The following is a 144,179-nucleotide window of genomic DNA, read 5'->3' on the forward strand; positions in this document are numbered from 1 at the left end:
TCTGCACCCACCCTCCCCCAGTGTCTATTTCCACCCCTCCCCCAGTGTCTGCACCCACCATTCACCCAGTGTCTGCACCCAACCCTCCCCCAGTGTCTGCACCCACACTCCCCGAGTGTCTGCACCCAATCCTCCCTCAGTGTCAACACCGTCCACTCCCCCAGTGTCTGCACCCTCCCCTCCCCCAGTGTCTGCATCCACCCCTCCATCAGTGTCTGGACCCACCCTCCCCCAGTGTCTGCATCCAACACCTGCCCCAGTGTCTGCACCCACCCTCCCCCAGTGTCTGCACTCACCATTCCCCCAGTGCCTGCACCCAACCTCCCCCAGTGTCTGCACCAACCCCCTGCCCCAGTGTCTGCACCCATCATTCACCCAGTGTCTGCACCCATTCTTCTCCCAGTATGTGCACCAACCCCCTGCCCCAGTGTCTGCACCCACCCTTCCCCCAGTATCTGCACCCACCCTCTCCCCCAATATCTGCCCCCCCTCCCCCAGTATCTGCACCCACGCACCCCTCAGTGTCTGCACCCAACCCACTATTCTCCAGTGTCTGCACCCACCCCTCCTCCAGTGTCTACACCCAACTCTCCTCCATTTTCTGCACCCACCCCTCCCCCAGTGTCTGCACCCACCACTCCCCCGGTGTCTGCATCCACCCCTCCCCCAGTGTCTGGGCCCACCCTCCCCCAGTATCTGCACCCACCCCCTGCCCAGTGTCTGCACCCAACCCACTATTCTCCAGTGTCTGCACCCACCCCTCCTCCAGTGTCTACACCCAACTCTCCTCCATTTTCTGCACCCACCCCTCCCCCAGTGTCTGCACCCACCACTCCCCCGGTGTCTGCATCCACCCCTCCCCCAGTGTCTGGGCCCACCCTCCCACAGTATCTGCACCCACCCCCTGCCCTAGTGTCTGCACCCACACCTCCCCAGTATCTGGACCTAGACCCCCTCAGCGTCTGCAACCACACCTCCCCCAGTGTCTGCACACACCCCTCCCCCAGTGTCTGCACCCAACCCTCCCTAAGTGTCTGCACCCACCATTCACCCAGTGTCTGCACCCAACCCTCCCCCAGTGTCTGCTCCCACCCTGCCCCAGTGTCTGCACCCACCCGTCCCCCAGTGTCTGCACCCACCATCCCACCAGCGTCAGCCCCCAACCCCTGCCCCAGTGTCAACACCATCCACTCCCCCAGTGTCTGCACCCTCCCCTCTCCCAGTGTCTGCACCCACCCCTACCCCATTGTCTGCACCCAACATTCCCCCAGTGCATGCACCCACCCCTCCCCCAGTGTCTGCACTCATCCCTCCACCAGTGTCTGCACCCAAACTCCCCCAGTGTCTGCATCCACCATTCACCCAGTGTCTGCAACCACCCCTCACCCAGTGTCAACATCGTCCCATCCCCCAGAGTCTGCAACCAACCTTCCCCCAGTGTCTGCATCCACCCCTCCCCCAGTGTCTGGACCCACCCGCCCCCAGTGTCTGCATCCACCCCATGCCCCAGTGTCTGCACCCACCCTCCCCCAGTGTCTGCACTCACCACTCCCCCAGTGTCTGCACCCATCCCCTGCCCTAGTGTCTGCACCCACACCTCCCCAGTATCTGGACCCAGACTCCCCCAGCGTCTGCACCCACACCTCCCCCAGTGTCTGCACCCAACCCTCCCCCAGTGTCTGCACCCAACCCTCCCCAAGTGTCTGCACCCACCATTCACCCAGTGTCTGCACCCAACCCTCCCCCAGTGTCTGCACCCACCCTCCCCCAGTGTCTGCACCCACCCACCCCAGTGTCCGCACCCACCCGTCCCCCAATGTCTTCACCCACCATCTCCCCAGCGTCAGCCCCCAACCCCTGCCCCAGTGTCAACACCATCCACTCCCCCAGTGTCTGCACCCTCCCTTCTCCCAGTGTCTGCACCCACCCCTCCCCCATTGTCTGCACACAACATTCCCCCAGTGCATGCACCCACCCTCCCCCAGTGTCTGCACACTCCACTCCCCCAGTGTCTGCACCCAACCCTCCCTCAGTGTCAACACCGTCCACTCCCCCAGTGTCTGCGCCCTCCCCTCCCCCAGTGTCTGCATTCACCCCTCCCCCAGTGTCTGGACCCACCCTTCCCCAGTGTCTGCATCCACACCCTGCCCCAGTGTCTGCACCCAAACACTGTCCCAGTCTCTGCACTCACCACTCCCCCAGTGTCTGCACCCACACCTCCCCAGTATCTGGACCTAGACTCCCTCAGCGTCTGCACCCACACCTCCCCCAGTGTCTGCACCCACCCCTCCCCCAGTGTCTGCACCCAACCCTCCCCAAGTGTCTGCACCCACCATTCACCCAGTGTCTGCTCCCAAACCTCCCCCAGTGTCTGCACCCACCCTCCCCCAGTGTCTGCACCCACCCGTCCCCCAGTGTCTGCACCCACCATCCCCCCAGCGTCAGCCCCCAACCCCTGCCCCAGTGTCAACACCATCCACTCCCCCAGTGTCTGCACCCTCCCCTCTCCCAGTGTCTGCACCAACCCCTCCCCCATTGTCTGCACCCAACATTCCCCCAGTGCATGCACCCACCCTCCCCCAGTGTCTGCACCCTCCACTCCCCCAGTGTCTGCACTCACCTCTCCCCAGTGTCTGCACCCACCCCTCCACCAGTGTCTGCACCCAAACTCCCCCAGTGTCTGCACCTACCATTCGCCCAGTGTCTGCAACCACCCCTCCCCCAGTGTCAACACCGTCCCATTCCCCAGAGTCTGCAACCAACCTTACCCCAGTGTCTGGGCCCGCCCTCCCCCAGTGTCTGCACCCACCCCCTGCCCTAGTGTCTGCACCCACACCTCCCCAGTACCTGGACCCAGACTCCCCCAGCGTCTGCACCCACACCTCCCCCAGTGTCTGCACCCGCCCCTTCCCAGTGTCTGCTCCCACCATTCTTCCAGTGTCTACACCCACCCTCTCCCTGTGTCTGCACCCAGCTTTCCCTTGTGTCTGCACCCACCCTCCCCCAGTGTCTATTTCCACCCCTCCCCCTGTGTCTGCACCCACCATTCACCCAGTGTCTGCACCCAACCCTCCCCCAGTGTCTGCACCCACACTCCCCCAGTGTCTGCACCCAACCCTCCCTCAGTGTCAACACCGTCCACTCCCCCAGTGTCTGCACCCTCCCCTCCCCCAGTGTCTGCATCCACCCCTCCATCAGTGTCTGGATCCACCCTCCCCCAGTGTCTGCATCCAACACCTGCCCCAGTGTCTGCACCCACCCCCCCCAGTGTCTGCACTCACCATTCCCCCAGTGCCTGCACCCAACCTCCCCCAGTGTCTGCACCAACCCCCTGCACCAGTGTCTGCACCCATCATTCACCCAGTGTCTGCACCCATCCTTCCCCCAGTATGTGCACCAACCCCCTGCCCCAGTGTCTGCACCCACCCTTCCCCCAGTATCTGCACCCACCCTCTCCCCCAGTATCTGCCCCCCCGTCCCCCAGTATCTGCACCCACCCTCCCGCAGTGTCCGCATCCACCTTCCCAGAACGTCAGCACTCACCCTTCCCCCAGTATCTGCACCCACCCGCTCCCCCACTATCTGCACTCACCCCTCCCCCAGTATCTGCACCCACCCTCCCGCAGTGTCCGCATCCACCTTCCCAGAGCGTCAGCACCCACCCTCCCCCAGTATCAACACCCACCCCTCCACCAGTATCTGCACCCACGCAACCCCAGACTCCGCACCCACCCCTCCCCCAGTGTCGGCACCTACTCTTCCCCCAGTATCTGCATCCACTCCTTGCCAGTGTCTGCAACCACCCATCCCCCAGTGCCTGCACCCACCGCCTCCCCCAGTATCTGCACCCACCCTCCCCCAGTGTGTGCACTCACCCCTTCCCCAGTGTCTGCACCCACCCTCCCCCAGTGTGTGCACTCACCCCTCCCCCAGTGTCTGCACACACCATTCCCCCAGTGTCTGCATCCACACCCAGTCCCATTGTCTGCACCCACGCCTCCCCCAGTGTCAACACCCACCCCTCCCGCAGTGTCTGCATCCACCCCTCACCCAGTGTCTGCACCCACCCCTACACCAGTGTCCGCATCCACCCTTCCCACAGTGTCTGCTGCCACACCTCAGCCAGTGTCTGCACCCAACCACTGCCCCAGTGACTGCACCCACACGCTGCCCCAGTGTCTGCACCTACCCTTCCCCCAGTGTCTGCAACCACCCCTCCCCCAGTGTCTGCACCCACCCCCTGCACCAGTGTCTGCGCCCACCCTTCCACCAGTGCCTGCACCCTCCCCTCCCCCAGTGTCTGCACCTACCCTTCGCCCACTGTCTGCACCCACCATTCCCCCAGTGTCTGCACCCACCATTCCCCCAGTGTCTGCTCCTACCCTCCCCCAGTGTGTGCACTCACCCCTTCCCCAGTGTCTGCACCCACCCTCCCCCAGTGTGTGCACTCACCCCTCCCCCAGTGTCTGCCCACACCATTCCCCCAGTGTCTGCATCCACACCCAGTCCCATTGTCTGCACCCACGCCTCCCCCAGTGTCAACACCCACCCCTCCCTCATTGTCTGCATCCACCCCTCACCCAGTGTCTGCACCCACCCCTCCCCCAGTGTCTGCATCCACCCTTCCCACAGTGTCTGCTGCCACACCTCAGCCAGTGTCTGCACCCACCCACTGCCCCAGTGATTGCACCCACACGCTGCCCCAGTGTCTGCACCCACCCTTCCCCCAGTGTCTGCAACCACCCCTCCCCCAGTGTCTGCATCCACCCCCTGCACCAGTGTCTGCGCCCACCCTTCCACCAGTGCCTGCACCCACCCCTCCCCCAGTGTCTGCACCCACCCCTCGCCCACTGTCTGCACCCACCATTCCCCCAGTGTCTGCACCCACCCACCCCCAGTGTCTGCACCCACCCCCTGCCCCAGTGTCTGCACCCACGCCTCCCCCAGTGTCTGCACCCACGCCTCCCCCAGTGTCTGCACCCACCATACCCCCAGTGTCTGCACCAACCTCTCCCCCAGTGTCTGCACCCACCCTCCCCAAGTGTCTGCACCGAAACCCTGCCCCAGTGTCTGCACCCACCTCTCCCCCAGTTTCAGCAACCACACTCCCCAGTATCTGCACCCACCCTCCCCCAGTGTCAACACACACCCCTCCCTCAGTGGCTGCACCTACCATTCAACAAGTGCCTGCACCCACCCCTCCACCAGTGTCAGCAACCACACTCCTCTAGTGTCTGTACCCACCCCTCCCCCAGTGTTTGCACCCACCATTCCCCAGTGTCTGCACCCAGCCTCCCCCAGCGTGTGCACCCACACCTCCACCAGTGTCTGCTCCCACCCTTCCCCCAGTGCCTGCATCCAAACCTCCCCCAGTGTCTGCACCCACCCTCCCCCAGTGTCTACACCCACCCCTCCCCCAGTGTTTGCACCCACCATTCCCCCAGTGTCTGCACCCACCATTCCCCAAGTTTCTGCACCCACCCCTCTCCCAGTGTATACACCCACCACTCCCCCAGTGTCTGCACCCATCATTCCCCAAGTGTCTGCACCCACTCTCCCCAAGTGTCTACACCCACCCCCTCAACCAGTGTCTGCACTCACCTCTCCCCACTGTCTGTACTCTCCCCTCCCCCAATGTCTGCACCCACCATTCCCCCAGTGTCTGCACCCACACCCTGTCCCATTGTCTGCACCCACCCCTCCCCCAGTCTCTGCATCCACCTCCTGCCCCAGTGTCTGCACCCACTCTCCCAGCAGCGTCTGCACCCAACCCTGCCCCAGTGTCTGCACCCACCCCTCCCCCAGTGTCAGCAACCACACTCCCCAGTGTCTGCACTCTTGCTCCCCAGTGTCTACACACACCCCTCCCTCAGTGGCTGCACCCACCATTCCTCAAGTGCCTGCGCCCACCCCTCCCCCAATGTCTGCCACCCACCCTCCCCCAGTGTCTGAACCCACCATTCCCCCAGTGACTGCACCCAAACCTCGCACAGTGTCTGCACCCAACCCACACCCAGTGTCTGCACCAAACCTCCCCAAGTGTCTGCACCAACCCTCCCCTAGTGGCTGCACCCATCCTTGCCCCAGTGTCTGCACCACCCCTACCCCAGTGTCTGCACCAAATCTCCCCCAGTGTCTGCATCCACCCTCCCGCAGTGTCTGCACCCACACCCTCCCCCAGTGACTGCACCCACCCTCCCCGAGTGTCTGCAGCCAGCCTTCCCCAGTGTCTGTCCCCACCCTCCCCCTGTGTCTGCACCCAGCTTTCCCCAGTGTCCGCACCCACCCTCCCCCAGTGTCTGCACCCAGCTTTCCCCAGTGTCTGCACCAACACTCCCCCAGTGTGCACCCACCATTCCCCCATTGTCAGCACCAACCCATCCCCCAGTGACTGCCACCCACCCTCCCCCAGTTTCTGCACTCACACCTCCCGCAGTGTCTGCACCCACCTTTCCCACAGTGACAGCAACCTCCCAACCCCAGTGTCTGCACCCATCTTCCCCAAGTGCCTGCACCCACCCCTCCCCCAGTGTCTGCACCCACCCCTGCCCCTGTTTCTGCACCCACCCCTCCCGCAGTGTCAGCAACCACCCTCCCCCAGTGTCTACACACACCCTCCCCCAGTGTCTGCACCCACCATTCCCCCAGTGTCTGCATCCACCCCTCCCCAAGTGTCTGGACCCACCCTCCCCCAGTGTCTGCATCCACCCCTCCCCCAGTGTCTGCACCCACACCTCCATCAGTGTCTGCACCCACCATTCCCCAAGTGCCTGCACCCACCCCACCCCCAGTGCCTGCACCAGGTCTTCCCCCAGTGTCTGCACCCACCCCTCCCCCAGTGTCTGCACCCACACCCTGCCCCAGTATCTGCACCCACCCCGTGACCCAGTGTCTGCACCCACCCCCTGCCTCAGTGTCTTCACCCACACCTTCCACCAGTGTCTGCACACACCCTTCCCCCAGTGTCTGCACCCACCCCTCCCCCATTGTCTGCACCCACACCTTCCCCCAGTGTCTGCACACACCCGTCCCCCAGTGCCTGCACCCACCTCTCCCCCATTGTCTGCACACACCCTTCCCCGAGTGTCTGCACCCACACCCTGCCCCAGTGTCTGCACCCAACCTGTGCCCCAGTGTCTGCACCCACAACCTGTCCCAGTGTCTGCACTCAGCCTTCCCCCAGTGTCTGCACCCACCACTCCTACAGTGTCCGCACTCAAACCTTCCCCCAGTGTCTGCACCCACCCCTCCCCCAGCGTCTGCACCCAGCCCCTGTCCAAGTATATGCACCCACCCCTTCCCAGATTGTCTGCACCCACGCCTCCCCCAGTGTCTGCATCCACACCTCCCCCAGTGTCTACACCCACCCCCACAGTGTCTGCACCCACCCATCCCCCAGTGCCTGCACCCACCATTCCCAAGTGTCTGCACCCACCCCTCCCCCAGTGTCTGCCACCCACCCTCCCCCATTTCCCACACACTCCCCCAGTGTCTGCACCCACCATTCCCGCAGTGTCTGCACCCACCCCTCCCCCAGTGTCAACACCGTCCCCTCCCCCAGATTCTGCACCCACCCTTCCCCCAGTGTCTGCAGACACCTCTCCCCCAGTGTCAACACCGTCCCCTCCACCAGTGGGTGCAGACCCTTCCCCAAGTGTCTGCACCCACTCTCCCCAAGTGTCTACACCCACCCCCTCAACCAGTGCCTGCACTCACCTCTCCCCAGTGTCTGTACTCACCCCTCCCCCAGTGTCTGCACCAACTCAACGTCCCCCAGTGTGTGCACCCACTCCTCCCCCAGTGTCTGCACCCACCATTCCCCCAGTGTCTGCACCCACACCCTGTCCTATTGTCTGCATCCACCCCTCCCCCAGTGTCTGCATCCACCTCCTGCCCCAGTGTCTGCACCCACCCTCCCAGCAGCGTCTGCACCCAACCCTGCCCCAGTGTCTGCACCCACCCCTCCCCCAGTGTCAGCAACCACACTCCCCAGTGTCTGCACTCGCGCTCCCCCAGTGTCTACACACACCCCTCCCTCAGTGGCTGCACACACCATTCCTCAAGTGCCTGCACCCAAACCTCGCACAGTGTCTGCACCCACCCCTCTCCCAGTGCCTGCACCAAACCTCCCCCAGTGTCTGCACCAACCCTCCCCTAGTGTCTGCACCTACCCTTGCCCCAGTGTCTGCACCCACCCCTACCCCAGTGAGTGCACCAAACCTCCCCAGTGTCTGCACCCACCCTCCCGCAGTGTCTGCACCCACCCCCTTCCCCAGTGACTACACCCACCCTCCCCGAGTGTCTGCAGCCAGCCTTCCCCAGTGTCTGTCCCCACCCTCCCCCAGTGTCTGCACCCAGCTTTCCCCAGTGTCCGCACCCACCCACCCCCAGTGTCTGCACCCAACTTTCCCCAGTGTCTGCACCCACACTCCACCAGTGTCTACACCCACCCCTCCCCCATTGTGCACCCACCATTCCCCCATTGTCAGCACCCACCCATCCCCCAGTGACTGCCACCCACCCTCCCCCAGTTTTTGCACTCACACCTCCCGCAGTGTCTGCACCCACCTTTCCCCCAGTGTCAGCAACCACCCAACCCCAGTGTCTGCACCCAGCCTCCCCCAGTGTCTACACACACACACTCCCCCAGTGTCTGCACCCATCTTCCCCAAGTGCCGCACCCACCCATCCCCCAGTGTCTGCACCCACCCCTGCCCCTGTTTCTGCACCCACCCCTCCCGCAGTGTCAGCAACCACCCTCCCCCAGTGTCTACACACACCCTCCCCTAGTGTCTGCACCCACCATTCCCCCAGTGTCTGCATCCACCCCTCCCCAAGTGTCTGGACCCACCCTCCCCCAGTGTCTGCATCCACCCCTCCCCCAGTGTCTGCACCCACCCCTCCATCAGTGTCTGCACCCACCATTCCCCAAGTGCCTGCACCCACCCCTCCCCCAATGCCTGCACCAAGTCTCCCCCCAGTGTCTGCACCCACCCCTCCCCCAGTGTCTGCACCCACACCCTGCCCCAGTATCTGCACCCACCCCGTGACCCAGTGTCTGCACCCACCCCCTGCCTCAGTGTCTTCACCCACACCTTCCACCAGTGTCTGCACACACCCTTCCCCCAGTGTCTGCATCCACCCCTCCCCCATTGTCTGCACCCAAACCTTCCCCCAGTGTCTGCACACACCCGTCCCCCAGTATCTGCACCCACCTCTTCCCCCATTGTCTGCACACACCCTTAGCCGAGTGTCTGCACCCACACCCTGCCCCAGTGTCTGCACCCAACCTGTGCCCCAGTGTCTGCACCCACAACCTGTCCCAGTTTCTGCACTCAGCCTTCCCGCAGTGTCTGCACCCATCACTCCCACAGTGTCCGCACCCATACCTTCCCCCAGTGTCTGCACCCACCCCTCCCCCAGCGTCTGCACCCAGCCCCTGTCCAAGGAAACGCACCCACCCCTTCCCGGATTGTCTGCACCCACGCCTGCCCCAGTGTCTGCATCCACACCTCCCCCAGTGTCTGCACCCTCCCCTCCCCTGTGTCTGCACTCACCTCTCTCCAGTGTCTGCACCCACCCTCCCGCAGTGTCTGCACCGACCCCTGCCCCAGTGTCTGCACCCACCCCTCCCCCAGTGTCTGCACCCACCATTCACTCAGTGTCTGCACCCACCCTCCCCCATTGTCCGCACTCAACCCTGCCCTTGTCTCAACACCGTCCCCTCCCCCAGTGTCTGCACCGTCCCCTCCCCAGTGTCTGCACTCACCTCAACCCAGTGCCTACACCCACCCTCCCCCCGTATCTACACTCACCCCTCCACCAGTGTCTGCACCCACCATTCCCCAAGTTTCTACACCCACCCCTCCCCCAATGTCTGCACCCACCCTCCCCCAGTGTATACACCCACCACTCCCCCAGTGCCTGCACCCATCATTCCCCAAGTGTCTGCACCCACTCTCCCCAAGTGTCTACACCCACCCCCTCAACCAGTGTCTGCACTCACCTCTCCCCAGTGTCTGGACTCACCCCTCCAACAGTGTCTGCCACCCAACGTCCCCCAGTGTCTGCACCCACCCCTCCCCCAGTGTCTGCACCCACCATTCCCCCAGTGTCTGCACCCACACCCTGTCCCAGTGTCAGCAACCTCCCACCCCGAGTGTCTGCACCCAGCCGCCCCCAGTGTCTACACACACCCTCCCCCAGTGTCTGCACCCACCATTCCCCAAGTGCCTGCACCCACCCCTCCCCCAGTGTCTGCATCCACTCCCTGCCCCTGTTTCAGCACCCACCCCTCCCGCAGTGTCAGCAACCACCCTCCCCCAGTGTCTGCACACACCCCTCCCCCAGTGTCTGCACACACCCTTCCCCCAGTGTCTGCACCCATCCCTGCCCCAGTGTCTGCACCATACCTCCCCCAGTGTCTGCACCCACCCTCCCGCAGTGTCTGCACCCACCCCCTGCCCCAGTGTCTGCACCCACCCTTCCCCCAGTGTCTGCTCCAGCCTTCCCCACTCTCTGTCCCCACCCTCCCCCAGTGTCTGCACCCAGCTTTCCCCAGTGTCCGCACCCATCCTCCCCCAGTGTCTGCACCCAGCTTTCCCCAGTGTCTGCACCCACACTCCCCCAGTGTCTACACCCTCCCCTCCCCCAGTGTGCACCCACCATTCCCCCATTGTCAGCACCCACCCATTCCCCAGTGACTGCCACCCACCCTCCTTCAGTGTCTGCACTCACGCCTCCCGCAGTGTACGCACCCACCTTTCCCCAAGTGTCTGCACCCACCCCTCCCCCAGTGTCTGCACCCACCCTTCCACCAGCGTCTGCACCCATCCCCTGCACCAGTGTCTGCACCCTCCTCTGCCCCAGTGTCAGCAACCTCCCACCCCGAGTGTCTGCACCCAGCCTCCCCCAGTGTCTACACCCACCATTCCCCCAGTGTCTGCATCCACCCCTCCCCCAGTGTCTGGACCCACCCTTTCCCAATGTCTGCATCCACCCCTCCCCCAGTGTCTGCACACACCCGTCCCCCAGTGTCTGCACACACCCCTCCATCAGTGTCTGCACCCACCATTCCCCAAGTGCCTGCACCCACACCTCCCCCAGTGCCTGCACCAGGTCTTCCCTCAGTGTCTGCACCCACCCCTCCCCGAGTGTCTGCACCCACCCCCTGCCTCAGTGTCTGCACCCACACTTCCCCCAGTGTCTGCACCCACCTCTCCCCCAGTGTCTGCACCCACACCTTCCACCAGTGTCTGCACAGACCCTTCCCCCAGTGTCTGCACCCACCCCTCCACCAGTGTCTACACCCACCCTCCCCCAGTGTCTGCCACCCAACGTCCACCAGTGTCTGCACCCACCCTTCCCCCAGTGCATGCACCCACCCCTCCCCCAGTGTCTGCCGCCACCCCTCCCCCAGTGTCTGCATCCACCATTCCCCCAGTGTCAACACCCACCCACCCCCAGTGTCTGCACCACCTCCTGCCCCAGTGTCTGCACCCACGCCTCCCCCAGTGTCTGCACCCACCATTCCCCCAGTGTCTGTACCAACCTCTCATCCAGTGTCTGCACCCACCCTCCCCCAGTGTCTGCACCCACACCTGCTCCAGTGTCAACACCGTCCCCTCCCCCAGTGTCTGCAGCCACCGCCTGCCCCAGTGTCTGCACCCACCCTTCCACCAGTGCTTGCGCCCACCCCTCCCCCAGTGTCTGCACCCACCCCTCCCCCAGTGTCTGCACCCACCTTTCCCCCAGTATCTGCACCCACCCTTCCACCAGTGCTTGCACCCTCCCCTTCCCAGTGTCCGCACTCAACCCTGCCCCTGTCTCAACACCGTCCCCTCCCCCAGTATCTGCACCGGCCCCTCCCCAGTGTCTGCACTCAGCTCAACCCAGTACCTGCACCCACCCTCCCCCCGTGTCTACACCCATCCCTCCACCGTTGTCTGCACCCACCATTCCCCAGGTTTCTGCACCCACCCCTCCCCCAATGTCTGCACCCACCCTCCCCCAGTGTATACACCCACCACTCCCCCAGTGTCTGCATCCATCATTCCCCCTGTGTCTGCACCACCCTCCCCCAGTGTCTACACACACCCCTCCCTCAGTGGCTGCACCCACCATTCCACAAGTGCCTGCGCCCAACCCTCCCCCACTGTCTGCCACCCACCCTCCACCAGTGTCTGAACCCACCATTCCCTCAGTGTCTGCACCCACCAATCCCCCAGTGACTGCACCCAAACCTCGCCCAGTGTCTGTATGCACCCCTCCCCCAGTGCCTGCACCAAACCTCCCCCAGTGTCTGCACCAACCCTCCCCTAGTGTCTGCACCCACCTTTCCCCAGTGTCTGCACCCACCCCTCCCCCAGTGTCTGCACTAAACCTCCCCCAGTGTCTGCACCCACCCTCCCGCAGTGTCTGCACCCACCCCCTGCCCCAGTGTCTGCACCCACACCCTGCCCCAGTGTCTGCACCCAGCCTTCCCCAGTCTCTTTCCCCACCCTCCCCCAGTGTCTGCACCCAGCTTTCCCCAGTGTCCGCACCCACCCTCCCCCAGTGTCTGCACCCAGCTTTCCCCAGTGTCTGCACCCACACTCCCCCAGTGTCTACACCCACCCCTCCCCCAGTGTGCACCCACCATTCCCCCATTGTCAGCACCCACCGATCCCCCAGTGATTGCCACCCACACACCCCGAGTGTCTGCACCCAGCCTCCCCCAGTGTCTGCACCCACCATTCCCCAAGTGCCTGCACCCACCCCTCCCCCAGTGTCTGCAACCACCCCCTGCCCCTGTTTCTGCACCCAGCCCTCCCGCAGTGTCAGCAACCACCCACCCCCAGTGTCTACACACACGCTCCCCCAGTGTCTGCACCCACCATTCCCCCAGTGTCTGCATCCACCCCTCCCCTAGTGTCTGCACACACCCCTCCCCCAGTGTCTGCACACACCCCTCCATCAGTGTCTGCACCCACCATTCCCCAAGTGCCTGCACCCACCCCTCCCTCAGTGTCTGCACCCAACCTTCCCCAGTGTCTGCACCCACCCCTACCCCAGTGTCTGCACCCACACCTTCCACCAGTGTCATCACACCCTTCCCCCAGTGTCTGCACCCACCCCTCCCCCAGTGTCTGCACCCACACCTTCCCCCAGTGTCTGCAGACAACCCTTCCCCCAGTGTCTGCACCCACCCCTCCCCTATTGTCTGCACCCACCCATTCCCCCAGTGTCTGCACCCAGCCCTCCCCCAGTGTCTGCACACACCCCTCCCCCATTGTCTGCACACACCCTTCTCCCAGTGTCTGCACCCACACCCTGCCCCAGTGTCTGCACCCAACCTGTGCCCCAGTGTCTGCACCCACACCCTGCCCCAGTGTCTGCACTCAGCCTTCCCCCAGTGTCTGCACCCACCCCTTCCACAGTGTCTGCACCCACACCTTCCCCCAGTGTCTGCACCCACCCCTCCCCCAGCGTCTGCACCCACCCCCTGTCCAAATATCTGCACCCACCCCTTCCCGGATTGTCTGCACCCACGCCTCCCCCAGTGTCAACACCCACCCCACCCTCAGTGTCTGCATCCACCCCTCACCCATTGTCTGCACCCACACCCTCCCCCAGTGTCTGCACACACCCGTCCCCCAGTGCCTGCACCCACCTCTCCCCCATTGTCTGCACACACCCTTCCCCGAGTGTCTGCACCCACACCCTGCCCCAGTGTCTGCACCCAACCTGTGCCCCAGTGTCTGCACCCACAACCTGTCCCAGTGTCTGCACTCAGCCTTCCCCCAGTGTCTGCACCCACCTCTCCTACAGTGTCCGCACCCACACATTCCCCCAGTGTCTGCACCCACCCCTCCCCCAGCGTCTGCACCCAGCCCCTGTCCAAGTATATGCACCCACCCCTTCCCAGATTGTCTGCACCCACGCCTCCCCCAGTGTCTGCATCCACACCTCCCCCAGTGTCTACACCCACCCCCACAGTGTCTGCACCCACCCATCCCCCAGTGCCTGCACCCACCATTCCCAAGTGTCTGCACCCACCCCTCCCCCAGTGTCTGCCACCCACCCTCCCCCATTTCCCACACACTCCCCCAGTGTCTGCACCCACCATTCCCGCAGTGTCTGCACCAACCCCTCCCCCAGTGTCAACACCGTCCCCTCCCCCAGATTCTGCACCCACGCCTCCCCCAGTGTCTGCATCCACACCTCCCCCAGTGTCTACACCCACCCCCACAGTGTCTGCACCCACCCATCCCCCAGTGCCTGCACCCACCATTCCCAAGTGTCTGCACCCACCCCTCCCCCAGTGTCTGCCACCCACCCTCCCCCATTTCCCACACACTCCCCCAGTGTCTGCACCCACCATTCCCTCAGTGTCTGCACCCACCAATCCCCCAGTGACTGCACCCAAACCTCGCCCAGTGTCTGTATGCACCCCTCCCCCAGTGCCTGCACCAAACCTCCCCCAGTGTCTGCACCAACCCTCCCCTAGTGTCTGCACCCACCTTTCCCCAGTGTCTGCACCCACCCCTCCCCCAGTGTCTGCACTAAACCTCCCCCAGTGTCTGCACCCACCCTCCCGCAGTGTCTGCACCCACCTCCTGCCCCAGTGTCTGCACCCACACCCTGCCCCAGTGTCTGCACCCAGCCTTCCCCAGTCTCTTTCCCCACCCTCCCCCAGTGTCTGCACCCAGCTTTCCCCAGTGTCTGCTCCAGCCTTCCCCACTCTCTGTCCCCACCCTCCCCCAGTGTCTGCACCCAGCTTTCCCCAGTGTCCGCACCCATCCTCCCCCAGTGTCTGCACCCAGCTTTCCCCAGTGTCTGCACCCACACTCCCCCAGTGTCTACACCCTCCCCTCCCCCAGTGTGCACCCACCATTCCCCCATTGTCAGCACCCACCCATTCCCCAGTGACTGCCACCCACCCTCCTTCAGTGTCTGCACTCACGCCTCCCGCAGTGTACGCACCCACCTTTCCCCAAGTGTCTGCACCCACCCCTCCCCCAGTGTCTGCACCCACCCTTCCACCAGCGTCTGCACCCATCCCCTGCACCAGTGTCTGCACCCTCCTCTGCCCCAGTGTCAGCAACCTCCCACCCCGAGTGTCTGCACCCAGCCTCCCCCAGTGTCTACACCCACCATTCCCCCAGTGTCTGCATCCACCCCTCCCCCAGTGTCTGGACCCACCCTTTCCCAATGTCTGCATCCACCCCTCCCCCAGTGTCTGCACACACCCGTCCCCCAGTGTCTGCACACACCCCTCCATCAGTGTCTGCACCCACCATTCCCCAAGTGCCTGCACCCACACCTCCCCCAGTGCCTGCACCAGGTCTTCCCTCAGTGTCTGCACCCACCCCTCCCCGAGTGTCTGCACCCACCCCCTGCCTCAGTGTCTGCACCCACACTTCCCCCAGTGTCTGCACCCACCTCTCCCCCAGTGTCTGCACCCACACCTTCCACCAGTGTCTGCACAGACCCTTCCCCCAGTGTCTGCACCCACCCCTCCACCAGTGTCTACACCCACCCTCCCCCAGTGTCTGCCACCCAACGTCCACCAGTGTCTGCACCCACCCTTCCCCCAGTGCATGCACCCACCCCTCCCCCAGTGTCTGCCGCCACCCCTCCCCCAGTGTCTGCATCCACCATTCCCCCAGTGTCAACACCCACCCACCCCAGTGTCTGCACCACCTCCTGCCCCAGTGTCTGCACCCACGCCTCCCCCAGTGTCTGCACCCACCATTCCCCCAGTGTCTGTACCAACCTCTCATCCAGTGTCTGCACCCACCCTCCCCCAGTGTCTGCACCCACACCTGCTCCAGTGTCAACACCGTCCCCTCCCCCAGTGTCTGCAGCCACCGCCTGCCCCAGTGTCTGCACCCACCCTTCCACCAGTGCTTGCGCCCACCCCTCCCCCAGTGTCTGCACCCACCCCTCCCCCAGTGTCTGCACCCACCTTTCCCCCAGTATCTGCACCCACCCTTCCACCAGTGCTTGCACCCTCCCCTTCCCAGTGTCCGCACTCAACCCTGCCCCTGTCTCAACACCGTCCCCTCCCCCAGTATCTGCACCGGCCCCTCCCCAGTGTCTGCACTCAGCTCAACCCAGTACCTGCACCCACCCTCCCCCCGTGTCTACACCCATCCCTCCACCGTTGTCTGCACCCACCATTCCCCAGGTTTCTGCACCCACCCCTCCCCCAATGTCTGCACCCACCCTCCCCCAGTGTATACACCCACCACTCCCCCAGTGTCTGCATCCATCATTCCCCCTGTGTCTGCACCACCCTCCCCCAGTGTCTACACACACCCCTCCCTCAGTGGCTGCACCCACCATTCCACAAGTGCCTGCGCCCACCCCTCCCCCAGTGTCTGCCACCCACCCTCCACCAGTGTCTGAACCCAACATTCCCTCAGTGTCTGCACCCACCAATCCCCCAGTGACTGCACCCAAACCTCGCCCAGTGTCTGTATGCACCCCTCCCCCAGTGCCTGCACCAAACCTCCCCCAGTGTCTGCACCAACCCTCCCCTAGTGTCTGCACCCACCTTTCCCCAGTGTCTGCACCCACCCCTCCCCCAGTGTCTGCACTAAACCTCCCCCAGTGTCTGCACCCACCCTCCCGCAGTGTCTGCACCCACCCCCTGCCCCAGTGTCTGCACCCACACCCTGCCCCAGTGTCTGCACCCAGCCTTCCCCAGTCTCTTTCCCCACCCTCCCCCAGTGTCTGCACCCAGCTTTCCCCAGTGTCCGCACCCACCCTCCCCCAGTGTCTGCACCCAGCTTTCCCCAGTGTCTGCACCCACACTCCCCCAGTGTCTACACCCACCCCTCCCCCAGTGTGCACCCACCATTCCCCCATTGTCAGCACCCACCGATCCCCCAGTGATTGCCACCCACACACCCCGAGTGTCTGCACCCAGCCTCCCCCAGTGTCTGCACCCACCATTCCCCAAGTGCCTGCACCCACCCCTCCCCCAGTGTCTGCAACCACCCCCTGCCCCTGTTTCTGCACCCAGCCCTCCCGCAGTGTCAGCAACCACCCACCCCCAGTGTCTACACACACGCTCCCCCAGTGTCTGCACCCACCATTCCCCCAGTGTCTGCATCCACCCCTCCCCTAGTGTCTGCACACACCCCTCCCCCAGTGTCTGCACACACCCCTCCATCAGTGTCTGCACCCACCATTCCCCAAGTGCCTGCACCCACCCCTCCCTCAGTGTCTGCACCCAACCTTCCCCAGTGTCTGCACCCACCCCTACCCCAGTGTCTGCACCCACACCTTCCACCAGTGTCATCACACCCTTCCCCCAGTGTCTGCACCCACCCCTCCCCCAGTGTCTGCACCCACACCTTCCCCCAGTGTCTGCAGACAACCCTTCCCCCAGTGTCTGCACCCACCCCTCCCCTATTGTCTGCACCCACCCATTCCCCCAGTGTCTGCACCCAGCCCTCCCCCAGTGTCTGCACACACCCCTCCCCCATTGTCTGCACACACCCTTCTCCCAGTGTCTGCACCCACACCCTGCCCCAGTGTCTGCACCCAACCTGTGCCCCAGTGTCTGCACCCACACCCTGCCCCAGTGTCTGCACTCAGCCTTCCCCCAGTGTCTGCACCCACCCCTTCCACAGTGTCTGCACCCACACCTTCCCCCAGTGTCTGCACCCACCCCTCCCCCAGCGTCTGCACCCACCCCCTGTCCAAATATCTGCACCCACCCCTTCCCGGATTGTCTGCACCCACGCCTCCCCCAGTGTCAACACCCACCCCACCCTCAGTGTCTGCATCCACCCCTCACCCATTGTCTGCACCCACACCCTCCCCCAGTGTCTGCACACACCCGTCCCCCAGTGCCTGCACCCACCTCTCCCCCATTGTCTGCACACACCCTTCCCCGAGTGTCTGCACCCACACCCTGCCCCAGTGTCTGCACCCAACCTGTGCCCCAGTGTCTGCACCCACAACCTGTCCCAGTGTCTGCACTCAGCCTTCCCCCAGTGTCTGCACCCACCTCTCCTACAGTGTCCGCACCCACACATTCCCCCAGTGTCTGCACCCACCCCTCCCCCAGCGTCTGCACCCAGCCCCTGTCCAAGTATATGCACCCACCCCTTCCCAGATTGTCTGCACCCACGCCTCCCCCAGTGTCTGCATCCACACCTCCCCCAGTGTCTACACCCACCCCCACAGTGTCTGCACCCACCCATCCCCCAGTGCCTGCACCCACCATTCCCAAGTGTCTGCACCCACCCCTCCCCCAGTGTCTGCCACCCACCCTCCCCCATTTCCCACACACTCCCCCAGTGTCTGCACCCACCATTCCCGCAGTGTCTGCACCAACCCCTCCCCCAGTGTCAACACCGTCCCCTCCCCCAGATTCTGCACCCACGCCTCCCCCAGTGTCTGCATCCACACCTCCCCCAGTGTCTACACCCACCCCCACAGTGTCTGCACCCACCCATCCCCCAGTGCCTGCACCCACCATTCCCAAGTGTCTGCACCCACCCCTCCCCCAGTGTCTGCCACCCACCCTCCCCCATTTCCCACACACTCCCCCAGTGTCTGCACCCACCATTCCCTCAGTGTCTGCACCCACCAATCCCCCAGTGACTGCACCCAAACCTCGCCCAGTGTCTGTATGCACCCCTCCCCCAGTGCCTGCACCAAACCTCCCCCAGTGTCTGCACCAACCCTCCCCTAGTGTCTGCACCCACCTTTCCCCAGTGTCTGCACCCACCCCTCCCCCAGTGTCTGCACTAAACCTCCCCCAGTGTCTGCACCCACCCTCCCGCAGTGTCTGCACCCACCTCCTGCCCCAGTGTCTGCACCCACACCCTGCCCCAGTGTCTGCACCCAGCCTTCCCCAGTCTCTTTCCCCACCCTCCCCCAGTGTCTGCACCCAGCTTTCCCCAGTGTCCGCACCCACCCTCCCCCAGTGTCTGCACCCAGCTTTCCCCAGTGTCTGCACCCACACTCCCCCAGTGTCTACACCCACCCCTCCCCCAGTGTGCACCCACCATTCCCCCATTGTCAGCACCCACCGATCCCCCAGTGATTGCCACCCACACACCCCGAGTGTCTGCACCCAGCCTCCCCCAGTGTCTGCACCCACCATTCCCCAAGTGCCTGCACCCACCCCTCCCCCAGTGTCTGCAACCACCCCCTGCCCCTGTTTCTGCACCCAGCCCTCCCGCAGTGTCAGCAACCACCCACCCCCAGTGTCTACACACACGCTCCCCCAGTGTCTGCACCCACCATTCCCCCAGTGTCTGCATCCACCCCTCCCCTAGTGTCTGCACACACCCCTCCCCCAGTGTCTGCACACACCCCTCCATCAGTGTCTGCACCCACCATTCCCCAAGTGCCTGCACCCACCCCTCCCTCAGTGTCTGCACCCAACCTTCCCCAGTGTCTGCACCAACCCCTACCCCAGTGTCTGCACCCACACCTTCCACCAGTGTCATCACACCCTTCCCCCAGTGTCTGCACCCACCCCTCCCCCAGTGTCTGCACCCACACCTTCCCCCAGTGTCTGCAGACAACCCTTCCCCCAGTGTCTGCACCCACCCCTCCCCTATTGTCTGCACCCACCCATTCCCCCAGTGTCTGCACCCAGCCCTCCCCCAGTGTCTGCACACACCCCTCCCCCATTGTCTGCACACACCCTTCTCCCAGTGTCTGCACCCACACCCTGCCCCAGTGTCTGCACCCAACCTGTGCCCCAGTGTCTGCACCCACACCCTGCCCCAGTGTCTGCACTCAGCCTTCCCCCAGTGTCTGCACCCACCCCTTCCACAGTGTCTGCACCCACACCTTCCCCCAGTGTCTGCACCCACCCCTCCCCCAGCGTCTGCACCCACCCCCTGTCCAAATATCTGCACCCACCCCTTCCCGGATTGTCTGCACCCACGCCTCCCCCAGTGTCAACACCCACCCCACCCTCAGTGTCTGCATCCACCCCTCACCCATTGTCTGCACCCACACCCTCCCCCAGTGTCTGCACACACCCGTCCCCCAGTGCCTGCACCCACCTCTCCCCCATTGTCTGCACACACCCTTCCCCGAGTGTCTGCACCCACACCCTGCCCCAGTGTCTGCACCCAACCTGTGCCCCAGTGTCTGCACCCACAACCTGTCCCAGTGTCTGCACTCAGCCTTCCCCCAGTGTCTGCACCCACCTCTCCTACAGTGTCCGCACCCACACCTTCCCCCAGTGTCTGCATCCACACCTCCCCCAGTGTCTACACCCACCCCCACAGTGTCTGCACCCACCCATCCCCCAGTGCCTGCACCCACCATTCCCAAGTGTCTGCACCCACCCCTCCCCCAGTGTCTGCCACCCACCCTCCCCCATTTCCCACACACTCCCCCAGTGTCTGCACCCACCATTCCCGCAGTGTCTGCACCAACCCCTCCCCCAGTGTCAACACCGTCCCCTCCCCCAGATTCTGCACCCACCCTTCCCCCAGTGTCTGCAGACACCTCTCCCCCAGTGTCAACACCGTCCCCTCCACCAGTGGGTGCAGACCCTTCCCCCAGCGTCTGCACCCACACCTCCACCAGTGTCTACACCCACCCCTCCCCCAGTATATGCCACCCAACGTCCACCAGTGTCTGCACCCACCCTTCCCCCAGTGCATGCACCCACACCTCCCCCAGTGTCTGCACCCACCCCTCCCCCAGTGTCTGCACCCACCATTCACTCATTGTCTGCACCCTCCCTCCCCCAGTGTCCGCACTCAACCCTGCCTCAACACCGTCCCCTCCCCCAGTGTCTGCACCGACCCCTCCCCAGTGTCTGCACTCACCTCAACCCAGTGTCTCCACCCACACTCCCCCAGTTCCTGCACCCACCCTCCCCCCGTGTCAACACCCACCCCTCCACCAGTGTCTGAACCCACCATTCCCCAAGTTTCTGCACCCACCCCTCCCCCAGTGTATACACCCACCACTCCCCCAGTGTCTGCAACCATCATTCCCCAAGTGTCTGCACCCACTCTCCCCAAGTGTCTACACCCACCCCCTCAACCAGTGTCTGCACTCACCTCTCCCCAGTGTCTGTACTCACCCCTCCCCCAGTGTCTGCACCAACTCAACGTCCCCCAGTGTGTGCACCCACTCCTCCCCCAGTGTCTGCACCCACCATTCCCCCAGTGTCTGCACCCACACCCTGTCCTATTGTCTGCATCCACCCCTCCCCCAGTGTCTGCATCCACCTCCTGCCCCAGTGTCTGCACCCACCCTCCCAGCAGCGTCTGCACCCAACCCTGCCCCAGTGTCTGCACCCACCCCTCCCCCAGTGTCAGCAACCACACTCCCCAGTGTCTGCACTCGCGCTCCCCCAGTGTCTACACACACCCCTCCCTCAGTGGCTGCACCCACCATTCCTCAAGTGCCTGCGCCCACCCCTCCCCCAGTGTCTGCCACCCACCCTCCCCCAGTGTCTGAACCCACCATTCCCTTAGTGTCTGCACCCACCATTCCCCCAGTGACTGCACCCAAACCTCGCACAGTGTCTGCACCCACCCCTCTCCCAGTGTCTGCACCAAACCTCCCCCAGTGTCTGCACCAACCCTCCCCTAGTGTCTGCACCTACCCTTGCCCCAGTGTCTGCACCCACCCCTACCCCAGTGTCTGCACCAAACCTCCCCAGTGTCTGCACCCACCCTCCCGCAGTGTCTGCACCCACCCCCTTCCCCAGTGACTACACCCACCCTCCCCGAGTGTCTGCAGCCAGCCTTCCCCAGTGTCTGTCCCCACCCTCCCCCAGTGTCTGCACCCAGCTTTCCCCAGTGTCCGCACCCACCCACCACGAGTGTCTGCACCCAGCTTTCCCCAGTGTCTGCACCCACACTCCACCAGTGTCTACACCCACCCTCCCCCAGTTTCTGCACTCACACCTCCCGCAGTGTCTGCACGCACCTTTCCCCCAGTGTCAGCAACCTCCCAACCCCAGTGTCTGCACCCAGCCTCCCCCAGTGTCTACACACACACACTCCCCCAGTGACTGCACCCATCTTCCCCAAGTGCCTGCACCCACCCATCCCCCAGTGTCTGCACCCACCCCTGCCCCTGTTTCTGCACCCACCCCTCCCGCAGTGTCAGCAACCACCCTCCCCCAGTGTCTACACACACCCTCCCCCAGTGTCTGCACCCACCATTCCCCCAGTGTCTGCATCCACCCCTCCCCAAGTGTCTGGACCCACCCTCCCCCAGTGTCTGCATCCACCCCTCCCCCAGTGTCTGCACCCACCCCTCCATCAGTGTCTGCACCCACCATTCCCCAAGTGCCTGCACCCACCCCTCCTCCAATGCCTGCACCAAGTCTTCCCCCAGTGTCTGCACCCACCCCTCCCCCAGTGTCTGCACCCACCCCCTGCCTCAGTGTCTTCACCCACACCTTCCACCAGTGTCTGCACAGACCCTTCCCCCAGTGTCTGCACCCACCCCTCCACCAGTGTCTACACCCACCCTCCCCCAGTGTCTGCCACCCAACGTCCACCAGTGTCTGCACCCACCCTTCCCTCAGTGCATGCACCCACCCCTCCCCCAGTGTCTGCCGCCACCCCTCCCCCAGTGTCTGCATCCACCATTCCCCCAGTGTCAACACCCACCCACCCCCAGTGTCTGCACCACCTCCTGCCCCAGTGTCTGCATTCATGCCTCCCCCAGTGTCTGCACCCACCATTCCCCCAGTGTCTGTACCAACCTCTCATCCAGTGTCTGCACCCACCCTCCCCCAGTGTCTGCACCCACACCTGCTCCAGTGTCAACACCGTCCCCTCCCCCAGTGTCTGCAGCCACCGCCTGCCCCAGTGTCTGCACCCACCCTTCCACCAGTGCTTGCGCCCACCCCTCCCCCAGTGTCTGCACCCACCCCTCCCCCAGTGTCTGCACCCACCTTTCCCCCAGTATCTGCACCCACCCTTCCACCAGTGCTTGCACCCTCCCCTTCCCAGTGTCCGCACTCAACCCTGCCCCTGTCTCAACACCGTCCCCTCCCCAGTATCTGCACCGGCCCCTCCCCAGTGTCTGCACTCAGCTCAACCCAGTACCTGCACCCACCCTCCCCCCGTGTCTACACCCACCCCTCCACCGTTGTCTGCACCCACCATTCCCCAAGTTTCTGCACCCACCCCTCCCCCAATGTCTGCACCCACCCTCCCCCAGTGTATACACCCACCACTCCCCCAGTGTCTGCATCCATCATTCCCCCTGTGTCTGCACCACCCTCCCCCAGTGTCTACACACACCCCTCCCTCAGTGGCTGCACCCACCATTCCACAAGTGCCTGCGCCCAACCCTCCCCCACTGTCTGCCACCCACCCTCCACCAGTGTCTGAACCCAACATTCCCTCAGTGTCTGCACCCACCAATCCCCCAGTGACTGCACCCAAACCTCGCCCAGTGTCTGTATGCACCCCTCCCCCAGTGCCTGCACCAAACCTCCCCCAGTGTCTGCACCAACCCTCCCCTAGTGTCTGCACCCACCTTTCCCCAGTGTCTGCACCCACCCCTCCCCCAGTGTCTGCACTAAACCTCCCCCAGTGTCTGCACCCACCCTCCCGCAGTGTCTGCACCCACCTCCTGCCCCAGTGTCTGCACCCACACCCTGCCCCAGTGTCTGCACCCAGCCTTCCCCAGTCTCTTTCCCCACCCTCCCCCAGTGTCTGCACCCAGCTTTCCCCAGTGTCCGCACCCACCCTCCCCAGTGTCTGCACCCAGCTTTCCCCAGTGTCTGCACCCACACTCCCCCAGTGTCTACACCCACCCCTCCCCCAGTGTGCACCCACCATTCCCCCATTGTCAGCACCCACCGATCCCCCAGTGATTGCCACCCACACACCCCGAGTGTCTGCACCCAGCCTCCCCCAGTGTCTGCACCCACCATTCCCCAAGTGCCTGCACCCACCCCTCCCCCAGTGTCTGCAACCACCCCCTGCCCCTGTTTCTGCACCCACCCCTCCCGCAGTGTCAGCAACCACCCACCCCCAGTGTCTACACACACGCTCCCCCAGTGTCTGCACGCACCATTCCCCCAGTGTCTGCATCCACCCCTCCCCTAGTGTCTGCACACACCCCTCCCCCAGTGTCTGCACACACCCCTCCATCAGTGTCTGCACCCACCATTCCCCAAGTGCCTGCACCCACCCCTCCCTCAGTGTCTGCACCCAACCTTCCCCAGTGTCTGCACCCACCCCTACCCCAGTGTCTGCACCCACACCTTCCACCAGTGTCATCACACCCTTCCCCCAGTGTCTGCACCCACCCCTCCCCCAGTGTCTGCACCCACACCTTCCCCCAGTGTCTGCAGACAACCCTTCCCCCAGTGTCTGCACCCACCCCTCCCCTATTGTCTGCACCCACCCATTCCCCCAGTGTCTGCACCCAGCCCTCCCCCAGTGTCTGCACCCACCCCTCCCCCATTGTCTGCACACACCCTTCTCCCAGTGTCTGCACCCACACCCTGCCCCAGTGTCTGCACCCAACCTGTGCCCCAGTGTCTGCACCCACACCCTGCCCCAGTGTCTGCACTCAGCCTTCCCCCAGTGTCTGCACCTACCCCTTCCACAGTGTCTGCACCCACACCTTCCCCCGGTGTCTGCACCCACCCCTCCCCCAGCGTCTGCATCACCCCCTGTCCAAATATCTGCACCCACCCCTTCCCGGATTGTCGGCACCCACGCCTCCCCCAGTGTCAACACCCACCCCACCCTCAGTGTCTGCATCCACCCCTCCCCCATTGTCTGCACCCACACCTTCCCCCAGTGTCTGCACACACCCGTCCCCCAGTGCCTGCACCCACCTCTCCCCCATTGTCTGCACACACCCTTCCCCGAGTGTCTGCACCCACACCCTGCCCCAGTGTCTGCACCCAACCTGTGCCCCAGTGTCTGCACCCACAACCTGTCCCAGTGTCTGCACTCAGCCTTCCCCCAGTGTCTGCACCCACCACTCCTACAGTGTCCGCACCCACACCTTCCCCCAGTGTCTGCACCCACCCCTCCCCCAGCGTCCGCACCCAGCCCCTGTCCAAGTATATGCACCCACCCCTTCCCAGATTGTCTGCACCCACGCCTCCCCCAGTGTCTGCATCCACACCTCCCCCAGTGTCTACACCCACCCCCACAGTGTCTGCACCCACCCATCCCCCAGTGCCTGCACCCACCATTCCCAAGTGTCTGCACCCACCCCTCCCCCAGTGTCTGCCACCCACCCTCCCCCATTTCCCACACACTCCCCCAGTGTCTGCACCCACCATTCCCGCAGTGTCTGCACCAACCCCTCCCCCAGTGTCAACACCGTCCCCTCCCCCAGATTCTGCACCCACCCTTCCCCCAGTGTCTGCAGACACCTCTCCCCCAGTGTCAACACCGTCCCCTCCACCAGTGGGTGCAGACCCTTCCCCCAGCGTCTGCACCCACACCTCCACCAGTGTCTACACCCACCCCTCCCCCAGTATATGCCACCCAACGTCCACCAGTGTCTGCACCCACCCTTCCCCCAGTGCATGCACCCACACCTCCCCCAGTGTCTGCACCCACCCCTCCCCCAGTGTCTGCACCCACCATTCACTCATTGTCTGCACCCTCCCTCCCCCAGTGTCCGCACTCAACCCTGCCTCAACACCGTCCCCTCCCCCAGTGTCTGCACCGACCCCTCCCCAGTGTCTGCACTCACCTCAACCCAGTGTCTCCACCCACACTCCCCCAGTTCCTGCACCCACCCTCCCCCCGTGTCAACACCCACCCCTCCACCAGTGTCTGAACCCACCATTCCCCAAGTTTCTGCACCCACCCCTCCCCCAGTGTATACACCCACCACTCCCCCAGTGTCTGCAACCATCATTCCCCAAGTGTCTGCACCCACTCTCCCCAAGTGTCTACACCCACCCCCTCAACCAGTGTCTGCACTCACCTCTCCCCCGGTCTGTACTCACCCCTCCCCCAGTGTCTGCACCAACTCAACGTCCCCCAGTGTGTGCACCCACTCCTCCCCCAGTGTCTGCACCCACCATTCCCCCAGTGTCTGCACCCACACCCTGTCCTATTGTCTGCATCCACCCCTCCCCCAGTGTCTGCATCCACCTCCTGCCCCAGTGTCTGCACCCACCCTCCCAGCAGCGTCTGCACCCAACCCTGCCCCAGTGTCTGCACCCACCCCTCCCCCAGTGTCAGCAACCACACTCCCCAGTGTCTGCACTCGCGCTCCCCCAGTGTCTATACACACCCCTCCCTCAGTGGCTGCACCCACCATTCCTCAAGTGCCTGCGCCCACCCCTCCCCCAGTGTCTGCCACCCACCCTCCCCCAGTGTCTGAACCCACCATTCCATTAGTGTCTGCACCCACCATTCCCCCAGTGACTGCACCCAAACCTCGCACAGTGTCTGCACCCACCCCTCTCCCAGTGTCTGCACCAAACCTCCCCCAGTGTCTGCACCAACCCTCCCCTAGTGTCTGCACCTACCCTTGCCCCAGTGTCTGCACCCACCCCTACCCCAGTGTCTGCACCAAACCTCCCCAGTGTCTGCACCCACCCTCCCGCAGTGTCTGCACCCACCCTTGCCCCAGTGTCTGCACCCACCCCTACCCCAGTGTCTGCACCAAACCTCCCCAGTGTCTGCACCCACCCTCCCGCAGTGTCTGCACCCACCCCCTTCCCCAGTGACTACACCCACCCTCCCCGAGTGTCTGCAGCCAGCTTTCCCCAGTGTCTGCACCCACACTCCACCAGTGTCTACACCCACCCTCCCCCAGTTTCTGCACTCACACCTCCCGCAGTGTCTGCACCCACCTTTCCCCCAGTGTCAGCAACCTCCCAACCCCAGTGTCTGCACCCATCTTCCCCAAGTGCCTGCACCCACCCATCCCCCAGTGTCTGCACCCACCCCTGCCCCTGTTTCTGCACCCACCCCTCCCGCAGTGTCAGCAACCACCCTCCCCCAGTGTCTACACACACCCTCCCCCAGTGTCTGCACCCACCATTCCCCCAGTGTCTGCATCCACCCCTCCCCAAGTGTCTGGACCCACCCTCCCCCAGTGTCTGCATCCACCCCTCCCCCAGTGTCTGCACCCACCCCTCCATCAGTGTCTGCACCCACCATTCCCCAAGTGCCTGCACCCACCCCTCCTCCAATGCCTGCACCAAGTCTTCCCCCAGTGTCTGCACCCACCCCTCCCCCAGTGTCTGCACCCACCCCCTGCCTCAGTGTCTTCACCCACACCTTCCACCAGTGTCTGCACACACCCTTCCCCCAGTGTCTGCATCCACCCCTCCCCCATTGTCTGCACCCAAACCTTCCCCCAGTGTCTGCACACACCCGTCCCCCAGTATCTGCACCCACCTCTTCCCCCATTGTCTGCACACACCCTTAGCCGAGTGTCTGCACCCACACCCTGCCCCAGTGTCTGCACCCAACCTGTGCCCCAGTGTCTGCACCCACAACCTGTCCCAGATTCTGCACTCAGCCTTCCCCCAGTGTCTGCACCCATCACTCCCACAGTGTCCGCACCCATACCTTCCCCCAGTGTCTGCACCCACCCCTCCCCCAGCGTCTGCACCCAGCCCCTGTCCAAGGAAATGCACCCACCCCTTCCCGGATTGTCTGCACCCACGCCTGCCCCATTGTCTGCATCCACACCTCCCCCAGTGTCTGCACCCTCCCCTCCCCTGTGTCTGCACTCACCTCTCTCCAGTGTCTGCACCCACCCTCCTGCAGTGTCTGCACCGACCCCTGCCCCAGTGTCTGCACCCACCCCTCCCCCAGTGTCTGCACCCACCATTCACTCAGTGTCTGCACCCACCCTCCCCCAGTGTCCGCACTCAACCCTGCCCTTGTCTCAACACCGTCCCCTCCCTCAGTGTCTGCACCGTCCCCTCCCCAGTGTCTGCACTCACCTCAACCCAGTGCCTACACCCACCCTCCCCCCGTACCTACACCCACCCCTCCACCAGTGTCTGCACCCACCATTCCCCAAGTTTCTGCACCCACCCCTCCCCCAATGTCTGCACCCACCCTCCCCCAGTGTATACACCCACCACTCCCCCAGTGCCTGCACCCATCATTCCCCAAGTGTCTGCACCCACTCTCCCCAAGTGTCTACACCCACCCCCTCAACCAGTGTCTGCACTCACCTCTCCCCAGTGTCTGGACTCACCCCTCCAACAGTGTCTGCCACCCAACGTCCCCCAGTGTCTGCACCCACCCCTCCCCCAGTGTCTGCACCCACCATTCCCCCAGTGTCTGCACCCACACCCTGTCCCATTGTCTGCACCCACCCCTCCCCCAGTGTCTGGACCCACCCTCCCCCAGTGTCTGCTTCCACCTCCTGCCCCAGTGTCTGCACCCACCCTTCCAGCAGCGTCTGCACCAAACCCTGCCCCAGTGGCTGCACCCACCCCTCCCCCAGTGTCAGCAACCACACTCCCCAGTGTCTGCACCCACCCTCCCCCAGTGTCTGCACCCAACCCTCCCCCAGTGTCTGCACCATACCTCCCCCAGTGTCTGCACCATACCTCCCCAGTGTCTGCACCAACCCTCCCTTAGTGTCTGCACCCACCCTTCCCCCAGTGTCTGCACCCACCCCTCCCCCAGTGTCTGCACCATACCTCCCCCAGTGTCTGCACCCACCCTCCCGCAGTGTCTGCACCCACCCCCTGCCCCAGTGTCTGCACCCACCCTTCCACCAGTGTCTGCACCCAGCCTTCCCCAGTCTCTGTCCCCACCCTCCCCCAGTGTCTGCACCCAGCTTTCCCCAGTGTCCGCACCCATCCTCCCCCAGTGTCTGCATTCCAGCTTTCCCCAGTGTCTGCACCCACACTCCCCCAGTGTCTACACCCTCCCCTTCCCCAGTGTGCAGCCACCATTCCCCCATTGTCAGCACCCACCCATCCCCCAGTGACTGCCACCCACCCTCCCCCAGTGTCTGCACTGACGCCTCCCGCAGTGTACGCACCCACCTTTCCCCAAGTGTCTGCACCCAACCCTCCCCCAGTGTCTGCACCCACCCTTCCACCAGCGTCTGCACCCATCCCCTGCACCAGTGTCTGCACCCTCCTATCCCCCAGTGTCAGCAACCTCCCACCCCGAGTGTCTGCACCCAGCCGCCCCCAGTGTCTACACACACCCTCCCCCAGTGTCTGCACCCACCATTCCCCAAGTGCCTGCACCCACCCCTCCCCCAGTGTCTGCATCCACTCCCTGCCCCTGTTTCAGCACCCACCCCTCCCGCAGTGTCAACAACCACCCTCCCCCAGTGTCTGCACACACCCCTCCCCCAGTGTCTGCACACACCCTTCCCCCAGTGTCTGCACCCATCCCTGCCCCAGTGTCTGCACCATACCTCCCCCAGTGTCTGCACCCACCCTCCTGCAGTGTCTGCACCCACCCCCTGCCCCAGTGCCTGCACCCACCCTTCCCCCAGTGTCTGCACCCAGCCTTCCCCACTCTCTGTCCCCACCCTCCCCCAGTGTCTGCACCCAGCTTTCCCCAGTGTCCGCACCCATCCTCCCCCAGTGTCTGCACCCAGCTTTCCCCAGTGTCTGCGCCCACACTCCCCCAGTGTCTACACCCTCCCCTCCCCCAGTGTGCACCCACCATTCTCCCATTGTCAGCACCCACCCATTCCCCAGTGACTGCCACCCACCCTCCTTCAGTGTCTGCACTCACGCCTCCCGCAGTGTACGCACCCACCTTTCCCCAAGTGTCTGCACCCACCCCTCCCCCAGTGTCTGCACCCACCCTTCCACCAGCGTCTGCACCCATCCCCTGCACCAGTGTCTGCACCCTCCTCTCCCCCAGTGTCAGCAACCTCCCACCCCGAGTGTCTGCACCCAGCCTCCCCCAGTGTCTACACCCACCATTCCCCCAGTGTCTGCATCCACCCCTCCCCCAGTGTCTGGACCCACCCTTTCCCAATGTCTGCATCCACCCCTCCCCCAGTGTCTGCACACACCCGTCCCCCAGTGTCTGCACACACCCCTCCATCAGTGTCTGCACCCACCATTCCCCAAGTGCCTGCACCCACACCTCCCCCAGTGCCTGCACTAAGTCTTCCCTCAGTGTCTGCACCCACACTTCCCCCAGTGTCTGCACCCACCTCTCCCCCAGTGTCTGCACCCAAACCTTCCACCAGTGTCTGCACACACCCTTCCCCCAGTGTCTGCACCCACCCCTCCACCAGTGTCTACACCCACCCTCCCCCAGTGTCTGCCACCCAACGTCCACCAGTGTCTGCACCCACCCTTCCCCCAGTGCATGCACACACCCCTCCCCCAGTGTCTGCCGCCACCCCTCCCCCAGTGTCTGCATCCACCATTCCCCCAGTGTCAACACCCACCCACCCCCAGTGTCTGCACCACCTCCTGCCCCAGTGTCTGCACCCACGCCTCCCCCAGTGTCTGCACCCACCATTCCCCCAGTGTCTGTACCAACCTCTCACCCAGTGTCTGCACCCACCCTCCCCCAGTGTCTGCACCCACACCTGCTCCAGTGTCAACACCGTCCCCTCCCCCAGTGTCTGCAGCCACCGCCTGCCCCAGTGTCTGCACCCACCCTTCCACCAGTGCTTGCGCCCACCCCTCCCCCAGTGTCTGCACCCACCCCTCCCCCAGTGTCTGCACGCACCTTTCCCCCAGTATCTGCACCCACCCTTCCACCAGTGCTTGCACCCTCCCCTTCCCAGTGTCCGCACTCAACCCTGCCCCTGTCTCAACACCGTCCCCTCCCCCAGTATCTGCACCGGCCCCTCCCCAGTGTCTGCACTCAGCTCAACCCAGTACCTGCACCCACCCTCCCCCCGTGTCTACACCCACCCCTCCACCGTTGTCTGCACCCACCATTCCCCAAGTTTCTGCACCCACCCCTCCCCCAATGTCTGCACCCACCCACCCCCAGTGTATACACCCACCACTCCCCCAGTGTCTGCATCCATCATTCCCCCTGTGTCTGCACCACCCTCCCCCAGTGTCTACACACACCCCTCCCTCAGTGGCTGCACCCACCATTCCACAAGTGCCTGCGCCCACCCCTCCCCCAGTGTCTGCCACCCACCCTCCACCAGTGTCTGAACCCACCATTCCCTCAGTGTCTGCACCCACCAATCCCCCAGTGACTGCACCCAAACCTCGCCCAGTGTCTGTATGCACCCCTCCCCCAGTGCCTGCACCAAACCTCCCCCAGTGTCTGCACCAACCCTCCCCTAGTGTCTGCACCCACCTTTCCCCAGTGTCTGCACCCACCCCTCCCCCAGTGTCTGCACTAAACCTCCCCCAGTGTCTGCACCCACCCTCCCGCAGTGTCTGCACCCACCTCCTGCCCCAGTGTCTGCACCCACACCCTGCCCCAGTGTCTGCACCCAGCCTTCCACAGTCTCTTTCCCCACCCTCCCCCAGTGTCTGCACCCAGCTTTCCCCAGTGTCCGCACCCACCCTCCCCCAGTGTCTGCACCCAGCTTTCCCCAGTGTCTGCACCCACACTCCCCCAGTGTCTACACCCACCCCTCCCCCAGTGTGCACCCACCATTCCCCCATTGTCAGCATCCACCGATCCCCCAGTGATTGCCACCCACACACCCCGAGTGTCTGCACCCAGCCTCCCCCAGTGTCTGCACCCACCATTCCCCAAGTGCCTGCACCCACCCCTCCCCCAGTGTCTGCATCCACCCCCTGCCCCTGTTTCTGCACCCACCCCTCCCGCAGTGTCAGCAACCACCCACCCCCAGTGTCTACACACACGCTCCCCCAATGTCTGCACCCACCATTCCCCCAGTGTCTGCATCCACCCCTCCCCTAGTGTCTGCACACACCCCTCCCCCAGTGTCTGCACACACCCCTCCATCAGTGTCTGCACCCACCATTCCCCAAGTGCCTGCACCCACCCCTCCCTCAGTGTCTGCACCCAACCTTCCCCAGTGTCTGCACCCACCCCTACCCCAGTGTCTGCACCCACACCTTCCACCAGTGTCATCACACCCTTCCCCCAGTGTCTGCACCCACCCCTCCCCCAGTGTCTGCACCCACACCTTCCCCCAGTGTCTGCAGACAACCCTTCCCCCAGTGTCTGCACCCACCCCTCCCCTATTGTCTGCACCCACCCATTCCCCCAGTGTCTGCACCCAGCCCTCCCCCAGTGTCTGCACCCACCCCTCCCCCATTGTCTGCACACATCCTTCTCCCAGTGTCTGCACCCACACCCTGCCCCAGTGTCTGCACCCAACCTGTGCCCCAGTGTCTGCACCCACACCCTGCCCCAGTGTCTGCACTCAGCCTTCCCCCAGTGTCTGCACCCACCCCTTCCACAGTGTCTGCACCCACACCTTCCCCCAGTGTCTGCACCCACCCCTCCCCCAGCGTCTGCACCCACCCCCTGTCCAAATATCTGCACCCACCCCTTCCCGGATTGTCTGCACCCACGCCTCCCCCAGTGTCAACACCCACCCCACCCTCAGTGTCTGCATCCACCCCTCCCCCAGTGTCTACACCCACCCCCCAGTGTCTGCACCCACCCACCCCCAGTGCCTGCACCCACCATTCCCCAAGTGCCTGCACCCACCCCTCCCGCAGTGTCAGCAACCACCCTCCCCCAGTGTCTACACACACCCTCCACCTGTGTCTGCACCCACCAATCCCCCAGTGTCTGCATCCACCCCTCCCCAAGTGTCTGGACCCACCCTCCCCCAATGTCTGCATCCACCCCTCCCCCAGTGTCTGCACCCACCCCTCCATCAGTGTCTGCATCCACCATTCCCCAAGTGCCTGCACCCACCCCTCCCCCAGTGCCTGCACCAAGTCTTACCGGAGTGTCTGCACACACCCCTCCCCCAGTGTCTGCACCTACACCCTGCCCAAGTATCTGCACCCACCCCGTGACCCAGTGTCTGCACCCACCCCCTGCCTCAGTGTCGTCACCCACACCTTCCACCAGTGTCTGCACACACCCTTCCCCCAGTGTCTGCACCCACCCCTCCCCCATTGTCTGCACCCATACCTTCCCCCAGTGTATGCACACACCCGTCCCCCAGTGTCTGCACCCACCTCTCCCCCATTGTCTGCACCCACCCCTTCCCCAGTGTCTGCACCCACCCCTCCCCCAGTGTCTGCACCCACCCCTCCCCCATTGTCTGCACACAGCCTTCCCCCAGTGTCTGCACCCACACCCTGCCCCAGTGTCTGCACCCAACCTGTGCCCCAGTGTCTGCACTCAGCCTTCCCCCAGCGTCTGCACCCACCACTCCCACAGTGTCCGCACCCACACCTTCCCCCAGTGTCTGCACCCACCCCTCCCCCAGCGTCTGCACCCATCCCCTGTCCAAGTATCTGCACCCACCCCTTCCCGGATTGTCTGCAGCCACGCCTCCCCCAGCGTCTGCATCCACACCACCCCCAGTGTCTACACCCAACCCCCATGTGTCTGCACCCACCCATTCCCCAGTGCCTGCACCCTCCATTCCCCAACTGCCTGCATCCACCCCTCCCCCAGTGTCTGCCACCCACCCTCCCCCATTTCCCCGCCACTCCCCCAGTGTCTGCACCCACCATTCCCGCAGTGTCTGCACCCACCCCTCCCCCAGTGTCAACACCGTCCCCTCCCCCAGATTGTGCACCCACCCTTCCCCCAGTGTCTGCATACACCTCTCCCCCAGTGTCAACACCGACCCCTCCACCAGTGGGTGCAGACCCTTCCCCCAGCGTCTGCACCCACCCCTCCACCAGTGTCTACACCCACCCTCCCCCAGTGTCTGCCACCCAACGTCCACCAGTGTCTGCACCCACCCGTCCCCCAGTGCATGCACCCACCCCTCCCCCAGTGTCTGCAGCCACCCCTCCCCCAGTGTGTGCACCCACCATTCCCCCAGTGTCTGCACCCACCCACCTCCAGTGTCTGCAGCCACCCCCTGCCCCAGTGTCTGAACTCACGCATCCCCCAGTGTCTGCACTCACCATTCCCCCAGTGTCTGTACCAACCTCTCCCCCAGTGTCTGCACCCAGCCTCCCCCAGTGTCTACACTCACACCTGCTCCAGTGTCAACACCGTCCCCTCCCCCAGTGTCTGCACCCACCCCCTGCCCCAGTGTCTGCACCCACCCTTCCACCAGTGTCTGCACCCACCTTTCCCCCAGTGTCTGCACCCACCCGCCCCCAGTGTCTGCATCCACCCCATGCCCCAGTGTCTGCACCCACCCTCCCCCAGTGTCTGCACTCACCACTCCCCCAGTGTCTGCACCCATCCCCTGCCCTAGTGTCTGCACCCACACCTCCCCAGTATCTGGACCCAGACTCCCCCAGCGTCTGCACCCACACCTCCCCCAGTGTCTGCACCCAACCCTCCCCCAGTGTCTGCACCCAACCCTTCCCAAGTGTCTGCACCCACCATTCACCCAGTGTCTGCACCCAACCCTCCCCCAGTGTCTGCACCCACCCTCCCCCAGTGTCTGCACCCACCCTCCCCCAGTGTCTGCACCCACCCGTCCCCCAATGTCTTCACCCATCATCCCCCCAGCGTCAGCCTCCAACCCCTGCCCCAGTGTCAACACCATCCACTCCCCCAGTGTCTGCACCCTCCCTTCTCCCAGTGTCTACACCCACCCATCCCCCATTGTCTGCACACAACATTCCCCCAGTGCATGCACCCACCCGTCCCCCAGTGTCTGCACCCACCATCCCCCCAGCGTCAGCCCCCAACCCCTGCCCCAGTGTCAACACCATCCACTCCCCCAGTGTCTGCACCCTCCCCTCTCCCAGTGTCTGCACCAACTCCTCCCCCATTGTCTGCACCCAACATTCCCCCAGTGCATGCACCCACCCTCCCCCAGTGTCTGCACCCTTCACTCCCCCAGTGTCTGCACTCACCTCTCCCCAGTGTCTGCACCCACCCCTCCACCAGTGTCTGCACCCAAACTCCCCCAGTGTCTGCACCCACCATTCACCCAGTGTCTGCAACCACCCCTCCCCCAGTGTCAACACCGTCCCATCCCCCAGAGTCTGCAACCAACCTTACCCCAGTGTCTGGGCCCACCCTCCCCCAGTGTCTGCACCCACCCCCTGCCCTAGTGTCTGCACCCACACCTCCCCAGTACCTGGACCCAGACTCCCCCAGCGTCTGCACCCACACCTCCCCCAGTGTCTGCACCCAACCCTCCCCCAGTGTCTGCACCCAACCCTCCCCAATTGTCTGCACCCACCCTCCCCCAGTGTCTGCACCCACCCTCCCCCAGTGTCTGCACCCACCCGTCGCCCAATGTCTTCACCCACCATCCCCCCAGCGTCAGCCCCCAACCCCTGCCCCAGTTTCTGCACACTCCACTCCCCCAGTGTCTGCACCCAACCCTCCCTCAGTGTCAACACCGTCCACTCCCCCAGTGTCTGCACCCTCCCCTCCCCCAGTGTCTGCATTCACCCCTGCCCCAGTGTCTGGACCCACCCTTCCCCAGTGTCTGCATCCACACCCTGCCCCAGTGTCTGCACCCAAACCCTGTCCCAGTCTCTGCACTCACCACTCCCCCAGTGTCTGCACCCAACCTCCCCCAGTGTCTGCACCCACCATTCCCCCAGTGTCTGCACCTACCCCTCCCCCAGTGTCTGCACCCGCCCCTTCCCAGTGTCTGCTCCCACCATTCTTCCAGTGTCTACACCCACCCTCTCCCTGTGTCTGCACCCAGCTTTCCCTTGTGTCTGCACCCACCCTCCCCCAGTGTCTATTTCCACCCCTCCCCCAGTGTCTGCACCCACCATTCACCCAGTGTCTGCACCCAACCCTCCCCCAGTGCCTGCACCCACACTCCCCCAGTGTCTGCACCCAACCCTCCCTCAGTGTCAACACCGTCCACTCCCCCAGTGTCTGCACCCTCCCCTCCCCCAGTGTCTGCATCCACCCCTCCATCAGTGTCTGGATCCACCCTCCCCCAGTGTCTGCATCCAACACCTGCCCCAGTGTCTGCACCCACACTCCCCCAGTGTCTGCACTCACCATTCCCCCAGTGCCTGCACCCAACCTCCCCCAGTGTCTGCACCAACCCCCTGCCCCAGTGTCTGCACCCATCATTCACCCAGTGTCTGCACCCATCCTTCCCCCAGTATGTGCACCAACCCCCTGCCCCAGTGTCTGCACCCACCCTTCCCCCAGTATCTGCACCCACCCTCTCCCCCAGTATCTGCCCCCCCCTCCCCCAGTATCTGCACCCACCCTCCCGCAGTGTCCGCATCCACCTTCCCAGAGCGTCAGCACCCACCCATCCCCCAGTATCTGCACCCACCCCCTCCCCCACTATCTGCACTCACCCCTCCCCCAGTATCTGCACCCCCCCTCCCGCAGTGTCCGCAACCACCTTCCCAGAGCGTCAGCACCCACCCTCCCCCAGTATCAACACCCACCCCTCCACCAGTATCTGCACCCACGCAACCCCAGACTCCGCACCCACCCCTCCCCCAGTGTCGGCACCTACTCTTCCCCCAGTATCTGCACCCACTCCTTGCCAGTGTCTGCAACCACCGCCTCCCCCAGTATCTGCACCCACCATTCCCCCAGTGTCTGCTCCCACCCTCTCCCAGTGTGTGCACTCACCCCTTCCCCAGTGTCTGCACCCACCCTCCCCCAGTGTGTGCACTCACCCCTCCCCCAGTGTCTGCACACACCATTCCCCCAGTGTCTGCATCCACACCCAGTCCCATTGTCTGCACCCACGCCTCCCCCAGTGTCAACACCCACCCCTCCCGCAGTGTCTGCATCCACCCCTCACCCAATGTCTGCACCCACCCCTCCCCCAGTGTCTGCATCCACCCTTCCCACAGTGTCTGCTGCCACACCTCAGCCAGTGTCTGCACCCACCCACTGCCCCAGTGACTGCACCCACACGCTGCCCCAGTGTCTGCACCCACCCTTCCCCCAGTGTCTGCAACCACCCCTCCCCCAGTGTCTGCACCCACCCCCTGCACCAGTGTCTGCGCCCACCCTTCCACCAGTGCCTGCACCCTCCCCTCCCCCAGTGTCTGCACCCACCCCTCGCCCACTGTCTGCACCCACCATTCCCCCAGTGTCTGCACCCACCATTCCCCCAGTGTCTGCACCTACCCTCCCCCAGTGTGTGCACTCACCCCTTCCCCAGTGTCTGCACCCACCCTCCCCCAGTGTGTGCACTCACCCCTCCACCAGTGTCTGCACACACCATTCCCCCAGTGTCTGCATCCACACCCAGTCCCATTGTCTGCACCCACGCCTCCCCCAGTGTCAACACCCACCCCTCCCTCATTGTCTGCATCCATCCCTCACCCAGTGTCTGCACCCACCCCTCCCCCAGTGTCCGCATCCACCCTTCCCACAGTGTCTGCTGCCACACCTCAGCCAGTGTCTGCACCCACCCACTGCCCCAGTGACTGCACCCACACGCTGCCCCAGTGTCTGCACCCACCCTTCCCCCAGTGTCTGCAACCACCCCTCCCCCAGTGTCTGCATCCACCCCCTGCACCAGTGTCTGCGCCCACCCTTCCACCAGTGCCTGCACCCACCCCTCCCCCAGTGTCTGCACCCACCCCTCGCCCACTGTCTGCACCCACCATTCCCCCAGTGTCTGCACCCACCCACCCCCAGTGTCTGCACCCACCCCCTGCCCCAGTGTCTGCACCCACGCCTCCCCCAGTGTCTGCACCCACGCCTCCCCCAGTGTCTGCACCCACCATTCCCCCAGTGTCTGCACCAACCTCTCCCCCAGTGTCTGCACCCACCCTCCCCAAGTGTCTGCACCGACACCCTGCTCCAGTGTCTGCACCCACCTCTCCCCCAGTTTCAGCAACCACACTCCCCAGTATCTGCACCCACACTCCCCCAGTGTCTACACACATCCCTCCCTCAGTGGCTGCACCTACCATTCCACAAGTGCCTGCACCCACCCCTCCACCAGTGTCAGCAACCACACTCCTCTAGTGTCTGTACCCACCCCTCCCCCAGTGTTTGCACCCACCATTCCCCAGTGTCTGCACCCACCCTCCCCCAGCGTGTGCACCCACACCTCCCCCAGTGTCTGCTCCCACCCTTCCCCCAGTGCCTGCATCCAAACCTCCCCCAGTGTCTGCACCCACCATTCCCCCAGTGTCTGCACCCACCCTCCCCCAGTGTGTGCACTCACCCCTTCCCCAGTGTCTGCACCCACCCTCCCCCAGTGTGTGCACTCACCCCTCCCCCAGTGTCTGCACACACCATTCCCCCAGTGTCTGCATCCACACCCAGTCCCAGTGTCTGCACCCTCCCCTCCCCCAGTGTCTGCATTCACCCTTCCCACAGTGTCTGCTGCCACACCTCAGCCAGTGTCGGCACCCACCCACTGCCCCAGTGACTGCACCCACACGCTGCCCCAGTGTCTGCACCCACCCTTCCCCCAGTGTCTGCAACCACCCCTCCCCCAGTGTCTGCACCCACACCCTGCACCAGTGTCTGCGCCCACCCTTCCACCAGTGCCTGCACCCACCCCTCCCCCAGTGTCTGCACCCACCCCTCGCCCACTGTCTGCACCCACCATTCCCCCAGTATCTGCACCCACCCACACCCAGTGTCTGCACCCACCCCCTGCCCCAGTGTCTGCACCCACGCCTCCCCCAGTGTCTGCACCCACCATTCCCCCAGTGTCTGCACCAACCTCTCCCGCAGTGTCTGCACACACCCTCCCCCAGTGTCTGCACCCACACCTGCTCCAGTGTCAACACTGTCCCCTCCCCGAGTGTCTGCACCCTCCCCTCCCCAGCGTCTGCACTCACCTCCCCCAGTGTCTGCACACACCCCTCCCCCAGTGTCTGCACCCAACCCTCCCTAAGTGTCTGCACCCACCATTCACCCAGTGTCTGCACCCAACCCTCCCCCAGTGTCTGCACCCACCCTCCCCCAGTGTCTGCACCCACCCTCCCCCAGTGTCTGCACCCTCCCCTCTCCCAGTGTCTGCACCCACCCCTCCCCCATTGTCTGCACCCAACATTCCCCCAGTGCATGCACCCACCCTCCCCCAGTGTCTGCACCCTCCACTCCCCCAGTGTCTCCACTCACCTCTCCCCAGTGTCTGCACCCACCCCTCCACCAGTGTCTGCACCCAAACTCCCCCAGTGTCTGCACCCACCATTCACCCAGTGTCTGCAACCACCCCTCCCCCAGTGTCAACACCGTCCCATCCCCCAGAGTCTGCAACCAACCTTACCCCAGTGTCTGGGCCCACCCTCCCCCAGTGTCTGCACCCACCCCCTGCCCTTGTGTCTGCACCCACACCTCCCCAGTACCTGGACCCAGACTCCCCCAGCGTCTGCACCCACACCTCCCCCAGTGTCTGCACCCAACCCTCCCCCAGTGTCTGCACCCAACCCTCCCCAAGTGTCTGCACCCACCCTCCCCCAGTGTCTGCACCACCCTCCCCCAGTGTCGCACCACCTCCACCCGTTCACCTCCCGCTCCCCCAGCGTCAGCCCCCAATGCTTCACCACCCTGCCCCCAGGGTCAGTGCCCAGGGTCTGCACACTCCACTCCCCCAGTGTCTGCACCCAACCCTCCCTCAGTGTCAACACCGTCCACTCCCCCAGTGCCTGCACCCTCCCCTCCCCCAGTGTCTGCATTCACCCCTGCCCCAGTGTCTGGACCCACCCTTCCCCAGTGTCTGCATCCACACCCTGCCCCAGTGTCTGCACCCAAACCCTGTCCCAGTCTCTGCACTCACCACTCCCCCAGTGTCTGCACCCAACCTCCCCCAGTGTCTGCACCCACCATTCCCCCCCTCCCCCAGTGTCTGCACCCGCCCCTTCCCAGTGTCTGCTCCCACCATTCTTCCAGTGTCTACACCCACCCTCTCCCTGTGTCTGCACCCAGATTTCCCTTGTGTCTGCACCCACCCTCCCCCAGTGTCTATTTCCACCCCTCCCCCAGTGTCTGCACCCACCATTCACCCAGTGTCTGCACCCAACCCTCCCCCAGTGTCTGCACCCACACTCCCCCAGTGTCTGCACCCAACCCTCCCTCAGTGTCAACACCGTCCACTCCCCCAGTGTGTGCACCCTCCCCTCCCCCAGTGTCTGCATCCACCCCTCCATCAGTGTCTGGATCCACCCTCCACCAGTGTCTGCATCCAACACCTGCCCCAGTGTCTGCACCCACCCTCCCCCAGTGTCTGCACTCACCATTCCCCCAGTGCCTGCACCCACCCTCCCCCAGTGTCTGCACCAACCCCCTGCCCCAGTGTCTGCACCCATCATTCACCCAGTGTCTGCACCCATCCTTCCCCCAGTATGTGCACCAACCCCCTGCCCCAGTGTCTGCACCCACCCTTCCCCCAGTATCTGCACCCACCCTCTCCCCCAGTATCTGCCCCCGCCCTCCCCCAGTATCTGCACCCACCCTCCCGCAGTGGCCGCATCCACCTTCCCAGAGCGTCAGCACCCACCCTTCCCCCAGTATCTGCACCCACCCCCTCCCCCACTATCTGCACTCACCCCTCCCCCAGTATCTGCACCCACCCTCCCGCAGTGTCCGCATCCACCTTCCCAGAGCGTCAGCACCCACCCTCCCCCAGTATCAACACCCACCCCTCCACCAGTATCTGCACCCACGCAAACCCAGACTCCGCACCCACCCCTCCCCCAGTGTCGGCACCTACTCTTCCCCCAGTATCTGCACCCACTCCTTGCCAGAGTCTGCAACCACCCATCCCCCAGTGCCTGCACCCACCGCCTCCCCCAGTATCTGCACCCACCATTCCCCCAGTGTCTGCTCCCACCCTCTCCCAGTGTGTGCACTCACCCCTTCCCCAGTGTCTGCACCCACCCTCCCCCAGTGTGTGCACTCACCCCTCCCCCAGTGTCTGCACACACCATTCCCCCAGTGTCTGCATCCACACCCAGTCCCATTGTCTGCACCCACGCCTCCCCCAGTGTCAACACCCACCCCTCCCGCAGTGTCTGCATCCACCCCTCACCCAGTGTCTGCACCCACCCCTCCCCCAGTGTCTGCATCCACCCTTCCCACAGTGTCTGCTGCCACACCTCAGCCAGTGTCTGCACCCATCCACTGCCCCAGTGACTGCACCCACACGTTGCCCCAGTGTCTGCACCCACCCTTCCCCCAGTGTCTGCAACCACCCCTCCCCCAGTGTCTGCACCCACCCCCTGCACCAGTGTCTGCGCCCACCCTTCCACCAGTGCCTGCACCCTCCCCTCCCCCAGTGTCTGCACCCACCCCTCGCCCACTGTCTGCACCCACCATTCCCCCAGTGTCTGCACCCACCATTCCCCCAGTGTCTGCACCTACCCTCCCCCAGTGTGTGCACTCACCCCTTCCCCAGTGTCTGCACTCATCCTCCCCCAGTGTGTGCACTCACCCCTCCCCCAGTGTCTGCACACACCATTCCCCCAGTGTCTGCATCCAGACCCAGTCCCATTGTCTGCACCCACGCCTCCCCCAGTGTCAACACCCACCCCTCCCTCATTGTCTGCATCCACCCCTCACCCAGTGTCTGCACCCACCCCTCCCCCAGTGTCTGCATCCACCCTTCCCACAGTGTCTGCTGCCACACCTCAGCCAGTGTCTGCACCCACCCACTGCCCCAGTGACTGCACCCACACGCTGCCCCAGTGTCTGCACCCACCCTTCCCCCAGTGTCTGCAACCACCCCTCCCCCAGTGTCTGCATCCACCCCCTGCACCAGTGTCTGCGCCCACCCTTCCACCAGTGCCTGCACCCACCCCTCCCCCAGTGTCTGCACCCACCCCTCGCCCACTGTCTGCACCCACCATTCCCCCAGTGTCTGCACCCACCCACCCCCAGTGTCTGCACCCACCCCCTGCCCCAGTGTCTGCACCCACGCCTCCCCCAGTGTCTGCACCCACGCCTCCCCCAGTGTCTGCACCCACCATTCCCCCAGTGTCTGCACCAACCTCTCCCCCAGGGTCTGCACCCACCCTCCCCAAGTGTCTGCACCGACACCCTGCCCCAGTGTCTGCACCCACCTCTCCCCCAGTTTCAGCAACCACACTCCCCAGTATCTGCACCCACCCTCCCCCAGTGTCTACACACACCCCTCCCTCAGTGGCTGCACCTACCATTCCACAAGTGCCTGCACCCACCCCACCACCAGTGTCAGCAACCACACTCCTCTAGTGTCTGTACCCACCCCTCCCCCAGTGTTTGCACCCACCATTCCCCCAGTGCCTGCACCCACCCTCCCCCAGTGTCTGCACCAACCCCCTGCCCCAGTGTCTGCACCCATCATTCACCCAGTGTCTGCACCCATCCTTCCCCCAGTATGTGCACCAACCCCCTGCCCCAGTGTCTGCACCCACCCTTCCCCCAGTATCTGCACCCACCCTCTCCCCCAGTATCTGCCCCCGCCCTCCCCCAGTATCTGCACCCACCCTCCCGCAGTGGCCGCATCCACCTTCCCAGAGCGTCAGCACCCACCCTTCCCCCAGTATCTGCACCCACCCCCTCCCCCACTATCTGCACTCACCCCTCCCCCAGTATCTGCACCCACCCTCCCGCAGTGTCCGCATCCACCTTCCCAGAGCGTCAGCACCCACCCTCCCCCAGTATCAACACCCACCCCTCCACCAGTATCTGCACCCACGCAAACCCAGACTCCGCACCCACCCCTCCCCCAGTGTCGGCACCTACTCTTCCCCCAGTATCTGCACCCACTCCTTGCCAGAGTCTGCAACCACCCATCCCCCAGTGCCTGCACCCACCGCCTCCCCCAGTATCTGCACCCACCATTCCCCCAGTGTCTGCTCCCACCCTCTCCCAGTGTGTGCACTCACCCCTTCCCCAGTGTCTGCACCCACCCTCCCCCAGTGTGTGCACTCACCCCTCCCCCAGTGTCTGCACACACCATTCCCCCAGTGTCTGCATCCACACCCAGTCCCATTGTCTGCACCCACGCCTCCCCCAGTGTCAACACCCACCCCTCCCGCAGTGTCTGCATCCACCCCTCACCCAGTGTCTGCACCCACCCCTCCCCCAGTGTCTGCATCCACCCTTCCCACAGTGTCTGCTGCCACACCTCAGCCAGTGTCTGCACCCATCCACTGCCCCAGTGACTGCACCCACACGTTGCCCCAGTGTCTGCACCCACCCTTCCCCCAGTGTCTGCAACCACCCCTCCCCCAGTGTCTGCACCCACCCCCTGCACCAGTGTCTGCGCCCACCCTTCCACCAGTGCCTGCACCCTCCCCTCCCCCAGTGTCTGCACCCACCCCTCGCCCACTGTCTGCACCCACCATTCCCCCAGTGTCTGCACCCACCATTCCCCCAGTGTCTGCACCTACCCTCCCCCAGTGTGTGCACTCACCCCTTCCCCAGTGTCTGCACTCATCCTCCCCCAGTGTGTGCACTCACCCCTCCCCCAGTGTCTGCACACACCATTCCCCCAGTGTCTGCATCCAGACCCAGTCCCATTGTCTGCACCCACGCCTCCCCCAGTGTCAACACCCACCCCTCCCTCATTGTCTGCATCCACCCCTCACCCAGTGTCTGCACCCACCCCTCCCCCAGTGTCTGCATCCACCCTTCCCACAGTGTCTGCTGCCACACCTCAGCCAGTGTCTGCACCCACCCACTGCCCCAGTGACTGCACCCACACGCTGCCCCAGTGTCTGCACCCACCCTTCCCCCAGTGTCTGCAACCACCCCTCCCCCAGTGTCTGCATCCACCCCCTGCACCAGTGTCTGCGCCCACCCTTCCACCAGTGCCTGCACCCACCCCTCCCCCAGTGTCTGCACCCACCCCTCGCCCACTGTCTGCACCCACCATTCCCCCAGTGTCTGCACCCACCCACCCCCAGTGTCTGCACCCACCCCCTGCCCCAGTGTCTGCACCCACGCCTCCCCCAGTGTCTGCACCCACGCCTCCCCCAGTGTCTGCACCCACCATTCCCCCAGTGTCTGCACCAACCTCTCCCCCAGGGTCTGCACCCACCCTCCCCAAGTGTCTGCACCGACACCCTGCCCCAGTGTCTGCACCCACCTCTCCCCCAGTTTCAGCAACCACACTCCCCAGTATCTGCACCCACCCTCCCCCAGTGTCTACACACACCCCTCCCTCAGTGGCTGCACCTACCATTCCACAAGTGCCTGCACCCACCCCACCACCAGTGTCAGCAACCACACTCCTCTAGTGTCTGTACCCACCCCTCCCCCAGTGTTTGCACCCACCATTCCCCAGTGTCTGCACCCACCCTCCCCCAGCGTGTGCACCCACACCTCCCCCAGTGTCTGCTCCCACCCTTCCCCCAGTGCCTGCATCCAAACCTCCCCCAGTGTCTGCACCCACCCTCCCCCAGTGTCTACACCCACCCCTCCCCCAGTGTCTGCACCCACCATTCCCCCAGTGTCTGCACCCACCCTCCCCCAGTGTGTGCACTCACCCCTTCCCCAGTGTCTGCACCCACCCTCCCCCAGTGTGTGCACTCACCCCTCCCCCAGTGTCTGCACACACCATTCCCCCAGTGTCTGCATCCACACCCAGTCCCATTGTCTGCACTCACGCCTCCCCCAGTGTCTGCATCCACCCTTCCCACAGTGTCTGCTGCCACACCTCAGCCAGTGTCTGCACCCACCCACTGCCCCAGTGACTGCACCCACACGCTGCCCCAGTGTCTGCACCCATCCTTTCCCCAGTGTCTGCAACCACCCCTCCCCCAGTGTCTGCACCCACACCCTGCACCAGTGTCTGCGCCCACCCTTCCACCAGTGCCTGCACCCACCCCTCCCCCAGTGTCTGCACCCACCCCTCGCCCACTGTCTGCACCCACCATTCCCCCAGTGTCTACACCCACCCACCCCCAGTGTCTGCACCCACCCCCTGCCCCAGTGTCTGCACCCACGCCTCCCCCAGTGTCTGCACCCACCATTCCCCCAGTGTCTGCACCAACCTCTCCCGCAGTGTCTGCACACACCCTCCCCCAGTGTCTGCACCCACACCTGCTCCAGTGTCAACACCGTCCCCTCCCCGAGTGTCTGCACCCTCCCCTCCCCAGCGTCTGCACTCACCTCTCACCAGTGCCTGCACCCATCCTCCCGCAGTGTCTGCACCGACCCCCTGCCCCAGTGTCTGCACCCACCCCTCCCCCAGTGTCTGCACCCACCCCTCCCCCAGTGTCTGCACCCAGAATTCACTCAGTGTCTACACACACCCTCCCCCAGTCTCCGCACTCAACCCTGCCTCAACACCGTCCCCTCCCCCAGTGTCTGCACCGACCCCTCCCCAGTGTCTGCACTCACCTCAACCCAGTGTCTCCACCCACACTCCCCCAGTGCCTGCACCCACCCTCCCCCCGTGTCAACACCCATCCCTCCACCAGTGTCTGATCCCACCATTCCCCAAGTTTCTGCACCCACCCCTCTCCCAGTGTATACACCCACCACTCCCCCAGTGTCTGCACCCACCATTCCCCAAGTGTCTGCACCCACTCTCCCCAAGTGTCTACACCCACCCCCTCAACCAGTGTCTGCACTCACCTCTCCCCACTGTCTGTACTCACCCCTCCCCCAATGTCTGCAGCCCACCATTCCCCCAGTGTCTGCACCCACACCCTGTCCCATTGTCTGCACCCACCCCTCCCCCAGTCTCTGCATCCACCTCCTGCCCCAGTGTCTGCACCCACCCTCCCAGCAGCGTCTGCACCCAACCCTGCCCCAGTGTCTGCACCCACCCCTCCCCCAGTGTCAGCAACCACACTCCCCAGTGTCTGCACTCTCGCTCCCCCAGTGTCTACACACACCCCTCCCTCAGTGGCTGCACCCACCATTCCTCAAGTGCCTGCGCCCACCCCTCCCCCAATGTCTGCCACCCACCCTCCCCCAGTGTCTGAACCCACCATTCCCCCAGTGACTGCACCCAAACCTCGCACAGTGTCTGCACCCAACCCACCCCCAGTGTCTGCACCAAACCTCCCCCAGTGTCTGCATCCACCCTCCCGCAGTGTCTGCACCCACCCCCTCCCCCAGTGTCTGTCCCCACCCTCCCCCTGTGTCTGCACCCAGCTTTCCCCAGTGTCCGCACCCACCCTCCCCCAGTGTCTGCACCCAGCTTTCCTCAGTGTCTGCACCCACACTCCCCCAGTGTGCACCCACCATTCCCCCATTGTCAGCACCCAACCATCCCCCAGTGACTGCCACCCACCCTCCCCCAGTTTCTGCACTCACACCTCCCGCAGTGTCTGCACCCACATTTCCCCCAGTGACAGCAACCTCCCAACCCCAGTGTCTGCACCCATCTTCCCCAAGTGCCTGCACCCACCCCTGCCCCAGTGTCTGCACCCACCCCTGCCCCTGTTTCTGCACCCACCCCTCCCGCAGTGTCAGCAACCACCCTCCCCCAGTGTCTACACACACCCTCCCCCAGTGTCTGCACCCACCATTCCCCCAGTGTCTGCATCCACCCCTCCCCAAGTGTCTGGACCCACCCTCCCCCAGTGTCTGCATCCACCCCTCCCCCAGTGTCTGCACCCACCCCTCCATCAGTGTCTGCACCCACCATTCCCCAAGTGCCTGCACCCACCCCTCCCCCAGTGCCTGCACCAGGTCTTCCCCCAGTGTCTGCACCCACCCCTCCCCCAGTGTCTGCACCCACACCCTGCCCCAGTATCTGCACCCACCCCGTGACCCAGTGTCTGCACCCACCCCCTGCCTCAGTGTCTTCACCCACACCTTCCACCAGTGTCTGCACACACCCTTCCCCCAGTGTCTGCACCCACCCCTCCCCCATTGTCTGCACCCACACCTTCCCCCAGTGTCTGCACCCACCCCTCCCCCAGTCTCTGCATCCACCTCCTGCCCCAGTGTCTGCACCCACCCTCCCAGCAGCGTCTGCACCCAACCCTGCCCCAGTGTCTGCACCCACCCCTCCCCCAGTGTCAGCAACCACACTCCCCAGTGTCTGCACTCTCGCTCCCCCAGTGTCTACACACACCCCTCCCTCAGTGGCTGCACCCACCATTCCTCAAGTGCCTGCGCCCACCCCTCCCCCAATGTCTGCCACCCACCCTCCCCCAGTGTCTGAACCCACCATTCCCCCAGTGACTGCACCCAAACCTCGCACAGTGTCTGCAACCAACCCACCCCCAGTGTCTGCACCAAACCTCCCCCAGTGTCTGCATCCACCCTCCCGCAGTGTCTGCACCCACCCCCTCCCCCAGTGTCTGTCCCCACCCTCCCCCTGTGTCTGCACCCAGCTTTCCCCAGTGTCCGCACCCACCCTCCCCCAGTGTCTGCACCCAGCTTTCCCCAGTGTCTGCACCCACACTCCCCCAGTGTGCACCCACCATTCCCCCATTGTCAGCACCCAACCATCCCCCAGTGACTGCCACCCACCCTCCCCCAGTTTCTGCACTCACACCTCCCGCAGTGTCTGCACCCACATTTCCCCCAGTGACAGCAACCTCCCAACCCCAGTGTCTGCACCCATCTTCCCCAAGTGCCTGCACCCACCCCTGCCCCAGTGTCTGCACCCACCCCTGCCCCTGTTTCTGCACCCACCCCTCCCGCAGTGTCAGCAACCACCCTCCCCCAGTGTCTACACACACCCTCCCCCAGTGTCTGCACCCACCATTCCCCCAGTGTCTGCATCCACCCCTCCCCAAGTGTCTGGACCCACCCTCCCCCGGTGTCTGCATCCACCCCTCCCCCAGTGTCTGCACCCACCCCTCCATCAGTGTCTGCACCCACCATTCCCCAAGTGCCTGCACCCACCCCTCCCCCAGTGCCTGCACCAGGTCTTCCCCCAGTGTCTGCACCCACCCCTCCCCCAGTGTCTGCACCCACACCCTGCCCCAGTATCTGCACCCACCCCGTGACCCAGTGTCTGCACCCACCCCCTGCCTCAGTGTCTTCACCCACACCTTCCACCAGTGTCTGCACACACCCTTCCCCCAGTGTCTGCACCCACCCCTCCCCCATTGTCTGCACCCACACCTTCCCCCAGTGTCTGCACACACCCGTCCCCCAGCGCCTGCACCCACCTCTCCCCCATTGTCTGCACACACCCTTCCCCGAGTGTCTGCACCCACACCCTGCCCCAGTGTCTGCACCCAACCTGTGCCCCAGTGTCTGCACCCACAACCTGTCCCAGTGTCTGCACTCAGCCTTCCCCCAGTGTCTGCACCCACCACTCCTACAGTGTCTGCACCCACACCTTCCCCCAGTGTCTGCACCCACCCCTCCCCCAGCGTCTGCACCCAGCCCCTGTCCAAGTATATGCACCCACCCCTTCCCAGATTGTCTGCACCCACGCCTCACCCAGTGTCTGCATCCACACCTCCCCCAGTGTCTACACCCACCCCCACAGTGTCTGCACCCACCCATCCCCCAGTGCCTGCACCCACCATTCCCAAGTGTCTGCACCCACCCCTCCCCCAGTGTCTGCCACCCACCCTCCCCCATTTCCCACACACTCCCCCAGTGTCTGCACCCACCATTCCCGCAGTGTCTGCACCCACCCCTCCCCCAGTGTCAACACCGTCCCCTCCCCCAGATTCTGCACCCACCCTTCCCCCAGTGTCTGCAGACACCTCTCCTCCAGTGTCAACACCGTCCGCTCCACCAGTGGGTGCAGACCCTTCCCCCAGCGTCTGCACCCACACCTCCACCAGTGTCTACACCCAACCTCCCCCAGTGTCTGCCACCCAACGTCCACCAGTGTCTGCACCCACCCTTCCCCCAGTGCATGCACCCACACCTCCCCCAGTGTCTGCACCCACCCCTCCCCCAGTGTCTGCACCCACCATTCACTCATTGTCTGCACCCTCCCTCCCCCAGTGTCCGCACTCAACCCTGCCTCAGCACCGTCCCCTCCCCCAGTGTCTGCACCGACCCCTCCCCAGTGACTGCACTCACCTCAACCCAGTGTCTCCACCCACACTCCCCCAGTTCATGCACCCACCCTCCCCCCGTGTCAACACCCACCCCTCCACCAGTGTCTGAACCCACCATTCCCCAAGTTTCTGCACCCACCCCTCCCCCAGTGTATACACCCACCACTCCCCCAGTGTCTGCACCCATCATTCCCCAAGTGTCTGCACCCACTCTCCCCAAGTGTCTACACCCACCCCCTCAAGCAGTGTCTGCACTCACCCCTCCCCCAGTGTCTGCACCAACTCACCGTCCCCCAGTGTGTGCACCCACCCCTCCCCCAGTGTCTGCACCCACCATTCCCCCAGTGTCTGCACCCACACCCTGTCCTATTGTCTGCATCCACCCCTCCCCCAGTATCTGCATCCACCTCCTGCCCCAGTGTCTGCACCCACCCTCCCAGCAGCGTCTGCACCCAACCCTGCCCCAGTGTCTGCACCCACCCCTCCCCCAGTGTCAGCAACCACACTCCCCAGTGTCTGCACTCGCGCTCCCCCAGTGTCTACACACACCACTCCCTCAGTGGCTGCACCCACCATTCCTCAAGTGCCTGCGCCCACCCCTCCCCCAGTGTCTGCCACCCACCCTCCCCCAGTGTCTGAACCCACCATTTCCTTAGTGTCTGCACCCACCATTCCCCCAGTGACTGCACCCAAACCTCGCACCGTGTCTGCACCCACCCCTCCCCCAGTGTCTGCACCAAACCTCCCCCAGTGTCTGCACCAACCCTCCCCTAGTGTCTGCACCTACCCTTGCCCCAGTGTCTGCACCCACCCCTACCCCAGTGTCTGCACCAAACCTCCCCAGTGTCTGCACCCACCCTCCCGCAGTGTCTGCACCCACCCCCTCCCCCAGTGACTGCACCCACCCTCCCCGAGTGTCTGCAGCCAGCCTTCCCCAGTGTCTGTCCCCACCCTCCCCCAGTGTCTGCACCCAGCTTTCCCCAGTGTCCGCACCCACCCACCCCCAGTGTCTGCACCCAGCTTTCCCCAGTGTCTGCACCCACACTCCACCAGTGTCTACACCCACCCCTCCCCCATTGTGCACCCACCATTCCCCCATTGTCAGCACCCACGCATCCCCCAGTGACTGCCACCCACCCTCCCCCAGTTTCTGCACTCACACCTCCCGCAGTGTCTGCACCCACCTTTCCCCCAGTGTCAGCCACCTCCCAACCCCAGTGTCTGCACCCAGCCTCCCCCAGTGTCTACACACACACTCCCCCAGTGTCTGCACCCATCTTCCCCAAGTGCCTGCACCCACCCATCCCCCAGTGTCTGCACCCACCCCTGCCCCTGTTTCTGCACCCACCCGTCCCGCAGTGTCAGCAACCACCCTCCCCCAGTGTCTACACACACCCTCCCCCAGTGTCTGCACCCACCATTCCCCCAGTGTCTGCATCCACCCCTCCCCAAGTGTCTGGACCCACCCTCCCCCAGTGTCTGCATCCACCCCTCCCCCAGTGTCTGCACCCACCCCTCCATCAGTGTCTGCACCCACCATTCCCCAAGTGCCTGCACCCACCCCTCCCCCAATGCCTGCACCAAGTCTTCCCCCAGTGTCTGCACCCACCCCTCCCCCAGTGTCTGCACCCACACCCTGCCCCAGTATCTGCACCCACCCCGTGACCCAGTGTCTGCACCCACCCCCTGCCTCAGTGTCTTCACCCACACCTTCCACCAGTGTCTGCACACACCCTTCCCCCAGTGTCTGCACCCACCCCTCCCCCATTGTCTGCACCCAAACCTTCCCCCAGTGTCGGCACACACCCGTCCCCCAGTGTCTGCACCCACCTCTCCCCCATTGTCTGCACACACCCTTAGCCGAGTGTCTGCACCCACACCCTGCCCCAGTGTCTGCACCCAACCTGTGCCCCAGTGTCTGCACCCACAACCTGTCCCAGTTTCTGCACTCAGCCTTCCCCCAGTGTCTGCACCCACCACTCCCACAGTGTCCGCACCCATACCTTCCCCCAGCGTCTGCACCCACCCCTCCCCCAGCGTCTGCACCCAGCCCCTGTCCAAGGAAATGCACCCACCCCTTCCCGGATTGTCTGCACCCACGCCTGCCCCAGTGTCTGCATCCACACCTCCCCCAGTGTCTGCACCCACCATTCCCCCAGTGTCTGTACCAACATCTCCCCCAGTGTCTGCACCCAACCTCCCCCAGTGTCTGCACCCACACCTGCTCCAGTGTCAACACCGTCCCCTCCCCCAGTGTCTGCACCCACCCACTGCCCCAGTGTCTGTACCCACCCTTCCACCAGTGTCTGCACCACCATTCCCCCAGTGTCTGCACCCACCCATCCCCAGTGTCTGCACCCACCCCCTGCCCCAGTGTCTGCACCCACCCTTTCACCAGTGCTTGCACCCACTCCTCCCCCAGTGTCTGCACCCACCATTCCCCCAGTGGCTGCACCAACCTCTCCCGCTGTGCCTGCACCCACCCTCCCCCAGTGTCTGCACCCACACCTTCTCCAGTGTCAACACCGTACCCTCCCCCAGTGTCTGCACCCTCCCCTCCCCTGTGTCTGCACTCACCTCTCTCCAGTGTCTGCACGCACCCTCCCGCAGTGTCTGCACCGACCCCTGCCCCAGTGTCTGCACCCACCCCTCCCCCAGTGTCTGCACCCACCATTCACTCAGTGTCTGCACCCACCCTCCCCCAGTGTCCGCACTCAACCCTGCCCTTGTCTCAACACCGTCCCCTCCCCCAGTGTCTGCACCGTCCCCTCCCCAGTGTCTGCACTCACCTCAACCCAGTGCCTACACCCACCCTCCCCCCGTATCTACACCCACCCCTCCACCAGTGTCTGCACCCACCATTCCCCAAGTTTCTGCACCCACCCCTCCTCCAATGTCTGCACCCACCCTCCCCCAGTGTATACACCCACCACTCCCCCAGTGCCTGCACCCATCATTCCCCAAGTGTCTGCACCCACTCTCCCCAAGTGTCTACACCCACCCCCTCAACCAGTGTCTGCACTCACCTCTCCCCAGTGTCTGGACTCACCCCTCCAACAGTGTCTGCCACCCAACGTCCCCCAGTGTCTGCACCCACCCCTCCCCCAGTGTCTGCACCCACCATTCCCCCAGTGTCTGCACCCACACCCTGTCCCATTGTCTGCACCCACCCCTCCCCCAGTGTCTGGACCCACCCTCCCCCAGTGTCTGCTTCCACCTCCTGCCCCAGTGTCTGCACCCACCCTTCCAGCAGCGTCTGCACCCAACCCTACCCCAGTGGCTGCACCCACCCCTCCCCCAGTGTCAGCAACCACACTCCCCAGTGTCTGCACCCACCCTTCCCCAGTGTCTACACACACCCCTCCCTCAGTGGCTGCACCCACCATTCCACAAGTGCCTGCGCCCACCCCTCCCCCAGTGTCTGCCACCCACCCTCCACCAGTGTCTGAACTCACCATTCCCTCAGTGTCTGCACCCACCATTCCTGCAGTGACTGCACCCAAACCTCTCCCAGTGTCTGCACCCAACCCTCCCCCAGTGTCTGCACCATACCTCCCCCAGTGTCTGCACCATACCTCCCCCAGTGTCTGCACCAACCCTCCCCTAGTGTCTGCACCCACTCTTCCCCCAGTGTCTGCACCCACCCCTCCCCCAGTGTCTGCACCATACCTCCCCCAGTGTCTGCACCCACCCTCCCGCAGTGTCTGCACCCACCCCCTGCCCCAGTGTCTGCACACACCCTTCCACCAGTGTCTGCACCCAGCCTTCCCCAGTCTCTGTCCCCACCCTCCCCCAGTGTCTGCACCCAGCTTTCCCCAGTGTCCGCACCCATCCTCCCCCAGTGTCTGCATCCAGCTTTCCCCAGTGTCTGCACCCACACTCCCCCAGTGTCTACACCCACCCCTCCCCCAGTGTCAGCAACCACACTCCCCAGTGTCTGCACCCACCCTCCCCCAGTGTCTACACACACCCCTCCCTCAGTGGCTGCACCCACCATTCCACAAGTGCCTGCGCCCACCCCTCCCCCAGTGTCTGCCACCCACCCTCCACCAGTGTCTGAACCCACCATTCCCTCAGTGTCTGCACCCACCATTCCCGCAGTGACTGCACCCAAACCTCTCCCAGTGTCTGCACCCAACCCTCCCCCAGTGTCTGCACCATACCTCCCCCAGTGTCTGCACCATACCTCCCCCAGTGTCTGCACCAACCCTCCCCTAGTGTCTGCACCCACTCTTCCCCCAGTGTCTGCACCCACCCCTCCCCCAGTGTCTGCACCATACCTCCCCCAGTGTCTGCACCCACCCTCCCGCAGTGTCTGCACCCACCCCTGCCCCAGTGTCTGCACACACCCTTCCACCAGTGTCTGCACCCAGCCTTCCCCAGTCTCTGTCCCCACCCTCCCCCAGTGTCTGCACCCAGCTTTCCCCAGTGTCCGCACCCATCCTCCCCCAGTGTCTGCATCCAGCTTTCCCCAGTGTCTGCACCCACACTCCCCCAGTGTCTACACCCTCCCCTCCCCCAGTGTGCAGCCACCATTCCCCCATTGTCAGCACCCACCCATCCCCCAGTGACTGCCACCCACCCTCCCCAGTGTCTGCACTGACGCCTCCCGCAATGTACGCACCCACCTTTCCCCAAGTGTCTGCACCCAACCCTCCCCCAGTGTCTGCACCCACCCTTCCACCAGCGTCTGCACCCATCCCCTGCAGCAGTGTCTGCACCCTCCTCTCCCCCAGTGTCAGCAACCTCCCACCCCGAGTGTCTGCACCCAGCCTCCCCCAGTGTCGACACACACCCTCCCCCAGTGTCTGCACCCACCATTCCCCAAGTGCCTGCACCCACCCCTCCCCCAGTGTCTGCATCCACTCCCTGCCCCTGTTTCAGCACCCACCCCTCCCGCAGTGTCAGCAACCACCCTCCCCCAGTGTCTGCACACACCCCTCCCCCAGTGTCTGCACACACCCTTCCCCCAGTGTCTGCACCCATCCCTCCCCCAGTGTCTGCACCATACCTCCCCCAGTGTCTGCACCCACCCTCCCGCAGTGTCTGCAGCCACCCCCTGCCCCAGTGTCTGCACCCACCCTTCCCCCAGTGTCTGCACCCAGCCTTCACCAGTGTCTACACCCACCGTCCCCCAGTGTCTGCATCCACCCCTCCCCCAGTGCCTGCGCCAAGTCTTCCCCGAGTGTCTGCACCCACCCCTCCCCGAGTGTCTGCACCCACCCCCTTCCTCAGTGTCTGCACCCACACTTCCCCAGTGTCTGCACCCAGCCCTCCCCCAGTGTCTGCACCCACACCTTCCACCAGTGTCTGCACACACCCTTCCCCCAGTGTCTGCACCCACCCCTCCACCAGTGTCTACACCCACCGTCCCCCAGTGTCTGCCACCCAACGTCCACCAGTGTCTGCACCCACCCTTCCCCCAGTACATGCACCCACCCCTCCCCAGTGTCTGCAGCCACCCCTCCCCCAGTGTCTGCACCCACCCCTCCCCCAGTGTCTGCACCCACGTTTCCCCCAGTATCTGCACCCACCCACCCTCAGTGTCTGCGCCCACCCCCTGCCCCAGTGTCTGCACCCACCCTTCCACCAGTGCTTACACCCTCCCCTTCCCAGTTTCTGCACTCATCTCTCTCCAGTGTCTGAACCCACCCTCCCGCAGTGTCTGCACCGACCCCCTGCCCCAGTGTCTGCAGCCACCCCTCCCCCAGTGTCTGCACCCAACATTAACTCAGTGTCTGCACCCACCCTCCCCCAGTGTCTGCACTCAACCCTGCCCCTGTCTCAACACCGTCCCCTCCCCCAGTATCTGCTACGGCCCCTCCCCAGTGTCTGCACTCACCTCAACCCAGTGGCTGCACCCACCCTCCCCCCGTGTCTACACCCAACCCTCCACCAGTGTCTGCCACCCAACGTCCCCCAGTGTCTGCACCCACCCCTCGCCCAGTGTCTGCACCCACCATTCCCCCAGTGTCTGCACCCACACCCTGTCCCATTGTCTGCACCCACCCCTCCCCCAGTGTCTGGAACCACCCTCCCCCAGTGTCTGCTTCCACCTCCTGCCCAAGTGTCTGCACCCACCCTTCCAGCAGCGTCTGCACCCAACCCTGCCCCAGTGTCTACACCCACCCCTCCCCCAGTGTCAGCAACAAAACTCCCATGTGCCTGCACCCACCCTCCCCCAGTGTCTACACACACCCCTCCCTCAGTGGCTGCACCCAACATTCCACAAGTGCCTGCGCCCACCCCTCCCCCAGTGTCTGCCACCCACCCTCCACCAGTGTCTGAACCCATCATTCCCTCAGTGTCTGCACCCACCATTCCCGCAGTGACTGCACCCAAACCTCGCCCAGTGTCTGTACTCACCCCTCCCCCAGTGTCTGCCACCCAACGTCCCCCAGTGTCTGCACCCACCCCTCCCTCAGTGTCTGCACCCACCATTCCCCTAGTGTCTGCACCCACACCCTGTACCATTGTCTGCACCCACCCCTCCCCCAGTGTCTGGACCCACCCTCCCCCAGTGTCTGCTTCCACCTCCTGCCCCAGTGTCTGCACCCACCCTTCCAGCAGCGTCTGCACCCAACCCTGCCCCAGTGTCTGCACCCACCCCTCACCCAGTGTCAGCAACCACACTCCCCAGTGTCTGCACCCACCCTCCCCCAGTGTCTACACACACCCCTCCCTCAGTGGCTGCACCCACCATTCCACAAGTGCCTGCACCCACCCCTCCCCCAGTGTCTGCCACCACCCTCCACCAGTGTCTGAACCCACCATTCCCTCAGTGTGTGCACCCACCATTCCCGCAGTGACTGCACTCAAACCTCTCCCAGTGTCTGCACCCAACCCTCCCCCAGTGTCTGCACCAAACCTCCCCCAGTGTCTGCACCAACCCTCCCCTAGTGTCTGCACGCACCCTTCCCCCAGTGTCTGCACCCACCCCTCCCCCAGTGTCTGCACCATACCTCCCCCAGAGTCTGCACCCACCCTCCCGCAGTGTCTGCACACACCCCCTGCCCCAGTGTCTGCACCCAACCTTCCCCCAGTGTCTGCACCCAGCCTTCCCCAGTGTCTGTCCCCACCCTCCCCCAGTGCCTGCACCCAGCTTTCCCCAGTATCCGCACCCATCCTCCCCCACTGTCTGCACCCAGCTTTCCCCAGTGTCTGCACCCACACTCCCCCAGTGTCTACACCCACCCTTCCCCAGTGTGCACCCACCATTCCCCCATTGTCAGCACCCACCCATCCCCCAGTGACTGCCACCCACCCTCCCCCAGTGTCTGCACTCACGCCTCCCGCAGTGTACGCACCCACCTTTCCCCAAGTGCCTGCACCCACCCCTCCCCCAGTGTCTGCACCCACCCTTCCACCAGCGTCTGCACCCATCCCCTGCACCAGTGTCTGCACCCTACTCTCCCCCAGTGTCAGCAACCTCCCACCCCGAGTGTCTGCACCCACCCCTCCCGCAGTGTCAGCAACCACCCTGCCCCAGTGTCTACACACACGCTCCCCCAGTGTCTGCACCCACCATTCCCCCAGTGTCTGCATCCACCCCTCCCCCAGTGTCTGGACCCACCCTCCCCCAGTGTCTGCATCCACCCTTCCCCCAGTGTCTGCACACACCCCTCCTCCAGTGTCTGCACACACCCCTCCTCCAGTGTCTGCACACACCCCTCCATCAGTGTCTGCACCCACCATTCCCCAATTGCCTGCACCCACCCCTCCCCCAGTGCCTGCGCCAAGTCTTCCCCGAGTGTCTGCACCCACCCCTCCCCGAGTGTCTGCACCCACTCCCTTCCTCAGTGTCTGCACCCACACTTCCCCCAGTGTCTGCACCCACCCCTCCCCCAGTGTCTGCATCCACACCTTCCACCAGTGTCTGCACACACCCTTCCCCCAGTGTCTGCACCCACCCCTCCACCAGTGTCTACACCCACCGTCCCTCAGTGTCTCCCACCCAACGTCCACCAGTGTCTGCACCCACCCTTCCCCCAGTGCATGCACCCACCCCTCCCCAGTGTCTGCAGCCACCCCTCCCCCAGTGTCTGCACCCACCATTCCCCCAGTGTCTGCACTCACCCAACCCAATTTCTGCACCCATCCCCTGCCCCAGTGTCTGCACCCACGCCTCCCCAGTGTCTGCACCCACCATTCCCCCAGTGTATGTACCAACCTCTCACCCAGTGTCTGCACCCACCCTCTCCAGTGTCTGCACCCACACCTGCTCCAGTGTCAACACCGTCCCGTCCCCCAGTGTCTGCAGCCACACCCTGCCCCAGTGTCTGAACCCACACTTCCACCAGTGCTTGCGCCCACCCCTCCCCCAGTGTCTGCACCCACCCCTCCCCCAGTGTTTGCACCCACGTTTCCCCCAGTATCTGCACCCACCCACCATCAGTGTCTGCGCCCACCTCCTGCCCCAGTGTCTGCACCCACCCTTCCACCAGTGCTTACAACCTCCCCTTCCCAGTTTCTGCACTCATCTCTCTCCAGTTTCTGCACCCACCCTCCCGCAGTGTCTGCACCGACCCCCTGCCCCAGTGTCTGCACCCACCCCTCCCCCAGTGTCTGCACCCAACATTCACTCAGTGTCTGCACCCACCCTCCCCCAGTGTCCGCACTCAACCCTGCCCCTGTCTCAACACCGTCCCCTCCCCCAGTATCTGCACCGGCCCCTCCACAGTGTCTGCACTCACCTCAACCCAGTGGCTGCACCCACCCTCCCCCCGTGTCTACACCCACCCCTCCACCAGTGTCTGCCATCCAACGTCCCCCAGTGTCTGCACCCACCCCTCGCCCAGTGTCTGCACCCATCATTCCCCCAGTGTCTGCACCCACACCCTGTCCCATTGTCTGCACCAACCCCTCCCCCAGTGTCTGGAACCACCCTGCCCCAGTGTCTGCTTCCACCTCCTGCCCAAGTGTCTGCACCCACCCTTCCAGCAGCGTCTGCACCCAACCCTGCCCCAGTGTCTGCACCCAACCCTGCCCCAGTGTCTACACCCACCCCTCCCCCAGTGTCAGCAACCAAACTCCCATGTGCCTGTACCCACCCTCCCCCAGTGTCTACACACACCCCTCCCTCAGTGGCTGCACCCAACATTCCACAAGTGCCTGCGCCCACCCCTCCCCCAGTGTCTGCCACCCACCCTCCACCAGTGTCTGAACCCACCATTCCCTCAGTGTCTGCACCCACTATTCCCGCAGTGAGTGCACCCAAACCTCGCCCAGTGTCTGCACGCACCCCTCCCCCAGTGTCTGCACCAAACCTCCCCCAGTGTCTGCACCAACCCTCCCCTAGTGTCTGCACCCACCCTTCCCCCAGTGTCTTCACCCACCCCTCCCCCAGTGTCTGCACCAAACCTCCCCCAGTGTCTGCACCCACCGTCCCGCAGTGTCTGCACCCACCCGCTGCCCCAGTGTCTGCATCTACCCTTCCCCCAGTGTCTGCAACCAGCCTTCCCCAGTTTCTGTCCCCACCCTCCCCCAGTGTCTGCACCCAGCTTTCCCCAGTGTCCGCACCCACCGTCCCCCAGTGTCTGCACCCAGCTTTCCCCAGTGTCTGCACCCACACTCCCCCAGTGTCTACACCCACCCCTCCCCCAGTGTGCACCCACCATTCCCCCATTGTCAGCACCCACCCATCCCCCAGTGACTGCCACCCACCCACCCCGAGTATCTGCACCCAGCCTCCCCCAGTGTCTACACACACCCTCCCCCATTGTCTGCACCCACCATTCCCTAAGTGCCTGCACCCACCCCTCCCCCAGTGTTTGCATCCACCCCCTGCCTCTGTTTCTGCACCCACCCCTCCCGCAGTGTCAGCAACCACCCACCCCCAGTGTCTACACACACGCTCCCCCAGTGTCTGCACCCACCATTACCCCAGTGTCTGCACCAACCCTCCCCTAGTGTCTGCACCCACCCTTCCCCCAGTGTCTGCACCCACCCCTCCCCCAGTGTCTGCACCAAACCTCCCCCAGTGTCTGCACCCACCGTCCCGCAGTGTCTGCACCCACCCGCTGCCCCAGTGTCTGCATCTACCCTTCCCCCAGTGTCTGCAACCAGCCTTCCCCAGTTTCTGTCCCCACCCTCCCCCAGTGTCTGCACCCAGCTTTCCCCAGTGTCCGCACCCACCGTCCCCCAGTGTCTGCACCCAGCTTTCCCCAGTGTCTGCACCCACACTCCCCCAGTGTCTACACCCACCCCTCCCCCAGTGTGCACCCACCATTCCCCCATTGTCAGCACCCACCCATCCCCCAGTGACTGCCACCCACCCACCCCGAGTATCTGCACCCAGCCTCCCCCAGTGTCTATACACACCCTCCCCCATTGTCTGCACCCACCATTCCCTAAGTGCCTGCACCCACCCCTCCCCCAGTGTTTGCATCCACCCCCTGCCTCTGTTTCTGCACCCACCCCTCCCGCAGTGTCAGCAACCACCCACCCCCAGTGTCTACACACACGCTCCCCCAGTGTCTGCACCCACCATTACCCCAGTGTCTGCATCCAGCCCTCCCCCAGTGTCTGGACCCACCCTCCCCCAGTGTCTGCATCCACCCCTCCCCTAGTGTCTGCACACACCCCTCCCCCAGTGTCTGCACACACCCTCCATCAGTGTCTGCACCCACCATTCCCCAAATGCCTGCACCCACCCCTCATTCAGTGCCTGCACCAAGTCTTCCCCCAGTGTCTGCACCCACCCATCCCCCAGTGTCTGCAGCCACCACCTGCCTCAGTGTCTGCACCCACCCTTCACCCAGTGTCTGCACCCACCCCTACTCCCAGTGTCTGCATCCACACCTTCCACCAGTGTCTGCACACACCCTTCCCCCAGTGTCTGCACCCACCCCTCCCCCACTGTCTGCACTCACCTCAACCCAGTGCCTGCACCCACCCTCCCCCCGTGTCTACACCCACCCCTCCACCAGTGTCTGCACCCACCATTCCCCAAGTTTCTGCACCCACCCCTCCCCCAATGTCTGCACCCACCCTCCCCCAGTGTATACACCCACCACTCCCCCAGTGTCTGCACCCATCATTCCCCAAGTGTCTGCACCCACTCTCCCCAAGTGTCTACATCCACCCCCTCAACCAGTGTCTGCACTCACCTCTCCCCAGTGTCTGTACTCACCCCTCCCCCAGTGTCTGCCACCCAACGTCCCCCATTGTCTGCACCCACCCCTCCCCCAGTGTCTGTACCCACCATTCCCCCAGTGTCTGCACCCACACCCTGTCCCATTATCTGCACCCACCGCTCCCCCAGTGTCTGGACCCAACCTCCCCCAGTGTCTGCTTCCACCTGCTGCTCCAGTGTCTGCACCCACCCTTCCAGCAGCGTCTGCACCCAACCCTGCCCCAGTGTCTAAACCCACCCCTCCCCCAGTGTCAGCAACCAAACTCCCCTGTGTCTGCACCCACCCTCCCCCAGTGTCTACACACACCCCTCCCCCAGTGTCTGCCACCCACCCTCCACCAGTGTCTGAACCCACCATTCCCTCAGTGTCTGCACCCACCATTCCCGCAGTGACTGCATCCAAACCTCGCCCAGTGTCTGCACGCACCCCTCCCCCAGTGTCTGCACCAAACCTCCCCCAGTGTCTGCACCAACCCTCCCCTAGTGTCTGCACCCACCCTTCCCCCAGTGTCTGCACCCACCCCTCCCCCAGTGTCTGCAGCAAACCTCCCCCAGTGTCTGCACCCACCCTCCCGCAGTGTCTGCACCCACCCCCTGCCCCAGTGTGCACCCACCATTCCCCAATTGTCAGCAGACACCCTTCCCCCAGTGTCTGCACCCACAACTCCCCCATTGTCTGCACCCACCCCTTCCCCCAGTGTCTGCATCCAGCCCTCCCCCAGTGTCTGCACCTACCCCTCCCCCATTGTCTGCACACACCCTTCCCCCAGTGTCTGCACCCACACCATGCCCCAGTGTCTGCACCCAACCTGTGCCCCAGTGTCTGCACCCACACCTTGCCCCAGTGTCTGCACTCAGCCTTCCCCCAGTTTCTGCTCCCACCCCTCCCCCAGCGTCTGCATCCATCCCCTGTCCAAATATCTGCACCCACCCCTTCCCGGATTGTGTGCACCCACGCCTCCCCCAGTGTCAACACCCACCCCACCCTCAGTGTCTGCATCCACCCCTCCCCCAGTGTCTACACCCACCCCCCGTGTCTGCACCCACCATCCCCCAGTGCCTGCACCCACCATTCCCCAAGTGCCTGCACCCACCCCTCCCCCAGTGTCTGCCACCCACCCTCCCCCATTTCCCCCCCAAGTGTCTGCACCGACCATTCCCGCAGTGTCTGCACACACCCCTCCCCCAGTGTCAACACGTCCCCTCCCCCAGATTCTGCACTCACCCTTCCCCCAGTGTCTGCACACACCTCTCCCCCAGTGTCAACACCGTCCCCTCCACAATTGGGTGCAGACCCTTCCCCCAGTGTCTGCCACACAACGTCCACCGTTGTCTGCACCCAACCTTCCCCCAGTGAATGCACCCACCCCTCCCCCAGTGTCTGCAGCCACCCCTTCCCCAGTGTCTGCACCCACCATTCCCCCAGTGTCTGCACCCACCCACCCCCAGTGTCTGCACCCACCGCCTGCCCCAGTGTCTGCACCTACGCCTCCCCCAGTGCCTGCACCCTCCATTCCCCCAGTGTCTGCACCAACCTCTCCCCCAGTGTCTACACCCACCGCTCCACGAGTGTCTGCACCCACCATTACACAAGTTTCTGCACCCAACCCTCCCCCAATGTCTGCACCCACCCTCCACCAATGTATACACCCACCACTCCCCCAGTGTCTGCACCCATCATTCCCCAAGTGTCTGCACCCACTCTCCCCAAGTGTCTACACCCACCCCCTCAACCAGTGTCTGCACTCACCTCTCCCCAGTGTGTGTACTCACCCCTCCCCCAGTGTCTGCCACCCAACGTCCCCCAGTGTCTGCACCCACCCCTCCCCCAGTGTCTGCACCCACCATTCCCCCAGTGTCTGCACCCACACCCTGTCCCATTGTCTGCACCCACCCCTCCCCCAGTGTCTGGACCCACCCTCCCCCAGTGTCTGTTTCCACCTCCTGCCCCAGTGTCTGCACCCACCCTTCCAGCAGCGTCTGCACCCAACCCTGCCCCAGTGTCTACACCCACCACTCCCCCAGTGTCAGCAACCAAACTCCCATGTGCCTGCACCCACCCTCCCCCAGTGTCTACACACACCCCTCCCTCAGTGGCTGCACCCAACATTCCACAAGTGCCTGCGCCCACCCCTCCCCCAGTGTCTGCCACCCACCCTCCACCAGTGTCTGAACCCACCATTCCCTCAGTGTCTGCACTCACCATTCCCGCAGTGACTGCACCCAAACCTCGCCCAGTGTCTGCACGCACCCCTCCCCCAGTGTCTGTACCAAACCTCCCCCAGTGTCTGCACCAACCCTCCCCTAGTGTCTGCACCCACCCTTCCCCCAGTGTCTGCACCCACCCCTCCCCCAGTGTCTGCACCAAACCTCCCCCAGTGTCTGCACGCACCCTCCCGCAGTGTCTGCACCCACCCTTCCCCCAGTGTCTGCACCCAGCCTTCCCCAGTCTCTGTCCCCACCCTCCCCCAGTGTCTGCACCCAGCTTTCCCCAGTGTCCGCACCCACCCTCCCCCAGTGTCTGCACCCAGCTTTCCCCAGTGTCTGCACCCACACTCCCCCAGTGTCTACACCCACCCCTCCCCCAGTGTGCACCCACCATTACCCCATTGTCAGCACCCACCCATCCCCCAGTGACTGCCACCCACCCACCCCGAGTATCTGCACCCAGCCTCCCCCAGTGTCTACACACACCCTCCCCCAGTGTTTGCACCTACCATTCCCCAAGTGCCTGCACCCACCCCTCCCCCAGTGTTTGCATCCACTCCCTGCCCCTGTTTCTGCACCCACCCCTCCCGCAGTGTCAGCAACCACACCCCCCCCCAGTGTCTACACACACGCTCCCCCAGTGTCTGCACCCACCATTCCCCCAGTGTCTGCATCCACCCCTCCCCCAGTATCTGGACCCACCCTCCCCCAGTGTCTGCATCCACCCCTCCCCTAGTGTCTGCACACACCCCTCCCCCAGTGTCTGCACACACCATTCCCCAAGTGCCTGCGCCCACCCCTCCCTCAGTGCCTGCACCAAGTCTTCCCCCAGTGTCTGCACCCACCCATCCCCCAGTGTCTGCACCCACCCCCTGCCTCAGTGTCTGCACCCACTCTTCCCCCAGTGTCTGCACCCACCCCTACCCCAGTGTCTGCATCCACACCTTTCACCAGTGTCTGCACACACCCTTCCCCCAGTGTCTGCACCCACCCCTCCCACAGTGTCTGCACTCACCTCAACCCAGTGCCTGCACCCACCCTCCCCCCGTGTCTACACCCACCCCTCCACCAGTGTCTGCACCCACCATTCCCCAAGTTTCTGCACCCACCCCTCCCCCAATGTCTGCACCCACCCTCCCCCAGTGTATACACCCACCACTCCCCCAGTGTCTGCACCCATCATTCCCCAAGTGTCTGCACCCACTCTCCCCAAGTGTCTACACCCATCCCCTCAACCAGTGTCTGCACTCACCTCTCCCCAGTGTCTGTACTCACCCCTCCCCCAGTGTTTGCCACCCAACGTCCCCCATTGTCTGCACCCACCCCTCCCCCAGTGTCTGTACCCACCATTCCCCCAGTGTCTGCACCCACACCCTGTCCCATTGTCTGCACCCACCCTCCCCCAGTGTCTGCTTCCACCTCCTGCCCCAGTGTCTGCACCCACCCTTCCAGCAGCGTCTGCACCCAACCCTGCCCCAGTGTCTAAACCCACCCCTCCCCAGTGTCAGCAACCAAACTCCCCTGTGTCTGCACCCACCCTCCCCCAGTGTCTACACACACCCCTCCGTCAGTGGCTGCACCCACCATTCCACAAGTGCCTGCGCCCACCCATTCCCCAGTGTCTGCCACCCACCCTCCACCAGTGTCTGAACCCACCATTCCCTCAGTGTCTGCACCCACCATTCCCGCAGTGACTGCACCCAAACCTCGCCCAGTGTCTGCACGCACCCTTCCCTCAGTGTCTGCAACAAACCTCCCCCAGTGTCTGCACCAACCCTCCCCTAGTGTCTGCACCCACCCTTCTCCCAGTGTCTGCACCCACCCCTCCCCCAGTGTCTGCACCAAACCTCCCCCAGTGTCTGCACCCACCCTCCCGCAGTGTCTGCACCCACCCCCTGCCCCAGTGTGCACCCACCATTCCCCCATTGTCAGCAGACACCCTTCCCCCAGTGTCTGCACCCACAACTCCCCCATTGTCTGCATCCACCCCTTCCCCCAGTGTCTGCACCCAGCCCTCCCCCAGTGTCTGCACCTACCCCTCCCCCATTGTCTGCACACACCCTTCCCCCAGTGTCTGCACCCACACCCTGCCCCAGTGTCTGCACCCAACCTGTGCCCCAGTGTCTGCACCCACACCTTGCCCCAGTGTCTGCACTCAGCCTTCCCCCAGTGTCTGCACCCACCCTTCCCCCAGCGTCTGCACCCACCCCCTGTCCAAATATCTACACCCACCCCTTCCCGGATTGTCTGCACCCACGCCATCCCCAGTGTCAACACCCACCCCACCCTCAGTGTCTGCATCCACCCCTCCCCCAGATGTCTACACCCACCCCCCAGTGTCTGCACCCACCCATCCCCCAGTGCCTGCACCCACCATTCCCCAAGTGCCTGCACACACCCCTCCCCCAGTGTCTGCCACCCACCCTCCCCCATTTCCCCCGCAAGTGTCTGCACCCACCATTCCCGCAGTGTCTGCACCCACCCCTCCCCCAGTGTCAACACCGTCCCCTCCACAAGTGGGTGCAGACCCTTCCCCCAGTGTCTGCCACACAAGGTCCACCGTTGTCTGCACCCAACCTTCCCCCAGTGAATGCACCCACACCATTCCCCCAGTGTCTGCAGCCACCCCTTCCCCAGTGTCTGCACCCACCATTCCCTCAGTGTCTGCACCCACCCACCCCCAGTGTCTGCACCCACCGCCTGCCCCAGTGTCTGCACCTACGCCTCCCCCAGTGTCTGCACCCACCCTCCCCCAGTGTCCGCACTCAACTCTGCCCCTGTCTCAACACCGTCCCCTCCACCAGTGTCTGCAACATCCCCTCCCCAGTGTCTGCACTCACCTCAACCCAGTGTCTGCACCCACACTCCCGCAGTGTCTGCACCCACCCTCACCTCGTGTCTACACCCACCCCTCCACCAGTGTCTGCACCCACCATTCCCCAAGTTTCTGCACCCACCACTCCCCCACAGTCTGCACCCACCCTCCCCCAGTGTATACACACACCACTCCCCCAGTGTCTGCACCCATCATTCCCCAAGTGTCTGCACACACGCTGCCCAAGTGTCAACACCCACCCCCTCAACCAGTGTCTGCACTCACCTCTCCCCAGTGTCTGTACTCACCCCTCCCCCAGTGTCAGCACCCAACGCCCCCCAGTGTCTGCACCGACCCCTCCCCCAGTGTCTGCACCCACCATTCCCCCAGTGTCTGCACCAACCTCTCCCGCAGTGTCTGAAAACCCACCCTCCTCCAGTGTCTGCACCCACCCTCCCGCAGTGTCTGCACCGAACCCCTGCCCCAGTGTCCGCACCCACCCTCCCCCAGTGTCCGCACTCAATCCTGCCCCTGCCTCAACACCGTCCCCTCCCCCAGTGTCTGCACCGTCCCCTCCCCAGTGTCTGCACTCACCTCAACCCAGTGTCTGCACCCACACTCCCGCAGTGTCTGCACCCACCTCTCGCCCAGTGTCTACACCCTCCCCTCCCCCAGTGTCTGCACCCAACTCTCGCCCAGTGTCTACACCCACCCCTCCACCAGTGTCTGCACCCACCATTCCCCAAGTTTCTGCACCCACCCCTCCCTCACAGTCTGCACCCACCCTCGCCCAGTGTATACACCCACCACTCCCCCAGTGTCTGCACCCATCATTCCCCAAGTGTCTGCACCCATTCTCCCCAAGTGTCTACACCCACCCCCTCAACCAGTGTCTGCACTCACCTCTCCCCAGTGTCTGTACTCACCACTCCCCCAGTGTCTGCACCCAACGCCCCCGCAATGTCTGCACCCACCCCTCCCCGAGTGTCTGCACCCACCATTCCCCCAGTGTTTGCACCCACTCCCTTTCCCATTGTCTGCACCCACCCCTCCCCCAGTGTCTGGACTCACCCTCCCCCAGTGTCTGCATCCACCTCCTGCCCCAGTGTCTGCACCCACATTTCCAGCAGCGTCTGCACCCAACCCTGCCCCAGTGTCTGCACCCACCCCTCCCCCCGTGTCAGCAACTACACTCCCCACTGTCTGCACCCACCATCCCCCAGTGTATACACCCACCACTCCCCCAGTGTCTGCACCCATCATTCCCCAAGTGTCTGCACCCACTCTCCCCAAGTTTCTACACCCACCCCCTCAACCAGTGTCTGCACTCACCTCTCCCCAGTGTCTGTACTCACCCCTCCCCCAGTGTCTGCAGCCACCCCTTCCCCAGTGTCTGCACCCACCATTCCCTCAGGGTCTGCACCCACCCACCCCCAGTGTCTGCACACACCGCCTGCCCCAGTGTCTGCACCCACACTTGCTCCAGTGTCAACACCGTCCCCTCCCCCAGTGTCTGCACCCTCCCCTCCCCAGTGTCTGCACTCACCTCTCCCCAGTGTCTGCACCCACCCTCCCCCAGTGTCCGCACTCAACTCTGCCCCTGTCTCAACACCGTCCCCTCCACCAGTGTCTGCAACGTCCCCTCCCCAGTGTCTGCACTCACCTCAACCCAGTGTCTGCACCCACACTCCCGCAGTGTCTGCACCCACCCTCACCTCGTGTCTACACCCACCCCTCCACCAGTGTCTGCACCCACCATTCCCCAAGTTTCTGCACCCACCACTCCCCCACAGTCTGCACCCACCCTCCCCCAGTGTATACACACACCACTCCCCCAGTGTCTGCACCCATCATTCCCCAAGTGTCTGCACACACGCTCCCCAAGTGTCAACACCCACCCCCTCAAGCAGTGTCTGCACTCACCTCTCCCCAGTGTCTGTACTCACCCCTCCCCCAGTGCCAGCACGCAACGCCCCCCAGTGTCTGCAACGACCCCTCCCCCAGTGTCTGCACCCACCATTCCCCCAGTGTCTGCACCAACCTCTCCCCCAGTGTCTGCACCCACCCTCCTCCAGTGTCTGCACCCAAACCTGATCCAGTGTCAACACCGTCCCCTCCCCCAGTGTCTGCACCCTCCCCTCCCCAGTGTCTGCACTCACCTCTCTCCAGTGTCTGCACCCACCCTCCCGCAGTGTCTGCACCGAACCCCTGCCCCAGTGTCTGCACCCACCTTCCCCCAGTGTCCGCACTCAACCCTGCCCCTGCCTCAACACCGTCCCCTCCCCCAGTGTCTGCACCGTCCCCTCCCCAGTGTCTGCACTCACCTCAACCCAGTGTCTGCACCCACACTCCAAAGTGTCTGCACCCACCTCTCGCCCAGTGTCTACACCCTCCCCTCCCCCAGTGTCTGCACCCACCTCTCGCCCAGTGTATACACCCACCACTCCCCCAGTGTCTGCACCCATCATTCCCCAAGTGTCTGCACCCACTCTCCCCAAGTGTCTACACCCACCCCCTCAACCAGTGTCTGCACTCACCTCTCCCCAGTGTCTGTACTCACCCCTCCCCCAGTGTCTGCACCGAACGCCCCCCAGTGTCTGCACCGACCCCTCCCCCAGTGTCTGCACCCAACATTCCCCCAGTGTCTGCAACCACACCTTGTCCCATTGTCTGCACCCACCCCTCCCCCAGTGTCTGCATCCACCTCCTGCCCCAGTGTCTGCATCCTCCCTTCCAGCAGCGTCTGCACCCAAACCTGCCCCAGTGTCTGCACCCACCCCTCCGCCAGTGTCTGCACCCACCCCTCCGCCAGTGTCTGCACTCACCCCTCCCCCAGTGTCAGCAACCACACTCCCCAGTGTCTGCATCCACCCTCCACGTGTCTACACACACCCCTCCCTCAGTGTCAGCAACCACACTCCCCAGTGTCTGCATCCACCCTCCACGTGTCGACACACACCCCTCCCTCAGTGGCTGCACCCACCATTCCACAAGTGCCTGCACCCACCCTCCCCCAGTGTCTGCACTCACCTCTCCCCAGTGTCTGTACTCACCCCTCCCCCAGTGTCAGCACCCAACGCCCCCCAGTGTCTGCACCGACCCCTCCCCCAGTGTCTGCACCCACCATTCCCCCAGTGTCTGCACCAACCTCTCCCGCAGTGTCTGCACCCACCCTCCTCCAGTGTCTGCACCCACCCTCCCGCAGTGTCTGCACCGAACCCCTGCCCCAGTGTCTGCACCCACCCTCCCCCAGTGTCCGCACTCAATCCTGCCCCTGCCTCAACACCGTCCCCTTCCCCAGTGTCTGCACCGTCCCCTCCCCAGTGTCTGCACTCACCTCAACCCAGTGTCTGCACCCACACTCCCGCAGTGCCTGCACCCACCTCTCGCCCAGTGTCTACACCCACCCCTCCACCAGTGTGTGCACCCACCATTCCCCAAGTTTCTGCACCCACCCCTCCCTCACAGTCTGCACGCACCCTCGCCCAGTGTATACACCCACCACTCCCCCAGTGTCTGCACCCATCATTCCCCAAGTGTCTGCACCCATTCTCCCCAAGTGTCTACACCCACCCCCTCAACCAGTGTCTGCACTCACCTCTCCCCAGTGTCTGTACTCACCACTCCCCCAGTGTCTGCACCCACCCCTCCCCGAGTGTCTGCACCCACCATTCCCCCAGTGTTTGCACCCACTCCCTTTCCCATTGTCTGCACCCACCCCTCCCCCAGTGTCTGGACCCACCCTCCCCCAGTGTCTGCATCCACATCCTGCCCCAGTGTCTGCACCCACCCTTCCAGCAGCGTCTGCACCCAACCCTGCCCCAGAGTCTGCACCCACCCCTCCCCCAGTGTCAGCAACTACACTCCCCACTGTCTGCACCCACCCCCTCAACCAGTGTCTGCACTCACCTCTCCCCAGTGTCTGTACTCACCCCTCCCCCAGTGTCTGCACCGGACGCCCCGCAGAGTCTGCAACGACCCCTCCCCCAGTATCTAACCCACCATTTCCCAAGTTTCTGCACCCACCACTCCCACACAGTCTGCACCCACCCTCCCCCAGTGTATACACCCACCACTCCCCCGGTGTCTGCACCCATCATTCCCCAAGTGTCTGCACCCACTCTCCCCAAGTGTCAACACCCACCCCCTCAACCAGTGTCTGCACTCACCTCTCCCCAGTGTCTGTACTCACCCCTCCCCCAGTGTCTGCAGCCACCCCTTCCCCAGTGTCTGCACCCACCATTCCCTCAGTGTCTGCACCCACCCACCCCCAGTGTCTGCACCCACCGCCTGCCCCAGTGTCTGCACCTACGCCTCCCCCAGTTTCTGCACCAACCTCTCCCCCAGTGTCCGCACCCACCCTCCCCCAGTGACTGCACCCACACTTGCTCCAGTGTCAACACCGTCCCCTCCCCCAGTGTCTGCACCCTCCCCTCCCCAGTGTCTGCACTCACCTCTCCCCAGTGTCTGCACCCACCCTCCCGCAGTGTCTGCACCGACCCCCTGCCCCATTGCCTGCACCCACCCCTCCGCTAGAGTGTGCACCCACCCTCCCCCAGTGTCCGCACTCAACTCTGCCCCTGTCTCAACACTGTCCCCTCCACCAGTGTCTGAAACGTCCCCTCCCCAGTGTCTGCACTCACCTCAACCCAGTGTCTGCACCCACACTCCCGCAGTGTCTGCACCCACCCTCACCTCGTGTCTACACCCACCCCTCCACCAGTGTCTGCACCCACCATTCCCCAAGTTTCTGCACCCACCACTCCCCCACAGTCTGCACCCACCCTCCCCCAGTGTATACACACACCACTCCCCCAGTGTCTGCACCCATCATTCCCCAAGTGTCTGCACACACGCTCCCCAAGTTTCAACACCCACCCCCTCAACCAGTGTCTGCACTCACCTCTCCCCAGTGTCTGTACTCACCCCTCCCCCAGTGTCAGCACCCAACGCCCCCCAGTGTCTGCACCGACCCCTCCCCCAGTGTCTGCACCCACCATTCCCCCAGTGTCTGCACCAACCTCTCCCGCAGTGTCTGCACCCACCCTCCTCCAGTGTCTGCACCCACACCTGATCCAGTGTCAACACCGTCCCCTCCCCCAGTGTCTGCAACCTCCCCTCCCCAGTGTCTGCACTCACCTCTCTCCAGTGTCTGCACCCACCCTCCCGCAGTGTCTGCACCGAACCCCTGCCCCAGTGTCTGCACCCACCTCTCGCCCAGTGTCTACACCCACCCCTCCACCAGTGTCTGCACCCACCATTCCCCAAGTTTCTGCACCCACCCCTCCCTCACAGTCTGCACCCACCCTCGCCCAGTGTATACACCCACCACTCCCCCAGTGTCTGCACCCATCATTCCCCAAGTGTCTGCACCCATTCTCCCCAAGTGTCTACACCCACCCCCTCAACCAGTGTCTGCACTCACCTCTCCCCAGTGTCTGTACTCACCACTCCCCCAGTGTCTGCACCCAACGCCCCCCCAGTGTCTGCACCCACCCCTGCCCGAGTGTCTGCACCCACCATTCCCCCAGTGTTTGCACCCACTCCCTTTCCCATTGTCTGCAACCACCCCTCCCCCAGTGTCTGGACCCACCCTCCCCCAGTGTCTGCATCCACCTCCTGCCCCAGTGTCTGCACCCACCCTTCCAGCAGCGTCTGCACCCAACCCTGCCCCAGTGTCTGCACCCACCCGTCCCCCAGTGTCAGCAACCACACTCCCCACTGTCTGCACCCACCATCCCCCAGTGTATACAACCACCACTCCCCCAGTGTCTGCACCCATCATTCCCCAAGTGTCTGCACCCACTCTCCCCAAGTTTCTACACCCACCCCCTCAACCAGTGTCTGCACTCACCTCTCCCCAGTGTCTGTACTCACCCCTCCCCCAGTGTCTGCACCGAACGCCCCCCAGTATCTGCACCGACCCCTCCCCCAGTGTCTGCACCCAACATTCCCCCAGTGTCTGCAACCACACCATGTCCCATTGTCTGCATCCTCCCTTCCAGCAGCGTCTGCACCCAAACCTGCCCCAGTGTCTGCACCCACCCCTCCGCCAGTGTCTGCACCCACCCCTCCGCCAGTGTCTGCACTCACCCCTCCCCCAGTGTCAGCAACCACACTCCCCAGTGTCTGCATCCACCCTCCACGTGTCTACACACACCCCTCCCTCAGTGTCAGCAACCACACTCCCCAGTGTCTGCATCCACCCTCCACGTGTCTACACACACCCCTCCCTCAGTGGCTGCACCCACCATTCCACAAGTGCCTGCACCCACCCCTCCCCCAGTGTCTGCACCCACCCTCCCCAAGTGTCTGCACCCACCCCTCCCCCAGTGTTTGAACCCACCATTCCCCCAGTGACTGCACCCAAACCTCGCCCAGTGTCTGCCAGTGTCCGCACACAACCCTGCCCCTGTCTCAACACCGTCCCCTCCCCCAGTGTCTGCACCAAACCACCCCCAGTGTCTGCACCAACCCTCCCCTAGTGTCTGCACCCACCCTTCCCCCAGTGTCTGCAACCACCCCTCCCCCAGTGTCTGCACCAAACCTCCCCCAGTGTCTGCACCCACCCTCCCGCAGTGCCTGTACCCATCCTCCCCCAGTGACTGCACCCACGCTCCCCCAGTGTCTGCAGCCAGCCTTCCCCAGTGTCTGTCCCCACCCTTCCCCAGTGTCCGCACCCACCCTCCCCCAGTGTCTGCACCCAGCTTTCCCCAGTGTCTGTACCCACACTCGCCCAGTGTCTACACCCACCCCTCCCCCAGTGTGCACCCACCATTCCCCCATTGTCAGCACCCACCCGTCCCCCAGTGTCTGCCACCCACCCTCGCCCAGTGTCTGCACTCACCCCTCCCGCAGTGTCTGCACCCATCTTTCCCCAAGTGTCTGCACCCACCCCTCCCCCAGTGTCTACACCCACCTCTCCCCAGTGTCTGCACCTACCATTCCCCAAGTGTCTGCACCCACTCTCCCCCAGTGTCGACACCCAAACCTCCCGCAGTGTCGGCACTCACCTCTCTCCAGTGTCTGTACTCACCCCTCCCCCAGTGTCTGCCACCCAATGTCCCCCAGTGTCTGCACCTCGCCTCCCCCAGTGCCTGCACCCACCCCTTCCCCAGTGTCTGCATCCACCCCTGCCCCTGTTTCTGCACCCACCCCTCCCGCAGTGTCGGCAACCAGCCTCCCCCAGTGTCTACACACAACCCTCCCCCAGTGTCTGCCACCCACCTTCCCCCAGTGTCTGCACCCAGCCTTCCCAAGTGTCCGCACCCACCCTCCCCCAGTGTCTGCACCCAGCTTTCCCCAGTGTCTGCACCCACCCTCCCCCAGTGTCTACACCCACCCCTCCCCCAAGTGCCTGCACCCACCCCTCACCCAGTGTCTGCATGCACCATTCCCCCAGTGTCCACACCCACACCCTGTCCCATTGTCTGCACCCACGCCTCCCCCAGTGTCAACACCCAACCCTCCCCAGTGTCTGCATCCACCCCTCCCCCACTGTCAGCACCCACTCCTCCCCCACTGTCTGCATCCACCGCTCCACCAGTGTCTGGCCCACCCTCCCCCAGTATCTGCATCCACCCCCTGACCCAGTGTCTGCACACACCCCTCCCCCAGTGACTGCACCCACCCCTCCCCCAGTGTCTGCACCCACACCCTGCCCCAGTTTCTGCACCCACCCCCTCCCCCAGTGTCTGCACCCAGCTTTCCACAGTGGCTGTACCCACACTCGCCCAGTGTCTACACCCACCCCTCCCCCAGTGTGCACCCACCATTCCCCCATTGTCAGCACCCACCCATCCCCCAGTGTCTGCACCCACCATTTTTCAAGTGCCTGCACCCACCCCTCCCCCAGTGTCTGTATCCACCCCTGCCCCTATTTCTGCACCCACCCCTCCCGCAGTGTCAGCAACCACCCTCCCCCAGTGTTTACACACAACCCTCCCCCAGAGTCTGCCACCCACCTTCCCCCAGTGTCTGCACCCAGCCTTCCCAAGTGTCCGCACCCACCCTCCCCCAGTGTCTGCACCCAGCTTTCCCCAGTGTCTGCACCCACCCTCCCCCAGTGTCTACACCCACCCCTCCCCCAAGTGCCTGCACCCACCCCTCACCCAGTGTCTGCATGCACCATTCCCCCAGTGTCCACACCCACACCCTGTCCCATTGTCTGCACCCACGCCTCCCCAATGTCAACACCCAACCCTCCCCAGTGTCTGCATCCACCCCTCCCCCACTGTCAGCACCCACTCCTCCCCCACTGTCTGCATCCACTCCTCCCCCAGTGTCTGGACCCACCCTCCCCCAGTATCTGCATCCACCCCCTGACCCAGTGTCTGCACACACCCCTCCCCCAGTGTCTGCACCCACCATTCCACAAGTGCCTGCACCCACCCTCCCCCAGTGCCTGCACCAAGTCTTCCCCCAGTGTCTGCACCCACCCCTCCCCCAGTGTCTGCACCCACACCCTTCCCCAGTGTCTGCACCCACACCCTGCCCCAGTGTCTGCACCAACCCCCTGCCTCAGGGTCTGCACCCACCCTTCCCCCAGTGTCTGCACCCACCCCTCCCCCAGTGTCTGCACCCACACCTTCCCCCAGTGTCTGGATCCATCCTCCCCCAGTGTCTGCACTCGCCCCAACCCAGTGTCTGCACGTACCACTCCCGCAGTGTCTGCACCCATCCCTTCCCCAGTGTCTGCACACAACCTATCCCAGTGTCTGCACCCACCCTTCCCCCAGAATGAGCAACCGAAATGGTTCGGGACAGAAGAGCGGGAAGTTTGGGATTAAGCACATCCGCTCTGTCAAAGAGCCAGCACATTAACAATGGGCCTTCGGCTGAAACTTGGTTGCTTTTGGGGAGATCTACTTTATGTGACTTCTGAAATCAAAATGGATCGAATTACGCTTTGGAAAGTCCTTGGGCAGTTCTAAATGCATCAGTCAGAAACAGGCTCCCGTCAAAAGGCAAAGGCCCCAAAAGATCAAAGCTGTGCCGGTAAAGGCCAAAGCCCAAGAAAGTAGCCAAAAGCCCCAGAAAGAAGTAAAATAAAACAGTGCAACGTGTAAACACCTGAACCCAAAGGATCTTTTCAGAGCCACCAAAGCCGGAAAGAGTAGAGACTGCAATAAAATGACGCCTGGCCCACTGCTTCGACATAGAAATCGGTCACAAATAAAGCGACGAGAATGTCTGGCAGAGTCAGTGTGAGATGGTGCAGCGGATCTCGGGCCTGGGCCTGATCTACCAGGAGACCCGCGGGGTGCTGAAGGTTTCCCTGGGGAATGTGATCAGGAATGCAGTCACCTACTCTGAGCACGCCAAGCGCAAGACGGTAACTGCCATGGATGTGGTGTACGCTCTGAAACAGCAGGGCTGCACTCTCTGTGGCTGAACAACTCGACCCTTTTCACCCAGCACAGCACAAAGGCTCTTTTAAGAGCCACCCACCACCTCACAGAGAGAGCAGTGACCTGGGAACGGGGGATAGATTGTGGATTCACATTGTGTTCGGTGATGGTTGTTTAGTACAAAGTTGCATTCGGTGCAGAACAGAGAGCGCCCACTTTAAACTCTAAATAACGATATGGCCTTGCTTAGAGAGGATGATAGGCGCTACAGATTTCGATTAGGATGACAGGATGCATAGGGAGTATACAAGCAGGAGGGTGGACTATTTGGTGGGGTTACGATTATTGCAAGTGTTAATGTGGTAGATACAGAAACAATTTCCTCGGATTGTGGAGTACAGAACAAGCAGGCATAACCTTAAGAGCCAGTTGATGCTGTGAGGTGGCCCGAGGATTATGTGGGAGGAAGGGTTAGACAGGCAGAGTGGCCTCGCTTCTCATTCCATTGTGAAAAGTATTCATTTTACATGTTCATTTTTTTGTTAGATCGGTCAGTCCTGCAGTGAAATTGGCTGATTTTTGAAAATGATGCGCCATCCCAGCTCACCCAATCGGAGGCCAGCTCTTTTCGCCGCTTCGTTCCCTCGTCTTTGATTGGATTGAAGCTGGATGGGCGTCTGGCGCCAGCCAATCACTGCTTGGGGCGGTCCCTTACAGCTTAAAATGGAAGGATTCAATCGAGGTTTAAACGTGAGTGCCCAGTATACCGACAGCAGCCGACCAATGTGGCTCGGAAACTACCAGTGGGAGATCTGATAGTGAATTGATCCCACTGCACATATCTAAATTCTGTATCTCACCTTTAACCCACCTCTTAATGCGGGGACAGGTGGGATACAGTTTGTAATATTTTGAATTAACCAGAGCTCTAATTCGGATTCCCTTCTGTATGCAAATTCAATTCAAAAATCTGCATGGATCAATGTGTTCAGGATGTATAAACCTCTCCCTATGGAATTACTTCCCCAATAAGATGCGGTGAGCCCATTAACTGCTCATTCCCTTTATAATCGGCTCTTAACATCCGTTCATAATCGGCTCTCCCAACAACGTGCTCAATGACGGGCGGTCTCACGTTCAGGTTCCGTTGGTTGCGTTTCCCTGAACCCCGCCCCTCTCTATATTGATTCACTGATCTGAAGATCCGCTGCAGTGTTTGGCGATCTAGATTTTTATATGTTCATCACGTTTATAACTGAAAATATCTGAGGTTGATTTCTGATCAGGAAACTCTCATATTAATTACAGATTTAATATGTTAATTAAATCTAGTACAACTGAGATCCATAGAACAGAAAGTAGCCCTTTCACTGATACTGTGCGTGGCTCTGAAAAGAGCCTTTGGTTTATTAGATTAAATCCTGTCCGCTTTACTTGCTCTTGGACACACTGGTGGTTTTCTTGGGCAGCAGCACAGCCTGGATATTAGGCAGCACCCGCCCTGAGCGATGGTCACCTTTCCCAGCAGCTTGTTGAGCTCCTGGTCGTTGCGGATGGCCAGCAGCGGGTGTCTGGGAATGATGCGGGTCTACTTGTTGTCGCGGGCCCCGTTGCCGGCCAGCTCCAGGATTTCAGCGGTCAGATACTCGAGCACAGCAGCCATGTAGACCGGGGGCTCCGGCACCCACACGCTCAGCGTAGTTCCCCTTCCGCAGGAGCCTGTGAACACGGCCCACAGGGAACTGCAGTCCGGCCCAGGAGGAGCGAGACTTGGCCTTGGCCAGATCTTTACCGCCGCTTTTTCCTCTTCCAGATATTTCCACAATCCACACGTTGAGAGAAAGAATGGGAAACTCCTCCCACATCTGCCTTTCTTATACCTTCTGGAGAAATGCAGGGAGCGAACTTGAGATTGGTCGCGCTGTGGTGCTTTTCATTGCTCGTTTCTGATAACCAATCACAGTCTGTTTAGCCCGCCAATGAAAGTAAGGCGGAAATTACTGTCTGCAACAGTCAAAACTATGATTTTTTATTCGAAAACCCTGCCAAGAATTTTTAAAATGGCAGATTATGTTAATAAATTCACAATTAGACAAAGATTTCCCCAGGTTTTAATTCCTTTTGTCTTATTCCATATTCCCCTTGCAAGTTCCAGGCTGTTACAATCAGGATTAAATTCGGGTACTGTTTCAAACTGTCTGTAATGGGCGGGCATCAATCCCCAATGATTCTGTGGCGTCCTTACATCTTACTATAGAATCAAACGAGGCATGTACTGCAGACAAGCTCACTACGTGACCTGCACTTTTATTTCCAGGACCAAGAAGTGCAGACCCGGCGTGGGTACTCCCTTTAAATACCTGGATGACCAGGTGAGGAGTGTCTCCCACAAGTTCAGCCGCTGTGGTCAAGGTGTGCATTTCACAGTTGTGTACAGTGTACAGTGTTGTTACATAAGGTTACAGTTATGTGAAGGTTAAAACCATGACATCACCTCCCGCCAACGTCTTTGGGTCAAAGATTGAGTCTTTGAGGTGGTCAACGCTCTCTTGTGGAGTGCTGCAATTGGGGATGTGTTGTTTGAGCCTTGGCATGCGTCTCTGTCGCCTGAGGTGATTCCGGCCTGTCCGGGCTGGCCGCAGGGACGGTGCATGCTGTTGAATGTCCTTGTTTTTCGTCCACTGGCAGTGGTGTGGATAACATCTCGTGGTCTCCCTCAGGTTCCAAAGTGTCCATGCTGAACCTTTTCTTTACTTGGTCCAGATGTTTGCGGCATATCTGCCCATTGTTAAGTCTGACCACTATGACCCTATTCCCCTCTTTACTTATTACAGTGCCCTCAAGCCACTTGGGTCCCAAAGCGCGATTGAGAACGAATACTGGGTCATCAATTTCTACGCATCTCTCCACTGAGTTGCGATCATGGCACTCGACTTGGGATTGGCGCTTGCCCTCAACAATGTCTGACAAGGCTGGATGAATGAGGGATAGCCGCATTTTAAGCATGCATTTCATTAATTCCGCGGGCGGGACTCCCATGAGCGAATGCGGGCTGGACTATAGGCCAGCAGGAGGCGCGATAGGCAGTACTGAAGTGAGTGTACTTGAATCCGGAGCATGCCCTGTTTTATGATTTGAACCGCACATTCCACCTGGCAATTAGAAGCCGGCTTGAACGGTGGTGTCCTGACGTGTTTAATACCATTACCTGACATAAACTCCTGGAATTCATAGCTAATGAAACACGGGCCATTGTCGCTAACCACAATGTCCGGCAAGCACGCAAAGACCGTGCGCAGACTCTCCACAGTAGTGGATGTCGTGCACCGATTCAATATGATGCACTCGATCCATTTCGAGTATGCATCGACAACGATCAGGAACACTTTTCCCATGAACGGGCCCACGTAGTCTACGTGAATGCGTGACCATGGCTTGGTGGGCCAGGGCCACGGGCTGAGTGGGGCCATCCTGGGGGCATTACCCAGCTGGGCACACATCGTGCACCTGCGAACCCAGTGTTCCAGGTCTGAGTCAATTCCCTGCCACAATTCATGTGACCGGGCAATGGCCTTCATCAGCATGATGCCTGGTGCTCGCTGTGGAGTTCCCTGATGAATGCTTCCCTTCCTTTCTGGGGCATGACTACCCGGCTGCCCCATAGCAGGCAGTTGGCTTGGATGGAGAGTTCATCCATTCTTCTGTGAAACGGTCTGACCTCCGCGGGGCACGCTCCGTGTGCGTGCGCCCAATCCCCAGTCATAAGGCATTTTTTTTTATCAGTGATAGGAGGGGATCTCTGTTTGTCCAGATTTTGATCTGGCGGGCTGTGATGGGAAAGCCTGCAGTGTCGAAAGCTTCAATGGCCATGACCATCTCAGCGCTTTGATCCGACGCTCAATCAGTGGTTTCCAGTATGAGCCTGCTAAGCGCGTTAGCGCAATTTTCGGTGCCTGGCCATATGGTGTAGTCATACGGAGCCAGCGTGAAGCCCATCGCTGTGTGTGAGCTGACGCATTGGCATTGCCAGCCTTGCTGTTGGAAAATAGGGATGTTAACGGCTTGTGGTCCGTTTCCAATTCTAATCTTCTGCCGAAGAGGTGCTGGTGCATCTTTTTCACTCCGTATACACATGCGAGTGCTTCCTTTTCAACCATCCCATATCCCCGTTCTGCCTCGGAGAGCGGCCTGGAGGCATAAGCCACAGTTTGAAGTCGGGCCTCATCATTACTCTGCTGCAACACACACCCAACCCCATAGGTTAATGCATCACATGCTAAAACCAGTTTTTTTTACAGGCATTGTACAAGCTCAACAACTTATTCGAACAAAGCAGGTTCCGCGCCCAATTGAAAGCCCGTTCTTGACAGTCCCCCCAAAACCATTCGCAACCCTTACGTAGGAGCACGTGTAGCAGCTCCAACAATGTGCTTAAGTTCGGCAGAAAGTTCCCGAAGTAGTTCAAAAGTCCCAGGAATGACGGCAACTCCGATGTGTTGCCGGGGCTGGGCGCATGACGGATCACCTCCGTTTTGGATTCGGTAGGCCGGATCCCGTCTGCGGCAACCCGCCTGCCCAAAAACTCCACCTCTGGCGCCAAAAACACGCACTTGGACTTGTTCAGACGCAGGCCTACACGGTCCATTCACGTAGCACCTCCTCCAGGTGTTCCTCCGTGTCATGACCTGTCATTAGGACATCATCTTGGAATAAGATTGTGCCATGAACGGGTTTAAGCAAACCATCCATGTTCCTCTGAAAGATAGCGGCTGCTGAATGAATGTCAAATGGACATCTGTTGCAAACAAGTAGCCCATTGTGCATAGCGATGGTGGTTAGAGGCTTGGATTCTTCAGCCAGTTCCTGAGTCATGTAGGCTGAAATGAGGTCCAACTTGATGAACAGCTTGCCACCTGCCAGCATGGCGTAAAGGTCCTACGCCCTCGGAAGCGGGTATTGGTCCAGAAGTGACACTCGGTTGATGGTGGCCTTCTAATCGCCACAAATTCGGACCGAGCCAACTGCTTTAAAGACAGGAACGATGGGGCTTGCCCAGTCACTGAATTCAACAGGCGAAATTATGCCCTCTCTTAGCAGCCTGTCCAATTCACTCTCAATTTTCTCACGCATCACATACTGCACGGCCCTGGCTTTGTGGTGCACTGGTCTGGCCTCCGGGGTGATGTGTATCACTACTTTGGTGCCCTTGAAAGTCCCGACACCTGGTTGAAAGAGAGACTCGAATTTCTGTAGGACCTGTAAGCATGAACTTCGCTCCACAGATGAAATGGCGTGAACGTCCCCCCATTTCCAGTTCCTCTCGGCTAGCCAGCGCCTCCCCAAGAGCGCGGGACCATTCCCAGGGACAATCTAGACTGGTAGCCGGTTCTCCGATCCATTGTGTGTGACCACCAAGCTTGCCCTGCCTAGTACTGGGATGATCTCTCTGGTGTACGTCCGTAGCTGTGTGTCAATGCATTCCAGTTTGGGCCTGTTAGCTTTGAGTGGCCATAGTTTTTCAAATTATTGGGCACTCATAAGAGACTGGCTAGCTCCTGTGTCCAGCTCCATGCATACCGGAATGCCATTTAATAAAACTTTCTTCATCATAGGTGGCGTTTTGGTATATGAGCTATGGATGTCTGCCACGTGAACCCTCTGGACTTTGGCGTCCATGGCTTTGCCGCAAGCATCAATTTGCCTTGCAGACCCCTCGTCTGCTTCCTCTGCCTTGTAAACTAGCCTCGCTATGGGCTTTCTGCAAACCCTGGCCAAATGTCCACTGAAATTGCAGTTCCTACAGATAAATTGCTGAAACCTGCAGATTTTCACGGTATGTCTGCCATGAGCTGAGGTTGTTGTGGACAAAGGGGCTGTCACCAGGCAATCCTCTCTGATTGTCTCTTAGATGGTTCCTGAGCACTCTGTTAATGGGTGTCAATGGTCCCATCCCGGGACTCATTGTCCCTTGTGATGGCGTGAATTGCCGATCCCCCAGCCATTGTCTTTGTTGCTGGTCCACTCTAGAGTCTGTTGCTACCTGGGCGGTGTCGAATTGCCCTTGCCTGGTCTCGAATTGCCCTTGCCTGCCTGCGGGGATCTGTGTCGCATTTACAATGTTAACTCCCTGGTCCATCGCCACATTTGAACCAGGGCTGCGCACGTAAATTAACTTGGTCTCCTCTTCCCCTGCCATGAAGGTCTGAGTTATCAAAGCTGCCCTTTTCAAAGTCAAGTCCTTGGTCTCAATGAGCTTCTTGAAAATCCCGGCATGACTAATGCCCTCGATGAAGAAATCCCGTAATATCTCCCCCCTGCAGGTATCTGTGAACTCACACAAGTTGGCCAAACGCCGAAGGTCCACAATAAAGTCCGATACGCTTTGTCCCTCCCGACGTCGGTCTGTATAGAACCGGTGCCGAGCCATGTGTATACTGCTCGCCGGTTTGAGGTGCTCACCGATCAGCGTACTGAGCTCCTCAAAGGACTTGTCCGCCAGCTTCTCAGGTGTGAGCAGGCCTTTCATCAGCGCATAAGTCTTGGAACCACAGCTGGTCAGTAGATGCACCATCCGCTTAGCCGTCGTGTCCACACCCAGCCAGTCCTTCATGACAAAACTCTGCTGGAGCCTCTCAACGAAATCGATCCAGTCCTCACCTACATAGTACCGTTCCTCTGTGCTACCAGTGACCATCCTTGTGGGTCGTTGATTCCCGTTTCTCGTCGCCAAATGTGGTGTCCTTACACATTACTATGGAATCACACGAGGCATGTACTACAATCCAGATCACTACGTGACCTGCATCTTTATTCCCAGGACCAAGAAGTGTGGACCCTGCGTGGGATCTCCCTTTAAATACCTGGATGACTAGGTGAGGAGTGACTCACACAAGTTCAAGGTGTGCATTTCACTGTTGTGTACAGTGTACAGTGTTGTTACATAAGGTTACAATTATGTGAAGGTTACAAATATGACAGATTCTATAACGGGACAACTTCCAACTCAATCTTTGTAAAGTTGGGTTTCATAGATAATCAATCGATCCCTCACAAAGGCGGAATGAGACCAGAACTGGGAGTCCTTCTGTGAAAAGAGAAGAGGGACAGAGTGTTCAAACTGACCCGCTTCTGGTCTCTGTAAGAACTCCCATTCTGGGTTGTTACACTGCGGGGCGTGTCGGATTAATAACCGGACTGACCCGCAACAGGAATTGAAAACTAAACTTGAAAAGGGCTTGCGAGAGAGAATATGACTGAAATCTCGGCCCCTAAACAAGCTCTTAATTTGGCAGGCGGTGTAAATGAATGGCTCTGAGAGCAAAGGAAAGAGCCTTCAGGGCGGGAAATTCCAGCGACACTGAGGTCGAAGCGGACAGTGAAGCTGTTTATCAGAGAATTCAAAACTAAGTCCTGACTATAAGTTCTCACTATACAGTATAAATGCACACGAGGCCCATGCTTGAGAGAAGGTCACTCGGTAACCAGTAACCTTTATCACTAGCACTCAAGTGATGAAGGTGGGTGGAGCTTCCCCTTTTATACCTGAAAGACCAGGTTAGGAGTGTCTCCCACAAGTTCACCACCTAGTGGTCAATGTTCTCACAGTGTACAACTAGTCAATTTATACATGGGTTACAATGACAGTTAAATACATGACATCACCTCCCCCCAAAGTCTTATTGGGATCGCAGGTTGAGTCTCTCTGGTAGTTTACGCTCCCTTGTAGAGCGCCTGAGTTGGGGCTCTGGTTGTTGGGCGCTGGCCTGAGTGTCTGTTGTTTGCGATGACTCAGGCCTGTCCGGACTGCCCACAGTGACTGGGTTCTCCTCCACTTAGTTCCGGTGTTTGGTCACCTGCGGTGAAGTGAACTCTACATCGTGTTCATCCTCTGCTTCTTCTTGGGGTTGCTGAACCTCCTTTTTGCTTGATCCACGTGTTTGCAGCAGATTTTTCCATTGGTAAGTTTAACTACCAGAATCCTATTCCCCTCTTTGGCAATGGTCGAAATCTCGACTCTCAATTTAACTAAAAAAAAGTAACTCTGACATAAACAGTTTGGTAGATGTTCCTTTAATAGATTTACTTGCTGCAAGGAAAAGTCTCACTGAGTCAAAGGCTCAGCGAAGACTTCTACAGTTGTACGAAATTACATTATCTTTATACAGAAGGACAAATAAAATAAATTATGGTGCCATCACGTGTATCAGTTCTGCCCTTGCGGTCAATAAATATAGAAAAGGAGTTCTTCAATCACTTAATTAATATTACATCCTCGTTTTAATTCTCTACATATCTATACAGTGTTTATCTAATATTTCGACGGTTTTGCACAGCGACAGTTATTAGCGGGGAGTATAATTCTAACAGGACATTCTTTCTGTTAGGGAGGGTAAATTCATGGTTCCTTCGCTCACACAGACGACTCCTGCCTTTCTTTAATTAGCTATCAGTCAAGGTTAGCATGTTGATGCAGAAGCAAACTGTCTGCTGCAGGGGCTTCTGGGAGAACTGAGACTTCATTTTGTTTTATTACAAAAGGGTGCATTTAACAGAAAATGTAACTTTAAAAATAAATTTCCACATTCCCCCCTTTTGTCCTTTACAAGGATAACTTAATCCATTCTAGTCTTGCATAGTCATTCTATTTCCACACAAGAGCCTTCAGTAGTTGTTGCTACCATCACGCCAGCAGTGGTCTCAGTTGGTAATGTTGTTTCTCCCGACCTGGCGCAGCAGCACTTAACTAATACAAACAAAAGAGCAAAGAATATCAGCAAGAATACGATCAGTCCCCATAGTCTATCCAGTTCTTTTTTCATTCCTCCTTGTCGGCTGCCCTTTTGCAATGGGACGCATGGATCCATGTTGGTCTTTCTTTTACCTTGATTGCAGTATTAGTTGTCAGCAAGACCTGGTATGGTCCTTCAAATCTTGGTTGTAGGCTGCTTTTTCTTTTAAAAATGTTGATGTAAACAAAATGTCCAGGCTCCAGTTTATGACACTTCCCTTCTGCTGATTCAACTTAGGCTTCTTTTACCTGTGAATGAAAGCTGGAAATACATTTGGTTAATGCAATATAATAATTCAACATATTTTCTTCTATTTTATGGATGTCCATTTGTTTTGCAGTAAACGGTGCAGTAAAAGGTAGTCGTTGGGAACGTCCCATAACTATCTCATGTGGTGACAGGCCTGTTGTTCTATTAGTTGCAGATCGCATTATCATCAAGGCTAAGGACAGCAGTTCTACCCATTTTAGTCCAGTGTCATTGCATAATTTTGCCAGCTTATTTTTAAGCATTCCATTATATCTTTCAACAAGTCCGGCTGATTGTGGATGATAACTGCAATGAAAACGTTGGTTGATCTGTAATGCTTTACACATTTCTTTTATAACAGTTCCCGTAAAATTTGACCCATTAGCACTAGAAAGCTTAGCTGGAATTCCGAAGCACGGTGCGATTTCTTTTAACAAAAATTTAACAACAGTAGTGGCATCGGCTTTTTACATGGAAAGGCTTCAATCCATCTAGAGAACACATCTATAATAACGAATACATACTTAAATCCCATACACACAGGTAATTCAATAAAATCCATTTGCAAATGTACAAAACACCCCATTGGATTTGGTTGGGAGGCAGACTCTACTTTTTCCGTTTTACCTAGACTGACAGGTAACACAATTTTCACAGATTTGTTTTGCAATTGCCGAAATACCTGGTGCATACCAAGTGGCCAAAATATAATCTGCCCGCATGTATGAATGTATGAACATAACGGGCAATCCATGGAATTAATGATTTGGGCGACAAGGTAAACCCATATTCCTTCTGAATTTTTATAACATTGATCCTTCGTCCACGTCAACACCTCCTCCGTACTGGCCTGCGACAGAAAGGCCAGCACGTCATTAATAGTGGGTGGTGGATCTGAGCATTTATTTTTCCTTTGCGGAAACAATGACAATTGCATCCCTTCTATCGACAGAGCCACTGACTTAGCTGCATTATCAGCTCTGGCGTTTCCAAGTGCTATTTCATTCAACTGGCCCGTATGTGCCTGTCATTTGATAATGGCAAGTTTTAAGAGGCATTGAATGGCTCGCAATAGATTTTCTACTTGTTCTGCATTTTAATAGTGATTCCTGAAGAAGTCAGGTACCCGCGAATTTTACAAATGTGTCCATAATCATGCATTATCCCAAAGGCATATCTGGAGTCGGTGTAGATATTAACTGTTTGTCCTTCAGCCAGAATACAGGCTCGAGTTATTGCAAGTAATTCGCCTTGTTGGGCTGAAAAGGAATCTGGAAGAGAGGCTGTTTTGACAACACTAAACTGGGTTACAATTGCATAAGCCGCTTTAGGTTGGCCCTTATCATTTCGTAACGCTGATCCGTCAACATAGTACACTAGATCAGGGTTACATATTGGTATATCTATTAAATCGATACGTTGTTTAGTTACTAATTCAGTTACCATTTCACATGAATGGGGTTCACCGTCTCTTCCGTGGGGAGTAAAGTGGCTGGGTTTAAGGTAGTACATCTTTTAATGATAAGGTTGGGATTTGATAATATTTCAACTTCATATTTAGTGGTTCTTGCACAAGTTAGGTGTTGAGTGGCATATTTAGTAAGTAAAATCTCGACAGAGTGTGGGATATACAAAATAGTCTGATGATTTAGAATTATTGTCTGAGCCAGTTGCACAGCATAATAAGCTGCTGCCAAAGAGGGAAGACATCCTGGTAGTCTGCGTGCTACTGGATCTAGTTGCATACTGAAATACGCTATCGGTAGCTGCCTGTCCCCATATAACTGAGTCAAAACAGATTGATCAAAACCCGACTCGTGATGAACAAATAAGTTGAATGTCTTAGTGTAATCTGGTAATCCCAAGGCTGGTGCTGAAGTGAGGGACTGTTTAAGATTCTGGAAAGCATTCTGGGATACTTCATTTCAAATCCTTATTTAAGCATTGTGAGAATATAGTAGATTCATTCACAGCTCGTAGCTCTTGGACAAACCTCTATTTGTCACTATTGGGCTTCTGAACCGAACAAATTGGTGTGTTACACGGACTTCTCATTTATAAACTTCAATTTTATGAGACAGTGTCTCAGAAATTACAACCTTATAAGCTTCAGTTTCTGGCGCAGCCGTTGTGTAATTTTATTAAAAGGCTTCCAAACCCAAGATTTTTTTTCCCAATACACCCAAAATGTTTATCAAGGAGAATCATCTGAAATATCTCAAAATCCCAATTGAAATATTGTACTGCCAATCTTTTATTTAAAAATCTTCTTACTGAGCTAGAAGCTTTTGCGTGAAGATTTTACACAAAGGGCAATGGGAGCGCACTTCCCCCAGCCTGCAGCAACTTCCCTTCTCCGTTCTTTATCTCATTCCTAGGCTACATTTATGTCTTTCTACCCAATGTAATCAATGATTGCATGTCTTCTTTCGAGAAGTTAGTGAGCGTGTCAAATAAATTCTCCTTTTTTTTAATATCCGGGACCATGTATTTTTTATCTTTTGCTCCACAAACCTATCCTTTGTGCATTTCCTAGCTCTGTAACTTATCATCCAAATAAATCTACACCTGCATTTCTAACTTAAAATGTAATTCAATAAGGTTCACACTCTCTTATACTTCCCACATACAGGACAACACTACGAAGGGTTAAATAAAACCTTCACTCTGTGGCAATCACAGTGCCTACGAGCAATTTGGGCCCTGCAGTGCAGTTGAGGACAAAGACAGAGTTATTGACATCGATACCTCGCGCCCTCGCATTCCTGTCATGGTAGTCACATTGTGACTGACGTCTGCTCTCGACAATTCCTTTCATGGTGGGGTGTATAAGGGATAACCTAGTTTTGAGCGTCCTTTTCATTAGCAGCTCTGCGGGTGGAACACCTGTGAGCGAATGTGGTCGGGATCTGTCGGCCAACAGGAGGCGTGATAAGTGGCTTTGTAGGGAACCCCCTTGGATTCTGAGCATCCCCTGTTTGATTATCTGCACTGCTCGTTCCACCTGGCCGTTTGAGGCCGGCTTGAATGGCGCCGTTCTGACATGGTTAATGCCATTGCATGCCATGGAGTCGTGGAATTCAGTGCTTGTGAAGCACGGGCCATTGTCACTGACCAAGACATCTTGTAGACCATGGGTGACGAACATTGCCCGTAGACTTTCTACCATGGCAGAGGATGTGCTTGATTTTAAAATGCCACACTCGATCCATTTGGAGTAGGCGTCTACTACAACCAAAAATATTTTTCCCATGAAAGGACCTGCGTAGTCCATATTGATGCGTGACCATGGCTTGGCGGGCCAGGACCAGGGGCTGAGGGGGGCTTCCCTGGGCGCATTGCCCAGCTGGGCACACGTGTTGTACCTGCAAACACAAATTTCCAGGCCTGCATCTATCCCTGGCCACCAAACGTGTGACCTAGCAATTGCCTTCATCATGACAATGCCCGGGTGCTCATTGTGGAGTTCTCTGATGAACACCTCTCTGCCCACCTGGGACATGACTACACGGTTTCCCCACAGTAGGCAATCGGCCTGAATCGGGAGTTCATCCCTGCACCTGTGAATTGTTTTAAATTCCTCAGGGCATGCCCAGTACGTGGCTGCCCAGTCCCCATTCAGGAAACATTTCTTGACTAAAGACAGTAGCGGGTCTCTATTTGTCCAGACTTTAATCTGACGGGCTATCACGGGTGAGCCTTCACTTTTAAAAGCTTCAAAAGCCATGACCATCTCAGCAGCATGCTCGGTAGCCCCCTCAGTGGTGGCAAGTGGGAGCCTGCTGAGTGCAACGGTGCAGTTTTGGGTGCCCGGTCTGTACCGAATTGTACAGGCATAGGCGGCTAATGTGAGTGCCCACCTCTGTATGCAGGCCGATGCATTTGCATTTATTGCCTTGTTGTCGGCCAGAAGGGACGTTAGGGGTTTGTGATCTGTCTCCAGCTCAAAATTCCTGCCAAACAGGTACTGGTGCATTTTCTTGACTGCATATACATATGCAAGCACCTCCTTTTCTACCATCCCATAGCCCCTTTCTGCCTGGGACAGATTTCTGGAGGCATAAGCTACCGGCTGTAACTGACCCTTGGCATTGACATGCTGCAACACACACCCAACACCATAGGACAATGCATCGCACGTTAAAACAAGTTTCTTACATGGGTCATATAGCGTTAACAGATTTTTGCAGCATAACAAATTGCGTGCTCGATCAAAAGCCCTTTCCTGGCTGACCTCCCAGACACATTCGCGACATTTGCATATAAGCACGTGTAGCGGCTCTAACAGCGTGCTCAATTTGGGTAGAAAGTTATCAAAATAGTTCAGGAGCCCCAGGAACGAACGCAGCTCCGTCGTGTTATGGCGTCTTTGTGCTCTCTGGATTGCTTCCATCTTGGACGCAGTTCGTGGTTGGTGAGGCATGAGTCCGGGGAACGGCAGAGGCCTATAAAGGCCGCGAGAGGCAGTGGCAGTCCGTGGTCGCTGAGGCGTGAGTCCGGGGATTGGCAGAGGCCTATAAAGGCCAGCTTGTGCAGCTACAGTTAGAAGGCAAAAAATAAGTAGAAAGAAATCGAAAGGTGATGTCACAGCCAAGGGGGTAAGTGATTGCCTGGTGATTGGTAAGTAGTTTTTCTTTTTCTTTTCTTTCTCAGTGAATAACATTTACCATTGTTGTTGCCAATTTAAGTGTAGCTAAGGGTTAAGTCATGGCAGGAGATCTTGGACACGTGTTATGCTCGTCCTGTACTATGATGAAAATCAGGGACGCTTCCGGTGTCCCTGATGACTATGGGTGCAGGAAGTGTAGCCGCCTCCATCTCCTGACGAACTGTATTGTGACACTGGAGTTGCGGGTGGATTCACTCTGGAGCATGCACGATGCTGAGAATGACGTGAATAGAACGTTTAGTGAGTTGGTCTTACCGCAGGTAAAGGGTCCACAGACAGATAGGGAATGGGTGACCAACAGGAAGAGCAGTGCAAGGAAGGTAGTGCAGGAGTTCCATGTGGTCATCCCCCTGCAAAACAGATACACTGCTTTGGGTACTGTTGAGGGGGATGACTCATCAGGGGAGGGCAGCAGCAGCCAAGTTCATGGCACCATGGCTGGCTGTGCTGCACAGGAGGGCAGGAAAAAGAGTGGGAGAGCAATAGTGATTGGGCATTCAATTGTAAGGGGAATAGATAGACGTTTCTGCGGCCGCAACCAAGACTCCAGGATGGCATGCTGCCTCCCTGGTGCAAGGGTCAAAGATGTCTCGGAGCGGGTGCAGGACATTCTGAAAAGGGAGGGTGAACAGCCAGTTGTCATGGTGCGTATAGGTACCAATGACATAGGTAAAAAACGGGATGAGGTCCTACGTGGCGAATTTAGGGAGCTAGGAGCTAAATTAAAAAAGTAGGACCTCAAAAGTAGTAATCTCAGGATTGCTATTAGTGCCACATGCTAGTCAGAGTAGGAATCGCAGGATAGCTCAGATGACTACATGGCTTGAGGAGTGGTGCAGACGGGAGGGATTCAAATTCCTGGGATACTGGAACTGGTTCAGACGGAGGTGGGACCATTACAAACCGGACGGTCTGCACCTGGGCAGGACCGGAACCAATGTCCTAGGGGGAGTGTTTGCTAGTGCTGTTGGGGAGGAGTTAAACTAATATGGCAGGGGGGTGGGAACCTATGCAGGGAGACAGAGGGAAATAACATGGAGTCAGAAGCAAAATATAGAAAGGAGAATAGTAAAAGTGGAAGGCAGAGAAACCCAAGGCAAAAAACAAAAAGGGTCACATTACAGCAAAATTCTTTAAGGGCAAAGAGTGTTAAAAAAACAAGCTTGAAGGCTCTATGCCTCAATGCGAGGAGTATTCGGAATAAGGTGGATAAATTAACTGCGCAGTTAGCAGTTAACGGATACGATGTGATTGGCATCACAGAGGCATGGCTTCAGGGGGAACAAGGCTGGGAACTTAACATCCAAGGGTATTCAGCATTTAGGAAGGATAGACAGAAAGGAAAAGGAGGCGGGGTGGCGTTGCTGGTTAAAGATGAAATCAATGCAATTGTAAGGAAGGACATTAGCCTGGATGATGTGGAATCAGTATGGGTGGAGCTGCGGAATTCCAAAGGGCAGAAAACGCTAGTGGGAGTTATGTATAGACCACCAAATAGTAGTAGTGAGGTTGGCGACAGCATCAAACATGAAATAAGGGATATGTGTAATAAAGGTACCGCAGTAATCATGGGCGACTTTAATCTACACATTGATTGGGCTAACCTAACTGGTAGCAATGCGGTGGAGGAGGATTTCCTGGAGTGTATTAGAGATGGTTTTCTAGACCAATATGTAGAGGAACCAACCACGGAGCTGGCCATCCTAGACTGGGTGATATGTAATGATAAGGGACTAATTAACAATCTTGTTGTGTGAGGCACCTTGGGGAAAAGTGACCATAATATGGTAGAATTCCTTATTAAGATGGAGAGTGACAAAGTTAATACGGAAACTAGGGCCCTGAAAAGGAAAGGTAACTTCGACGGTATGAGGCTTGAATTGTCTAGAATAGACCGGCAAATGAAGGGTTCATGGCGGGTAAGCAATGGCAAACATTTAAAGATCACATGGATGAACTTCAGCAAATGTACATTCCTGTCTGGAGTAAAAATGAAACTGGGAAGGTGGCTCAACCATGGCTAACAAAGGAAATTAAGGATAGTGTTAAAGCCAAGGAAGAGGCATATAAGTAGGCAAGAAAAAGCAAAAAAACTGAGGACTGGGAGAAATTTAGAATTCAACAGAGGAGGACTAAGGGTTTAATTCAGAGGGGGAAAATAGAGTACAAGAGGAAGCTTGCAGGGAATATAAAAACTGACTGCAAAAGCTTCTATAAATATGTGAAGAAAAAAAGATTGGTAAAGACGAGCGTGGGTCCCTTGCAGTCGAATTCGGGTGAAATTATAATGGTGAACAAAGAAATGGCAGACAATTGAACCAATACTTCGGTTCTGTCTTCACGAAGGAAGATACAAATAACCTTCCGAAGGTATTGGGGGACAGTGGGTCCAGTGAGAAGGAGGAAATGAAGGAAATCCTTATTAGGCGGGAAATTGTGTTAGGGAAATTGATAGGATTGATGACTGATAAATCCCCGGGGTCTGATTGTCTGCATCCCAGAGTACTTAAGGAAGTGGCCCTAGAAACAGTGGATGCATTGGTGATTATTTTCCAACAGTCTATCGAATCTGGATCGGTTCCCATGGACTGGAGGATAGCTAATGTAACACCACTTTTTAAAAAAGAAGGGAGAGAGAAAACGTTTAATTATAGAGCAGTGAGCTTGACATCAGTAGTGGGAAAAATGTTGGAATCAATCATTAAAGATGAAATAGCAACGCATTTGGAAAGTGGTGACAGGATCGGACCAAGTCAGTATGGATTTATGAAAGGGAAATCATGCTTGATGAATCTTCTGGAATTTTATTGAGGATGTAACTAGTAGAGTGGACAAGGGAGAACCAGTGGATGTGGTATATTTCAAAAGGTCTTTGACAAGGTCCCACATAAGAGATTGTTGTGCAAAATCAAAGTACATGGTATTGGGGGTAATATAGTAACGTGGATAGGGAACTGGTTGGCAGACAGGAAGCAGGGAGTCGGGATAAACGGGTCATTTTCAGAATGGCAGGCAGTGACTAGTGGAGTGCCGCAGGGCTCAGTGCTGGGACCCCAGCTCTTTACAATATACAATAACGATTTGGATGAAGGGATAGAGTGTAATATCTCCAAGTTTACAGATGACACTGAACGGGGTGGCGGTGTGAGCTGTGAGGAGGACGCTAAGAGGCTGCAGGGTGACTTGTACAGGTTAGGTGAGTGGGCAAATGCATGGCAGATGCAGTATAATGTGGATAAATGTGAGGTTATCCATTTTAGGGGCAAAAACACAAAGGCAGAACATTATCTGAATGGCGGCAGACTAGGAAAAGGGGAGGTGAAACGAGTCCTGGGTGTCATAGTTCATCAATCACTGAAAGTGTGCATGCAGGTACAGTAGGCGGTAAAGAAAGCAAATGGTATGTTGGCCTTCATGGTTAGGGGATTTGAATATAGAAGCAGGGAGGTCTTACTGCAGTTGTACAGGGCCTTAGTGAGGCCTCACCTGGAATATTGTGTTCAATTTTGGTCTCCTAGTCTGAGTAAGGACGTTCTTGCAATTGAGGGAGTGCAGCGAAGGTTCTCCAGACTGATTCCAGGGATGGCTGGGCTGTCATATGAGGAGAGACTGCATCAACTGAGCCTTTATTCACTGGAGTTTAGAAGGATGAGAGGGGATCTCATAGAAACATATAAGATTCTGACGGGACTGGACAGGTTAGATGCGGGAAGAATGTTCCCGATGTTGAAGTCCAGAACCAGGGGACATAGTCTTAGGATAAGGGGTAGACCATTTAGGACTAAGATGAGGAGAAACTTCTTCACTCAGAGAGTTGTTAACCTGTGTAATTCCCTGCCGCAGAGAGTTGTTGATGCCAGTTCACTGCATATATTCAAGAGGGAGTTAGATATAGCCCTTACGATTAAGGGCATTAAGGTGTATGGAGAGAAAGCAGGAAAGGGTTACTGAAGGAATGATCAGCCATGATCTTATTGAATGGCGCTGCAGGCTCGAAGGGTCGAATGGCCTACTCCTGCACCTATTTTCTATGTTTCTATGTTTTTATGTTTCTATGTCTCATCCCGTCGGCTGCTACCTTCATCCTCAGAAATTCTACCTCTGGAGCTAGGAAGACGTACTTCGTCTTTTTCAGTCGCAGCCCTCACCGGTCCTGTCTGCGTAGCACCTCCTCTAGGTTGCCGAGGTGTTCTTCAGTATCACAACCATCTTGAAAAACTACCATCTCTGGAATTGACTTGAGGAGGCTTTCCATATTTCGTTGAAAGATCGCGGCGGCCGAACGAATCCCGAACGGGCATCTGTTGACCTCAAATAACCCCTTGTGTGTCGTGATGGTGGTCAGCTTCTTCGACTCATTCGCCAGCTCCTGGGTCATGTAAGCTGAGGCCAGGTCCAATTTTGAAATAGGTTTGCCACCGGATTGAATTGTAAAGAGGTCCTCCGCTCTCGGTAGCGGGTACTGGTCTTGGAGTGACACCCGATTGATGATGGCCTTGTAATCACCACATATCCTGACCAACCCATCCGCCTTGAGCACCGGCACAATCGGGCTCACCCAGTCACTGAATTCGACTGGTGAGATGATGCCTTTCCTCAGCAGGCGATCCAATTCACCTTTTATCTTTTCCCGCATCACATACGGCACTGCTCTGGCCTTGTGGTGTACTGGCCTGGCGTCCGGGTTTATGTGAATCACTACCTTAGCCCCCATGAAAGTGCCAATGCCGGGTTGAAATAGTGAGACAAATTTGTCCAGGACCTGTGAGCATGATACTCGCTCCACAAAAGAAATTGCATTGCCATCGCCCCATTTCCAGTTCCTGACAGCAAGCCAACTCCTTCCCAGCAGTGTAGGACTGTCCCCCGGGACAATGCAGAGTGGCAACCTGTTCTCCGAATCTTTGTGGGTCACGACTACCGTGGCGCTGCCTAGCACCGGAATGATCTCCTTTGTGTATTTCTGTAGATGTGCATCAATCGGCGATAATTTTGGCCTCCTGGCCTTGGACGCCCACAACTTTTCGAACTATTTGATACTCATCAGGGACTGGCTGGACCCCATGTCTAGCTCTATTGACACTGGGGTGCCACTGAGGAGCACTTTCATCATTATCGGTGGCGTCCTGGTATATGAACTGTGTATGTGCTCCACATGAATTCGCTGAACTTCAGCTTCCAGCGATATCCCCCACTGTTCATTTGGCCTCGTAGGGTTTACATCGGGCCCGTCCTCCTCGTACATCAGCCTGGCTGCAGGCTTCCTGCACATACACACCAAGGAACCACTGACGTTACAATTTCTGCAGGTATATTGCTGATACCTGCAAACTCTGGCTGTGTGTGTGCCTCCACACCTCCAACATGAGCCGTTGTTGGAAACAAAAGGTTCATTACCTGTCGTTCTCCTCTGACTGTCTCTGTGACTAACCTTAAGTGCAACATTAACAGGTGTTGAGGCCCCATTACTGGCCGCATTGTCCCTTGCGATGGCATGAATCGCCGTTCAGCTAGCCATTTTCTCTGTTGAATTCCCCCGCTGGGTTCGACTACATGCTGGGGCATATCCGAGTGCCCCTGTCTGCCTGGAGAACTGTGTGCCGCTTTAACAATGTTGACTCCCTGTCCATTTGCTGCATTTGAGCCCAGATTTTTGTCAAACATCATTCTGGTGTCTTCCTCCCCTGAGATAAAAGTCTGGGCCATCAAGGTCGCCGTTTCCAGGGTCAAGTCTTTGGTCTCAATCAGTTTCCTGAAAACCCCAGCGTGCCCGATGCCCTCAATAAAAAAATGCTGACAGCATCTCCGCTCTGTGTGCATCTGGGAACTTACATAGGCTCGCCAGTCGCCAGAGGCCTGCCACGAAGTCTAGAATTCTTTGCCCTTCCCGCCGCCGGTGCATATAAAACCGGTGTCTCGCCATGTGCATGCTGCTCGCCGGTTTATGGTGTTCCCGATTAACTTACTGAGCTCTTCAAAAGTCTTGTCCGCCGGCTTCTCTGGCACTAGAAGGTCCTTCATCAGGGAGTACGTCCTGGATCCACAAGCCGTCAGGAGATGAGCCCTGCATTTGTCGGCCGACTCCTGTCCCAACCATTCCTTAGTAACGAAACTTTGCTGTAGCCTCTCAATAAAATAGTCCCAATCATCCCCAACACAGTACCTCTCGTCTGTGCTGCTAGTGGCCATGCTCACGTGGTTTAAATCCCAGTTTCTCGTCGCCAATGATAAGTCCTTACTATACAGTATAAATGCACACGAGCCCCATGCTTGAGAGAAGGTTACTCGGTGACCAGTAACCTTTATTCGCTAGCACTCAAGTGATGAAGGTAGGTGGAGCTTCCCCCTTTATACCTGAAAGACCAGGTTAGGAGTGTCTCCCACATGTTCACCACCTAGTGGTCAATGTTCTCACAGTGTACAACTAGTCAGTTTATACATGGGTTACAATGACAGTTAAATACATGACAGAAATAATTTCAGTGATTTGACTCCAAAGGATGATGGGTTTGTGCAACTCTTTCAGAAAGGTTGTGGGTGGCTCTTACAAGAGCCGCTGTGTTTGGGATTTGATCTCTCAGGACAGCGAGCAGTTTTACTTGGAGCTGGTATACTTGGTCACTGCCTTTGTCCCTTCCGACACGGCATGCTCGCCAGGCTTAAGCAGGCGCACGGCGGTTTGGATCTCCCGGGAGCTGATGGTGCGGAGCTTGTTGTAATGGGCCAGCTGGGAAGCCTCACCCGCGATGCACTGGACAATATCATTCCCAAACGGGTTCATGATACCCATGCCTTGGAGAAAATGCCGGTGTCGGGGTGAACCTGCTTCATCACTTTGTAGATGAAGATGGAGTAACTCTCCTTCCTCAACTTTCTGCGCTTCTTGCCGCCCTTCGGTGATGTTTTCTTGATTACTTTCTTGGCGGTAACTCTTTCGTTTTCGTCAGCCATCGTCTCGCTCAGACCGGCGCAGATTTGTGGAAACTCTGCTCTGAGCCCACATTATATGGGCAGCCCCACACTCCACCCACACCCTTCTGCGAACGAGGGGTGGGTGATGGCAATGGTTGTGATTGGTTCATTGGCTGCTTTGTCAATATCCATTGTTTTGTATCTCTCTGATTGGCCTGGTTAACATCCAATCAGATGTGTTGCTCGCCACAATCACAAATTCTTGAATGAGGTCATCAGTTACAACACCTCCTGATTTGTACTCTGTTCCTGATCTTATTGAATGGTGGTGCAGGCTCGAAGGGCCGAATGGCCTGCTCCTGCACCTATTTTCTATGTTTCTATGTTCTTTGTGTTTCTGTTCCGCTATAGGCAAAATTGTTCATGACGACCGGTGTTATGCGGAAGGTACATTCATTTTTATCCTACAAATATACACATTAATCAGAACAGCAAACCCGCTGCTGTGTTTGTTGACCTCGATTTCAACGTGTTCAACCCGCCGTTAAACAGCAACAGGAGTAGATTGCTCCATCATTGACGGTCGTGCCTTCAGCTGTCGGTCCTAAACCCTGGAGTTCCCTCCCTAAATCGCTCCTCCTCTCCACTTCAGTTTCCTCCTTTAAAACATACCTAACATGCAGATACAGCAAGGAATTAGAAAAGCAAATGGTATGTTGGCCTTTATTATAAGAGGATTTGAGTATAAGTAAGGATATTTTACTACAATTATATCATCATCATAGACTTGCTTCATCATCATAGTGGACTTGCTTCCACTCTTAGCATGAGTTCTTAGGTGGCTGTACAGTCCAGTACGGGAACCACAGTCCCTGTAGGGCCCTGGTGAGACCACACCTTGAGTATTCTGAACAGTTTTGATCTCCTTACCCAAGGAAAGATAATCTTCCGATAGAGGGACTCCAACGAAGGTTAACCAGACTGATTCCTGGGATGGTGGGATTGTCCTATGAGGAGAGATTGAGTAAACCAGGTCTATATTCTCAAGAGTTTAGAAGAATGAGAGATGATCTCATTGAAAGATGCAAAATTTTCATAGGGCTTGAGAGAGAGGATGTTTCCCCTGCCTGGAAAGTCTAGAACTAGGGTTTACGGTCTCAGAATAAGGGTCGGCAATTTAGGACTGAGATGAGGAGAAATTTCTTCACTCGGGATGGTGAATCTTTGGAATTCTCAACCCCAGGGAGGTGTCAAGACAGTGATGGATAGATTTTTGGATATGGGATATGGGAATTGTGGAGTTGAGGTTGAAGATCAGCTATAATCTTACTAAAAGGCAGAGCAGGCTCGAGCGGCCGAATGGCATAATCCTGCTCCTATATCTTATATTCTTATGTTCTCCTGAACCAATCTTTTGTTAATCTGACCCACCATCTCATGAGCTTCAGGGTCTCAGTGACCAGCAGAGAAACACCATATAATCATAGAATGGTTACAGCACAAACGGCCATTCAACCCATCAAGACCATGCCAGCTCTCAATTAGTTCCTGTTCCCCGCATCCATTTTTTCCCCCCTTCAGATATTTATCCAACTCGCTTTTGAAAGATAAGATTGAGTCTGCCTCCACAACCACTTCAGGCAGTGGATTCCAGATCTTAACCACTCGCTGCATAAGAAAGTTTCTCCTTACGTCCTTTGGTTCTTTTGCCATCACCTTAACTCTTTGTCCTCTGGTTCTCGACCTATCTGCCAATGGGAGCAGTTTCTCTATGTCCAGAACCCTTATGATTTTGAACATTTCTTTCACATCCTTCCTCCACTCCGAAAAACAACCATTCACCATCACTCTCTGTTTCCTGCCACTCAGCCAATTTTGTATCCATGCTGCCACTGTCCCCTTTATTCCATAGGCTTCAACTTTGCTCGCATATTATGTGGCACTTTGCTGAATCCATGTACACCACCTCAACTGCATTACCCTCATCCACCCTCTCTGTTACGTCATAAAATAACTCAATAAATTTGGTTAAACACGATTTGCGTTTCACAAGTCCATGTTGGCTTTCCTTAGTTAATCCACACCTATCCTGTTAATTTTATCCCCGATCACCGTTTCTAAAAGTTTCCCCACTACCGAGGCTAAATCGACTTAACTATAGTTGCTGGGTTTAACATTACACCCTTTTTTGAACAATGGTGTAATATTTGTAATTCTCTCCTCTAGCACCACCATCACCGTATCCAGGGAGGATTGGAATATTATGGACAGTATCTCTGCGATTTCTGCCCACAATTCCCTCACCATCCTAGGATGCATCCCATCTGCTCCTGGTGATTGATCTACTTAAAGTAGAGCCAGCCTTTCTAATACCTCTTCTTTATCAATTTATACCCTATCAAGTGTCCCACTACCTCCTCTTTTACTATGTCTATGGGAGCATCCTCTTCCTTGGTGCAGACCGATGCAAAGTACCTCGGCCATACCCTCTGCCTCCATGCATAGTTCTCCTTTTTGGTCCTTAATCGGCCCCATTCATTTACTATTTATATGAGTGTGGAAGACTGTTGGATTACCTTTTATGTTTGTTGCCATTCTATTCTCATACCCTCTCTTTGCCCCTCTCAATTTCTTTTTCACTTCTCCTGTGAACTTTCTATATATAGCCTGGTTCTCAGATGTATTAGCAACCTCTCATTTGTCATACACGCTCTTTTTCTGCTTCATCATATTCTCCATCTGTTTCGTCATTGCCTGTGGATCTTTGCTTCCAGTTTACCTGGGCCAGATCCTTTCTCATCCCACGGAAACTGGCCTTCCCTCAGTTAAACATTTTACTCTAGATTGCTCCCTGTCTCTTTCCTTAGTTAATCTAAACCTTATGATACTATAAAGAAAAGACTTGCAATTATATAGCGCCTTTCACAACCTCAGGACGTCCCAAAGCACTTTACAGCCAATTAAGTACTTTTGAAGTGTAGTCACTGTTGTAATGTGGGAAATGCGGCAGCCAATTTGCGCACAAGCGAGCTTCCACAAACAGCAATGTAATAATGACCAGATAATCTGTTTTTGTCATGTTGATTGAGGGATACATATTGGCCAGGACACCGGGGATAACTCCCCTGCTCTTCTTCCAAATAGTGCCATGGGATCTTTTACGCCCACCTGAGAGAGCAGGCGGGGCCTTGGTTTAACGTCTCATTTGAAAGACGGCACCTCCGACAGTGCAGCACTCCCTTAGCACGGCAATGGACTGTCAACCTAGATTTATGATCAATGTTCCCTAAATGTTCACCTACTGACACTTGTTCCACTTGACAGTCAGTGCACTGGAGTGAGACTGTTGCAGTGCACTGACTGTGGAAAGAGCTTTAACCAGTCACACAGCCTGAAAAACATTGCACCATTCACAATGGGGAGAAACCGTACATGAGTTGTGTGTGTGGACGAGGCTTCAACTGATCGTCCAATCTGGAGAGACACAAGGACACTCACACCACGGAGAAACCATGGGAATGTGGGTAATGTGGGGACTGTGGGAAGGGATTGAATTACTCATCCTTGCTGGAAACTCATCGACATAGTCACACTGGGAAGAGACCGTCCACCTGCTCTCTGTGTGGGAAGGGTTTCACTCGGTTATTCCACCTGCTGACATCTTGTTCACTCTGATGAGAAACCTTTCAAATGCTCTAACTGTGGTAAAAACCTAAAACCTCTTGGGTACTAATTCAACACCAGTGAGTTCACACAGGGGAGAGCCCGTTCACCTGCTCTGTGTGTGGTACAGGATTCACTCGGTCATCCCAACTCACTGCTCACTAACTTTTCACACCGGGGAGAGACTGTTTAAATGTTCTGACTGAAAAGAGCTTTAAAAGCAGAAATGATCTGATAAAACACCAATGCACTCACACTGCGGAGAGACCATTCACCTGCTCAGAATGTGGGAAGCGATTTCCTCAGTTATCCAGCCTGCTGAAACACCAGCGAGTTCAAAGGTGACTGCAGGGATTGGATTCTGCTGTTATTGTTGTGTTAATCACATCCTGGACAGAACCATGTTCACCCTTGACTTTTGGGGTTTGTTGCTGCTGATAATAATCCCTATAACTGGGCTGGAGTTTAATTTTCTGTCATCTGGATATCTGTCAAATAAATGAGATTTGTTTCCTACATACAACGCCTTCATTTCTCCGAGAAGACTAATTGATGTCCTTTTACTAACTGTCCCATTTTTGAGCCTTTTCTCCTTTGTTAAAGGAAGACGTGTGTTTATCAATTGCCTTTCACCACCTCAGGACATCTCAAAACCCTTTCTAACCAACAAAGTACCTTTTAATTCAGTCGCTGCTGTAATGTAGGAAATGCAGCAACCAATTTGCGCACATCAGGCTCCCACACACAGCAATGTGATAATGAACAGATAATCTGTTTGTGATGTCAGTTGAGGGACAAATATTAGCCAGGACACCAGGGAGATCTCTTTTCTTCGAAATAACGTACTGGGATCTTTTATGCCCACTTGAGAAGTCAGATGGGGCCTCGGTTCAAAGTCTCATTTGAAAGACGGCACCAATGACAGTGCAAGGCTCCATCTGTACTGCATTGGAATGGTGGCCTGGATTTTATGCTCCACGTTCTGGAGGTGGACTTGTATCCACAAGCAACTGACTCAGAGACCAGAGTGCTACCACTGTGCCACGACTAACACCGCATTACTCTGGATTATTTCAGCTTTCTTACTGTCTGTTACACTCAAGGACACGTCTAAGCTCCCCATACCTTCCACAGTGCCTCTCTTAGCCTTTGATTCTATGATCAAAGAATCATAGAAATTTACAGCACAGATAGAGGCCATTCTGCCCATCGTGTCTGTGGCAGCCTAATCCCACTCTCTAGCTCTTGGTCCGTAGCTTTGTCGGTTACAGCACTTCAAATGCATATACAAGTACTTTTTGAATGCTATGAGGGGTTCTGCCTCTACCGTTGGGCCTATAAAAAGGCCTAACGAATCGGAGAGGCTCGGGAGTTCCGGGTGCTTGGAGAGGGTTGGGAGGTGCGTCGCTGAGGCCTATAGAAAGGTCCAAGGCATCGGAGAGGCTCGGGAGTTCCAGGTGCTTGGAGAGGGTCGGGAGGTGCGTCGCTGAGGCCTATAAAAAGGCCCAACACAACGGAGAGGCTCGGGAGTTCCAGGTGCTTTGAGAGGGTCGAGAGGTGCGTCGCTGAGGCCTATAGAAAGGCCCAAGGCATCGGAGAGGCTCGGGAGTTCCAAGTGCGTGGAGAGGCTCTGGAGGTGCGTCGCTGAGGTCTATAAAAAGACCCAACGCGTCGGAGAGGCTCGGGAGTTCCAGGTGCGTGGAGAAGCTCGGGAGGTGCGTCAAAGAGGCCTATAAAAAGACCCAACGCGTCGGAGAGGCTCGGGAGCTCGAGGTGGGTGGAAAGGCTCGGGAGGTGAGTCAGAGAGGCTTGTGCAGTTACAGGGAGAAGGCAAAAAATAAGTTGAAAGAAATGGAAAGGTGACGTCACAGCCAAGGGGGTAAGTGATTGGCTGGTGATTGGTAAGTAGTTTTTATTTTTTTATCAGTAATTAACCTTTTAACATTGTTGTTGCCCAATTAAGTTAATCCAAGGGTTAAGTCATGCAGGAGAGCTCGGACACGTGTTATGCTCCTCCTGTACTATGTGGGAACTCAGGGCTGCTTTCGGTGTCCCTGACGACTACGTGTGCGGGAAGTGTATCCGCCTGCAGCTCCTGACGGACCGCATTGTGGCACTGGAGCTGAGGGTGGATTCACTCTGGAGCATCCACGATACTGAGAATGACGTGAATAGCACTTTTAGTGAGTTGGTCACACCACGGGTAAAGGGTACACAGCCAGATTGGGAACGCGTGACCAACAGGAAGAGCAGTGCTGGGAAGGTAGTACCAGGGTGCCCTGCGGTCATCCTCCTGTAAAGCAGATACACTGCTTTGGGTACTATTGAGGGGGATGACTCATCAGGAGAAGGCAGCAGCAGCCAAGTTCATGGCACCATGAGTGGCTCTGCTGCACAGGAGGGCAGGAAAAAGAGTGGGAGAGCGATATTGATAGGGGATTCAATTATAAGGTGAATAGATAGGCGTTTCTGCGGCCGCAGCCGAGACTCCAAGATGGTATGTTGCCTCCCTGGTGCAAGGGTCAAGGATGTCTCGGAGCGGGTGCAGGACATTCTGAAAAGGGAGGGTGAACAGCTAGTTGTCGTGGCGCATATAGGCACTAAATATATAGGTAATAAAAACGGGATGAGGTCCTATGAGACGAATTTAGGGAGCTAGCAGCCAAATTAAAAAGTAGGACCTCAAAAGCAGTAATCTCAGGATTGCTACAATTGCCACATGCTAGTCAGTGTAGGAATCGCAGGATAGCTCAGATGAATACGTGGCTTGAGGATTCGTGCAGAAGGGAGGGATTCAAATTCCTGGGACATTGGACCCGGTTCTGGGGGAGGTGGGACCATTACAAACCGGATGTTCTACACCTGGGCAGGACCAGAACCAATCTCCTAGGGGAAGTGCTTTCCAGTGCTGTTGGGGAGGAGTTAAACTAATATGGCAGGGGGATGGGAACCTATGCAGGGAGGCAGAGGGAAATAAAAGGGAGTTAGAGGTAAAAGATAGAAAGGAGACTAGTAAAAGTGGAGGGCAGAGAAACCTAAGGCAAAAAACAAAAAGGGCCAGGTTACAGCAAAATTCTAAAGGGGCAAAGTGTGTTAAAAAGACAAGCCTGAATGCTCTGTGCCTCAATGCGAGGAGTATTCGGAATAAGGTGGACGAATTAACTGTGCAGATAGCAGTTAATGGATATGATGTAATTTTATCACGGAGACATGGCTCCAGTGTGATTAAGGCTGGGAACTCAACATCCAGGTGTATTCAACATTTGGGAAGGATAGACAGAAAGGAAAAGAAGACGGGTGGCGTTGCTGGTTCAAGAGGAAATTAATGTAATAATAAGGAAGGACATTGGTTTGGATGATGTGGAATCGGTATGGGTGGAGCTACGGAATACCAAAGGGCAGAAAACGCTGGTGAGAGTTGTGTACAGGCCACCAAACAGTGGTAGTGAGGTTGGGGACAGCATCAAACAAGAAATAAGGGATGTGTGCAATAAAGGTACAGCAGTTATCATGGGCGACTTTAATTTACATATAGATTGGGCTAACCAAACTGGTAGCAATGCGGTAGAGGAGGATTTCCTGGTGTGTATTAGGGATGGTTTTCTTGACCATTATGTCGAGGAACCAACTAGAGACATGGCCATCCTAGACTTGGTGATGTGTAATCAGAAGGGACTAATGACCAATCGTATTGTGCGAGGCCCCTTGGGGAAGAGAGATCATAATATTGTAGAATTATTTATTAAGATGGAGAGTGACACAATTAAATCAGAAACTAGGGTCCTGAACTTAAGGAAAGCTAACTTCGACGGCATGAGACGTGAATTGGCTTGAATAAACTGGCGAGTGATACTTAAAGGGTTGACGGTGGATAGGCAATGGCAAACCTTCATAGATCACATGGATGAACTTCAAAAACTGTACATCCCTGTCTGGAGTAAAAATAAAACAGGGAAGGTGGCTCAACCATGGCTAACAAGGGAAATTAATGATAGTGTTAGATCCATCGAAGAGGCATATAAATTGGCCAGAAAAAGCAGCAAACCAGAGGACTGGGAGAAATTTAGAATTCAGAAGAAGAAGACAACGGGTTTAATTAGGAGGGGGAAAATAGAGTATGAGACGAAGCTTGCCGGGAACATAAAAACTGACTGCAAAAGCTTCTATAGACATGTGAAGAGAAAAAGATTAGTGAAGACAAACGTAAGTCCCTTGCAGTCGGACTCGGGTGAATTTATAATGAGGAACAAAGAAATGGCAGACCAATTGAACAAATACTTTGGTTCTGTCTTCACGAAGGAAGACACAAATAAACTTTCGGATGTACTAGGGGACCGAGGGTCCAGTGAGAAGGAGGAATTGAAGGATATCCCAATTAGGTGGGAAATTATGTTGGGGAAATTGATGGGATTGAAGGCCGATAAATCCCTGGGGCCTGATTGTCTGCATGCCAGAGTACTTAAGGAAGTGGCCCTTGAAATAGTGGGTGCATTGGTGATCATTTTCCAACAGTCTATCGACTCTGAATCAGTTCCTATGGACTGGAGGGTAGCTCATGTAACCATACTTTTTAAAAAAGGAGAGAGAGAGAAAACGGGTAATTATAGATCGGTTAGCCTGACATCAGTAGTGGGTAAAATGTTGGAATCAATTATTAAGGATGAAATAGCAGCGCATTTGGAAAGCAGTGTCAGGATCGGTCCAAGTCAGCATGGATTTATGAAAGGGAAATCATGCTTGACAAATCTTCTGGAATTTTTTGAAGATATAACTAGTAGAGTGGACAAGGGAGAACCAGTGGATGTGGTGTATTTGGACTTTCAAAAGGTCTTTGACAAGGTCCCACATAAGAGATTGGTGTGCAAAATCAAAGCACATGGTATTGCGGGTAATGTACTGGCGTGGATAGAGAATTGGTTGGCAGACTGGAAGCAGAGAGTGGGAGGCAGTGACTAGTGGAGTGCTACAAGGCTCAGTGCTGGGACCCCAGCTCTTTACAATATACATCAATGGTTTGGATGAAGAAATTGAGTGCAATATCTCCAGGTTTGCTGATGACACTAAACTGGGTGGCGGTGTGAGCTGTGAAGAGGATACTAAGAGGCTGCAGGGTGACTTGTACAGGTTAGGTGAGTGGGCAAATGCAAGGCAGATGCAGTATAATGTGGATAAATGTGAGGTTATCCACAAACACGAAGGCAGAATATTATCTGAATGGCGGCAGGTTAGGAAAAGGGGAGGTGCAACAAAACCTGGGTGTAATGGTTCATGAGTCATTGAAAGTTGGCATGCAGGTACAGCAGATTGTGAAAAAGGCAAATGGCATGTTGGCCTTCATAGCGAGGGGATTTGAATATAGGAGCAGGGATGTCTGACTGCAATTGTATAGGGCCTTGGTGAGGCCTCACCTGGAATATTGTGCTCAGTTTTGGTCTCCTAATCTGAGGAGTGCAGCGAAGGTGCACCAGAATGATTCCAGGGATGGCTGGACTGACATATGAGGAGAGACTGGATCAACTGGGCCTTTATAACCTGGAGTTTAGAAGCATGAGAGGGGATCTCATAGAAACGTATAAGATTCTGTCGGGATGGGACAGGTTAGATGCAAGAAGAATCTTCCCGATGTTGGGGAAGTCCAGAACCAGAGGGCACAGTCTTAGGATAAGGGGTAGGCCATTTGGGACTGAGATGAGGAGAAACTTCTTCACTCAGAGAATTGTTAACCTATGGCATTCCCTGCCACAGAGCATTGTTGATGCCAGTTCATTGGATGTATTCAAGAGGGAGTTAGATATGGCCCTTACGGCTAAAGGGATGAAGAGGTATGGAGAGAAAGCGGGAAAGGGGTACAGAGGTGAAGGTTCAGCCATGGGCTTATTGAATGGTGGTGTAGGCTCGAAGAGCCGAATGGCCTACTCCTGCACCTATTTTCTATGTTTCTATGTTTCTACCATCCTTTCAGGCAGTGAGTTGCAGCCCTCCACCACCCTCCAGGTAAAATAACTTCTCTTCAAATACCCTCTAAACTTCCTACCATTTATTTTCAATCTAGGCGACCTGGTTATTCACCCCTTTGATAAGGGAAATAGGGGTCTAGCGAGAAGGAGGAACTGAGGGTACTGAGGGAAATCCTTATTGGTCAGGAAATGGTGTTAGAGAAATTGCTCGGATTGAAGGCCGATAAATCTCAAGGGCCTGATAGTCTGAATCCCATAGTACTGAAGGAAGTGGCCCTCGAAATAGTAGATGCATTGTTAGTCATTTTCCAACATTCCAAGTATTCTGGATCAGTTCCTATGGATTGGAGGTTAGCTTATGTAACCGCACTTTTTAAAAAATGAGGGAGAGAGAAAACAGTGAATTATAGACCAGTTAGCCTGACATCGGTAATGGGGAAAATGCTGGAATCAATTATTAAAGATGTAATAGCATCGAATTTGGAAAGTAGTGACAGGATCAGTCCAAGTCAGTGTGGATTTATGAAAGGGAAACCATGCTTGACAAATCTTCCAGAATTTTTTGAGGATTTAACTAATAGAGTGGATAAGGGAGAACCAGTGGATGTGCTGTATTTGGACTTTCAAAAGGCTTTTGACAAGGTCCCACACAAGAGATTAGTGTGCAAAATTAAGGCACATAGTATTGGGGGCAATGTATTGACGTGGATAGAGAACTGGTTGGCTGATAGGAAGCAAAGTGTGGGAACAAACGGGTCCATTTCAGAGTGGCAGGCAGTGACTAGTGGGTTACCGTAAGGATCAGTGCTGGGACCCAAGCTATTTACAATATATATTAATGACTTTGACTAAGAAATTGAACGTAATATCTCCAAGTTTGCAGACGACACTAAGCTGGGTGGCAGTGTGAGCTGTGAGGAGGATGCTAAGAGGCTGCAGGGTGAATTCGACAGGTTAGGTGAGAGGCCAAATGCATGGCAGATGCAGTATAATGTAGGTAAATGTGAGGTTATCCACTTTGGTGGCAAAAACAGGAAGACGGATTATTATCTGAATGGTGACAGATTAGTAAAAGGGAAGGTGCAACGAGACCTGGGTGTCATGGTACATCAGTCATTGAAAGTTGGCATACAGGTACAGCAGGTGGTGAAGAAGGCAAATGGCATGTTGGTCTTCATAGCAAGAGGATTTGAGTATAGGAGCAGGGAGGTTTTACTACAGTTGTACAGTGCCTTGGTGAGGCCACACCTTGAATATTGTGTACAGTTTTGGTCTCCTGATCTGAGGAAGGACATTCTTGCTATTGAAGGAGTGCAGCGAAGGTTCTCCAGACTGATGCCCATGATGACAGGACTGACATATGAAGAAAGACTGGACCGACTAGGCTTATATTCAATGGAATTTAGAATGAGAGGGGATCTAATAGAAACATATAAAAGTCTGATGGGATTGGACAGGTTAGATGCAGGAAGAATGTTCCCGAGTTTGGGTAAGTCCAGAACCAGGGGTCACAGTCTAAGGATAAGGGGTAAACTATTTAGGACTGAGATGAGGAGAAACTTCTTTACTCAGAGAGTTATGAGCATGTGGAATTCTCTAGCACAGAAAGTTGTTGAGATATATTCAAAGGGAAGTTAGTTGTGGCCCTTATGTCTAAAGGGATCGAGGGGTATGGCGAGAAAGCACCGTCAACCCTTTAAGCATCATTCGCCAGTCTATCCTCACCAATTCACGCCACATACCATCGAAGTTACCTTTCTTTTAAGTTCAGGACCCTAATCTCTGACTTAACTGTGTCACTCTCCATCTTATTGAAGAATTCTACCATATTATGGGCACTCTTCCCCAACGGGCCTCACACAACAAGATTGCTAATTAATCCTCTCATTACATAACACCCAGTCTGGCATGGCCAGCTCTCTAATTGATTCTTCAAAATATTGGTCTAGAAAACCATCCTTTATACACTCCAGGAAATCCTCCTCCACCGTATTGCTACCAGTTTGGTTAGCCCAATCTATATGTAGATTAAAGTCACCCATGATAACTACTCTACCTCTATTGCACGCATCCCTAATTTCCTGTTTGAAGCCATCCCCAATGTTCACCAGACTGATTCCCGGGATGGCAATTTAAGGAGATGTTTCACTTTGGAGATCGGATTGCCCATTGAGTTTAAATGAATTGATGTTGAACTAACAATGCAGCTTTGCCCTGTGACAATAACAGATTATCATAATATTTCCCATAGATTAAATTGCAATAATACAGGAACTCACTGACCTGGATGGTTGAGTGGACCCTGTGATATAATAGAAATTCATGTTCTGTCAGACTTGCACGTCTTGTAGATCCATCTTTTAATAAGTTGTGGGAAACTCCGTTCTGAAATGGATTCCACAAAGTTTGTAACAAATGCTCAATCAGCTCATCTTATTGTGGACACATCAAGGACTCGACACACTGTGTGTGAAACAAACATGATTTATTTCACATTGATGCAGATGTGAGATTAGGTATAGGGATTACTAACATCAGCTTTACCAAACCCCAACTGCCCAAATGGAAATTGGAGTTCAGAAGAATGAGAGTTGATTGTAACAAAGCATACAAGATAATGAGGGATCTTGACAAGTTGGATGCAGAGAAGATATTTCCACTCATAGGGGAAACTAAACCTAGGAAGCATAGTCTCAGAATAAGGGGCCGCGCAATTAAAACTGAGATGAGGAGGAATTTCGTCTCTAAGGGTTGTAAATGTGTGGAATTCGCTGCCTCAGAGAGCTGTGGAAGCTGGATCTTTGAATAAATTTAAGACAGAGATAGACAGTTTCTTAAACGATAAGGGACTAAAGGGTTATGGGGAGCGGGCATATTAAATGGCAGAGCAGGCTTGAGGGGCCATACGGCCTACTCCTGCTCCTATTTCTTATGTTCTTACGTTTGTACTCTGTCCAGACCTCTCATGATTTTGAACACCTCTGTCTAATCTCCTCTCAATCTTCTCTGTTCTGAGGAGAACAACCCCAGCTTCTGTAGACCATCCACGTAACTGAAGTCCCTCATCCCTGTAAATCTTTTCTGCACCCACTCGAAGGCCTTCACATACTTACTAAAATGCACTGCCGAGATTGAACACAATACTCCAGTTGAGGCCGAAACAGTATTTTATGCAGATTCATCATAATATCCACACGTCTATACGCTATACCTCCATTCATGAAGCCCAGGATCCTGTAAGCCTGCTTTTTCAAACTGCGCTGCCACCTTCAGCAATTGGTGCACATATACTCCTGGGTCTCTGTTCATGCACCCCTTTAAAATTGTACCCTTTAGTTTATATTTCCTCTCCTCTTCCTACCAAAATTTACCACTTTGAACTTTTCTATGTTAAATTTCATCCATTCCACCAGCCTGTCTGTCTTTCTGAAGTCTATCACTCTCCTCCTCACTATTGATTATACTTCCAACTTTTGTGTCATCTGCAAATTTGGAAGTTGTGCCCTGTACCGCCAAGTCTAAGTCATTAATATAGATCAAGAAAAGCAGTCACCCGAGTACCTTCCCCTGGGGAAGACCACTTCCTCCAGTCTGAAAAACAACTGTTCACCATCACTCTGTTTCCTGTCACTTAGCCACTTTCATATTCATGCTGCCACTGACCCTGTTATTCCATGGGCCTCGATTTTGCTGGTATTACACCCGGGATCATTAAACACAAAACCCAGTCTGATCATCACTTTCAGCTGCTGGACTTAGCGTGTGCCCCACAGCATCTCTTCTACCTTCAATATGTGAATAGAACATCACGCATGCAAACCTGGTTTAACTTTATATCCACTCAGCAAATATATTTAAGAAAAACCTGTAGGCCGATTAGACACTGTTAAGGTGCCAGTGTGCTGTTGCTTTGCTCGGCATTTTGCCTGTAATGGACTCTGTATATTGGTCTCTGTATTTAAGGAAGGATATACTTGCATTGGAGACTTTTCAGAGAAGGTTCACCAAGTTGACTCCGGAGATGAGGGGGTTATTGCCTTCCGCCCCGCTGAAAATTGGCGCTTGTGCGGAGCAGATGTTCATCTTGTCTGCTCTGCCATTACACACACCACGCATGCTCAAAACACAGCCAGGTACGGAGTGACCGAATAGGGTGAGCCCGGGCTGGCCAAATAGGGTGAGCCTGGGCTGGCACAAAAGGGTGAGCCTGTGCTGGCCCAATAGGGTGAGCCTGAGCTGGCCCAATAAGATGAGCCTGGGCTGGCACATTAGGGTGAACCTGTGCTGGCCCAATAGGGTGAGCCCAGGCTGGCCCAATAGGGTGAGACTGGGCTGGCCCAATAGGGTGACCTTGGACTGGCCGAAAAGGGTGAGCCCATGCTGACCCAATAGGATGAGCCGGTGCTAGTCCAATAGGCTGAGCCTGTGCTGGTCCAATAGGATGAGCCTGTGCTGGTTGATGGGGAGAATTATTCTTCTCCTCTCTTAACAAGCGCGGATTCAACAGACTTAGATACGTTTCAATGATCTTTACTACAACACGTGCAGGGGGAGCATCTCACTTATCAGCCGCCTGAGAGAGGACTCCAATGAACTGTTCAAATTACACCTTAATTACACAGGTTTTGGACGGACCTTAACAGTGATGTGATTGGTTGTACCAATGCATGATCAAATATCCATTTGTTCCCCTGTTCCAGGTGTCACTCGCCTTGTATTGTTATATGATTATATTAGTTCCTCTTTGGATTTTATTTATTGCTCCCTTGAGCCCGAGGTCAACGAGTGGTCACCTCGTGGCTTTAATGTGATTTATGTGTACGTGTAGTTTTAAGCATACCTCTTGTTTAGCCAGCTCAGGGCCACCACAATAGCCAGATAACATCTTTGATAATCAATCTTGCTCTTACAATCCCTTCTGGCCCTTGGCTATATAACCCAAGATAGGCCAATGTGCAATCCCCTCATTATTTCATCCAACGGGGAAGTGATATTCCCAGCTTAATCCGTCCGTCTAGGTGGCCAAGCCCTTACTTTCGGATGGCTTCTGATATCTTTCCCTTTACACACCATTTACCTGTTTTACAGATTTTTCCTTAGATAATAAAGGTTTAGTTTCTTCTAAGGCTTCTATGGTGGCCTGAGCTATGCCTTTCCTTGCCTGTCATTTACATCTCCAACATAATTCAATCAACAATATCATTAAAGTCACACATTGCACAATCACCAATACATGGGATATTATTCTTATCCAGGCGTGCACCTGCTCATTTTGTCCAAAGTTCCAAAGCCTTGTACACCAGAGTTGGTTTGCCAACATTTATTTAGTATCCTTCTGGAGTTTGTCGATCTTCTTCATCAGGATGAAGTACTTCTGCCGTTGTCCCTGTTCCAACTTAGTTTGTTCTTCACTAAGTTTGAGTATATGTCGTCCTTGTGGTTCCTCGAAACCTTTACACCCTGCTTTGATGGTCGCCATCACCTTCCCATTGACAGACCCTCTTTTCAATTCCGGATATATGATATATTCCTGAATATCGACGACTTCTTTTGACGTAAAACAGAAGTTGGTGGCCGTGATAGGGCAGTGGGTAACTCCCCCCACCATCATGTTGACCGCCGTGGTGATCAAACACCATCCTCCCTTTCCTTGGGAGGCTACGGTCCTTTCGAAGTCCGGTGTCAATGGTGTGACACTCAACACACATCCTTCTGTTCAGCCATATCCACAGTCGTTGTTATCGAGGTATGCATGCTCTCGGCATAAAACAACTTGATTATTCTCATAACAATCTTTAATACAGACACTCTTTTTATTTGATTCCCTTTTCAATTAAGTACTGGTGAAACTTGTGATACAACACACGGGTCTGATTCCTTATTTCTCCTATATTGCTTACTTGGTACAATGTGTTTCCCTTTGTCACGTCGTATTGCAGTATTGATAACACAAACCCTATTATATTCTGATGTCCGGTTACACACTTGTTCTTTGGGACCCAGGCATGGCTATTCCTCTGGACTTCACAGGCTTTTGTGTCATTCTTGCCCAATGTCCATTCAGCAAATACATCATTCGTTATCGAATCCGGCACCTCCCCATTCTGGAGTTGTTCTAGGTTATGTTGTACCGTATTGAGCATCCAAACTCCATATCCCGCACAAGCTATCTTGGCCTCCATTCTTTTACTCATAGTTTGTCCAGCCTGGTTTCACAAATGTATCCATTTTGCATGGTCCCGCAATGTATGGGCAACCTGTAGCAGTTCCCATTCTGCCCCATCCCCTAGCTGGGCCTGCATTTTCTCGTTATCATCTCCCCTTTCCAGCAGTCCTTTTAAGGTCTGTGTGAGGGTGATGACGTGCTCTTCTATTGTTTGAAGATCTATTGTATTAACCATCACATCGCACGCCACGTGTCCTGTGCCAACAATTTCTAATATTCCCCTCTTACTCCTCCCGCCTTTCTTGTTTTTTTTTAAATGTTAAACTTCATAATCTGGGATTCGGGCCTCTCAAGGGCACTTCGGGTTAAGTTTTTGTACAAGCTTATAGTTTTCTTACCGCAAAATAGTGGGATCATTATATCCATTAGGTTTAACAATACCGTAATTACCCTTTGGCGTACCCAAAAGTAGATTTTGTCTTTAGTTATTTTCATTACTAATCCTCTGCTTGCCCCCTGTGTCATGTTTGGGCATCCTGGGGGGTTTGGGGTAGTTGTGCTTAGGGCTATTGTGGTGGTTGTGATCTCTATATTACAAAACGAACATTCCCCATTTGGAACCATTACTGCATTGTGATTCTCTGATGGATATGGGGGTAGTCTCCTCTGCCTCTCTGGTGAGGTTACATCTTACCCACACACACTTGTGTGGATTTTCTTGGTCCGAGCTATTCATGCATGGTCATGATTGGTTCTGCTATGAGTGTCCCTTATCTGGGCGTGCACATTCCACGTCAAGTCACCCCCTTTGGCATTTACCGCAAAAGATTGAGTCGGTCATGGAAATATTTCCTTGATAGCCATTTGGGCAACTTATCGCTGGGTCGTGGTATAAGATGGGGTTACCCAGCATTCCTCCTACTAGGACTAAGGTCCTGTAAAACACAATATGTTTTTCCGCTCGTCACCGGTCAGTTAGGGTCTCATATTATGCATGATGCTTTAACTGTGTCTGGTTCCGCCAATCACCACGCACGTGTCGCTTACCATTATTATCTGGTGAGGGTCTGTCTATTTTGGTGAGAATCCGGGCTTTTTGGGGTTTACTTTTACCATTACCTTGTTCCCAACCTGTGATATCTGATCTTTTTGTTCCGTGGTGCCAGTTTCCAAGTCCTTGATCACTTGCTGATCCCTGGCGTCTGCCTTCAGATCATGTAACTGTTTACATAATTCCATTACAAATCTCCTTCCTCGGTCCCGGTAGGGTCCAACATCATCACTCCCTGTCACTAGAACCTCAGGTAATCTCATTGCCCTTCCTGTCATTAGTTCGAAAGGCGTGAGTCCGGTGGTCAGGTTTGGGGTCGCCCTTCACTTCATGAACCCATCCCTTTCCTGTCTCGTCGATCACCTTGGCCAATGCATTCTTCAGTGTCCTATTCGTTCGTTCGACTAATCTGGACAATTGCGGATGATAGGGGATATGGAATTTCCGCCTGATTCCCAGTAGGGGGCCTTCTTGTTTCATTACTTTGCCCGTGAAGTGTGCACACTGATCTGAATCTATCTGTAGGGGCATTCTCCACCTAGGTATAATTTCTTCTGCTAATATTCTAGCTACCAGCTCAGCTGAGCAATTTCTAGTTGAGACTGCTTCTACCCATTTTGTGAATTGATCTATTATAACCAAACAATACGTTTTTCCCTAGTGATTGGGCAGTGGGCCCATGAAGTCTATCTGCAGGTTTTCCCATGATCCCTTTGGTCGGGGTGGATGTCTCATTCTGACCTTTATTTTTCCACCTGGGTTATGCTTTGCGCGTATTAAGCACGTCCGACAGTAATTTTCTATATCTCTTCCCATTCCCTTCCACCACCAGCATCAGGACATTGGACTTGTCATGCTGGTCTTACCTGTATGTGCATACTCGCAGTATATATTCAATAGGTTTTGTCGTATGCACTCTGGGGCTGCCATGTTACAATCTTTCCTTCAGATTCTGTCCACGCCTTGTTAGCTCCCTGTCTTTTCCATTCATCTTTTTCCTGCTGTAGGATTGCCTCCTGTACTATAAACCTATTTACTTCTTCTGGCCCCAGCGCACAGGTGCTTATTTTAGCCCATCGACTCCCTGCTTCTGCTGCTCGCTTAGCTGCCTCATCCACCAAAGCATTACCTTGCTGATGTCTGTCAGTGATTTTCTTATGGGCTTTGATCTTTATTTTTGCACATTCCTGGGGCTGGTGGGAAGCCTTTACCAGTTCCTTAGCTATGTTCTCGTGTCGAATTGGTCCTCCCCCGATGTCATATAACCTCACCGACTTCAGGCTATCATATAATCATGGATCACCCCAAACGCATATCGACTGTCTGCACATATATTTACACTTTTGCCTTTTGCCCATTAGAGGGTTTTCGTTAGGGCGACTAATTCGGCCACTTGGGCCGAGAGGTTCCCTTCTAACTGCCCTCCTTCCCATGTTTGTCCTTTACCATCTACTACCGCCCACCCTGTTCGGGGCATTCTGTCGATGAACCGATGGGACCGGTCTATGGAAAGGTCCATGTCTGCTCCCTCGAGTGGCTCTTCCTTTATCGAGCTACTTTGCTCTTCCCCCTCTATCTGGTTACATTCACGATCCTGGCCTTCCGTCTTTCTGCGGGGTTGTTATCGCTATTTTTACTATCCTTTCTCTGCCGCTCAGGGTTATTAGTACCGCCGCCCACGTCGCCCTTCTTGCCTCTGATACTGCTCTCAGTCTCCCCGTGTTTATTAGCTCTACCAGAGTATGTTGCGTATGTAGGATAATTTGTCTTGACATTACTATGGGTTCACTAATTCTGAGTGCCCAGACTGCGCAGTCGAGAGCAGCTATTCATGTAGATAATCCTGCAGCTACAGGTTGTTGCTTATTGGAGTAATACGACACCGGTCGTTGTCTGCCCCCATGTTGCTGGGTCATCACTGCATTATACTGGTTTTTGCTGTGGTGATTATAAATGTGGAAGGGCATATTCTGGTCCGGTAGTCCCAGGGCGGGGGCGCTCATTAGCGCCTGTTTCAGCTGTTGAAATGCTGCTTCTTGATCGGCTCTTTGTAGAGCTTTGCCCCTTTTACTAAATCTTGTATGGGCTAGGCCATTTCTGCATATCCCAGGATAAAGTTCCGACAATAATTGAACAGTCATAATACCTTTGTGACTCCCTTTATGGTCCCTGGCTTTGGCATCGTCCAAATGGCCTCCTTCCTATCCTCGAGCATCTGTTTTTTCCATTGTGTTACTACGTACCCTAGGTACGTGACTTGGCCCTTCCCTATCTGGGCCTTTTTTTGGTTAGCTTTCTGCCCTGCTTGTTGTAGGGCCCCAAGCACCGTTGTCATGCCAGCACATGCTGTTTCTGACGCTATAAAAATGTCAGCCACATATTACAAGAGGATACTTCCTTCCCCTACATCTATTGGCTCCAGGACCGCAGCCAGCATCCGGTGGAATATTCACAGGCTGTTATGGAATCCTTGGGGCACTCTAGTCGATATATACTGTTTTCCTTTTACAGTGAAGGCGAACTTCCCTTGTGACGGCTCGTCTAAGGGTATGGCCCAAAATCCATTTGCTTTATCCAATACAGTGAATATTTTATGTTCCGAAAATCGTTGTCGGGCTGGCCACTATCGGGTGCTCCCGGGGTGTAACTTTACTTCAGGTGATATAATCTATAGTCAGCCTATCTGAGGCCTCTGGTTACTTTACTGGCCATACTGGTGAGTTGGTCATAGCTATTTTTTCTCTCACCACCCCTTGCCTTTCCAATTCTTTCACTGACTGAAGGACAGCTGCTTCGGCATCGGGCTTCGGCGGGTATTGCCGGTGGGCTTTATGTTCTGGGCCTAGGATCTTGACTGGCTCGGGACGTACCAAGCCACAGTTTGTGTTGGGCCCATAGTGCAGGGTATAACTGACATATACTTCCTCAGGCACCCTTTGTTTCCCACTCTGGATCCATTGGACGGATCCCAGTCACCCGCTGCTGCTGATGGCCCGGGTAGTTAAATTTACACTGAGTTTGGTGCTTGTCTCCCCAAACTACTCAGTTACGCTGTGGGTCTATTAATACCCCTATTTCCCTTAATGTTTCTATTGCTAATATGGTGTCTTCGGGATTGGGGCAGCACCAAAACTGAGTGGGTAGTATTATCCCCTGTACGTCCAATAGTACAATTTCACTTAAAGTTGCCTTTCTGTTATCTCCTTCCACTCCTTCTATGCTGATCGTTTCCTTGGTAAACGGTAAGTCTAGATTAGTTATGGATATTGACTCTCCTGTGTCTATATGCATCTCGCACTGCCGGCCTCATAACACTGCGCTAACATTCTTGGGTCCTCTCTTTGTGGTCCCACATCGTCACCAGGGGCCGGTAACCCTATTGAACCTGGCTGCCAACCGTAGCATACTTATAATGTCCTCGTCAGAGAGTGTCTCTTGCGGGGGGTATGGCCGTGGAGTCCGCTGAGCTTCTTTAAGGACTGCTACCTGGTCAGGGGTGGTTCTCCTCCTGGGACTCGAGTTCTAATCTGTCCGGGTCCCTATCCTGTCGTCCTTCCCCCCTTAGCCCAGCATTTCCTCGCTGTATGGCCTAGTTTTTCAGTTATGGCCTTGAATGTCCATCCCTCCCTTGAGCCCCTTTTATTTGCTGGCACTCGACTAAAGTGGTCTTCTTTTCCACAATTAAAACAAGTCAAGGGGGCTGTGCGTAGTTTTCCTTCCTTACTCGTTCATTCCACAGCTGCTGCCACTGTGGCCACGTGCGCTTCTACCGCGGCTATTTTCCTTTTCTGAATTGCATCCAGCTCAGATGCCCACCTCGACAAGTCGTCATAGTTTTGCATGTGACTAGTCCTGTTTGTAATACATCTTGACGTGCAGTACTCAACGCGTCTTTGTATATTTTTAGGAATGCTTGGTTATCCCTGGTGGGGTTCAATATTCCCAAATATGCTTGGAAGCTCAACTATTTCCGCTCTGCATAGTCATGTGCGGATCCCCACTTGTTTTGAGTGACCCCTCATGATTATTCCTCAGTTTATGGGTATTGCTCCTGCTACCCCAGTTACGTCTGCTTTAAACGCCTGATATTCTGCCTCCCACTGCGCAACGGTGGGGGCTATCATCGCACACCAAGTGCCATCCCGGTATCGTTGTCCCAACTGTTGCCACATTTCTTCAGTCATTTTTGCTCTTAATAACGCTTCCACATCTCGGTTGTGAAGGCTGTGACATATTTTTATTTACCGTATTTTCTGACAAAACTCTTGAGTGCTTCATCTGCTCTCTAACTTGGGTAACATTTGTTATAACATCAGTGTGTCCCTGGGTGTCAGTGACGCATAAGTGGTTTTTATCCGAGGTGCCACAGTGGGTATTGTGCGCGCACCCAGTTTGCCTCCGGCAGCCGGTACTGCTGGGACAGCTGGGGTGCCGGGTACAGATTCTACCTTGATCAGGGCTGCCCGTATCTGCCAATCATCATAGTCTGGATTATATTTGCGAACCTCATCGCCAACATATCCCACTCTGGTCCCACATTATTCTCGATTTCTTCAGTTAAAAGTTCCAGTGGGGGATATATTTGTAGCGGTGTAGGCAGTGGTATAGGTAGCGCTGTAGGTCACCCAATTACTGCGACACATTTTGTACCATTCCTCTTACTTCCACCTCTTCCATCTTTTTTATTTTAGCTTTTAGTTCCTGTATTATCGTATCCTTTCTTTCCATCTCTTTATTTTGTTCCCTATAGCAGGCTCATATTACCATATGAGCCTGCTCCCCTTTATTTCCTGGCTGGCACTCCCACCAGTTTGCCTGCCTCTCTGGTGGATCGTCTGGTTGCCATCCCTTTTTTATCATTCCCTCAATTAGTTTCATGTTTTTATCTGCCAATATTTTCCCTATAGATCCCTCGGGTCCCCAGTCATATTCTCCGGCCATTTCTAAGATTGCGAAGCGGCTACCTTTCCCTTAGTGGGCTACTCTTGTACCTCCGTCCCGTCTCCTGACCAATACTTGTTCGTTAGTATCATGCCCCGGTTGACTGCATTAGAGCCTACTCATATCCCAAATCATCCTTATTCCTTGGTCTCCGCCCTCTCCGTGGCTCATTTATTTGTTCTTTCTACTGATTTCCTCCTTTCCCGTAAACAGTGTTACAGCTCTAACTTGTAGGTGGTATTTAAACATGACTCACCCAACAGTTGCCACATCGTTTCGGGTCAGCGAGTCTGTATCCTGGAAGCTATGCCAATTGATGGGGAGAATCACCCTTCTGCTCTCTTAACAAGCCCGGATTCAGCAGACGGATAAGCTTCAACGATCTTTATTCCAGCACGTGCAAGGAGAACATCTCACTCCTGAAAGAGGATCTCCAACGTACTGTTCAAATTACACCTTCATTTTAGGGGTTTCAGCACGACCTTAGCAGTGACATAATTGGTTGTACCAACGCATGATCAAATACCCATTTATTCCCTTCTTCCAGAAGCCACTCGCCTTATATTGTTATATGGTTATTTTAGTTCCTCTTTCGATTTTCTTTATTAATCCCTTGAGCCCGAGGTCAGTGAGTGGTCACCTCGTGGCTCTGTTGTGTTTTATGCATATGGTTTTATGGCTTTAAGAATATGAAGTTGAATTTTTAGAAACCCACCGCAGTGATATAAGTGTTGCAGTCTGGAAAATGGGTTCCGAAATGTGGACAAGCCAGTAAGCAGGTGCAGTCTGGATAAAGCCCAGATGTTAAAATTGTTTTTGCCTGGCAACAACTCGCCAGGCCAATCACATAGCAGTTTACCTGCAAGAGGATGTGGTGGCAACCTTAACAAAGATAGATATAGAATGCTGTCTTGTGGTTAAGCTAGGTGTTGAATAACAGGAAACCTGGCTTGTTGCTTCGGAGCTGCAAAATGTAAACGTCCCCAGTGTAACGGAACAGGTGTCATAACAAATTGCGGTTTTCAGCTTTAAGTGCTGTGAGCTGATAGCTAAAAGCCGAGTCAGCTGGTGACGGGTTGAAGAATGCTAAGTCGTACTCCCTTGGCCAAGCTATAGGTATTTGCAAAATAAACATTATTTCAATTCTTTATCAGACTCTTGTGTTGAGCCTTTATTTTGGGTTCTACAACAGCATACGTTTTGTTTAGCCAGCTTAGGACCTTCACAATAGCCAGATAACAACTTTGATAATCAATCTTGCTCTTACACTAGTCCAATAGCGTGAGCCCGGGCTGGCCCAATAGGGTGAGCCTGTGCTGGGCCAATAGGGAGAGCCTGTGCCGGTCCAAGAGGGAGAGCCCGCGCCAGCCCAGGGTCACCAGACAATGATCAGCACAACAAGGCTGCCCGTCAGAGGCCACTAATCTGTGGTCCAATCAGACTAACAGACACCCTGAAGCCCCGCCCACCTTTTGACCCTGCGCAAAGGATCGCATGCGCTGCAAGACCCGCACTGATGAAGTTGGTGACCGATGAGCCTGCTCCCCCATGGCCCTGACCAAGATGGCGGCCGATGATAGCGCTCTCCCGAGCGCACACTGACTGGGCGTGGAACCGCAGGGCCTGCGGGCGGTGATTCGGGGCCTGGGGCCGAGCCCGCATGCATGAAGCCGATGATGCGATGTGTTTGTTCTCGGACGGGTGGGGCATGGGCCCGCACTCGGACTGCGTGAAGCCCTCGTCCCCCCTGCGGTTTATCAACCCGCTTCCTCCCGCCACCCATCTCTGAGCGGGGGCAGGGCTAGAGGAGCGACTGGGCAGTTGATCCTCCGAACCAATCGGAATGCATGAGGGGCAGGGCTTGCAGCCCCCCAGTGGGCAGGACCAAGCCCGGAGCCCCCTCGCTGGCTGAGTATGCTCGGGCACTGGAGACGGACTTCGGTCGGACAGGCGGTTCTGGGAGACAGGAGGAGGTTGGGGGCGCACAATCGAACACATGGGTGGCCTGGGAAGCTTTAGAAACGCCCGGTGTTGGCTTCAGGCCCCGAATAAGAGCACACAGGCCCCGTGTTTGCCCCGCGGTGACAGGCCCGGGTGAGCAGGGTCACTGGCCGCCATCTTAGTCTGGGCGGGATCGCGGCCAACTTTGTGTGGGAGCAGAGAATGGGTGGGGCTTCAGGGTCTGTTGCAATCGTTTCCCAGTCCCCGGGAGATGGAGCATCCTGGACAACAGGTTTTCATCATCTTAGAATGAGAGAGTGGTTATAGCATGGAAAGAGGCCATTTGGCCCGTCAAGCCCGCGCCAACTCTTTGCTTCAGATACTCCCACTTTCCCCATAGCCCTCCAGATTTCTCTCCTTCTGGTACTTATCCAACTCCCTTTTGAAAGCCGTGATCGAGTCTGCCTCCACCATCTTTTCAGGCAACGCATTACAAATCCTAAACACTTGCTGGGTAAAAAGGTTTTTTCTTATGTCTCCTTTGGTTCATTTGCCAATCACCTTAAATCTGTGTCCTCTGGTTCTCGGCCCTGCTGCCAATGGGCAGTTTCTCTCTAGCTACACTGTACAGACCCCTCATGATTTTGAGCACTTCTGCAAAATCTCCTCTCAATCTTCTCTCTTCTGAGAACAACCCCAGCTTCTCCAAACTAACCATGTAACTAAAGTCCTTCATCCCTGGAATCATTCTTGTAAATCTTTTCTGCACCCTCTCGAAGGCCTTCACATACTTACTAAAATGTGTTACCCAGAATTGGACACAATATTCCAGTTGAGGCTGAACCAGTATTTTATGCAGGTTCATCATAATATCCAAACTTTTGAACTCTATACCTCCATTCATGAAGCTGAGGATCCGGTAAGCCTTTGTAACTGCTTTCTCAACCTGTGCTGCCACCTTCAGCGATTGGTGCACATTTTCTCCTGGGTCTCTCTGTTCGTGCAGCCCTTTAAAATTGTACCCTTGAGTTTATATTTCCTCTCCTCCTTCTTAGAAACATAGAAATTAGGTGCAGGAGTAGGTCATTCGGCCCTTCGAGCCTGCACCACAATTCAATAAGATCATGGCTGATAATTCAACCTCAGTACTCCTTTCCTGCTTTCTCTCCATCACCTTTGATCCCTTCGGCCATAAGGGCCATATATAACTCCCTTTTGAATATATCTAACATACTGGCCTCAACAACTTTCTGCGGTAGAGAATTCCACAGGTTAACCATTCTCTGAGTGAAGAAGTTTCTCCTCCTCTCGGTCCGAAATGGCCTACCGCTTATCCTAAGACTGTGACCACTGATTCTGGAACTCCCCAGCAATGGGAACATTCTTCCTGCCTCAAATCTGTCCAATCCCGTCAGAATTTTATATGTTTCTATGAGATCCCCTCTCATTCTTCTAAACTCCAGTGGATACAATCCCAGTTGATCCAGTCTCTCCTCATATGTCAGTCCTGCCATCCTGGGAATCAAGCTAGTGAACCTTCGCTGTACTCCCTCAAGAGCAAGAATGTCCCTCCTCAGATTAGGTGAGGAAAACAGAACACAATATTCCAGGTATGGCCTCACCAAGGCTCTGTACAACTGCAGCAAGACCTCCCTGCTCCTATACTTAAATCCTCTAGCTATGAAGGCCAGCATGCCATTTGCCTTCTTCACCGCCTGCTGTACCTGCATACCAAACTTCAATGACTGATGTACCATGACACCTCACCTTTCCTAATCTGTCATCATTCAGATAATATTCTGCCTTCCTGTTTTTGCCACCAAAGTGGATAACCTCACATTTATCCACATTATACTGCATCTGCCATGAATTTTCCCACTCACCTAACCTGTCCAAGTCACCCTGCAGCCTCTTAGCTTTCTCCTCACAGCTCACACCACCACCCAGCTTCGTGTCATCTGCAAACTTGGAGATATTACATTCAATTCCTTCATCTAAATCATTGATGTATATTGTAAATAGCTGGGGTCCCAGCACTGAAACCCCACTGGTCACTGCCTGCCATTCTGAAAAGGACCCGTTTATTACAACTCTCTGCTTCCTGTCTGCCAACCAGTTCTTTAACCACGTCAATACATTACCCCCAATACCATGTGCTTTAATTTTGCACACTAATCTCTTGCGTGAGACCTTGTCAAATGCCTTTTGAAAGTGCAAATACACCACATCCACTGGTTCTACCTTGTCCACTCTACTAGTTACATCCTCAATAAATTCTAGAACATTTGTCAAGCATGATTTCCCTTTCATAGATCCATACTGACTTGAACCAATCCTGTCACTGCTTTCCAAATGCGCTGCTATTTCATCTTTCATAATTGATTCCAACATTTTCCCCACCACTGATGTCAGGCTAACCAGTCTATAATTCCCTGTTTTCTCTTTCTCTCTTTTTTTAAAAAGTGGTGTTACATTAGCTACCCTCCAGTCCATAGGAACTGATCCAAGTCAATAGAATGTTGGAAAATGATCACCAATGCATCCATTATTTCTAGGGCCACTTCCTTAAGTACTCTTGGATGCAGCCTATCAGGCCCTGGGGATTTATCGGCCTTCAATCTCATCAATTTCGCTAACTCAATTTTCTGACGAATAAGGATTTCCCTCAGTTTATCCTTTTCGCTAGCCACTCGGTCGCCTATTATTTCTGGAAGGATATTTGTGTCTTCCTTAATGAAGACAGGTCCAAAGTATTTGTTCAATTGGTCTGACATTTCTTTGTTCCCCATTATAAATTCTCCTGATTCTGACTGCAAACGACCTACGTTGGTCTTCACTAATCTTTTTCTCTTCACATATCTATAGAAGGTTTTGCAGTCAGTTTTTATGTTCCCTGCAAGCTACCTCTCATATTTATTTTCCCCCTCCTAACTAGACCCTTTGTCCTCCTCTGCCAAATTCTAAATTCTCCCAATCCTCATGTTTGCTGTTATTTCTTGCCAATTTATATGCCTCTTCCTTGGATTTAACACTATCCCTAATTTCCCTTGCTAGCCACGGTTGAGCTACATTCCCCATTTATTTTTACTTCACATAGGGATGTACAATTGTTGAAGTTCATCCAAGTAATCTGTAAATGTCGGCCATTGCCTTCCTACCAAAATGTATCACTTTGAAATGTTCTACGTTAAATTTCTTCTACCACATGTCAGTCTGTCTATATCTTTCTAACATCTATTACTCTCCTCCTCACTGTTCACTATACTTCCAAGTTTCGTGTCCTCTGCAAATTTGGAATTGTGCGCTATACACCCAAGTCTAACTCATTAATATAGATCAAGAAAAGCAGTGGCCCAAGTACCGACCCGTGGTCAACACACTTCCTCCAGTCTGAAAAACAGCTGTTCGCCACTACTCTGTTTGTGTCACTTAGCCACTTTCATATCGATGCTGCCACTGTCCCCGTTATTCCATGGGCTTCGATTTTGCTGGTATTGGTAACACGCCTGGGATCACTAAACACAAAACCCAGTCTGTTAATCACTTTCAGCTACAGGACTTAGCATGTGCCCCACAGCATATCTTCTACCTTCAATATGTGAATAAAGCATCACGCCTGCAAACCTAGTTAAACTTTATATCCACTCAGCAAATATATTTAAGAAAAGCCTGTAGGCAGATGAGACACTGTTGAGCTGCTCGTGTGTTGGTGGTTTGCTCTGCATTTTGCCTGTGATGGAAAATAACTGAACATTTCTCCCAGTGTAACCTTTGGTGCAATGAAATGTGCATCTTTTAATAAGCCTCACGTCCTTGCTCATGTCTGCTGCAATTGTGTAGAAAGGGGATCTGTAAAGAGATGTTTTTTGTATGGCAATGTGAAACAAGGAAACGGTATCTGTGTGTGGCAGTGACACAGCCTTGTGGTCACATGCAGAAAATGAACTGATATCCTTGTGGTTATGGTTTGAGCAGGATCAGTTCACCAATGCATAAGCGAAGACGTGCCAGGGATCGGGAGCAGCGGCAGTAAATAAAATCTAATTGTAAATTCCGATATAGTTTATCTTCATTTATTCCTATTTTAGTAGCTTTTGCTGAATGTGGACCATGCCAAGTGCCAAGATATTGGATCAGGCAAACCATAGAAAATAAATTTGACATCCTGGAGGTAGACAATGTGAACCGGATATCCCCATCCACCAACTTAACAACTTCTTCACTAAACCAAGTTCGTGTGTAAGACGTGATCCTGTTTTGAGGAAGCCGTGTTCAGATCTCTAATGGCCACTTCCCTTTCCCCATGATCGAAAACAGTATCTCTCAGGATCCCTTCGAGCATCTTCCCAGTGATCGTGGTCACGTTGATGGGCCATCACTTCCCGAGTTCAGATTTGTCCCCAATTTGGAAAATGGGAACCATTTGTGCAACTTCCAATCTCAGGGAACAATCCATGACGCTATTGAGCTGTTGGAGATATGGGCAAGGGGCTGACAGAGCACCCATCCCATCTCTTCAATCACCCTTGGGTGGGCATCTGGACCTTACACGTGTGAAGATTAACCCACATGGCGACTTTGCTGTCAGTGAAGAAAGATGAGAAAGACCAAAGTGCTGTTTTCCCCTCTCAGTTTGGCTTTGAAGAACTGTGTCCAGGCTGAAGTTCTGTTCCCCACGTATGATTCTGCCCCCCACCTCCCCCCCCCCCCCAGACTGTCCTTTCTGCGCTCCAGCCAGATGATGCTAAACAACTCAGGTAGGAAAGACAAAAACCTACAGCAATGTGTTGAAAGCAACATTAATTTATGTGCCTATATCCCAAATATTAAACTCCAGTCCAGTTACAGGAGTTATTATCAGCGTTACAGGAGTTATAAACCCTAACTGTCAGAATGAACACGATTCAGTCCGGGATGTGATTAACAGCAGCAATAACAGCAGAATCCAACCCCTGCAGTCACTTGTGAACTCGCTGGTGTCTCAGCAGGTTAGATGACCGAGTGAATCGCTTCCTACACTCAGAGCAGGTGAACGGCCTCTCCCCAATGTGAGTGTGCTGGTGTCTCAGAAGGTGCTGTTTGCTTTTAAAACTCTTCTCATAGTCAGAACATTTAAAGGTCTCTCCCCAGTGTGAAGTCGCTGGTGTTCCAGCAGGATGGATGACCGAATGAATCTCTTCCCACACTCAGAGCAGCTGAGCAGTCTATCCCCAATGTGAACTCGCTGGTGTAGCAGCAGGTCGGATGACCGAGTGAATCCCTTTCTCCAATCAGAACAAGTGAACGGCCTCTCCCCAGTGTGAATTTTCTGGTGTATCAGCAGGTCGGATGACCACGTGAATCACTTCTCACACTCAGAGCAGGTGAACGGCCTCTCCCCAGTGTGAACTCGCTGGTGTGTCAGCAGGTGCTGTTTTCTTTTAAAACTCTTCTCACATTCAGAGCATTTAAAAGGTTTCTCCCAAGTTTGACTGCGCTGATGTCTCAGCAGGTCGCACGCCTGATTGAATCCCATCCCACAGTCGGAGCAGGTGAACGGTCTCCCCCCGGTGTGAACTCGCTGGTGTGTTTCCAGCTGGGACTGCTAATTGAAACGTTTTCCACAATCCCCACATTTACACAGTTTCTCTCCAGTGTGACTGCGCTCGTGTCTCTCCAGGTTGCACAATCGGCTGAAGCTTTGTCCACACACAGAGCACGTGTACCGTTTCTCCCCACTTTGAACGGTGCCTTCTCCTTCCATGGTCAAAAGCTAATGATATTCCAGTCCCAAAGTATCGAGTGATTCTGTCAAATCTTACGGTGATGCTTGGTTTGAGATTCCAGTGCATAAATGCTCCCCTTTTAACACCCTGTAAAGCGAATTTTAAACAGGAATAAGGGAGTGTGTGAGAGAACCCACAAAAACACAAAGGCAGGTTGTGAAATTGAGCTTAATGAATCTGTGGGGTCGGCACTAGAAATAAGTAACCATGAAAGCTGCCGGATTGTCGTGAAAACGCATCTGGATCACTACTGTCCATCAGGGAAAGGAACCTACCTCCCTTGGCAGTCCCACATGGGAAATTATTGGTCTCACTGGGCCCAGAAGTACAGGAGGTGAAACCCAGCAGCTTCGCCCCCCTCTCCATCCAGCTCAAACTGTTGCAACAAACACACCCACACAGGAGGCCAGTGAGCGATTTCCATATCCAGCGTCCACCCTGACACAGAGCGGCTGGGAATTGCTGGGCCTGCTGTATAAATGCAAGTTGTTGTTTTCATGACGTGGGGGTGGCGCTGTCCCCGGGTACTAGAGATTCTGACTCGGCGCACGAGAGCCACACTCGGTGCTGCCCAGCGCACGAGAGCAGCACTCGGTGTTTCCCGGGGCACTCGGTGTTGCCCGGGGCACTCGGTGTTGCCCGGGGCCTGAGAGCCTCACTTGGTGTTACCTGGGGCCCCGAGAGCCGCACTCGGTCTTGCCCCAGGGAGCCCAGCGGTTCTGACTCATAGAAACATTGAAAAATAGAAAATAGGTGCAGGAGCAGGCCATTCGGCACTTCGAGCCTGCACCATCATTCAATATGATCATGGCTGATCACGCAACTTCGGTACCCCACTTCTGCCTTCTCTCCATACCCGCCGATCCCTTTAGCCGTAAGGGCCACATCTAACTCCCTTATGATCATATCCAACAAATTGGACTCAACAACTTTCTGTGGTAGAGAATTCCATAAGTTCACAATTCTCTGGGTGAAAAAGTTTCTCCTCACCTCGATCCTGGATGCTTTACCCCTTGTCCTTCGACTGTGACACCTGGTTCAGGACTTCCCCAACATCGGAAACATTCTTCCTGCATTTAACCGTCCTATCCCATCAGAATTTTATATGCTTCTATGAGATCCCCTCTCATTCTTTTAAATTCCAGTGAAGACAAGCCGAGTCGATCCAGTCTTTCTTCATATGTCAGTCCTGCCATCCCGAGAATCAGTCTGGTGAACCTTCGCTCTACTCCCTCAATCGTAAAAATGTCCTTCCTCAGATTAGAACCCTAAAACAGCACACAATTCTCAAGGTGTGGTCTGACCAAGGCCCCGTACAAATGCAGCAAAATCTCCCTGCTCCCATATTCAAATCCTCTCATTATGAAGGCCAACATACCACTTGTTTTCCTTACTGCCTGCTGTACCTGCATGCCTACTTTCAATGACTGATGTACCATGACACCCAGGTCTCGTTGCAGCTCCCCTTTTATTAATCTGTCACCATTCAGATAATAATCTGCCTTCCTGTTTTTGCCACCAAAGTGATAAACTCATATTTATCCACATTATACTGCATCTGCCATGCATTTGCCCACTCAACTAACCTGTCCAAGTCACCCTGCTGCCTCTTAGCATCCTCCTTACTGTTCACACTGCCACCCTGCTTAGTGTCATCTGCAAACTTGGAGATATTACCATCAATTCCTTCGTCTAAATCATTAATATACATTGTAAATAGCTGGGGCCCCAGCACTGAACCTTGCGGTACCCCACTAGTCACTGCCTGCCATTCTGAAAAGGACCCATTTATTCCGAATCTTTGCTTCCTGACTGCCAATGATTTCTCACTCCATGTCAATACACTACCCCCAATCTCATGTGCCTTAATTTTGCACATTAATCTCTTATGTGGGACCTTGTCAAAAGCCCTTTGAAAGTCCAAATATACCACATCCATGGTTCTACCTTATCCACTCTACTAGTTACATCCTCAAAAGATTCTGGAAGATTTGTCAAGCATGATTTCCCTTTCATAAATCCATGCTGACTTGGACCGATCCCGTCACTGCTTCCAAATGCGCTGCTATTACATCTTTAATAATTGATACCAGCATTTTCCCCACTACCAATGTCAGGCTAACTGGTCTATAATTCTCTGTTTTCTCTCTCCCTCCTTTTTTTAAAAGTGGGGTTACATTAGCTGCCCTCCAATCCATAGGAACTGATCCAGATTCCATAGAATATTGGAAAATGACCACCAATGCATCTACTATTTCTAGGACCACTTCCTTAATACTCTGGGATGCAGAGTATCAGATCCTCGGGATTTATCGGCCTTCAATCTCATCAATTTCCTAAACATCATTTCCTGACGAATAAGGATTTCCCTCAGTTCCTCCTTCTCGCTAGACCCTCGGTCCCCTAGTATTTTCAGGAGGTTATTCGTGTCTTCCTTACTGAAGACAGAACCAAAGTATTTGTTCAATTGGTCTGCCATTGCCTTGTTAACCGTTATGAATTCATCTGAATCTGACTAGAAAGGGACCTACATTATTCTTCAGTAATCTTTCTCTCTTCACATATCTATGGAAACTTTTGCAGTCAGTTTTAATATTCCCTGCAAGCTTACTCTCATACTCTATTCTCCCCCTCCTAAATAAACCCTTAATCCACGTCTGCTGAATTCTAAATTTCTCCAATTTCTCAGATTTGCTGCTTTTTATGGCCAATTTATAGGCCTCTTCCTTGGATTTAACACTTTCCCTAATTTTCCTTGTTAGCCAGGGTTGAGCCACCTTCCCCATTTTATATTTACGTCAGGCAGGGATGTACAATTGTTTAGTTCATCCATGTGATCTTTAAATGTCTGCCATTGCCTGTCCACCGTCAATCCTTTAAGTATCATTCGGCAGTCTATCCTAGCCAATTTACGTCTCATACCATCGAAGTTACCTTTAAGTTCATGACCCTAGTCTCTGAATTAACTGTGGCACTCTCCATCTTAATGAAGGATTTTATCATATTATGGTCACTCTTCCCCAAGAGGCCTCACACGACAAGATTGCTAATGAATCCGCTCTTATTACAGAACACCCAGTCTAGGATGGCCTGCTCTCTAGTTGGTTCCTCGACATATTGTTCTAGAAAAACATCGCTTATATACTCCAGGAAATCCTCCTCCACAGTATTGCTACCAGTTTGGTTAGCCCAATCTATATGTAGATTAAAGTCACCCATGATAACTGCTGTACCTTTATTGCACGCATCCCTAATTTCCTGTTTGATGTCATCCCCAACCTCACTACTACTGTGTGGTAGTCTGTACACAATTTCCCACTAACGTTTTCTGCCCTTTGGTGTTTCGCAGCTCTTCCCATATAGATTCCACATCATTCAAGCAAATGTCCTTCTTTACTATTGTCAATCTTCTCTTTAAACAGTAACGCCATCCCAGCTCCTTTTCCTTTCTGTTTATCCTTCCTGAATATTGTATACCACTGGATTTGAGTTCCAAGCCTTGTTTACCCTGGAGTCATGTCTCCATTATCCCAATTACATCATATCCATTAACAGCTATCTGCGCAGTTAGTTCATCCACCTTATTACGAATGCTCCTCGCATTGAGACTTATAGTCTTCAGGCTTGTTTTTTTTTAACATTCTTTGTCCTTTTACAATTATACCGCACTTGGTGTTGCCCGGGGGGAGTGGGGTGGTGGGGGGTGCCCGGCGGTGCTCGATGTTGCCCGGGGCTGAGAGCTGCACTTGGTTTTGCCCGGGGCCCGAGAGCCCCACTCGGTGCTGCCCACGGCAGTCGGTGTTGCCCAGGGCCTGAGAGTCTCACTCGGTCTTTCCCGGGGCCCAAGAGCGGTACTCGGTGCTGCTGAGCCCACGCTCGCTCTGCACATTCTCTGGGACCCTGCTCCACACAGGGAAACGCTCTCCGGGGACCAGCCCTTCCTCCACCAACACGCTGCCCCCCTGCTGATGGAGATGGGGCATATTTCCTGGTGTGGAGCACTTTAAGTATGATCATCTGCCATTGTTGGTGAATGGTATGGCACAGAAGGAGGCCATTCGACTGATCGTGTCTGTGCCGGCTCTTTGATGGAACTGTTCAATGAGTCTCACTGAGCTGCTCTTTACCCACAGCTCGGTATATTTTTCCCTTCAAGTATTATTCAAATCCCTTTTGAAAGTTACTAATAAGTCTGCTTCCACCACCCTTTCAGACAGTGCATTCAAGCTGATAACTCGCTGGGTAACAAATGATCCCACATCTCACCACTGGTTCTTTTATAATCATCGGAATCTGACTCCTCTGGTTACCTACCTGAATGCCACTGGAAACACGTTCTACATATTTATTCTAACAAAATCATTCATTATTCGTGATTTTGTACATCTCTATTAAATCTCCTTTTACCCTTTCCTGCTCTCCATTGAAAACCTTCTCCAGTCTCTCTACATAACTGAAGTTCCTCATCCCGGGCACAATTCCTTCTGTACCCTCTGTAAAAGCTTGACATCTGGGACTGTACCTGGGGATTCTAACCCTGGGACTGTGCATTGGAATTCCAGCCCTGGGACTGTGCCTGGGGATTCCAGCCCTGGGACTGTGCATGGGTATTCTAACCCTGGTACTGTGCATGGGGATTCCATCCCTGGGACTGTACATGGGGATGCCAACCCTGGGACTGTACGTGGGGATTCTAACGCTGGGACAGTATATGGCGATTCGAACTCTCGGATTCTATATGGCGATTCTAACCCAGGGAATGTATGTGGGATTCCAACCCTAGGAATGTACATGGGAATTTTAACACTGGAACTGTACATGGGAATTCCAAACCTGAGACTGTACATGGGGATTCCAACCCTGGGGTTGTGCAAAGCGATTAGAGCACTGGGACTGTACATGCAGATTCCAACCATGGGACTGTCGAAGCGGATTCTAACCCTGGGAATGTAGATGGGGATTCTAAACCTCGGACTGTACAGGGGGATTCCAGCCTTGCGACCATGCATCCATTATTAAGGAAGTAGTAGCGGATCATTTGGAAAAGCATGGTTTAATCAAGCAGAGTCAGCATGGTTTTATGAAAGGGAAATCATGTTTGACAAATTTGCTGGAGCTCTTTGAAGATGTAACAAGCAGAGTGGATAAAGGGAAACCAGTGGATGTGGTCTATTTGGACTTCCAGAGAGCATTAAATAAGATGCCACATAAGAGGTTACTGCACAACATAAAAGCTCACGGGATTGGGCAATATATTAGCATGGATAGGGAATTGGCTAACTAACAGAAAATAGAGTCAGGATAAATGGGCCATTTTCCAGTTGGCAAACAGTGACTAGTAAGATGCCGCAGGGATCGGTGCTGTGTCCTCAACTATTTAAAATCTATATTAATGATTTGGATGAAGGGACCGAGTATAATGTAGCCAAGTTTGCTGATGATACAAATAGACAACATCCACATGGGTGTGAAAGCAAATTGTGAGGACACAAAAAATCTGCAAAGGGATATTGACAGGCTAAATGAGTGGGCAAAAATCTGGCAGATGGAATATAATGTGGGAAAATGTGAGGTTATCCACTTTGGCAGAAATAATAGAAAAGCAAATTATTATTTCAAAGCAGAAAAATTGCAAAGTGCTGCAGTGCATGAGACCTGGGGGTCCTTGTGCATGAAACACTAAACGTTAGTATGCAGGTAGAGTAAGTAATCAGGAAGGGAAAAGGAATGATCGCCTTTATTGTACGGGGGATAGAGTATATAAGCAGAGAAGTCCTGCTACAACTATACAGGGTATTGGTGAGGCCACACCTGCAGTACTGCATCCAGTTTTGGTCTCCATATTTAAGGAAGGATATAACACCAACACTGAACACAATGTGAATCCACAATCTATTCCCTGTTCCCAGGTCACTAGGTCACTGTTCTCTCTATGATGGTGGGTGCCTCTTAAAAGAGTATTTGTGTTGTGCTGGGTGGAAAAAGTCGAGTTGTTCAGCCGCCGAATCCATAGAGAATGCGGCCGTGCTGTTTCAGAGTCTACACCACATCCAGGAGAGTGATTGCCTTTCCCTAGGCGTGGTCGCTGTAGGTGACTGCATGCCTGATCACATTCCCCAGGGAAACTTTCAGCACCTCGCGGGTCTCCTCATAGATCAGGCCCGAGATCCGCTGCACCGTCTCACACCAACTCTGCCAGACATCCTCGTCTCTTTATTTGTGACTGGTTTCTGTGGAGGAGCTCGGCTGCAGGGCAGGTGTCATTTTATTGGGGTCTCCGCTCTTTCTGGAGGGGCTTTGGTGAAAAGAGTCTTTGGGTTCAGGTGTTTACAAGTTGTACTGTTTTATTTTACTTCTTTCTGGGGCTTTTGGCTGCTTTCTTAGGCTTTGGTGTTTTCGGCTGGCGATTTACCTTCGCATTACGGGTGGAAGTGACCGATTTCACGATTATACCTTTGGTCTTGTTGGAGGCCTTGGTCGTCTTGGCGGGGGCCTGTTTCTGACTGATGCATTTATTTGTACTAACTGAAAGACAGCCGTTTCTCTGATTGGCTCTCCATTATCACATGATCAATTGCTAATTGGTCCTCTTGGAGGATAAGCCACACTCTGTAGTTCCCCTGGAATGTGTAACTGGAACTGCTCAAGGACTTTCAGGGCTGGGAACTCAACATCCAGGGGTATTCAATATTCAGGAAAGATAGAATAAAAGGAAAGGGAGGTGGGGTAGCATTGCTGGTTAAGGAGGAAATTAAGGCAATAGTTCGGAAGGACATTAGCTTGGATGATGTGGAATCTATATGGGTAGAGCTGCAGAATACCAAAGGGCAAAAAACGTTAGTGGGAGTTGTGTACAGACCTCCAAATAGTAGTAGTGATGTTGGGGAGGGCATCAAACATGGAATTAGGGGTGCGTACATTAAAGGTGCAGCAGTTATAATGGGTGACTTTAATATGCACATAGATTGGGTTAACCAAACTGGAAGCAATACGGTGGAGGAGGATTTCCTGGAGTGTATAAGGAATGGATTTTTAGACCAATATGTCGAGGAATCAACTAGGGGGGAGGCCATCTTAGACTGGGTGTTGTGTAATGAGAGAGGATTAATTAGCAATCTCGTTGTCCGAGACCCCTTGGGGAAGAGTGACCATAATATGGTGGAATTCTGCATTAGGATGGAGAATGAAACAGTTAATTCAGAGACCATGGTCCAGAACTTAAAGAAGGGTAACTTTGAAGGTATGAGGCATGAATTGGCTAGGATAGATTGGCGAATGATACTGAAGGGGTTGACTGTGGATGGGCAATGGCAGACATTTAGAGACCGCATGGATGAACTACAACAATTGTACATTCCTGTCTGGCGTAAAAATAAAAAATGGAAGGTGGCTCAACCGTGGCTATCAAGGGAAATCAGGGATAGTATTAAAGCCAAGGAAGTGGCATACAAATTGGCCAGAAATAGCAGCGAACCCGGGGACTGGGAGAAATTTAGAACTCAGCAGAGGAGGACAAAGGGTTTGATTAGGGCAGGGAAAATGGAGTATGAGAAGAAGCTTGCAGGGAACATTAAGACGGATTGCAAAAGTTTCTATCGATATGTAAAGAGAAAAAGGTTAGTAAAGACAAACGTAGGTCCCCTGCAGTCAGAATCAGGGGAAGTCATAACGGGGAACAAAGAAATGGCGGACCAATTGAACAAGTACTTTGGTTCGGTATTCACTGAGGAGGACACAAACAACCTTCCGGATATAAAAGATATCGGAGGTTCTAGTAAGGAGGAGGAACTGAGGGAAATCCTTATTAGTCTGGAAATTGTGTTGGGGAAATTGATGGGATTGAAGGCCGATAAATCCCCAGGGCCTGATGGACTGCATCCCAGAGTACTTAAGGAGGTGGCCTTGGAAATAGTGGATGCATTGACAGTCATTTTCCAACATTCCATTGACTCTGGATCAGTTTCTATGGAGTGGAGGGTAGCCAATGTAACCCCACTTTTTAAAAAAGGAGGGAGAGAGATAACAGGGAATTATTGACCGGTCAGCCTGACATCGGTAGTGGGTAAAATGATGGAATCAATTATTAAGGATGTCATAGCATTGTATTTGGAAAGAGGTGATATGATAGGTCCAAGCCAGCATGGATTTGTGAAAAGGAAATCATGCTTGACAAATCTTCTGGAATTTTTTGAGGATGTTTCCAGTAGAGTGGACAAGGGAGAACCAGTTGATGTAGTATATTTGGACTTTCACAAGGCTTTCAACAAGGTCCCACACAAGAGATTAATGTGCAAAGTTAAAGCACATGGGATTGGGGGTAGTGTGCTGACATGGATTGAGAACTGGTTGTCAGACAGGAAGCAAAGAGTAGGAGTAAATGGGTACTTTTCAGAATGGCAGGCAGTGACTAGTGGGGTACCGCAAGGTTCTGTGCTGGGGCCCCAGCTGTTTACACTGTATATTAATGATTTAGACGAGGGGATTAAATGTAGTATCTCCAAATTTGCGGATGACACTAAGTTGGGTGGCAGTGTGAGCTGCGAGGAGGATGCTATGAGGCTGCAGAGCGACTTGGATAGGTTAGGTGAGTGGGCAAATGCATGGCAGATGAAGTATAATGTGGATAAATGTGAGGTTATCCACTTTGGTGGTAAAAACAGAAAGACAGACTATTATCTGAATGATGACAGATTAGGAAAAGGGGAGGTCCAAAGAGACCTGGGTGTCATGGTACATCAGTCATTGAAGATTGGCATGCAGGTACAGCAGGCGGTTAAGAAAGCAAATGGCATGTTGGCCTTCATAGCGAGGGGATTTGAGTACAGGGGCAGGGAGGTGTTGCTACAATTGTACAGGGCCTTGGTGAGGCCACACCTGGAGTATTGTGTGCAGTTTTGGTCTCCTAACTTGAGGAAGGACATTCTTGCTATTGAGGGAGTGCAGCGAAGGTTCACCAGACTGATTCCCGGGATGGCGGGACTGACCTATCAAGAAAGACTGGATCAACTGGGCTTGTATTCACTGGAGTTCAGAAGAATGAGAGCGGACCTCATAGAAACGTTTAAAATTCTGAAAGGGTTAGACAGGTTAGATGCAGGAAGAATGTTCCCAATGTTGGGGAAGTCCAGAACCAGGGGACACAGTCTAAGGATAAGGGGTAAGCCATTTAGGACCGAGATGAGGAGGAATTTCTTCACCCAGAGAGTGGTGAACCTGTGGAATTCTCTACCACAGAAAGTTGTTGAGGCCAATTCACTAAATATATTCAAAAAGGAGTTAGATGGAGTCCTTACTACGAGGGGAATCAAGGGGTATGGTGAGAAAGCAGGAATGGGGTACTGAAGTTGCATGTTCAGCCATGAACTCATTGAATGGCGGTGCAGGCTAGAAGGGCCGAATGGCATTCTCCTGCACCTATTTTCTATGTTTCCATGTTTCTATGTTTCCGAAGTGTAATTCGATCCATTTTGACTTCAGAAGCTCCAGAGGATAAATCTCCCCAAAAGCCATCACGTTTCAGCCGAAGGCTCTTTGTGTCTGTGCTGGCTCTTTGACAGAGTTGTTGTGCTTAATCCGAAACCGCCCGCTCTTCTGTCCAACTCACTTCTAACATAATTGACAGAATCAGCTTCCACCACCTTTTTGGGTAGTGTGTTCCAGATCCCGATAACTTTCCTCCTTATCTGCCCTCTAGATATCTGTATAATGATTTTCAAACAGTGACTTCGGTTTCTAGTATGTGAGCGATCTGTTTATTCCATATTTTACATCTCTCATATGTGAGTATGTATTTCAATTTGTACTCATCAGTTTCTGGTATATTTGTGTGTATTTCATTTTATACCTGTCAATCTCTGGTATATGAGTGTGGGTTTAATCTGTATCTGTCAGTCACTGGTATATGAGTGTGGGTTTAATCTGTATTGGGCAGTTACTGGTATATGAGTGTGGGGTTTAATCTGTACTCGTAATTTTTCTAGTATGAGAGTGTGGGTTTTTCTCTGTGCATATCAGCTTCTGGTACCAGTGCCGTTTTAACCTGGTAGATCAATGCGATGTTTAATTTGTACCTGACATTTTCTTGTATATGAGTGTGGGATTTAATCTGTGCTCGTCAGTCTCTGGCGCACTTATTTGGGTTTAATCTGTACCTGTCAGTTTCTGGTATGCGAGTGAGAGGTTTAATCTGCACCTGTCTGTCTATGGTATAAGAGTGTGTATTTTATTCTGTACATGTTGGTTTCTGGTGTATAGAAACATAGAAAATAGGTGCAGGAGCAGGCAATTCGGCCCTTCGAGCCTGCACTACCATTCAATATGATCATGGCTGAGCATGCAACTTCAGTACCCCACTCCTGCCTTCTCTCCATACACCCTGGTCCCTTTAGCCATAAGGGCCACATCTAACTCCCTTTTGAACATATCCAACGAAGTGGACTCAACAACTTTTTGTTGAGCATTCCACAGGTTCACAATTCTCTGGTGAAAAGGTTTCTCCTCATCTCGGTCCAAATAGCTTACCCCTTATCCTTAGACTGTGACTCCTGGTTCTGGACTTCCCCAACATTGGGAACATTCTTCCTGCATCTAACCTGTCTAAACCCGTCAGAATTTTATATGCTTGTAAGAGACCCCTCTCATTCTTCTAAATTCCAGTGAATATAAGCCGAGTCGTTCCAGCCTTTCTTCACATGTCAGTCCTGCCATCCCGGGAATCAGTCTGGTTTGTTGCACTCCCTCAATAGAAAGAATGCCCTCCCTCAGATTAGGAGACCAAAACTGCACACAATACTAAAGGTGTGGTCTCACCAAGGCCCTGTACTGCTGCAGCAAGACCTCCTTGCTCCTATACTCAAATCCTCTCGCTATGATGGCCAACATGCCATTTGCTTTCTTTACTGCCTGCTGTACCTGCACGCCTACTTTCAATGACTGAATTTTCATGACACCCAGGTCTCGTTGCACTTCCCCTTTTACTAATCTGTCATCATTCAGATAATAATATGCCTTCCCGTTTTTGCCACCAAAGTGGATAATCTCACATTTATCCACATTATACTGCATCCGCCATTCATTTGTCCACTCACCTAACCTGTCCAAGTCACCCTGCAGCCTTTTCGCGTCCTCCTCACAGCTCACACTGCCAGCCAGCTTAGTGTCATCTGCAAAGTTGTAGATATTACATTCAATTCCTTCGTCTAAATCATTAATATATATTGTAAATAGTTGGTGTCCCAGCACTGCACCTTGTGGTACCCCACTAGTCACTGCCTTCCATTCTGAAAAGGACCCGTTTATATCCACTCTTTGCTTCCTGTCTGCCAACCAGTTCTCCATCCACGTCAATACATTACCCCAAATACCATGTGGCTTAAATTTGCACACTAATCTCGTGTGGGACCTTGTCAAAAGCCTTTTGAAAATCCAAACACAACATCCACTGGTTCTCCCTTATCCACTCTACTAGTTATATCCTCAAGCAAATTCTGAAGATTTGTCAATCATGATTTCCCTTTCATAAATCCATGCTGAGTTGGACCTATCCTGTCACTGCTTTCCAAATGTGCTGCTATTACATCTTTAATAATTGCGGTTTTAAACTGTACCTGTCAGTTCTGGTATATGAGTACTTTATTCTGCATCGGTCAGTTTCTGTTACGTGAATGTTGGTTTTATTCTGTACCTTCAGTTTCTGGAATATGAGTGTGGGGTTTAATCTGTACCTGTCAGTTTCTGGTATATCAATGTGAGGTACAATCTGTATCTGTCAGTCTCTGGTGTGTGAGTGAGGGGTATAATCTGTACCTGTCAGTTTCTGCCATGTGAGTGTGGGTTTTATTCTGTAGCTGTCAGTTTCTCGTACTAGAGTTTGGTAATTATTCTCTACCGGTCAGTTTCTGTTTTTTTATTCTGCATCTCGCAGTTTCTGTTATTTGTGTGTGCTGTTCAATATCTTGTATCAGTTTCATGTATGCGAATGCCTATTTTATTCTGTACCTGTCAGTATCTGGTATATGAATGTGTGTTTAATCTGTGCCTATCAGTTCTGGTGTGGAAGTGTGCGGTTTAATCTGTACCCATCAGATTCTGGTACATCAGTCTGGAATTTATTCTGTACCTGTCATCTTCTGGTATTGGCTTTAATGTTTAACTGTCAGTTTTTGGTCTGTGAATGTGGGACTTAATCTTTATCTATCAGTTTCTGCTCGTATAGTGTGTATTTTAATCTGTACCTTGCAGTTTCTGTTATGCGACAGTGGGTTTTAATCTGTATCTGTCCGTGTCTGGTAGATTTGTGTTCTTACTGTGATCTTATTGAAACATATAAGACGACGTGGGGCCGCGACAAGGTGATGCAGAAAGGATATTTCCACTCGTAAGGCAAAATAAAGCTTGGCAACATAGTCTCAGAATTTGGGGCCGCCCATTTAAAGATGACCTGTGGAAGCTGGATCATTGAATATATTTAAGGTGGAAATACAGCTTTTTGAGCGATAAGGGAATGACGGGTCAGGGAAGTGTAATTGATTTCATGATCAGATCAGCCATGATCTTATCGAATGGTGGAACAGACTCAATGGGCCGAATGGCCGAATCCTGCTCCTATTTCTTATGTTCTTATGTGAGTGTGCGGTATAATCTGTATCTATCAGTGTCTGGTATGCGAGTGTGGGTTTAATCTGTACCTGTCAGTCTCTGGTATGTGAGTGTGGGGTATAATCTGTACCTGTCAATGTCTGGTATGTGAGCGTGGGTATAATCTGTACCTATCAATGTCTGGTATGTGAGTGTGGGGTATAATGTGTTCCAGTCATTGTCTGGTATGTGCGTGATGGGTTTATTCTGCATCTGTCATTTTCTGGTATGCGATTGTGGGTATTATTCTGTATCTGTCAGTTTCTGGTAGATAAGTTTGGTGCTCAATATGTACCTGTCAGTTTCTGGTATAGGAGTACATTTTACTCTGTACATCTCCATCTCTGATAGATGAGTGTGGGTTTAATCTGTACCTGTCAGTTTCTGGTCTGCGCATGTGAGCTTTATTCTGTATCTGTCAGTCTCTGGAATGTGAATGTGAGCTTTATTCTGTACCTATCAGTCCCTGGAATGTGAGTGTCGTTTTATTCTGTACCTATCAGTCTCTGCTATACGAGTGTGGGTTATATTCTGTACCTTTCAGTGTCTTGTATGTGAGTGTGGTGTATAATCTGTACCTGTCAGTCTCTGGTATGTGAGTGTGGGGTATAATCTGTACCGGTCAGTCTCTGGTATGTGAGTGTGGCACATAATCTGTACCTGTCAGTTTCTGGTATGTGAGTGTGAGGTATAATCTGTACCTGTCAGTCTCTGGTACGTGAGCGTGGTTATAATTGGTACCTGTCAGTGTCTGGTATGTGATTGAGGTGTATAATCTGTACCTGTCAGTGTCTGGTATGTGAGTGTGGGGTATAATCTGTACCTGTCATTTTCTGGTCTGTGAGTGTGGGGTTTAATCTGTACCTGTCCGTTTCTGCTATGTGATTGTGGGGTGTAATCTGTACCTATCAGTTTTGGTATGAGAGTGTGGGATATAATCTGTACCTGTCAGTTTCTGGTATCTGAGTGTGGATATAATCTGTACCTGTCAGTGTCTGGTATGTGAGTGTGGAGTTTATTCTATACTTTCATTTTCTGGTATGTGAGTGAGTGTGTTATATTTTGTTGATGTCTCTGATATGTGTGTGTATGTTTATTATTTACCTGTCAGTGTCTGGTTGTGAGTGTGGATAATAATCTGTACCTGACATTTTCTGGTATGTGAGCGTGGGTTAAAGCTGTAACTGTCATTTTCTGGTAGATGAATTTGGTGCTGAATACTTACCTGTCAGTTTCTGGTATAGGAGTATATTTTACTCTGTACATCTCCATTTCTGGTAGACGAGTGTGGGTTTAATCTGTATGTCAGTTTCGCGAATGTGGGTGTGTGTTTTAATTCTGTACCTGCCAGTTTCACATCTACGAGTGTGAGCTTTATTCTGTACCTTTCAGTCTCTGCTATACGAGTGTGGGGTATAATCTGTACCTGTCAGTGTCTGGTATGTGAGTGTGGAGTATAATCTGTACCTGTCAGTTTCTGGTATCTGAGTGTGGGGTCAAATCTGTACCCATCAGTTTCTGGTATGTGATTGTGGGTATAATCTGTACCTGTCAGTTTCTACTATGTGAGTGTGGGTATAATCTGTACCTGTCAGTGTCTGGTATGTGAGTGTGGGGTATAATCTGTACCTGTCAGTCTCTGGTATGTGAACGTGGGTTATAATCTGTACCTGTCAGTTTCTGGTATGTGAGTGTGGGATGTAATCTGTACCTGTCAGTGTCAGGTTTGTAAGTGTGGTATAATCTGTACCTGTCTGTTTCTGGTATGTGAGTGAGGGATGTAATCTGTACCTGTCAGTGTCTGGTTTGTAAGTGTGGTATAATCTGTACCTGTCTGTTTCTGGTATGTGAGTGTGGGTATAATCTGTACCTGTCAGTGTCTGGTATGTGAGTGTGGGGTATAATCTGTACCTGTCAGCCTCTGGTATGTGAGTGTGGGGTATAGTCTGTGCCCATCAGTGTCTGGTATGTGAGTGTTGGGTATAATCTGTACCTGTCAGTCTCTGCTATATGAGTATGGGTTATATTCTGTACCCATCAGTCTCTGGAATGTGAGCTTGGGTGTATTCTATTTTAACCTGGCTCCAAATCTCCCAATCTCTCTCTCGTGGCATCTTTGGAAATACACTCAACAGATCAGTATGAATCGCTTGCCAGTTATTCAAAAGTTTCAAATAAGCGCACACAATGACCAAACTGCTTCAAATACAGAAACAAGCTGTAAACATAATGAAAAACAAGGAGATTGTGAGTGAACTCGGGCTGGTAGAAATCCATCACTGGATCTTTCAGAAAAAGATTGGATGAATTTGGTGATAGTAGGAATTCACTGGTAGGTATTCGGTAAATAAGGTAAGTAATCAGCAGATTGGAATTTAGCTTTTGTCTTGTAACATCACAGATAAGTGGATCGCAAGCAGAGTGGAAGAATTTAGTGATAGTAAAAATTAATTGTAAATTATTGACCTGGTTAGGAATTGACTGAGCTGTAGGAGACAGTGAGTAGGGACAAAGGTTGGTTCCCAAATTGACAGGAAGTGATTACTGGTGTTCCGCAGGTGTTGGGCCTCAACTATTCCCAGCATTTATTGACGGCTTAGATGATGGCATCGAAAGTCATATCTGTAACATTGCCGCTGACACAAAAAATAGATGGCATTGCAGGCAGTGTAGATGAAAACATCAAATTACAAAGGGTTATCGATAGATTAAGTTAATGGGCAAAACTGTGACAAATGTATTTCAATGTAGGCAAGCGTGAGTTCATCCACTTTGGACCTGAAAAGGACACGAGAGTACTTTCTAAATGGTAAAAAGCTAAAAACAGCGGCGCTCCAAAGAGATTTGGCAGTCCAGGTACATTAATTAAAATGTCATGAATAAGTACAGAAAAGAATCAAAAAGTTGAATGGAATGCTGACTTTTATATCTAGAAGATTAGGATACAAGGGGGTATAAGTTATGCTGCAGCTGTACAAAGTCCTGGTTCGACCACACCCGGTGTACCGTGAGCAGTTCTGGGCATCGCGCCTTAGGAAGGATATATTGGCCTTGAGAGTACAGCATCCGCTCATCAGAATGATACCCGGACTCAAAGGATTAAGTGATGAGGAGAAATTACACAAATTAGGGTTTGTATTCCCTCGAATTTAATGGTTCAGGGATGATCTGAGCGAACTTTACAGCTGTTTAGGGGAACTGGTAGGGTAGATAAGAGATAAACAATTTCCGCTGTTTTGGGATTTTAGAACCATGGGGTAGTCTATAAAAAGGATATGGGGAAAAGCGGGTATCTGGAGTTAGGTCGCAGATCAGCCATGATCTCATTGAAAGACGGAACAGGCTCGAGGGGTTCAATGGCCTACTCCTGTTCCTATGGAGCAGTCGCCGGGACTGGTCAGCTAATCCAAGTTGCTGAGACTCTGCTGCAGTTGTTTGCTGACGTTAAATACCAGAATCAAATTAACCACAATTCACCAATTGAAACAAAAAAATCCAGCACTTTCTGGGGAGGTGAATGGCCGAGACACATTGATACTGAACAGTATTTAATAAGGAAGAAAACAAGGAGGAACAGACAACTTCACACACAAACACAAGCATAGACACAGAGGCACACACAGACACACCTACAGAAACATAGAAAATAAGGTACAGGAGCAGGCCATTCGACCCTTCGAGCCTGCACGACCATTCAATATGATCATGGCTGATCATGCAACTTCTGTACCCCACTCCTGCTTTCTCTCCATACCCCTTGATCTCTTTAGCCATAAGGGCCACATCAAACTCCTTCTTGAATATATCTAATGAACTAGCCCCAACAACTTTCTGTGGTAGGGAATTACACAGGTTCACAATTCTCTGAATGAAGAAGTTTCTCCTCATTTCGGTCCTAAATGACGTACCCCTTATCCTTAGACTGGGACCCCTGGTTCTGGACTTACCCAAACTCGGGAACATTCTTCCTGCATCTAACCTGGCCAATCCCGTTAGAATTTTATATGTTTCTATGAGATCCCCTCTCATCTTCTAAATTCCAGTGAATGCAAGCCTAGTCGATCCAGTCTTTCTTCATATGTCAGTCCTGCCATCCCGGGAATCAGTCTGGTGAACTTTCGCTGAAGTCCCTCAATAGCATGAATATCCTTCCTCAGATTAGGAGATCAAAACTGTACACAATATTCAAGGTGTGGCCTCACCAAGGCGCTGTACAACTGCAGTAAGACGTCCCTGCTCCTATACTCAAATCATCTTGCTATGAAGGCCAACATACCATTTGCATTCTTCACCGCCTGCTGTACCTGCATACCAACTTTCAATGACTGATGTACCATGACACCCAGGTCTCGTTGCACCTCCTCTTTTCCTAATCTGTCACCATTCAGATACTATTCTGTCTTCCTGTTTTTGCAACCAAAGTGGATAACCTCACATTTATCTACATTATACTGCATCTGCCATGCATTTGCCCACTCACCTAACCTGTCCAAGTCAATGTGCAGCCTCTTAGCATCCTCCTCACAGCTCACACTGCCACCCAGCTTAGTGTCATCTGCAAACTTAGAGATATTACATTCAATTCCTTCGTCTAAATCAATAATATATATTGTAAATAGCCGGGGCCCCAACACTGACTTGTGGCACCCCAGTCACTGCCTGCCATTCTGAAAGGGACCTGTTTATTCCTACTCTTTGCTTCCTGTCTGCCAACCAGTTCTCTATCCACATCAAGACATTACCCCCAATAACATGTGCTTTAATTTTGTAAACTAATCTCGTGTGGGACCTTGTCAAAAGTCTTTTGAAAGTCCAAATACACCACATCCACTGGTTCTCCCTTGTCCACTCTACTAGCTACATCCTCAAGAAATTCCAGAAGATTTGTCAAGCATGATTTCCCTTTCATAAATCCACGCTGACTTGGCCCGATCCTGTCACTGTTTTCCAAATGCTCTGCTATTACATCTTTAATAATTGATTCCAACATTTTCCCCACTACCGATGTCAGGCTAACCGGTCTATAATTCCGTGTTTTCTCTCTCCCTCCTTTTTTAAAAAATGGGGTTACATGAGCTACCCTCCAATCCATAGCAGCACATACTAATTCATATGTCAAAATATATACACAGAAACGCATCGCAGCCACAAAGATTGACGCACACAGACACAAGCACTTCTCTAACTGACGAGAAGCTAGGATCTGTGAATGATCAGAGAGATTTCGGGATCCAAGTACTTAAATCAGTAACCACTAGTGGACAGTTGCAAAAATAATTAAAAACGGCTAATAGAATGTTAACACTTCAGCTGTACAGAGCTCTGGAAAGATCCCAACTGGAGAACTGTAGTCAGTTCTGGGCAACGCATCTCAGGGAGGATATATTGACCTTGGAGGGAGTGCAGTGCCGATTTACCAGAATAATTCCAGGGATCCAACGGTTAAATTATGAGGAGCGATTACAGAAACTGGGCTTGTATTTCCTGGAATATAGAAGGTTGAGGGTGGATTTATTCTGATTGAGGTATTTAGGACGCGGCAAGGAATTGATCAGGTAGAGAGAGATAAACTTTTTCCACTGGTGGAGGAGACTAGGACAAGGGGACCTAATCTTAAACTCAGAGCCAGACGATTCTGGAGAGAAGTTAAGAAAGACTTCTGCACACAAAGGATGGTAGAAGTGTGGAACTCTCTTGAACAAAATATAAATACTAGGGTAATGAATAATTTTAAATCAGACATCGGTAGATTTTTGCCAGGCAAGGGTACAAAAGGATACGGAGCCAAGGCAGGTGGAGTTAAGGGACAGAGCAGCCATGATCTCACTGAATGGGAGAACAGGCTCCAGGAGCTGAATGGCCTGCTCCTGTTACTATGTTCCACTTTATCTCCAGTGTCAGCATCAAGCGCTCCCAGGGCACTTACAATACTGAACACCCTCTACATTACCTTGGCATTAACACTGTTACTCTGTCCCCACCCTATTCCGTCCCCATCCCTACTCCAATTCTGTTAATGAATTTATAAAATGTAAACCTTAGAAATAATACCTCCTCAGGACTGGATGAATAGTATCCGCATATACTAAACCATGCAAGGTAAGAGCCCATTGAGAGAACTGCATTCAGTTCTGGACCCCGCATCGCACCTCACGAATGCTGCACAATAATAGATTTGGCGGGGGTTCAGCACAGATTCACCAGATTGATATCAGGACTAAAAGGGTTAAATTATGAGGCATAGACTATTTCATAATATTGAGACCAGATCAGCATAGAGTACATAGGTCTAACCAAGGTTCTATATTCATTTAACATAACTTCTCTGCTTTGCAATTCTCGAACTCAAGAAATGAACCCCAGTGCTTCGTTTGCATTTCCATGGCCTTGTTAACAAGCTTTTATTGACTCGCGCCTCGATTCCCTGGATCCCTGTGCTTCGCTATCCCTAGGAGAATGTGGCTTCCTTATTCCTCCTTCAAAAATATCCCACTCACACCTATCTATATTGAAATTAATTTGCCATTTACACGCCCATCATACAACTTTATTAGCATCTAGTATTGCCACAGTTCATCTCAATATTAACTATACATCAAATTTGGTATCACCTGCAAATTTTGAAATTCCCGAGTATATATAATAGTACCCTTGCTTCATTTCGTATGTGCAAATTAATACTTCCAGACTCGCTGTTTTATCCTCTCTAACTTTTACTAGTTCATCAATTATTTTCCATTTTCAATTTTAAATGTCTTGATATCAGTTTTTATTTCTTCTTACAATGTCACATCCATCTCGTTAGTCTACCGGGTAAAAACTGAGGCAAAGTAATTCTCCAATATTTCTGCCATTTCGCCGTCATTACCTGAGAGTGTATCTTGTACATCCTTAGTGGCCCTGTCTCTATCCAGTTTTATCTTTTGTTAGTGTATCTGTAGAATACGTTACTATTTATTTTTATATTCATTGATATATTTTATTTTGTGGTTCATTTTTGCATTCCTTTTTTTAATATAAACTTATTTGTTAATCTGTTCGTATTCCCCTTTCCCATCCTCTCCTTTACTGTCCATATACTCAGTGTCTGCCTTTTTCTTCAGATTCAATATTTTC

The sequence above is a fragment of the Pristiophorus japonicus genome, chromosome 9, assembly GCF_044704955.1.
Source record: "Pristiophorus japonicus isolate sPriJap1 chromosome 9, sPriJap1.hap1, whole genome shotgun sequence".
In the NCBI taxonomy this organism is placed as follows: Eukaryota; Metazoa; Chordata; class Chondrichthyes; family Pristiophoridae; genus Pristiophorus; species Pristiophorus japonicus.